This window comes from Caretta caretta, chromosome 1 (genome assembly GCF_965140235.1).
Source record: "Caretta caretta isolate rCarCar2 chromosome 1, rCarCar1.hap1, whole genome shotgun sequence".
Classification (NCBI taxonomy): Eukaryota; Metazoa; Chordata; order Testudines; family Cheloniidae; genus Caretta; species Caretta caretta.
In genome coordinates this window covers 216865699-216996105 of record NC_134206.1, presented here as the reverse complement: position 1 = coordinate 216996105, position 130407 = coordinate 216865699, and the positions used below count along the sequence as shown (strand labels likewise).

Genomic DNA, 130407 nt, shown 5'->3' with positions numbered 1-130407 from the left:
ATGTGGGGGGGAGGGTGCAGGATCTCCAGGTTGGTGCTCAGGGTGGGGGTGGGGATGTGTGGGGGGTGCAGGAGTCAGGGCAGAGTATCTGTGTGGGGGGGGTGCAGGAGACAGTGCAGAGGGCTGGGGGGGGCTGGGTAGGTGTGTGGGGTGCAGAAGCCAGGGCTGGGTGTGTGGGGTGCAGGAGTCAGAGTAGGGGGTTTGTGGGGGGGGTTCAGGAGTCAGGGCTGGTGGGGTGTGAGGGGCTGCAGGAGTCAGGGAAGGGGGCTGGGTAGGTGTGAGTAGGGTGTAGGAGTCAGGGCAGAGGTCAGGGGGCTGTGGGGGTGGGCTGGGGTCATGGGGTTGCTCCCATCCCCCTGCCCTGAGCAGCTCAAGGCAGGGGGCTTGTCATAAATATAAAGGGAAGGGTAAACACCTTTAAAATCCCTCCTGGCCAGAGGAAAAATCCTCTCACCTGTAAAGGGTTAAGAAGCTCGGATAACCTCGCTGGCACCTGACCAAAATAGGAGGAGAGAGAAAAACAAAGGGTCTGTGTCTGTCTGTGTGATGCTTTTGCCAGGGACAGAACAGAAATGGAGTCTTAGAATTTAGTAAGTAATCTAGCTAGATATGTGTTAGATTATGATTTCTTTAAATGGCTGAGAAATTAAGTTGTGCTGAATAAAATGACTATTCCTGTTTGTGTGTCTTTTTTGTAACTTAAGGTTTTACCTAGAGGGATTCTCTATGTTTTGAATCTAATTACCCTGAAAGGTATTTACCATCCTGATTTTACAGAGGTGATTCTTTTTACTGTTTCTTCTATTAAAATGGTTCTTTTCAAGAACTGAATGCTTTTTCATTGTTCTATGATCCAAGGGTTTGGGTCTGTGGTCACCTATGCAAATTGGTGAGGATTTTTACCAAACCTTCCCCAGGAAGTGGGGTGCAAGGGTTGGGAGTCTTTTGGGGGAAAAGACGTTTCCAAACAATGTTTTCCCAATAAACCCAGATAAACGTTTGGTGGTGGCAGGGGAAGTCCAAGGGCAAAGCGTAAAATAGTTTGTACGTTGGGGAAGTTTTAACCTAAGCTGGTAAAAGTAAGCTTGGGGGGGGGTTCATGCAGGTCCCCACATCTGTACCCTAGAGTTCAGAGTGGGGAAGGAACCTTGACAGGGCTGGAGGGGGTATGTCCCAATTCTACCCCCTTCTCCAAGGCCCTGCCCCTGCCTCTTCTCTGCTTCTCCCACTCCCTGGCTTTGGCAAACAGCTGATCGGCGGTAGGGAGAGGGACAGAAGTAGCAAGCTGGGGGAAGAGGCGGATGGGGGGGAGCTTGGTTGCTGGCAGAGCCTGCCATGCAGCAGCAAGACAGAACCCCAGGAGCCGGCAACACCAAGCTTCCACCCCTTCAGGAGAGAGCCGGGGCAGAGAAGCGCAGCTGGCCGGGGCCCCTTCGGAGCGTGGGCCCAGTGCCCTGGAGCCCGTGGCGCCGTGGTAAATCAGCTACTGTCTAGGAAGCAAGCCGGCTAGACAGTGAAACATCAGACGCTGCTCCCAATGCTGCACTCAGTTTTTCAGAAATTAGTCGACTTTATGGCCAGAAGAGACCATTAGAGCATCTAATCTGACCCCCTGCATATCACAGGACTGCTGGATGACACAATAGCTACTTTTTAGGCAAACACATTCCAGAAAGGCATCTAGTCTTTATTAAATGACATCAAGAGATGGAGAATCCACCACTTTCCTTGGTAGCTTGTTCCTGTGGTGAATTGGCCCCGCTGTTGAATATTTGTGCCTTATTTGTAATATGAATTTGTCTCTCTTCACCTCCCAGCCATTGGGCCTTGTGCCTTTCTCTGCTAGATTAACGAGCCCTTTAATACCCAGTAGTTTCTCTCCATGAAAGCACTTCAACACTTCAATGAAGTCACCTTTCAATCCTCTTTTGATAAGCTGAACAGGTTGAGCTCTTTCAGTAGCTGACTAGAAGGCATTTTTCTCCAGCCCTCAGAACATTTGGTGGCTCTTTGCTGCCCCAGCTCCAATTTCACAACATCTTTTTCAAATGAGGACACCAAAATCAGATGCAATTTTCCAATATCAGTCCCACTGATGCCGTGTCACCTCCTGACAGGATCTATAACTGTGTAGATCACTGTTGCGACCACTGTTATATATTTGCAGCCAATATTGTATAAAGGTTGTCGTGTAAGCGGTCTAGGGATAGGTTATGATTGGCTGATGAAAATTATGCTCTCTGTGTCTGTGTATCATTTTTGTAGTTGAAGTTATGAATATTGGCTCTATACTGTCTGTATTTCAAACTTGTGCTATGCTTCCGGGGAACACCCCAGACAAGTTGGTGTCAGCTCTGCCTAGCCTGCTGGATGGCCCATTAAGGACCATCGGCTATACAACTGACCCATTGAGAGAAGGCAGATACGCCTTCTGACTCAGCAAGGTATGCAGGGACCTGCCTACAGACAGAACTCTGAGGTTTTTCTGTGCCACGTGCTGGATAGAGTGTCCTTGGGACAAAGAAAGCAAAGACCACATGGCAAGAGACTAAAAGGCTGATGCCTCCCCTCCATCTTGTCTTCAATCCTGCTTCATACCTCTGGACGGACTTTGCTACAAACTGAAGCTCTGTACAAAAGACCGAATGACCCATCCCAGCTGTGAATGTACTCCACAGACTTGATTTGAACCTGCAGTTTATTCTATCACTGCTACAAGCCTGAACCAAGAACTTTGCCTTACTGTATGCAATTAATTCTAGCTCTCATCTATATCTTTTTCCCTTCATGAATAAATTGTTAGATTTTGGATTCTAAAGTATGGCAACAGCGTGATTTGTGGGTAAGATCTGATTTGTCTATTGACCTGTGTCTGGGGCTTGGTCCTTTGGGGTCCTTTGAGAGAACCTTTTTTCTTTTACTGGGGAATTGCTTTTCATAACCATTCATCCACATAATGAGTGGCACTGGCGGTGATACTGGGAAACTGCAGTGTCCAAGGGAATTGCTTGTGTGATTTGTGGTTGGGCAGTGGGGTAAAACTGAAGTATTCTCTGTTTGGCCGGTTTGGTTTGCCTTAGAGGTTTAAAAAACCCAGCTTTGGGCTCTAACTGGCTTGCTTGAATCAATTTGTCCTGAATTGGAACTCTTAGTTGGGTCCCGGCAGAGCCAGCATCGTTACACCTCCCTAGCCTACTCACGGCTCTGCCCCTACGTCTAACTGGGAATTGATTTAACTGGGAATTGGTCCTGCTTCGAGCAGGGGGTTGGACTAGATGACCTTCTGGGGTCCCTTCCAACCCTGATATTCTATGATTCTATGATTCTAATGACGGCTTTAGCCCTGTTCACCACAGCATCACACTGGGAGCTCATTTTGAGTAGCTTCTTCACTCTGGCCCCTAAATCCTTTTCAGAGTCACTGCTTTCCTGGATACACTTCCCCATTCTGTCGGTGTGGCCGGCATGCCTTGTTACTAACTATAGGACCTTGCATTTGGCTCTGGCACTAACATGGGCATGGAAGTTTGAGGAACAGGGCAGAGGCCTGTGTGGGGCAAGGAGGGCAGAGATTGGGGAAGAAAGAGCAGAGGATCAAACACATTCTTAAGGTGGTCACGATGATCTCCATTTCAAAGATAGAGAAAGTGAGGCACCAGGTGGGAGAGTGACCTGGCCAGGATCCTGGTACCACTCAGTGGCAGGGCTGCACTACAACCTGTTCCCTGCTCTCATCACTGGACCCTGCTGCCCCTTCTGTATGACCACTCCAGCCATCCTCTCCCATAGGCCATCCCCACCACTCTCCAATACTAGGCTGCTTCCATAATGGAAGCAGGCTTGTAACAGAGTTCACTCACCGATAGGTGCCCCTTCCTGGCAAGGCCTGGTGTCACAGCTTTCTTGCTGGGCTAGCACCCCCGCCGATAGTCGCTAGGGCACTCTGGCAGTTTTTTGCCTGGGAACTCAGCCCTTCAGCCAGGTGACCGTCTTTTCGTCCACTCCTTCCTGGGTCGCGCTCATCCCAAACTAAAAGTCCAAAAATGTCTTTAACAGAAGGGGGGAGGGATAGCTCAGTGGTTTGAGCTTTGGCCTGCTAAATCCAGGGCTGTGAGCTCAATCCTTGAGGGGGCCATTTAGGGATATGGGGCAAAAATTGGGGATTGGTCCTGCTTTGAGCAGGGGGTTGGACTAGGTGACCTCCTGAGATCCTTTCCAACCCTGATATTCTATGATTCTAAACAAGGTCCTCTGTCCCTTTGGGGACTCTTCCTCAGCCTGACTTTGACTCAGCCTGCCCTTGCTGGCCTTGGAAGCCCTTTCTCTGGCCTTGTACGTCCCCTTCCTCAGAGACCATGGGAGAAGCAGTCCTACCCTGGATTCTAGGTTCTGCCCCGAGGCCCTGTACCAAACAGCTAGGCCTGCTCCTGTACCTTTGCTGCAGTTTTCCCTGGCTTTCCCCTCAGGTGGAGCTCACTCTGTAATCCATTTGGCCAAGCTCCAGGCTTTATAGCCCACAGGCCAAGCCCCCCCGTCAGACACCCTCCTCCTTAGAAACTGGCCCACACGAGGGACGAGTTCTGTTCTTGTCCAAGCTTCATCTCGTTGCTGTCACCGGCTGCGCGCTTGTACAGCCTGCACGCACAGTATCTCCAGCTCCACTGCCAGCTCGCTCACCAGAATGAAGAGGCAATTCTTCTCTTCTGCAGTATCCCAACGCTCTTCCTGCAGCCACTCCTTCTCATTAACAGCTGCCTGCAGAGCCTGTTCTGAAGCCTTTAGCTTCTTCTGTAGCCTTTTTGCTCCTGCTGCTACATACGCCAAAACTTTTCCATCAGGGTCTGAGAGCCCACTATGTACTGCTCCACTCTTGGGTTTCTCCCTACTACAGTCTGCTTCATCTCTGGGCCAACCATTTCGTCCTTCACCTCCCTGCAGCACCCCACGGGCTGTGTTGGTGGAGGGTCTGCAAGGTCCATGGCCATCCCTGCCACCTCCACGTTGCCTGCCTCATGTGGGTTTGTGTCAGAGGACACCTTCTCCTCTCTTTCTAACTTCTTGGGGCCCTAGTCCCTTGTTTTGCCACTCAGCAATTTCCTAAGCAGGCCATGTCTTTTGCTATGGACTGCTTCTCTGCTCTCAAAACAAAGGACTCTTGTCCACATCTTGGCATTTGGCCACGCTTGTCCACTTTCTCATGCCCTGCTCTCCTGGGCTAACCTTCTCAGCACAGCCCAGGCATGCTCTCCGTGTCTGCTCTGTTAGTCCATAGGCATAGCAGTCCCTGGGTTGATTTCCCTTCCTAGGATCTCACACAGGTATTGCTGCTGCTGCTGCTGCTGCTGCTGCATCTGTAGCTCCGCCTGCATTTCCTTCTGCTTCTGTTGGTTTTCTAGGAACTGCTGGAGAAACCTCTGGACCTGTTTTGGCTGCTTAACCAGTCCCTGGAACTGAAGTGGGAAATCCAGTGACCGGCTCAGTCCCTTGGGAGGACAGACCTTCCTTCAGCAACCAAGACTTCCATCAGCCCTCAAGCATCACAGGGGGAATTCAATCCTCTTGACATTGCCAATCATAAACCAATCTACTCATCGTTACGTCTCCCCCTCCCCCACCGGCAGCCAGGTGTCGCATCACAGCCCTCTCGCTGGGCTGGCGTCCCCCATGCACGGTCGCTCCAGCACCATGGCAGTTTCTCTGCCTGGTAACTCAGCCCTCCGGCCAGGTCACCACCTTCAGTCCACCCTTCTGGGGCCCAGCTTGTCTCACACTAGGAGTCCAAAGAGGTCTTTCCACAGAAAGAAGTCCTTCTGCCATCGCTGGGGCTCTTGCTCAGCCTGCAACCCCCTTGCTGGGCTTGGTAACCCTCTCCGGGTATGTGTACGCCCCGCTCTTTGGGGCCAGAAGGGGAACCTAGTCTCACCCTGACATTGGTAGCGGCCCAGGACCTTGTACCCAACAGCTAGGTCTGCTCCTTTCTCTTTGCTGCAAGTTTCCCTGGGCACTTCCTACCTCTCTTTTCAAATTCCCCTCTAGACTTTCCTTGATGCTCTGAACTTCCTACCTCGTTCTCATTCCTGTGGATACCCAAGCTGGGCTGTGTCACCACTGAAGTCTGGCTCTTTAGCAGGAGGTCCATGGTGCCTCTCAGTTGGGCTCATTCTGTAATCAGCTTGGCTCGGCCCCAGGCTGTGCAGCCCAGGGGAAAGCACCCTGTTACAGGCCCGCTCTGCCCACCCCTACTCTTACTGGCCTGGGGTCCTTGTTCCCCATTTCAGTTCTGGTATCCAGAGGGGCCGAGTACACACAGGCCCCACTGCCTGGAACTGGAGATTGCTTGTTCTGGTGCCACTGACATTCAGGCCCTTCATCATTCAGAGGGTGAGGGGAGGGGGGTGGGCACAAGGTGGAAGTTTCGCCTAGGGCTCGAAACATCCTTGCACTGGCCCTGCCTCCAGGAAGAAGCAGGGTCTTCCATCTAAGCCTCTTTGAGAGCCAGCGTTGATTGCTTTGATGGGACGAGGTGACCTGTCCCCACTGCTCCCTGACGTGGCTCAGCTCCAGGATGCCCCCATCTGGGAGGCTGTACCAGATCCCCAGCTGTATTCCAGGCCCTGGAAGGAGGCTCTGATTCATTTCAGACCCAGAGACCCCACAGAAGGGCCCAGGGAAGAATAAAGGACAGGAGGTGAAGCTAGCCCTGAGCCTCTGTCCCACCCCCACCTCCTCAAAAGTGGAGCTTTCCGAGCTTCAGTGGGGCTGGGCCTGTGGCCTTTCTGCACCATATGGGACAGGGAGAGCTCTGCCTGGGAGCAGGGGGAATGGGATGGGGGTAGACCAAGGAAAGGGGGGAGGGGAATGGGTGTGAGGGAAAGAGCTCCTGTCCCAGATGAAGGAATTTGAGAGGGGAGAGAGTGCCGGGGGCTCCTCCATTTCCCCTTCCACTAGCTCCCCACTTCCAGTGAGCCAGAGCAGTACCTGCAGCAGGGAGCAGGAGTTGTTGGTGGCCTCAGAGGCACGGCCCCTGCAGTGCCTCAGGCACCTGGCGCAAGTGCCGGATGATGTGGAGCTGGCGCATAATATGGGCCGTGACATCCTCCTGCTGCAAGGGAACGAGAACCTGTCACAGACTCAGACGCCCCCGAGGAATCAGAGGGGATTAAGGGCATCTGGAACCAGCAGCATTTCCACCCAGCACCTGTCCACCTCTGAGGGATGGATTCACCCTCCTGACCCCCAGAATGGAGTCTTGTTGTCCTTTCCAGTGACCTCCAGTGGCAACCTCCCTCCTTGTAGGGTGAGCTCCTGCCACCTCCCCCTCAGTGCCCCTGACAGCTGTTCCACCTCCAATCCACAGCTCAAGTTCTCAGAACCGTCTCCTCCACCCCCACCCAGGCAGGGCAGGGAGGGGGCTCTAGCAGGGGGGCAGAACGGAATCTGGCAGCAGTGAAGTGGGATGTGGGGAGGTTGAGACCTTTCCCCAAGTCATCCCGGCCATTCATGCTGAAGCCACATCGTGGCAGTCCTGGTGAATGGGGCAGATCAGCAGCCCCTGCTGACTGAATCTTCCCATTCTCTCTGGAGCGGGTCCAACTCTGCCAGCAGCAGGACAAGCTTCCCCCGTACATGTGCCTCAGAACTGCCTGGGCAGTCGCCATGACCCGTCAGTCCTTGGCCTCCCAGGCTGCCAGTGATGGGAGCAACTCTGGGTGGTGGCTCGGGTGACAGGAGAGGCTGGCAGAGGGCATTTAGGGGACTTCCCAAAAGCAATAGCACTGTGTCCTAAGAACATAAGTCTGTGATGAGGCAATGCTTGTCATTAATTAGCCTTGCTAAAGAGATGGCTTGGAGCTGCTCCGGGGACAAGCTGGCTCCCTCCTGCTCATGGAGGTGAATTCATCTCCTTTCCCAGTAGCACCTGCTCTCACCCTCATTCCCCATCAGGCTCCTTGCTGCCAGGCCAGCGAATGGCTGTAGGATGGGAATGAGGCCTGGGCCCTGCCCGAATCTCCTGAGTCTAATGCAGCTGCTTACCTTGTCCCCCATCAGCTGCTGGCTTTGCCTAGAAGGGAGTAGGTGAGGAGCAGCCCAGCCTGGCTGACATGCAGCAGGGGGTCGTGGATGGCCAGCATTGCCATCCGGAGGAAGAATCTTCTCTGCTCCTCCGAGAAGAACTTCCCGAAGACCTAAAACCAACCATATGTGAGGCTTCAGCAGATTGCCCAGAGCCAGGCTCCAAATCTTGGACTAGAATGGCATCTCCACCTAGTGACTCCAGGAGGCAGCCACCCCCACTCCCATTCCCTGGCTGAGTGTCCTTACCTCCCCCACCCTGGCCGTGTTCTTGTAGCCCAGGAGCCTGCTGTCCTGGTGCCAATCCCAGACCCACAGGTCTTTGGCCTCATGGATGGTCAGGCCTGGGAAAGAGAGAGAGAGACACACACATTTGTCATTCTGGTTGCAGTGCTTGTGTCCTTCCAATCTCATTGGTGGCTGCACAGTGGGCAGAGTCCTCGCTGTGTGCCTTGCCCAACACAATTGCAGGGGGTGGTGTAGAACACTGAAAGAGGTTGAGAGAGACTCATCCTCCAGCCAGGGTCAGTCTGAGAGAAATTGGCTGGGGTCCCAGTCCTCTTCTATCGGGTGCCATTTCCCAGCTGAGTTCCTTACCCCTCTGGTGTAGCAGCAGCTGGTAGAGCCGGTAACCCCCCTCCCTGGCCTGCAGTCTGATGTCCTTGGATGGGTCACCAACGAACAGAGCCCAGCTGAGCCACATGGTGACCCATCTTGGGGAATTCAGCTGAGTTCTAATGGAAGGGAGAGGGAGAGGGGATTCCATCAGCATTTTCCTGTCAGCTCCGAGTCCCCGTGAGCCAGGACTCTCCTTCCCTTTAGCCCCTCTGTAGGAGATGCTAGACCATAGGAGCTAGAGCTAGACCCTTATTTTTCTCTCCCCGCAAGGGAGCCTGGAGCACAGGGATATGGGCAGGGCCCTCCATGAGGATTTGCTTCCCCGGCTGCTCCAGGATAACAGGAAGGCATGAATCTGGAGGAGGGTCTCCTTAAAAGCCCAGAGTCATCACTTAACCAGGACAAGAACTTGACTCAAGCCAAGCTCATTTCCTGCTCACCATACCTGCTCCAGCCAACCTACACATGGACCCAGGAACCTGGGGTCAGAGGCCACTTACGTCGAACTCAGGGAGGGTGATGGTGGATCTGAGCAGGGCCGTGCTGCTCCTAATGGCCCTGGCTCTCTCTTGCGACACCCTGGACACGATCCAGTAGTTAATGTGCTGTGGGGAAAGGAGGCAGCTCAGTATCAATGAGCAGCTGCATGTGTTGTGCTAATGAGCCCCTTCCCCATCCCCGGGGGCGAAGACATTGTGTGTGGGGTGAAATATCTAATTCACTGATCGCAGAGCTTTAGAAGGGGATTGTTGCCCCCAGGACGATGCTTCTATCCTGCAGGTCACAACTTGCCACTGTCTCTCTACATTGGGACAATGCTCGGTGTTGAGGCTGGTCCCATCCTCCCTGAACTCCTGATTCCTGAACAGCTCACCAGGAAAGAGACAGACCCCTCCCCCTCCCTGGTTCTCAAGTCCTTGGTTGGGTAAAGGGACTGAGTGTGAGCACAATCCCCGCAGGAATCTCAGGGCCCGTCGGACACAAGGGCTGATTCTCTGGGGTCCCCCGGTTTCTCTAGGAATGAGCCTGTGACTCTTCTCTGAGGACCGTCTTCTGGATCTCACAGGAAGGGTTCAGACTCTCACTCCCCAAGCCAGCCAGGGGCCCTGTGATTCGTGCTCAACAGAACCAGGCAAAGCTCTGGCTTGAAGTCCTAGCTCCTTCCTCTGTCCTTCCAGGAGAAAGGGCCTGACACTGCATTGCACTGACTGCCCTGACCAAGGATGTCCCACTGCGGGCCCAGCTAGGAGGACAGACTGGAAAATGGATCTCAGCATTTAGGTAAAATTGCCCCCACCCCTCTCATTGGGCTCACCTCCAAGATGTAGTGGAGCCTGTTGGTGCCTGGGGACTCTGCCAGCAGATTCCCCAACATGGCATTCACGATGTCTAGAAGACCCTATGCAGATCCTGCAAAGCAAGGGAGAGTCAGGGGTCAGAGTTAGGGAAACTGGGGCTACACCTGCCACAGGATAGGAAGAGGGGTCTCTGGGAAGCAGTGATGAGACCCCCAAACACATATTCTGGCCTCTCTCATTCATCTGCCACTGCAGGCAATTAACAAGGATTCGTGGCAGGATGACAACTAGCTCTTCAATCCATGACTTTAGCATGATCTACCTGGACTTGGGTGGCCTCCTCCTCCGTGCCCAGGGTGAACAGGGCATGAAAGGTAGCTCGAAGGAGGTAGGTCTCCAGCTCCGGCTCCAGAACAGGTGTCATGGTGCTGGCAAGAGAGAGAGGAGCCGGTATTAGACTGTGCAGAGCAGGGGTGGGACTGGCACGAACACGGATGTAAAACTGCAGGGAAAAAGGCAGAGGCTGGTGAGAATGGAAACTGGGGCACCAAGGCAGGGAATGATAAGGCCAAGGTTTCCCAGACAGACAGTGGCAGGGCAGGAATAGCGCCTGGACCCTGTTGCCCCTCCTGTATCTGATCCTGGGAGTCAGCCTCTTCCCAAAGCCATTGCACGGTTACTGGAGTGAAAGGAACAGCACAGCAAGGAGAGAGTGAACCTTCCTGCTACCTCTGCCAGAGGAGTCACCTTTGGGAGGTGACCTGGGAATGGGAGTGGCAGTGACTCCCAGTCCTGGGCCTGAGCAGCGCCGGGGTTAGGGGAACCGGGCAAGAGGGTCTCGGTACCTGAGGTTGCCCACAGCAATCGGGGAGTTGGCCAGGACGGCGCCAGGTGGGGAGTCATCAGGAAGCTCCTCAGTGAGCTCCTGTGAAACCCAAAGGAGACAAAGGAGTGTGTGAGATTCGGGCCTCACTGACAATTCCCAATAAGGAGATTACACAGCCAGCACCCCACACAGCCAGCAGGATCCCCGCACCTGCCTCCTGCTCCTCCGATTCCTGCCCACTATTTCTCCCGTCTCTTCTCCCCAGTCTTCAGCCCCAGCAATCCCTGCCCTCAGCTGCCCCTCCAGCACCAGGCATCCCCCAACCATTGACCCGGAGAGACCCCTGCCACTCCCATGTCTCTGTCCACCCTCCAGCTGCCGGGCACAGTGTCTCGCTCACCACAATCCTCTCCATCACAGCTGCCTTGTAGCAGTGCGGCTCCAGTGTGTCCTGCCCTCTCTGCTGTGCAGCGAGACACGCGGGGTGGATGGCGTGCAGGAACGTGAGCACTGGGCCTCATCCTGCACCCACCAGGAGTGGGGTTAGGGGAGAGAGAGCCAGTTAAATTAAAGATGGTTACTTTAGAAATGATCATTCCAACACTGGAACAGGGAGACTGGCTTTTGGCCCCTGACCTTCAGGATGCATATTTTTACATCTTAATCCTACCGACTCTCAGATAATTTCTCAAATTCTTTCTGGGACAAGACCACTAGCAGTACAGGGTGCACCCCTTTGGGTTATCATCACTGCCAAGAGAATGCTCCAAGGTTCTCTCAGTGGTGACCACCCACTTACCTTCCCAAGGGAACATGATTTACCCTTACCTGGATGATTGTCTCCTCAGCATTCGATCTCTCCAAGCAGCTCACCGCATCACCAGAGCCGTGGTGTGACTGTTTACAGAGCGGGGCGTGCAGATCAATGCCCAGAAATCAACCCTTACTCCTGGGTCATGACTGGTGGAAATACCCAGCCACCATTTGCAAAGGGATCCCCTTTGTGCAAAAACCTCCATCATTGCTCCACATTTCCGATGCATCACTCATAGGAGGGGAAGCCCATCTGAACCACCTCACAACACAAGGAAAAGGGTAACCCCTTGGGGATATCCCTCCACATCAATCTCCTTGAGCTAATGGCAGTCAGGAATGCCTGCGCCTACTTCCTTCATCCTATCAACGGGTCTGTCAAGGTTCCTCCCCCACTCTGAACTCTAGGGTACAGATGTGGGGACCTGCATGAAAACCTCCTAAGCTTACTTTTACCAGCTTAGGTTAAAACTTCCCCAAGGTACAAATTAATTTTATCCTTGGTCCTTAGAATATCCACTGCCACCACCAAACTCTAACTGGGTTTACTGGGAAACGTAGTTTGGACATGTCTTTCCCCCCAAAATCCTCCCAACCCTTGCACCCCACTTCCTGGGAAAGGTTTGGTAAAAATCCTCACCAATTTGCATAGGTGACCACAGACCCAAACCCTTGGATCTGAGAACAATGAAAAAGCATTCAGTTTTCTTACAAGAAGACTTTTAATAGAAATAGAAGTAAATAGAGGTAAAGGAATCTCCTCTGTAAAATCAGGATGGTAGATACCTTACAGGGTAATTAGATTCAAAACATAGAGAATCCCTCTAGGCAAAACCTTAAGTTACAAAAAAGACACACAGACAGAAATAGTCATTCTATTCAGCACAATTCATTTCTCAGCCATTTAAAGAAATCATAATCTAACACATACCTAGCTAGATTACTTACTAAAAGTTCTAAGACTCCATTCCTGTTCTATCCCCAGCAAAAGCAGCATACAGACAGACCCAGACCCTTTGTTTTTCTCCCTCCTCCCAGCTTTTGAAAGTATCTTGTCTCCTCATTGGTCATTTTGGTCAGGTGCCAGCGAGGTTACCTTTAGCTTCTTAACCCTTTACAGGTGAGAGGATTTTTCCTCTAGCCAGGAGGGATTTTAAAGGGGTTTACCCTTCCCTCTATGTTTATGACAGGGTCAGATAGAAAAGTCCTAACAGACAACGTTATCTGCATGTTCTATATCAATTGACAAGGGGGAGCCTGGTGTATCTCCCACGACATTACACTGTTAGCAGCCTAACTCCTGGCTACATAGAACTCGATGGCGGACAGTCTCATTTGTAAATTCCCACATGACCACGAGTGAGAACTAGACCCAGTAGTACATCATGATCTATTCAGGCGGTGGGGGACACCAACCACACACCTGTTCACCACTTACTGGAAGAAAAAATGTCCATGCTACAGTTCCAGAGTGGAGATAGGAACACTCCCTTGGCAATGTTCTCCTCCTCCTTTGTGATGGTGCCCCCCTAAGACTTTATGGAAATATGCGTATGAGTATATATGACATAACTCAAATATGTTCTATGCTACTGTCAGGGTTCCCTCCCCACTCTGAACTCTAGGGTACAGATGTGGGCTTATTTTTACCAGCTTAGGTTAAAAAATTTCCCAAGGCACAAACTTTGCCTTTTTCTTGAACAGTATGCTGCCACCAACAAGCGCTTTAACAAAGAACCAGGGAAAAGGACCACTTGGAGTTCCTCTTCCCCCAGCAATCCCCACAAGCCCTTACACCCCCTTTCCTGGGGAGGCTTGAGAATAAACAAGTTGAGCACAGACCAGCTTGGGTTTCTTAGGACCCTAAAAACCCAATCAGATTCTTAAAAATCAGAACTTTATTAGAAGAACAAAACAAAGATAAAAGAAACACTCTGTAGGATTAGAATGGAAGATAATATCACAAGCAGGCAGATTCAAAACATAGAGAGTCCCTCTAGGCCAAACCTTAAGTTACAAAATGACACAAAAAACAGGAATACACATTCCTCCAGCACAGCAAGTTTACAAGCCAAAAAAACAAAGAAAACCTAACACATTTTCTAGCTAGATTACTTACTAACCTTACAGGCATTGGAGGGCTTGCATCCTTGATCTGTTCCAGGCAAAGGTATAACACAGACAGACAAAAACCTTTTTCCCCCACTCCAGATTTGAAAGTATCCTGACCCTTCATAGTCATTTGGGTCAGGTGCCAGCGAAGTTACCTTAGCTTCTTAATCCTTTACAGGTGAAAGGATTTTTCCTCTGGCCAGGAGGGATTTTATAGCACTAGAAACAGAAAGATGGTTACCCTTCCCTTTATTTTAGTGACAGCTACATATGCCATGTAACATATCTATGTAAAGGTTACGATCTACTGAATCTATTAATCCTATTTGTATGCATGTATCATTTTTGTATTCGAAGTTATGAATATTGGCTCTTTACTGGCTTGATTTCTAAACAACCTTACTAGAGCATTTGGTCAGTTCCTGGAGAAAGGAATTCACAAAGTTAAGTGCCCAATCAAGAAGCACTTATGGAACAATGCAACTTGGAATGCTCCAATCCACATAAGAAGTCTTCCTGGAGACACTCAAGATACCATGTGGGTAAGGGCTTCTGCCTGTAAAAACTGTGAGTCATGCATGGGCATATGACTTGCCCAGGTGACTCCAGAACTCCGTCTTGGAGCTGGACTTTGCATAGGAAAGAGGATGGGGTCTCTACCCACAAGACAAAGTCTATTTAAGCCCGTGGGAGACCCCCCCATTTTGTCTTCAACTGGCTAAAGAGAGAGCCTCTCCACCCCCAAGAAAGAAACTGGAACAAAGGACAAGAACCACAGGGGGTGTGAGTGATTGCTGGACCCGGACTAGAAAGAGATTAGTCTGTAAAAGGAATTTTACTGGAACTGGTGAGATTTTATCAGTATTCAGTTTTTATTACTGTACTTGACTTAGACTGGCATGTTTTATTTTATTTTGCTTGGTAATTCACTTTGTTCTGTCTCTTACTACTTGGAACCACTGAAATCCTACTTTCTGTAGTTAATAAAATCACTTTTTACTTATTAATTAACCCAGAGTATGTATTAATACTTGGGGGGGGGGGGGAAACAGCTGTGCATATCTCTATATCAGTGTTATAGAGGGCGAACAATTTATGAGTTTACCCTGTATGAGCTTTATACAGGGTAAAATGGATTTATTTAGGGTTTGGACCCCATTGGGAGTTGGGCATCTGAGTGCCAAGGACAAGAACACTTCTGTAACCTGCTTTCAGTTAAGCCTACAGCTGTCAGGGGATGTGGTTCAGACCTGGGTCTGGGTTTGCAGCAGACTAGTGGGTCTGGCTCAAAGCAGACAGGGTGCTGGAGTCCTAAGCTGACAGGGCAGGAAAGCAGGGGCAGAAGTAGTCTTGGCACGTCAGGTGGCAGCTCCCAGGGGAGTTCTGTGATCCAACCCGTCACAAGGAAACTCCCTAGGCAATGCTCTCCTCCTCCTTTGGGATGGGGACCTCCTTTACAGCATCCCTTCCTTGCCCCTGAAAAGTCCCACTGAAAATAAAAAGAGTCAGAGCACCCATCATTTTGATCACTCCTACGTGGCTCAGACAGACCTAGTATCCTTACCTCTCACAGATGGCAATGTGCCCATCATTCCCTCTCCCACTCACTCCTCATCTCGTCCCCCTAGAAGCTCTAACAGCCTTTCACCATCTAGTAGAGGGATACTCAAATGTAAAATTGCAGAACTACTAACTGTGGTTTCTAACCTCATTTAAATGTGCTTCTGCACCAAATGACTGGAGGATAGCTAACATGACGCCCATTTTTAAAAAGGGCTACAGAGGTGATCCCAGCAATTATAGGCCAGTAAGCCTGATTTCAGTACCACACAAACTAGTTGAAACTATAGTAAGGAACAGAATTGTCAGACACATAGATGAACATAATATGTTGGGGAGAGTCAACATGGTTTTTGTAAAGGGAAATCGTGCCTCACCAATCTACTAGAATTCTTTGAGGGGGTTAACAAGCATGTGGACAAGGGGGAATCCAGTGGATATAGTGTACTTTAATTTCCATAAAACCATTGACAAGGTCCCTCACCAGAGTCTTGTAAGCTAAGTAAGCTGTCATGGGATAAGAGGGAAGGTCCTTTCATGGATTGACAGCTGGTTAAAAGATAGGAAACAAAGGGTAGGAATAGATGGCCGGTTTTCAGAATGAAGGGAGGTAAATAGTGCTGTCCTCCATGGGTCAGTACTGGGACCAGTCCTATTCAAAATATTCAGAAATGATCTGGAAAAAGGCATAAATAGTGAGGTGGCAAAATTTGCAGATGATACAAAACTACTTAAGATTGTTAAGTCCAAAGCAGACTGCGAAGAGCTACAAAGGGATCTCACAAAACTGGGTGACTTAACAACAAAATGCAGTTGAAATTTAATGTTGATAAATGCAAAGTAATGCACATTGGAAAACATAATCCTGACTATACAAATAAAATGATGGGGTCTAAATTGGCTGTTACCACTCAAGAAAGAGACCTTGGAGTCATTGTGGATAGTTCTCTGAAAAATACCCACTCAACATGCAGCAGTAGTCAAAAAAGTGAACAGAATGTTGGGATTCAATAAGAAAGGGATAGATAATAAGAAAGAAATATCATCTTGCCTCTCTAGAAATCCATGATATGCCTGCATCTTGAATAGTGCATGCAGATGTGTTCGCCCCATCTCAAAAAAGATATATTGGAATTGGAAAAGGTTCAGAAAAGGGCAACAAAAATTATTAGGGTTATGGAACAACTTCCATATGAGGAGAAATTACTAAGATTGGGACTTTTTATCTTGGAAAAGAGATGACTAAGGGAGGATATGATAGAAGTTTATAAAATCAAGACTTGTGTGGAGAAAGTAAATAAGAAAGTGTTATTTACCCCTACTTATAACACAAGAATGAGGCATCACCAAATGAAATTAACTAGCAGTACGCTTAAAGCAAACAAAAGGAAATATTTCTTCACACAACACACAGTCAACCTGTGGAACTCTTTGCCAGAGGATGTTGTGAAGGCCAAGACTACAACAGAGTTCAAAAAAGAATTAGATAAATTCATGGAGGATAGGTCCATTAATGGCTATTATCCAGGATGGGCAGGGATGGTATCCTGATCCTCTGTTTGCCAGAAGCTGTAAATAGGGATGGGGGATGGATCATTTGATGATTGTGTTCTGATCATTTGCTCTGGCATTTGGCCATGTTTTGTAAGATAGGATACTGGGCTAGATGGACCTTTGGTCTGACCCAGTATAGCCATTCTTATGTTCTCAGTGCTGTCACACCCAATCACCAGATGGTTCCTCAAGGATATTTTAAACCTCTTTCCACAAACCTGGCTTCCCACTCCCACATGGGACTTAAAACAGCTACTGAAAGGACTGACCAGTCTTCCCTTTGAACCTGTGCCCCACTGTTTGCTTACTTACCTCTCAGTGAAAACGGGATTTCTGACAGTGATTACTTTCTCTAGGAGAATAAGAGAAACAGCAGCTCTCATGGCACAACTCCCCTGTATGGTATTCTTTCAGGACAAGGTTACACTCAGACAATATCCAAAATTCATTCCGAAGGTAATGTCCCCATTTCACATGAACTATTTGATTCACCTTCCAACCTTCTACCTCAAGCCTCACAGAGATAACAGAGAGGCTATATTACACACCATAGATGCCTTCTACCCAGACAGAACAAAGGCCTTCAGGAAATCCTCTCCATTTCATGTTTTGTAAGATACAAGATCCAAGGGTTCAGAAATGTCGGCCAAAAGACTTTTCAAGTGGGTCTCAAACTGCATCTGGGAATCACAGTTTCATCGGACTAGAAAGGACCTCAAGAGATCATCTAGTCCAGTCCCCTGCACTCATGGCAGGATTAAGTATTATCTCAACCATCCCTGACAGGTGTTTGTCTAACCTGCTCTTAAAAATCTCCAAAAATGGAGACTCCACATCCTCCAAAGGCAATTTATTCCAGTGCTTACCCACCCTGACAGTTAGGATGTTTTCCCTAATGTCCAACCTAAACCTCCCTTGCTGCAATTTAAGCCCATTGCTTCTTGTCCTATCCTCAGAGGTTAAGAAGAAAAATGTTTCTCCCTCCTCCTTGTAACAACCTTTTCTCAACTTGAAAACTATCATGTCCCCTCTCAGTCTTCTCTTTTCCAGACTAACCAAACCCAGTTTTTTCAATCTTCCCTCAGATCATGTTTTCTAGACCTTTCATCATTTTTGTTGCTCTTCTCTGGACTTTCTCCAATTTTTCCACATCTTTCCTGAAATGTGGAGCCCAGAATTGGACACAGTATTCCAGTTGAGGCTTAATCAGTGTGGAGTAGAGTGGAAGAATTTCTTCTCATGTCCTGCTTACAACACTCCTGCTAGTACATCCCAGAATGATGGTTGCTTTTTTTGCAACAGTGTTACACTGTTGACTCATATTTAGCTTGTGGTCCACAATGACACCCAGATCCCTTTCCATAGTACTCCTTCCTAAGCAGTCATTTCCCGTGTTGTATGTGTGCAACTGATTGTTCCCTCCTAAGTGGAGTACTCTGCATTTGTCCTTAATGAATTTCATCCTATTTACTTCAGACCATTTCTCCGGTTCGTCGAGATCATTTTGAATTATAATCCTATCCTCCAAATCATTTGCAACCCCTTCCAGGTTGGTATCATCCAAAAAATTAATAAGTGTACTCTCTATGCCATTATCTAATCATTGATAAAGATATTGAACAGAATCCGAGCCAGAACTGATCCCTGCGGGACCCCACTCATTATGCCTTTCCAGCATGACTGTGAACCACTGATAACTACTATCTGGGAAAGCTTTTCCAACAAGTTATGCACCCACCTTATAGTAGCTGCATCTAGGTTGCATTTCACTAGTTTGTTTATGAGAAGGTCATGTTAGACAGTATGAAAAGCTTTACTAAAGTCAAGATATACCACATCTACCATTTCCCCCCTATTCACAAGACTTGCTACCCTGTCAAAGAAAGCAATCAGGCTGGTCTGACAAGATTTGTTCTTGACAAATGCATTCTGATTGTTACTTATCAACTTACTGTCTTCTAGATGTTTTCATATTGATTGCTTAATTATTTGCTCTATTATCTTTCCGGGTACAGAAGTTAAGGTGACTGATCTGTAATTCCACAAGTTGTCCTTTTTTCCTTTTTATAGATTGGCACTTTATTTGTCCTTTCCCAGTCTTCTGGAATCTCTCCCATCTTTCATGTGTTTTGGAAGATAATCGCTCATGGCTCAGATATCTCCTCAGTCAGCCCCTTGAGTAGTATAGGACACATGTCATCAGGCCCTGGTTACTGGAAGACATCTCACGTGTCTACGTAATTTTTAACCTGTCCTTTCCCTATTTTAGCCTCTGATCCTACCTCATTTTCACGGCCATACACTATGTTGGATGTCCAATCACCACCAACCTTTATGAAAACCGAAACAAAAGTCATTAAGCACTTCTGCCATTGCCACATTTTCTGTGATTGTTTTTTCCCCCTCACTGAGTAACGGGCCTACCCTGTCCTTGGTCGTCTTCTTGCTTCTAATGTATTTGTAGTATGTTTTCTTGTTACCCTTTATGTCTCTAGCAGGTTTAATCTCATTTTGTGCCTTGGCCTTTCTAATTTTGTCCCTACATACTTGTGTTATTTGGTTACATTCATCCTTTGTAATTTGACCTAATTTCTACTTTTTGTAGGACTCTTTTTTGATTTTTAGATCATTGAAAATCTGCTGGTTAAGCCAGGATGGTCTCTTGCCATACTTCCTATCCTTCCTATGCAGTGGGATAGTTTGCTCTTGGGCCCTGACTAATGTCTCTTTGAAATACTGCCAACTGTCTTCAATTGTTTTTCCCTTAGACTTGCTTCCCATGGGATCTTCCCTACCAACTCCTTGAGTTTGCTAAAGTCTGCCCTCTTGAAATCCATTGTCTTTATTTTGCTGTTCTCTCTTCTACCATTCCTTAGAATCATATGGCCCACCTTGATTATCATACACATTTTAAAGAGAGTGGTCACTTTGGATGGGCTTTCACCAGCAGGAGAGTGAGTTTGGGGGGGGGGGGGGGGCGGAGGGTGAGAAAACCTGGATTTGTGCTGGAAATGGCCCAACTTGATGATCACTTTAGATATGCTATTACCAGCAGGAGAGTGGGGTGGGAGGAGGTATTGTTTCATGGTCTCTGTGTATATAATGTCTTCTATAGTTTCCACAATATGCATCTGATGAAGTGAGCTGTAGCTCACGAAAGCTCATGCTCAAATAAATTGGTTAGTCTCTAAGGTGCCAGAAGTACTCCTTTTCTTTTTACCATTTCATGATCACTTTCACCCAAGCTGCCTTCCACATTCAAATTCTCAGCCAGGTCCTCCCTATTTGTCAAAAGCAAATCTAGAACAGCCTCTCCCCTAGTAGTTTTCTCCACCTTCTGAAATAAAGAATTGTCTCCAGTACATTGCAAGAACTTGTTGGATAATCTGTGCTCAGCTGGGTTTTTTTCCCAACATGTCTGAGTAGTTCAAGTCCCCCATCACCACCAAGTCCTGTGCTTTGGATGATTTTGTTCGTTGTTTAAAAAATGCCTCATCAACCTCTTCTTCCATTTTTAATGTATAAAGCAGCAGCTCCTGCCTTTTTCCCCTCTCTGTCCTTCCTGAGCCAGCTGTACCCTTCCACACCAATATTCCAGCCATGCGTGTCATAGTTGTGTTAATTTACTAGCAATTCGAGTTCTTCCTGCTTTTTCCCCATAATGCTCGCATTACTATGCAGACATCTGAGATACTGATTTGATCCCCTGCCCCCCAGTTCTGTCTTGTCTCTCCCTTATCCCTGCTAAGCAGCCCATGTTCCCCCTAAATTCTGACTGTTCCCCCAGGTGTCCTTGTTTTTGACTTCTCTGTGAGCTTTGGTCACCTCCCCTCTTTCAACCTAATTTAAAGCCCTCCTCACTAGGTTAGCCTGTCTGTATTCAAATATGCTCTTCCCCTCCCTCGATAGGTGGACCCCATCTCTGCTTAGCAGCCCTTCTTCCTGGAACAGCATCCTGTGGTCAAGGAAGCAGCAGCCCTCCTGGCAACACCATCTTCGCAGCCAGGCATTCACCTCCAGGATGTATCTGTCTGTGCCTGGGGCTCTACCCTTGACCGGAAATATCGAAGAGAACACCACCTGTGCTCCCAACTCCCTCACGCTTACTCCCAGAGCCCTGTAGTCACTTCTGATCTGCTGAGAGTCATACCTGGCAATCATTACTGTCCACATGGATGAGTAGTGTTAGGATATAGATATCCAGGCCTGTCTGTAAAGGCCTATACTCTAAGAATGTAGGTGTATTCTTATCACTTGGCTAGTTATAGAGGTATAAAAGAAAGAATCAAAGTCACTGTCTGCCGGTGTAAGAGCCTTCTCTTACTGTGACAGTCTGAGGCCCTGTTCTTAGGCTAGGGCCTTTGGCTAAGCAACAGAGGCAGCCATAAGCTGTGAAGCGAACGGTCACATCCTCACATTCCAAACTAGTCACATTGAAAGAAGGTGCTATTGGGCTGTTAGCAATACATTCCTGTTCTGATAATGCCTATCGCCTCCAGAGAAAGGAAAGTGCCTAGAAGATGTAAAAGGAAACTTAGTTTGATAGCATCCTGTCTGGCAAGAACTCACTTATCAATAGCTGGGATGTGAAATCCTCACTTCTGTATTGTTTTGTCATGATAGTTCCCACTTTGCTATTGTTTGTCTGTATAATCTCTGTCTGGTTCTGTGATTGTTTCTGTCTGCTGTATAATTAATTTTGCTGGGTGTAAACTAATTAAGGTGGTGGGATATAATTGTTACATAATAATGTTACAATATGTTAGGACTGATTAGCTAAATTTCAGGAAAATGACTGGTTAAGAATGATTGGTTAAGCTAAGCAGAATTCAAATTTTACTGTATAGTCTGCAGTCAATCAGGAAGTGGGGGGTGGGTGGGTGTGTGGGTGGGGGAAATGGGAACAGGGAATGGGGATGGGGAAATTGGAATCAAGTTTGGCTAAGGGCAGGAATGGGAACAGGGACACAGGTGTATGGCTCTGTGGTGTCAGAGATGGGATGGGGGACACTAAGGAAGGAAACTGGAATCATACTTGCTGGAAGTTCACCCCAATAAACATTGAATTGTTTGCACCTTTGGACTTCGGGTATTGTTGCTCTCTGTTCATGCGAGAAGGCCCAGGGAAGTAAGTGGGTGAAGGAGTAAGCCCCCTAACAAGTAGCATGGTGTAGTAGTCAGAGGGCCGGATGATCCTCAACAATCCCTTCATAACGTCTTGGATATGGGCCCCTGGCAGACAACATATCTCCCAGGAGGCCATGTTAGGGCAACAGATGGGTGCTGCTGTCCCCCTCAGAAGAGAATCACCAACCATCACTACCCTACATTTCCTCCTGGGAGTGGTGGCTGTGATCCTCCCATTCTTGGGGGTACATGGCTTCTGTTCCTCCACCTTTGGGGGTGATTCCTCATAGCTCGTTGCCAGGGCAGCATATTGGTTTTTCATCAGCATGGTGGGTGGGTTGGGAGTAGGGGTGGAGCACTGCCTGCTGCCAGAAGTAATCAGCAGCCAGTGTCTTCCCTGTGACTGAGTCATATCCTTGTCCCCCGGTGGTGTGACAGCAGTCCTCTGTATCTGGATAGCTTCCTCAGCCTTGGATGTCTCCATGTGAATACTCTCAAGGAAATCCACGTGGGCTCGGATGCTCCTCAGCCTAGCTGTCTCCTCTTGTAGCTCTCCCACCTGCTTCCTGAGAGATTCCACCACCAGGCACCTTTCGTACTGGATGGTCTCTCCAGCCTGGCTTTCTGTGAGTGGGAAATGCAGGCCACCGTCTCTGCAAATCCACCCCAGGATCTGGATAGAAGCTCCCATGGTTAGGTTGTCTGTCTGGATACAGGCGCAGGTGGAGGAGATAGGAGCAGCATTGGCACTGGTGATACGGCCCTTCCTAACCATAACCATGACATTACATCTCCCTCCCACTAACTCCCTCTCAAACTCCCCTGTTTGCAGTTCCCTATTCACTACCAAGTTTGCAGTAGGACCCCTCTGGATACTATTCATACACACTCCACAAGGTTTATCTTCTCATCTCTCTCCTTCTTCAAGAATGTCCCTGTCTTAGAGATCTGCAGAGTGGCAACAATTGGTGTCAGTCCACACCTTCGCAGAACTCCATGCGATTGCTGGAGACTCTGCCTCCGATGCCATTTTCAGCTTCACAGAATTATCATCTGTAACTGACCCGACTCCGAAGTTTCAGCCCCCCACGGGTAGTGCTTGGGAGTCACCAACAGTGAAACACCCATAGGGAGACTATTCAAAGAAGAAGAAGGAATTACTCACCTTGTTCAGTAACAATGTCTCTTTGAGATGTGTGTCCATGTAATGGGGCACACGCCGTGCCCCTCTGGTTCAGGCCTGCTCTCCCTCTTCTCAGAGACTCAGGCAGGGCCGTCCTTAGGCTTATGCACCATTCGCAGCTGAGTAGGGCACCCAAAAATTTGGGGCACCCTTGGATCTTAGTGTCCACCCTTCTGCCTCTTCCTATCGCTGTTCTGACCCTTCCTGCAGTATCCCACAGCTAGTTGCTGCAGCTTGGTGAGTCTTCCTCCTGAGGGGATCTAGTACTTAAAAGTGAAAAAGTCTTCCAGCCTGCCAGACCTCCATTAGTGCAACATTGAAACTGTTAAAGAGCTATTCAAGTGGTAACGAAGCCATTTAACAGCCATTTGCCAACCCCCAGGTATATACTGTCAGTTTCTGAATTTACTGACAAAAACAGTTGGGCATTACTGCAATGTTGACTCAGAACATGTTAGTCTACAGGACTTTAGTTTAAAAGTTGCTTTAAAAATATTTTATTAGTGTGTTGCTGAAGATGAGAAAATCACATCTATAAAAAAAACCTTGCATAGATTTTTAGATGCACAGTCTGAGTATTCATCTTTAGGCTTAAATTCTTGGATCTTCAGACACAGAGTTTTTAATAAAAATCCTTCAAAAGACCACCCTTATCTAAAATACATATTTTAATTTTAATGACTATAGTACAAAAAACTTGCTTCCCAAGTCTTCTTGTCCTTTCTGTTCATCCCTTCTCCCTTCACCGTCCCGTTGAAGAGAGCCTTTAAAGGGACAACACCCCTTTCCTACCAGATAGCTGGACAACTAAGTCTCCCTTTCTTTACTTCGGACTATTTGATGAACTAGTTTTAAGAGAACCCTCTAGCAAAATCAGTACCTTAGTAAGATATAAAATCCTTTGTTATGCCTAAAGCCTAAAATCTTTGGAAACACATTTTTTAAAGTTGGTGACATTTCATAAACATGTCTATTGTTATGGAGATCACACAAAGTAAATTAGTGTTCCCTTTTTCTAAAAGCAATGAACATTGTTATGAACACACTAAACCTCTCTGACTTAATTTAAAACAATGTCTTTGTTTCAGTGAGTTAAATATGTAGCAATCTCGAATGATTACTTTATGAAGGCTTAGGAGTACATTTAAATGATAAAATCAGCTTAGAAATACTGATTAAGAAAATGTAAAACAGAGAAGAGCTGCATCATGTATTCCATAATATTTAATGCTGTATTCAGCAGGGCAGCTGACTTGCCCTTACTACACAGTTTTTGCAGATAAATCTCTGACACACTTCAGGGTATATCAAAAAACCCAGGACTGACATTTTTTACTCCCAAATTTAGTGCATTTAATTAGGTACCTTCTGCATGTCCAGGCTTCACCTTCTGGCATGCAGTGGAAAACATGCTCCATTTTCTTTAGAAAGAAATTGCAGAAGAGTGTTTTTTTTTTCCAATGTCATTTGCTTCATTTGGGTTCAGGGATTTGGCTGGAAGGAGGTGAGCAGGGAGGGAGAGGGAAGAGAGGAGGGAGACAGTGGGGAGAGGGTGGGGCCTGGGTGGAATGCGGGGGGCAGGTCCTAGAACAGAGCAGGGGTGGAGTATTGGTGGGGACACAGGCAGAAGGTGTGGGCTGGGGAGCTAACCTCCCCAACTGGCAGCTTCACTCACTGCCCATAACAGCAGGTAAGAGCGGGTTGGCTCCTGCACACCCAGCGCGCACTGCAGTCTCCTTAGGCAGGGACCATATTCACAGAGCCGAATGCGTCAGCATTCTGCATGAGGGAGAGTGTACGGGGGTCTCTGTGGGGAACTGTGACACTCTGCTGCTATGAGACGGGCCGGGTGGCTTGGTATCCTTTGCTGCCTCATTCCTCCTCACCCTGGGCTGTGAGCCCAGGCTGCCGTTGGGCATGCACCAGTTTAATAATACTGCGTAGGGCCCCATAAATCCTAAGGATGGCCCTGAATTCAGGGACACTTGAGGCTGGTGCAACACCCATGCTCTTTATTTGTGATCATGTCCCCACCACCTGTTTCCAACCATATACAGGCTTTTTACAACAGCTTCGCCCATCACAGGCCTGGCCAGCAACAGACTAGGAGACTCCCACCTCAGTCTGAGGCTGACCTTCCCCTCCTGGTCTCCACCCTTCTGCTCTCACTTCCCCCCAGCCTTATAGCTCCTGGCAGGTGTGGTCGGTTACTAGGTAAGCATCAAGCTATCTATCCAGCCCCAATCCAATAACCCTGATTGGGCCTGGAGTGGCAGGAATCGATTAAGGCCTCTCTAGCAGCACCCTGCCCCAGTACCTATGCGTGCTCCACAACCCACCCTCCTCCCCTCTATTTCAGAGTTCTTGTCAATGACTCTGCGGTCGAGAAGGAACTGAGGACAGTTAGCCCACGCGTGCTGACTAGCCTCGTGGTACAGCACGAGGAGAGACAGCACATGTGCGGGCCCAATGGACACTGCTACTGATGTTCTCTGATCAGCAGCGCAGAGATGCAAGCACACCTACAGTGGAGCACGCAAAGGGAGACATCTCGAAGAACCATCGCTACTGCACAAGGTGAGTAACTGCTTATTGCATAAGATACAGCTATTATAAGTGCATGCATCTGTCAAGGTTCCTCCCCCACTCTGAACTCTAGGGTACAGATGTGGGGACCTGCATGAAAAACCTCCTAAGCTTATCTTTACCAGCTTAGGTCAAAACTTCCCCAAGGTACAAAATATTACACCCGTTATCCTTGGAATGGCCGCTACCACCACCAAACAATTACTGGTTACTGGGGAAGAGCTGTTTGGACGCGTCTGTCCCCCCAAAATACTTCCCAAAACCTTGCACCCCACTTCCTGGACAAGGTTTGGTAAAAAGCCTCACCAAATTGCCTAGGTGACTACAGACCCAAACCCTTGGATCTGAGAACAATGAAAAAGCATTCAGTTTTTACAAGAAGACTTTTAATAAAAAATAGAAGTAAATAGAAATAAAGAAATCCCCCCTGTAAAATCAGGATGGTAGATATCTTACAGGGTAATTAGATTCAAAACATAGAGAACCCCTCTAGGCAAAACCTTAAGTTACAAAAAAGATATACAGACAGAAATAGTTATTCTATTCAGCACAATTCTTTTCTCAGCCATTTAAAGAAATCATAATCTAACACATACCTAGCTAGATTACTTACTAAAAGTTCTAAGACTCCATTCCTGGTCTGTCCCTGGCAAGAGCAGCACACAGACAGACCCTTTGTTCCTCTCCCTCCTCCCAGCTTTTGAAAGTATCTTGTCTCCTCATTGGTCATTTTGGTCAGGTGCCAGCGAGGTTACCTTTAGCTTCTTAACCCTTTACAGGTGAGAGGAGCTTTCCCCTGGCCAGGAGGGATTTCAAAGGGGTTTACCCTTCCCTTTATTTTTATGACAGCATCACTTTACAAGCATTTCTATGTGGCTGAAGACCCTGTTGCATAGGCTCAAGGACGTCAGCTGCAAGTGGTTGAAGCCTGAGGCCAGGACCAAGCTGGTCTAACTTGAGGGCCCTGAGCTGGGACCCAGGAAAGTGGGTGGGCCTGGGTTCCCCCTACCAACCCCCTGACAGATCTGAGATCCGAGAGGGTTGTTCAGATTCCTGAGCAGCAGCAACAGACTGACAGCCCCACTGAGCTGAGGCAGCTGGTGCCACACCCTGCTTGGCCAGGTGGGGCACTGTTGGACTGACACACTGACTCACAGTGCCCAGTTTCCATTCAGGCGCTATTGTGGGCATCCCACATTTATGCTCCAGGAGCTCACAGGCATGTGATATTTCCTTTTTTACGCTATTCCAGGCCAGTGAGATCATTGCTGTAACTGGTAATGAGAGCTTGGGGTGGGCACTGGTGTTTGACAGCCTGCAATGCCCCCAGGGCTCTAGTGTCGATTGTCAGACTCTGGTGCAGGCAGTCAGGCCTGTTGGTTGGAGTGGTGGTCGAAGCTGGATGTAGGGTTGGCACCGGGCTAAAGGCCGCGCTTTTGAAACCAGGATCTGGGGACAGGCTGTGGGTCAGAACCCATGTCAGAGTCTATAGACGAGCCAAATCAGTGTTGGAGTCAGAGTGCAGATGCAGGCCAAGCGCTAAAGCCAGATAGGAGTCAGTCCCAGTGTCTGGAGGCAGAAGCTGGGCTGGAGCAGGTCAGTAACAAGGCTGGAGCAAAAGGTCAGAATAAGGCACAGACAAGGCTGCAGTGAGCTGGAAGGATGCTCGGGTAAGGCTGGAACAGGAAAAGGAATCAGATCAAGGGCAGGCTGGAAGCCTAGGGACCCATCTGTGACACGGTGAGGCATCAGGAAGTTCCTGACCAGGTAGGGCTGTTTCACAGACTAACTTGCAGCTTGGGGAGGGTCAGGCAAATACTTGAGCCGGGGGATCATCTGACCCATACCCTGCTCAGGGATAGTCTGCTGCAGCGTGCCTGAGAGCTGGATCACTGAAGCACTGGGGATGGGTGGGTGTAAGTCTACCCACATCTAAAGGCAACTCCCCTCAGCCTAAGAGGGGGATTCACTGGACCCAGGCATCAAATAATTTTAGGGGACAACAAATGAAAATCAGGGATGGGAGTGAGGGTCACAGATATAAAATCAGGGATCCAGAGGGGGACACTGAGCAGAGAACCCCAGACAGCACCCACTGCTCCTCAAAGGCCTCCAGGAACTCAGTGGACACTTCCCAGAGGAACTCTGCCCTGAGATGTGTCTTGAGGGATGTTTGGAAATAGGCCTCACAGAAGCAGAGCACCCCCTTCTGTCCAGCTTCCTGGTGAATGGCCACCTTGGCCAGCACCAGGCGGAGATTGACAAGGAGGTCTGATGACTTTGTTGGCCCAAGGATGGGGTGCATAAATCACGAGGTGCGGGGAAAAATTCAGCCAGAATCGGAAGAGGAGGTTCTGGAGGAGCCAGAAGAGGGGCTGTGAACTGGCACACTCAACATAAATGTTCATCAGGGTCTCCCTCACTGGAAAACAAGCAGGTTTTGGGGGTAGTTGTAAACCACATCAGGTAGACGCCCGTGTTCATGGCTCCATGAAGGAGCCACCAACTAATATATCCACCAGGCCGTGGGACCAGGGTGAAATACAGACTGACCCACCAGGGTTCCCCACCCTCCTTGGGTGATAGGAGGTCCCACTGTGACACTGCACCCCATATTTTTTGCAGTGATATTGCTAGGAGATGATTATAACATAATTATAATGTATTTTATACAAAACAGGTCATGTGAGATGTCATTGGAAAAGTTATGATTTGCTAATATGATTATCCTATTTGTATGCATGTATCATTTTTGTATTTAAAATTATGAATATCGACTATGTATCTGTATTTCAAATGTAGTTACACCTTAATAACGCTCACTTGACAAGATGCTTTCAGTCTAGATAGTGGGTGGGGAAGGATTAGGGATGGGCCATGAGGAAAAAACAATAGGTCTTAGGAGAAGCTTATCCCCCACCTGGTGAGCCTTCCTGTGAGACTTACAGGTACAGCCTGTAAGTAATCATGAGACCACATGTCTCTAGACTCCATCTTGGGATGTCATTATTTTTCCACAGACTGGTCTGGGAACCAAGCTTTGGGAACCAAGGGTTCCTGACATATACAAAAGCTCCATAAGGCGGGAAGTGACATCATCTGGTGTTCTTCGTTCCCCACACAAGAAGACTCCCGGTAACACCTGAAAAACAAAGGCTGAACTGGGTAAGTGCTGGACCAGGCTGAAGGGATTTTTACCCTGTGAATGAAACACCTGGGATTTCAAGCTGTAAAACAAGTGCAGCTTGCCCATTAAGAAACTGCAGCCTGAATGTGTAATCTCTTAGGGTAGGAATCTGCTATTCATATCCAATCTATTTAGTATATTAAGCTTAGTCTGCATTTTTTGTTTATTTGCTAGGTAATCTGCTTTGATCTCTTTGCTATCACTTATAATCATTTAACATCTATCTTTTGTAGTTAATAAATTTGTTTTTGCTTTATCGAAACCAGTGAGTTTGAGTGAAGTGTGTGGGAATCATAACTCAGGGGCAAAGGCTGCTGCACATTGCGCTCCACATTAAGGGAGGGGGCGAAGTTTATGAGCTTACGCTGTACAGTTCCCATTGCAGGGTAAAATGGTATAATTTTGGGTTTATACTCCAGAGAGGGTGTGCGGGTGAGGAGCTTGAAGTGGCCTCAGCTGTAGCCTTCCTATGCAGGGGCTGGTCACAGAGCCTGCATGTAACTGTAGCTGAGTGTGTTTCTACCTGTATATATGCTCATGAAAGTGAAGGCTGGAAGGCTTTGCAGCTTGTTACGGAAGTACAGTGTGAGAGGGCACCCAGGCTGGTGGGTCAGAGGGTTCAGTGATACTCCAGTTCCAGGTGGAACCCTGGGGGGAACCCGTCACTCCCACCTCTTGCTGTCAAGGCAGGACACAAGGTTGAGGAAATGAAGGGAGAGGAGCATGAGTGCATAGTTGTTTTCTGGGTGCTGTTTGGAGACAGATTAGTTGCATATCTCACAGCCATCTCACATAGGGGGTGGCCTGGGATACTCGCGGGGCAGGGGGCCAGCGGTGAGGTCCCAAGCGCCATGGGTGAGGGGCAGACATGGAGAACCTTGCCACAGGACCCACTCAAGGAAAACACAAGAGGTGGGTGGTAGGGCTGACCGCACCCCCTGGAGGACGCAATGAGAAATGTGTGGGGTGGAGAACCCCAAGCGCTGGTGGAGCACCATAGGGGTCCACCCAGTCCATCCGGTCATAGTCCAGGGGATCCTAGTTGCACCAGCTGGGACCAGCCTCTGGTGTACCGAGGGGGACTCTGCCACCTGCACACCTAGGTAGTGACTTTGTAGCAGCGGCGGCCATGGACCTGGTTGCAAAGAATAGCTTCTAGGTCCCGAGGAGGTCCTGGTAAAAGACCAGCCGCTCAGAGAGGTCTCACGGGAGAACCCTTAGGTGAAGATAGAAGAGCTGTCAATTACATGGGAGATCTCGGAGGGGTCAGAGAAAGGCATGCGCTAGCATGCTCTATGCCGGATTAACTGCACCAGAAAGGAGCCTGTGCAGGGCCTGGAGGTGGAAGAAATGGACCTGACTGCAGAGGAAGAGCAGACCCTGTCTTTCCTCCTCCGGGGAGAGGCTCAGTACACCTGGAGAGACCCAGCACAACCCTGGCCAGAAGAACTCCAATATTTTATTCTGTAGACCAGCCAGGGTGCCCGGGACGGGGTCAGGATGTTGAGCCTGTTCCAGAGCATGGACAGGATCAGTTTGGTTGATCACCAGTGACCTCTCCTGTAGGGAAATGCACCGGAGAGACTCCCCTCACCTCCGCAAACTGTCAGCCCCCCTGCTCTTGAGAGCAACCCTGTTCCTAAGCGTGCAGGGATCAGTGGGGGAAAGATAAATGCGCAGATAGAGCAGTGGACCTGCTCTGCACCAAATGGCCTGCGGTGAGTCAGTGCAGCTGAGTGAGCAGCCTTGGTCTGGCTGTGGGTTTGCCTCACACTGATACTGAATGCTCAACTGAGAGCCGGGTCAGGCGGTTCCAGGCTATAAGAGCAGAAGCAGTGCACCAACGGGAGTGTGTGACCCGGGAAGCCACTGAGGCTGCTTTCCTACATTGCCCTCTCATCATGGCCCCTGTTCCCAGAGTGGGAGGGCAGGATCATGACCATAGAATCCTAGAATATCAGGGTTGGAAGGGACCTCAGGAGGTCATCTAGTCCAACCCCCTGCTCAAAAGCAGGACCAATCCCCAATTAAATCATCCCAGCCAGGGCTTTGTCAAGCCTGACCTTAAAAACTTCTAAGGAAGGAGATTCCACCACCACCCTAGGCAACGCATTCCAGTGTTTCACCACCCTCCTAGTGAAAAAGTTTTTCCTAATATCCAACCTAAACCTCCCCCACTGCAACTTGAGACCATTACTCCTTGTCCTGTCCTCTTCCACCACTGAGAATAGTCTGGAACCATCTTCTCTGGAACCACCTCTCAGGTAGTTGAAAGCAGCTATCAAATCCCCCCTCATTCTTCTCTTCTGCAGACTAAGCAATCCCAGTTCCCTCAGCCTCTCCTCATAAGTCATGTGTTCCAGACCCCTTATCATTTTTGTTGCCCTTCGCTGGACTCTTTCCAATTTATCCACATCCTTCTTGTAGTGTGGGGCCCAAAACTGGACACAGTACTCCAGATGAGGCCTCACCAATGTCGAATAGAGGGGGATGATCACGTCCCTCGATCTGCTCGCTATGCCCCTACTTATACATCCCAAAATGCCATTGGCCTTCTTGGCAACAAGGGCACACTGCTGACTCATATCCAGCTTCTCGTCCACTGTCACCCCTAGGTCCTTTTCCGCAGAACTGCTGCCTAGCTATTCGGTCCCTAGTCTGTAGCTGTGCATTGGGTTCTTCCGTCCTAAGTGCAGGACCCTGCACTTATCCTTATTGAACCTCATCAGATTTCTTTTGGCCCAATCCTTCAATTTGTCTAGGTCCCTCTGTATCCTATCCCTGCCCTCCAGCATATCTACCACTCCTCCCAGTTTAGTATCATCCACAAATTTGCTGAGAGTGCAATCCACACCATCCTCCAGATCATTTATGAAGATATTGAACAAAACCAGCCCCAGGACCGACCCCTGGGGCACTCCACTTGACACCGGCTGCCAACTAGACATGGAGCCATTGATCACTACCCGTTGAGCCCGACAATCTAGCCAACTTTCTACCCACCTTATAGTCCATTCATCCAGCCCGTACTTCTTTAACTTGCTGACAAGAATACTGTGGGAGACCGTGTCAAAAGCTTTGCTAAAGTCAAGATACAATACATCCACTGCTTTCCCTTCATCCACAGAACCAGTAATCTCATCATAGAAGGCGATTAGATTAGTCAGGCATGACCTTCCCTTGGTGAATCCATGCTGACTGTTCCTGATCACTTTCCTCTCATGTAAGTGCTTCAGGATTGATTCTTTGAGGACCTGTTCCATGATTTTTCTGGGGACTGAAGTGAGGCTGACTGGCCCTTAGTTCCCAGGATCCTCCTTCTTCCCTTTTTTAAAGATTGGCACTACATTAGCCTTTTTCCAGTCATCCGGGACTTCCCCCGTTCGCCACGAGTTTTCAAAGATAATGGCCAATGGCTCTGCAATCACAGTCGCCAGTTCCTTTAGCACTCTCGGATGCAACTCGTCCGGCCCCATGGACTTGTGCACGTCCAGCTTTTCTAAATAGTCCCTCACCACCTCTTTCTCAACAGAGGGCTGGACATCTATTCCCCATGTTGTGATGCCCAGCACAGCAGTCTGGGAGCTGACCTTGTTAGTGAAGACAGAGGCAAAATAAGCATTGAGTACCTTAGCTTTTTCCACATCCCTCCCTCATTCATTAAGGGGCCTCCCTCATTCATTAAGGGGCCCACACTTTCCTTGGCTTTCTTCTTGTTGCCAAGATACCTGAAGAAACCCTTCTTTTTACTCTTAACATCTCTCGCTAGCTGCAGCTGCAGGTGCGATTTGGCCCTCCTAATTTCATTCCTACATGCCCGAGCAATATTTTTATACTCTTCCCTGGTCATATGTCCAACCTTCCACTTCTTGTAAGCTTCTTTTTTATGTTTAAGATCCGCTAGGATTTCACCATTAAGCCAAGCTGGTCGCCTGCCATATTTAGTATTCTTTTGACACATCGGGATGGTTTGTCCCTGTAACCTCAACAGGGATTCCTTGAAATACAGCCAGCTCTCCTGGACTCCTTTCCCTTCATGTTAGTCCCCCAGGGGATCCTACCCATCCGTTCCCTGAGGGAGTCGAAGTCTGCTTTCCTGAAGTCCAGGGTCCGTATCCTGCTGCTTACCTTTCTTCCCTGTGTCAGGATCCTGAACTCAACCAACTCATGGTCACTGCCTCCCAGATTCCCATCCACTTTTGCTTCTCCTACTAATTCTTCCCAGTCTGTGAGCAGCAGGTCAAGAAAAGCTCCCCCCCAGATGGCTCCTCTAGCACTTGCACCAGGAAATTGTCCCCTATGCTTTCCAAAAACTTCCTGGATTGTCTATGCACCGCTGTATTGCTCTCCCAGCAGATATCAGGAAAAATTAAAGTCACCCATGAGAACCAGGGCGTGCGATCTAGTAGGTTCTGCGAGCTGCCGGAAGAAAGCCTCATCCCCCTGGTCTGGTGGTCTATAGCAGACTCCCACCACTACATCACTCCTGTTGCTCACACTTCTAAACTTAATCCAGAGACACTCAGGTTTTTCTGCAGTTTTGTACCAGAGCTCTGAGCAGTCATACTGCTCCCTTACATACAGTGCTACTCCCCCACCTTTTCTGCCCTGCCTGTCCTTCCTGAACAGTTTATAACCATCCATGGACAGTATTCCAGTCATGTCAGTTATCCCACCAAGTCTCTGTTATTCCAATCATGTCATAATGCCTTGACATCACCAGGACCTCCAGTTCTCCCTGCTTGTTTCCAAGGCTTTGTGCATTCGTATATAAGCACTTGAGATAACCTGCTGATCACCCCTCATTCTCATTATGAGGCAGGAGCCCTCCCCTCACAGACATTCCTGCCTGTGGTTCCTCCTGGTATCCCGCTTTCCCACTTACCTCAGGGCTTTGGTCTCCTTCCCCCGGTGAACCTAGTTTAAAGCCCTCCTCACTAGGTTAGCCAGCCTGCTCGCAAAGATGCTCTTCCCTCTCTTCGTAAGGTGGAGCCCATCTCTGCCTAGCACTCCTCCTTCATGAAACACCATCCCTTGGTCAAAGAATCCAAAGCCTTCTCTCCAACACCACCTGCGTAGCCATTCGTTGACTTCCACGATTCGACGGTCCCTACCCAGGCCTTTTCCTTCTACGGGGAGGATGGACGAGAACACCACTTGCGCCTCAAACTCCTTTATCCTTCTTCCCAGAGCCACGTAGTCCGCAGTGATCCGCTCAAGGTCATTCTTGACAGTATCATTGGTGCCCACGTGGAGAATCAGGAAGGGGGAGCGATCCGAGGGCTTGATGAGTCTTGGCAGTCTCTCCGTCACATCGTGAATCTTAGCCCCCGGCAAGCAGCAGACTTCTCGGTTTTCCCGGTCAGGGCGGCAGATAGATGACTCAGTCCCCCGGAGTAGAGAGTCCCCGACCACCACCACCCACCTCCTTCTCTTGTGAGTGGTGGTCATGGAACCCCCCCATCTCAGGACAGTGCATCTCATGCCTTCCAACCAGTGGAGTCTCCTTCTGCTTTCTCCCCCCAGACATATCATCTGGTCCACTCTCTGCAATGGTACCTGTGGAGAGAACATGAAAGCGGTTAGTTACCTGTGTCTGCGTTGCTGGAAGTCGGACATTCTCCCTTCTTCTTCTGGAGGTCACATGTTGCCAAGCTTCTTCACTGGCCTCTTGGCCCCACTGTGCAACCTGCTCTAAATCTTTAGAGCTTTGTGCCCGTAGAAGCATATCCTGACTTTTGTCCAGAAAATCCTCCGTTTCTCGTATGCAACACAGGGTCATTATCTGTTGCTCCAGACCTTCAATCTTCTCTTCCAATATGGAGACCAGCTTGCACTTTGTACACACAAAGTCGCTTCTGTCCTGTGGAAGAAAGACAAACATGGCACATCCAGTGCAGGTCACAACAGCTGAACCCCCCCCCCCTTCCATATCACCTTCTTACTATGAGCTTCCTCAGAGAAGTTGGCAAGACTACCCACTGGGCTCACTCCAGGCGAACTCCCAGGCAAACTCCTGCTGTGTGCTGCTCTGCTGTCCCCCGCTGCTCAGCTGGTTCCCAAAGCTCTGGCTATTTTTAAACAGCCAGGCTCCCCTGAAACAACAAACAGACAGCCCCAGTGCCCGCCCCCTGCAGGCTACCAGCCAATCAGGCACTCGCTCAGGCTCTCACACTGCCCTCCCAGCACTCGGATACTCACCAATCCCAGGCAAACTCCTGCTGTGTGCTGCTCTGCTGTCCCCCGCTGCTCATGTTCCCCTGTACTGTACTGAGGCTGATAGTTCCATTCCATCAGGAAAGATCCTGCTGCTTCAGCCTCCCAGCTGGGTTTTGCAGCATGACACAGCCAGGCCTGAGCCAAACTGAGAACTACTGGCACTATGTGTCCCCTCCCCGCACTACACTATGATTGAGAGAGAATTGGGACTGACTCCCGCCAGAGTGCTGCGATGTCCTGGAGACCATGGCCCTCCAGATTCCTGGCCAGGAGTTTGGAACTACCAAATAAGAAATGGACTCAGAAGTTCCAGCTCGGCTCTTGTACTGAGCCCTGCACCTGGTGGGAGTTTCTTATGCAGTGAAATCACTGAAGGATATGGGGTGATGGTGTCAGAGGGAGAGGATCTGCCCCCTCCAGCCTCAGTTGCTCCCCCATGAGCAGCAGAGACCAAAAACGAGGAGTCAAGCATAGGAACGTCTCAGGGGTCACAATGAAGGTGGTGCTGCTGCATTCCCTCAGCCTCCTGCACCCTGGCCCTCCTGCGCTGTGAGTGTTGGGGAGATGGTCCAGTTCTCCTTTCTGTGGTCTGCACCTTCAAATGGGAGGAGTTTCCCTGCCTTCCTCTCAGATTGAGCAGGCTGGGAGCAAAGCACGGACCCCACACTGTGCCTGTCTCTCATGGGGACTCCATACTGATCCCCTTGGCGTTTTCCATACTGTGAAATAAACCGAGACTAACAGGGCCTTTGGGAAAGCTTCTTCTCCACCTGGGGGGGAGCAAATCAAGGCAAGTAGTAAAATATATCACTCTATAGGACTAAATAGGAAATTGAAACAACAGGAAATGGTTATAGCAGCTTGTCACAGGAACAGAAGCAAAATTTTTATTACTCTCCCCACCCCCAACATACACACATGCATTCTCCATGTGGGGCAAAGCCAATACACTTCCTGGTTTAAGTCATACTCTAAACTCAGTGTAAGTCATGAAAGCCGAGTAGCAGGACCCTATGGATATTCTTTGCTTTCTGGCAGTGGGATTTAGGAAGTTTCAGGACTTCTCCCCCAACTTCTAACCCCAGATCAGTAGTAGCACAGGGTGCAGTGGCCCCCATGGTGAGGAAATGTGGCCATCCTGCCTCTGTTTCCCCTCTGTCAGTTCCATAAGTACTCATACCCCAGAGGGGGCAGTTAATGTCCCCTTCCTTGGGGCAGTTACACCACTGAACTGTATCCCCTTCTTCACCTCCAAAGCAGTGCTCTCCCACCTGCTTCATCAAACCCCTCCCAGCTACACAGGGGCAGGACCTCACCAGCCCACAAGGCTCTTTCTGAGATCTCCAGAGTTACCCCTCATGTCCAGACTTCTGATCCCCGTCCTCTCATCTCCCAGCCAGAGGCTCACCTGCTCACTTCTCGGGCTTCTGCTCCAGCTTCCCTCGGGCAGGGAGCTCTGCTGGCCCCACTCCAGACACGAGACTCTGAACAGAGATCTGCCCCAGGACTTTCCCAGCCCTTTCTCTGCACTCACTGAGCAACAATCCTCGCCTGGCTGTTTCCGCCTTGCTCGTGGGATCAGCCACATGACATAGTCACCCCCATTCACAGCATGGCCCTGTGCTCTTGCAGGGGGAGCTGCAGAACCCACCCAAGACACCTGTTCTGAAGGGGATGACCTTGGAGCACCTGTCACAGCACTGCCAGGTTGGCAAACTGCTCCTGGTGATGGGATTTCGATGAGGTGGGGCCCAGTCTCCAGAAAACATGAGAACTTCCAACCACCTTACAATACACCTTGTAAGGAGAGTGATCATTTTACATATGCTATTACCAGCAGGAGAGTGGAGTGGGGGGAGAGAAAACCTTTTGTAGTGATAATCACTCATTTTTTCATGGTTTGTGTGTATAGAAACGTCTTCTGTACTTTCCACAGTATGCATCTGATGAAGCGAGCTGTAGCTCACGAAAGCTTATGCTCAAATAAATTGGTTAGTCTCTAAGGTGCCACAAGTACTCCCTTTCTTTTTGCGAATACAGACTAACACGGCTGTTACTCTGAAATCCTAGCACCTAGTGAATTTGAGCCTTTGATTGGCAGCCTGCCCCACTTGTTCACTTCCTGGGGCAGAAAAACCAACCAGAGCTGTGTCAAGGAGAGCTCACCCCCCCGCCCGGTAACGTTGCCAGCACCTTCTTCCATTATCAGTCAGTTCTTCAATTCTCTGACCTGTGTTCTGGTTATTCAGGGTCAGGGGCTGCACTGTGCTCTACTGGCCCTTGCACGGCGAGCCGCTGACAAGGACTGTAGTTAAGGCAGAGCTGGGGTAGCTGCCGCATGGTTCCTGGTCTTTGCCGCTCTCTGGACAGATGAGAGAGAACTTCCTGTGCTGAGTCAGAGTTCTCGCCGCTCACCAAGATGGCGTCTAGCTGGGGAAACACCCTGTTGTTCATGACCAAGGAGCTCACACTGTGGCAGTTTGGCCTTCATGAGGTAGGGGTGGCAAAGTGCCAGAGATGCCTGCGTTAGAGCTGTTTCCTGCAAGGCCGCCTTTCTGTTTGGTACCACAATTGCTGCGATGGGCTGATTTCAAATTCCATTCTAAATGCCTCTGTTAGGCCTGTTCTAACACACACCTACACATGGCTCCTTCAGGCTGGATTTTACCTTTGATTGTTCACTCCCCCGGCTGATTTTCCACTGGACATCGGCTATGTTGTTCTCCTGGTTAACTTGCTGCTGTCTCCTGGGAAGCTTGTGTCCTATGGCTGATGTGCTGCTCTTCGCTGTAGAGAAGAGACGGGTTTCAGCTGCAGGGACTATTGTGGAGATTCTCTATTCAGACGGACGGAAATGGCCAGGACCCTGCGATTCTCTCTAGTTCCCAGACTGACTAATTCAGCCTGTGCTGCCTGGAGTTACCACACAGGGCAGGCCTAGCACTGGCCTGGGCAGAGAGTCCTGGAGTGGGTTGCTACCTACACTATGGTATGCGAGATGGTCACTCAGAACCTAGTCAGTCAGTGTTAAGAACAAGCTCTAACTTGGTGAACAGGAAGCCCTCTGAGACTGTGATGCCACTGATGGTCACTACTGAAGAAGGAAGCTCCATGACACACTCCTACCACTAATGTACCACTGCCATTCAGGAAGCCCTGAGCAGTCTGGGTTCCACAAGGGGAGCAGGGATTGGTCCCTTCTCCTCTGGGTACATCTGACCCCAGTGGTCACATCCCAGCTCTGTGGTTATAATGAATGGCTACAGTTGGACACATACAGCTCTGTGGGGTTCAATTTTAGAGGTTTTTTTCTTTCCCTACATTTGTTTTCTTAATTAATTAATCAGATGAGCAGCATTCAAGGTTCACTTTTTTTCACCTAAAAAGAATCATTTTTCACACTGTTCTGCCCTACGCCAAGGAGGGCGGTTGCATGATGATCCGAGACTGAAGCGAACATGACATCAGAAGCGGACTCATCACTCATATATGGTCACAGCCAGAGTTTTAGAATTGTATTGGATGTTTTAGCTGCATAAAGTTTTAGATAAACCCTCTGATAATGTCTAAAAAGGTGAATATTGTTTCTATTGGTTCCTTCTGGCAGCTGATGCCAGCCTCTGAATCTATATATTTCCCTTCCACTGCTTTGTTGTCACTTGTCAGACACAGAGGAGCCCTGGCAGGTGCTTAGGTGCAGCCAGTGCAGTGTCAGGAGGGGACAGCAAGTCTGTCTGGCAATGAAGGGACATCTCTCCACTCAGCTGCTTTGGCTTCTCCTCTTTCTTCAGGACACCATGGGTAAGTGCCTGATTTATTTCATGAGTTGGGCAGACAAGAACTAGAAAGAGAGTTTTGAATCCACTAGAAATGGAGTTTTATTCCAGAAATCAATGAAACAAATGGAAAGCAGGCAATTGGTTTTAAGTAAATGTATGTGTGTGTAATTATCTCCCCGTTGGTTATTCTGAGAGAGGAGGTTTATATATTTGCAATAATCATAGATTTGACCCAATCCCAGACTGTGTGTACTTTATAAAATACCCCAGTCTTGTTGCACTGTGAGCCCAGAGTTCCTTTTGGTGAACTAATGGCTTCAGTGCTTAGAAATTCCTGATAACTAATCAGAAGAAAAGCAGAGTGGGCTTCTATATTATGACTTCCAGCCTCATCGCCCATCCAGCTCTGTCCCTGTGTATGGAACCTGTGAATAATTCCAGATATACACTCCATGCCATTTAAAATAACACCGCTGTCCTGTGTGCATCAAACGTGCCAGGCCAACTTCAGCAGGGTTTGAATGATGCACTTGTCAGGACATTGAACTGTTCTGTAGCAGCCTGTTTCTGTGAGTTGCTGCAGTCTGAGATGCTGCTGTTCTGTAGCTGCAGTATGAACAGGTGAAGCTGAAGATGAAAGTCAGATTTTGGAAACCTCAAATATTTTGCTAGAGATGAACCGTGGTATCACAGCTGGTATGTAGAGATCGCAGATAGCTCTGCAACGTCTCTGTGCCTCGGAGGGTAGGTGCTGAGGATTCCAGAGCAAGGACATTTTCCGGAGCAGCTAATGTGGGGTTTGTACCTGAACTTCCCAAGAAATTCAAACAGAATTAGCTGGAGTTTGATCTCATGATAAAACTGACCTTTATAACAGGGAAACAGCAGAGAATTACGCTGGGATTCCTGGGTAACCAGACTGACATGGAATGAGCGAATGCTTCATAAGAAATCATGGGGCCCTATTCTCCCCACAGGGTTGGTGTGCCTCCCATTAGCTACGATGGGCGTCCTTTGTACCCTGCATGAGATATATTGGACTTAATACAGATTAATATTATTGGGGATATTTACCCTTATTGCGTGGAGTATCCCCAGAAAAGCCTGTGTATAAAGAATGCTGTGCAGTTTAATGCACTGAAAACATTAAATGCTGAAGGGCTTTAAAATTCAAGCACATAAGAGCTAAAGTGACTCAGTTATGAGCCAGTTTCCTTTGCTTTGTTATATCTGGTGCGGAGGAACAGAGGCAGGGGACTTTGTGTCTTTGTGTGAAGGGGTGGGGGGACAGGCAGAGGGAGAGAGAGACAGAAGTTGTGGGCTGTGTTGGGCGTGGAAAATAAGGAAAAGTGATAAGCCAGCCTTGGATTGGTTGCTTGAGAAAATTTGTATTTTACTGGATCCTGAGAGGAGGGAAGGGGGCAAGTGGCTACTTCCTTATCTCGGGGTAGATTAATGTGATGTTCCAAAGATACACAGCATGGAGGCTTAGAACCAACAGTGCAGGTACTTTGACTGTTGAGGGAAAAGAAATAAGTGCATTGCCAAAATTGTCAGCATGTGGGTTCTGGGTAATTCCTGGATCACAAGGTTTGTGGGAGAGCAGTGAATACACCACGACATGACATGGGGATTGCTGACTACAGGTTGACTAGGTGGAGAGAGATCATCGACTCACAGAATATCAGGGTTGGAAGGGATCTCAGGAGGTCACCTAGTCCCACCCCCTGCTCAAAGCAGGAGCAGCCCCAACCAGGGCCGGCTCTATCTTTTTTGCTGCCCCAAGCGGCGAAGCAAAGGCAAAAAAAAAAAGCGGCCACTGAAGAAGAAAAAATGAAGAAACTGCCGCCGAAGTGCCACCAAGAATCCAAGTGCCGCCCCAAGAACGGCTGGAGTACTGCCCCTTCAGATTTGCTGCCCCAGGCACCTGCTTCCTTAGCTGGTGCCTAGAGCTGGCCCTGGCCCCAACTAAATCATCCCAGCCAGGGCTTTGTCAAGCTGGGCTTTCAAAACCTCTAAGGATGGAGATTCCGCCACCTCCCTAGATAACCCATTCCAGTGCTTCACCACCCTCCTAGTGAACTAGTGTTTCCTAATATCCAACCTAGACCTCCCCCACTACAACTTGAGACCACTGCTCCTTGTTCTCTCATCTGCCACCACTGAGAACAGCTGAGCTCCATCCTCTTTGGAACCCCCCTTCAGGTAGTTGAAGGCTGCTATCAAATCCCCCCTCACTCTTCTCGTCTGCAGACTAAACAAGCCCAGTTCCCTCAGCCTCTCCTCGTAAGTCATGTGCCCCAGCCCCCTGATCATTTTCGTTGCCCTATTCTGGACTCTCTCCAATTTGTCCACATGCTTTATGTAATGGGGGCCCCAAAACTGGACACACTACTCATTTTGCCCAGTCTGCAGCATCTAACCATTGACTAAAGAGATTGTGATTTACCAGACATTGTGGTGATTGACATGGGCAGATATGATCTGGGCCTTATTCCTGGGTACATCTCATATGTTGTATGGACCGCATCAGAGATTTGTGTCCAGGAGCTGTAATAGCTTTCTCTGATTTGGCTGAGCATCTGAATCATTGCTACAGCAACAATACCAAACCTATTAATGAATGTTGGAAGAATATTGATCAGGAAATTGGCATGTTCATGGCTGACCAGAAAATGTGTACTGACCTCACAGATAAAGAACAACTGAAATTCTGCAAAAGGGGAATGCCCCCAAAAATTAAAGCAATTTGTGCTTAATTTTTAGCACCCTGTGGGTGAGTGAGTGTGTTGTAAAAGTAGGTGAAGAGCTTGCACATTTCAGCAACTGTGGGGTTGGCAGGGTAAAGTTTTGTGTGTTAACAGGGTATATTGGAGCATTGCTGAAAGAGGGCAGAGCTAAGGTTGAATGGGAAACCTTAACACTGCATTTCCTGGTTGAGTTTTGCTCAGTTCAGAGTTCTGCCAGGGGATAACGTACCACCAAGCAACCTTAACTCTATTAATGTAGCTTTTGATTGGTGCCTCACTTATAATTTTCTTTACTCTTTCAAATGCCTAGCCTTGTTGCTCTGCCCATTGCCACACTACATCATTGTGTGTTAACTAGGGTGACCATATGTCCCATTTTGGCCGGGACAGGGCCCTTTTTAAGTCCTATCCCGGACACGCTAACTTTTTTGGCAAAACTGCGTATCATCAGTTGGCAAAAGCAAACAGGAAAAATGCCCAATTTTGACAAAACAGTGGGGTGCACAGAACATTTGGGGGTAGGGAAGCAGTGACGTCTGGGGGGGACGTTGCCACATATACACCCCCATGGGCAGCTAAAGGCCCATGCCCCACCCCCCCACTAGGAAGCCGCACAGGAGCCCGGCCAATGTATCTCTGCTACACCCTGCCCTTCCAATCAGAGAGCAATGGGGTATCACATGCTCACTCTGTAGCCCAATCAGAGGGCAGTGCTATTGGGGCCCTAATTCAAACTCTTGTCTGCTTTCCGTGGAGATGGCGGGGCCAGCCGGGCTACAGAGACACGACTAGTGGGCCCCACACCCTACTGGGCAACTGGTCTCATAAGTGCCATCTGGGTCCTGCAGAATACACTTATACAGGGCACCAAATGCAGCATGCCCCACCACCGCAGCCCACAATCCAGACTCATGCACCCCACCCCAGCTTCATGTGCTCTCCACTCCCTGTCCTTTGGGACCAGTCCCCAGAGCCCTTTCCACTCCCCCCTCCCCCACCAACCAGCCATTTTACCTCCCCAGTCCACCTCCAGTTCCTCACTTCTGCCACATCCCAGACTCCCCACATCTCCCCAGGGCTGCTATCTGGAGTCTCCTTGGTCCCTCCCTCTACCCTGAGCCTCCTTCCTGCCCCTCTGTTATCCCAGCCCCCAAAGGGGCAGCACACCACTAGATGGACCATAGTCAAATAGCTTCATCTCATGGCTCCGAGCTCAAAAGTACTCACACACACTCACACAATCACACCCTGCTTTGCTGCCCAGATCCCAGCCCATACCTATTCCTCTTTCCCCCATCTCTGCTATTAGGTTCAATTGAGGGCACAGAGGAATACTGGGGGGGACAAGTGGCTCAGGCCAGGCCCTGTATCCCGTTATCAGTTTAGGGAAATACGGTCACTTTAGTGTTAACTGTGTCAGGGGTTTACAGGCTTCTGATAGAGGTGCTCAGAATCTCGAAAGGTAGTTGGCCATCCTTCTAAATCACTACACTTCCTTCACAATCCTTTGATCTGGCATTTCCTTAACGGCTGTCAATTTCTCAGGGTATGGCTGTAGTCCCTCAGGAGTCAACATATGTCCATTGTAGGGAGCCTCAGTTCTTCTCAGCTTCAACTTGTCTACATTTAGCTGAATATTCCACTCCCAGGACTTGTTTAGGAATTGTCACAGCTTGGTATCATGGTCCTGGGTTGCTTCTTTCTTGACGTCTCCTCTTATAATAAGAATGTCATCAGCTGCAATCTTGATGCTTGGAAGTCCCTGTTGTACCTGGTTCAGTTTACATTGGAACACCTCTGGGGCTGGGCCGATGTCCATAGGCATGTGTACCCAGTAGTACATGACAAAAGACATGGCAAAGGTTGTCAGGTGCCTGGATGTCTTATCTAGCTCAGTATGTCAGAATCTATTCTTCACATCACAAACAAGGAGCGCTTTTGCCCTGGTTAAATCGGGTAGTATGTCCTCCATTGTTATGTGGTTTTGAATCAATGCAGATCCTCAGTTTACCGAAAGGTTTTTTCATAGCTGCTGGGCTGCTGTTCCACTATCTGCAAGTAATGATACCTCTTCTTTTTAGGCTTGTCAGTTTCTTCTTCCTTGGTTATGCCAAAGTTGACAGAGCTCTGCATTTCGGTAGTCTCACCGGCTACACATGGGGGCAGGGCTGGCTCCAGGCACTTGCTTTCCAGAATGGGGCGGCAATTGATGTCCCGCGGTGGCAATTTGGTGGCTGCTCTGCTGCTATTGCGGCGGTGGCAATTCAGAGGCAACTGCTTGGGGCGGCAAAAGTGGTAGAGCCGCCCCTGCATGGGGGTCAATTTCAAACTTGAGCTTGCCCTCTAGGTGCCCATTTCCTTGAAATATGTCCTTATATTCTGTTAGAATGCTTCACAGGGCCCCAGGTGACTGTCCTCTCTCCTCTCTCAAGTTGAGGATAATGTAGTGTTGTACAGTGATCAAATCCATGGCTCACACTGCCCTGCTGCCCAGCAGTAGGTGGTATTCTGGTGTATCAAGAACTATAAATTCCAAGCTATAATGTCTCTTGTTTCATGGATTTCTTACTGACAGCCTGCATTTGCCCACTGTCCTCAGAATGGTTTTACTGTACATCACCAGCAGTTGGTCACATTTTTCCAGTCTAATTTGGGTGCTTATCAGTGTTGCTGGCACTAGGGTGTAGCTGGCTTTGCAATCCAGTTGGAATTGAACCGGCCATTGGATTAATACCATAGTTGAAATATGGCAGTAGAATAGCTGGCAGCCTTCTTCGGTAGTGTGTGTACATTGAGAGTCTTTGGATCTGCTAAAATCATATTGCAGATACCTTCTCCATTGCAGGTCTCTGCATCTTCCGTTACTGCATGTACTGCTCCTTTTTTTCTTGCAGGGGTATCTGGGGCATTGGGAGAAAAAGTAGTTCTGTTCCTCAGTCCCCTTGAATCATTGTCCATAGGTTGAGCATTTTTCTTTCTGCCTTTTGTGTTGCTTTCCATAGTATATGCATTGGACAATGTCTGCATTCTCAATCAGTCTCTCTCCTGCTTCCTGGATTCCATTCGTTTGAGCCTATGTACTTGTTCTACATTAGTGGCTGTAATTGTTTTGATCTTTTCCCTGGACAGTTCAGCTGTCCTTGCGATTTGGAGGCATTTCTTCAGGATTAGATCTATTTCTTTCAACAATCACTCCTGTAAACTGGAATCATGTATCCCACAAATGATTCTGTCCCTGCTTAAGGAACCTTTAATGTCTCCAAAGTTACATGTGGATGCTAGAGTTCTTAGGTCTGTGAAAAGTTTCTCTGCCCTCTTCTGCTTCTTGGTTTCATGTTAAAAAAAATAACAACAGTATGTCTCTACAATCTCATTCTGTCTGGGGTTGCCAGGGGGATGCTATGAAGCACCACAGAAAAACCTTTAAATAAATTCAAATAAATATTTTTTGTCCCAAGTCTGATACAGGCATTCCCATAGAGAGGAGAAAGGTCAGAAGAAACACCAACTTTAGATAGGGTTGCTAATTTAATAATCACATAAAAACAAACAGACAGACCAGCCCCTTCTTTGAGGCCCCGCCTCCCTCTCACTACATTGCCCCTCCCTCACTGGCTCGCTCTGCCCCACCCTTACTCACTTTCACTGTGAGTGAGGGTGGGGCAGAATGAGCCAGTGAGGGAGGGACTGAGGCAGGGGGTTGGGGTGTGGGAGGGGTTGAGGGCTCTACATGGGGGTGCAGGCTCTGGGGTGTGGCCAAAATGAGAGGTTCAGGTTGTAGGAGCTGGCTCCAGGCTGGGACAGGGAGTTGGGGTGTGGGAGGAATGAGGTCTACAGGGTGAGGCTGGAGATGAAGGGTTTCGGGTGCAGTAGGGGGCTCCGGGTTTGCAAGGGCTCAGGGCTGGGGCAGGGGTTTGGGGCTTGGGAATGGGGCTCAGGCTTACTTCGGACTGTTCTTGGTCAGCGGCGCAGTGGGGCTAAGGCAGGTTTCCTGCCTGTCCTGGCTCCATGCTGTACCCCGGAAGCTTCCAGCAGGTCCGGTTCCTAGGCTAGGGGGGGCGTCAAGCGGCATGCACTGCTTTCACCAGCAGGCACCGTGGGAGTGCGGAGCCGGTGTTTGTGCAGTGCGCAGAGCCCCGTGGCTCCCTGGCCTAGAAGCCAGATCTGCTGGCTGCTTCTGGGGCACAGCGTGGTGCCCCAAGACAGGTAGGGACTAGCCTGCGTTAGCCCTGCAGCACCACCGACAGGGCTTTTAACGGCAGATGTTGGAAGAGCTCCTGAGACCATGGGGCTGGAGTTTGTTAGTAATTTATATTTCATGGCAAGGGAAAATTGAGCAGAGGAATTTAAGAAGAGGCAAATCCATGCTACTGCCAGACTAATACAGAAATTGGATACAGAAATTCTCCAACCTGAGGGTGGGATCTAACTCCAGTAGTGGAGACCAATGGATATGCAAATCACACTTCACTGGTGAGGAGAGTCTAAGGATTTGGAGCTCAAAGTGCCCTTGGAAATGCTTGACGTGGGGACAGGAGGGTAGGGGGAACTTCCCAGGGGGTACTGAAGGACAAGGGACTGATTCCTTTCCTCTAGAGGGCACCTAGTCAAACATTGCTTTGTGGAAATGCTGATGTGACCTCACAGTAATGTGATGATGAACTCTAGCATGTGGTAGGGACAGCATGCAGGGCTAGAAAAAGCAATGGGAAGAGACTGGTAGCAGAGGCTTGGAGACACAGTGATAGGGGGGCTGTGTCAGCTTGTCCCTGACAAGGGGGTAAGAACATGGACATTGCTTTCAAGAGATGTGAGCTCGCGTGCTCTTTTCTCCGTAATTATACAAGGGGAGCCCAGCTCACTGGGCTTTGCAAAAATTTCACATGGGGTTTCTTATCAAAACTGTTTCTTTTATTTTACTCTGATTTTCTGTATCTCTAAACAATCTTGTTTTAAGAAAACTTCTGTTTTTGGAGTAATTTCCTGCTCTCTGCCCCCAAGAGACAGGAGTCACTCACCCCTTTGGGAGAGGTGCTGAGGGGATAGGAGTTTCTGAAGTCTAATGCCCTGACTCAGTCTCGTGCCAGAGGTGGGGACAGGAGTGTCCTCTCCCATGGAGCAGTCTGGCAGAGGTCAAGTGCACACAAGGGGAAAAGCCAAAGGACAGTGATGTGGGGCGCAGGTGAGACCCACACTCTGTAACCCTTATGGGACACATTTAATGATCTGAGACTGGTGGGTCAGAGGTTTGGGGGAGATGGGAGCTGAGGTGGTAAGGAAAATGAGCTATGTGGGCACTGAGGAGGGAGCAGCAGTTTCGGAGAGGAGAGGACTAAGAATACATGGCTGGTTCTCCTTTGCAGGTGGTTGCACATGAAGGGAGGAGCTGGTGCCCAATAGCGGGTGGGGCATGTTTTCTGGGGTGTGGGTGGGGAGAAGGATCGATGGATGGTGGGGGTGGGCCTGGTGAGGGAGGGGAGGAGACTGTCAGGAAACTGCTGCTGTAAATATCCCAACAGTGATGGTACTCAACATCCAGTAGGCCAGAGAGCTGAGAAGGGAGCAGACCTCTCATGCTTCCTCCCCAGTGATAGGCCTGCCTGGTGGAGCAGGGAGTAAACCCCTGGGCCCCTGTGAGATACTATCCAGATCAGATGGGTTATTAACAACAGTGAGGGGGCCTTTGTGCTCTCTGTAACTCTGCTCTGTATCTGTTTGAAGGTGCTGATGAGCTGAGGCTGGTGAATGGAGGCAGCCCCTGTGCTGGGAGAGTGGAGGTTAAACACCAGGATCGGTGGGGAACAGCATGTGGTGGTAACTGGAACATGAAAGGTGCTGTGGTGGTTTGTAAGCAACTGGGATGTGGCTCTGCTCTTAAAGCCCTTAATAAAGCTCCCTTTGGAAAAGGATCTGGACCAACTTGGCTGTATCGAGTTAATTGCCATGGTAACGAATCAGCTCTCTGGGACTGCAGTCATGGAGGATGGGGTTCAGTCAACTGTAAGCATGAATATGATATTGGAGTGATCTGTGCAGGTAAGATGAGGGAGAAGGCAACGAACCCAAAGTGTGTGACATTCCTGGGCACTCAGAGCTGGACCGTGCGCTGCACTTGGTCCACGTAGAGCCAACCAGTCTCTCCCTGAGTTCCCCTGGGCAGACTGGGGATGAGCACGCTGCACCATCCTCTGGGCTGCCAACAGGGGCCAGCTGGGACAGTTGTCATGGGCTAGGGGTGGGTTGGGTGGCCCCATTAGCAGGTCTGTGCTGTGTACGTGCCCGGGTACAACATCCTAGTGTCTCCCCGGGGCTGCAGCAGCAACGGTGACCTGCCTGTGGCTGCTGGAGCTGGGACAGGAGCCAGTGGGGGCAAGTGCTGTGGAGATTTCCCCAGAGTTCCCTGAGACAACAGGAAATGAGCCCTGAGTCTCAACTTGTTAAGATTAGGTTAGATTGTACCTATTTTGGCCCCAGCTATGACCTATGGCAGCACAAAGGGGCCACAAAGTTACTAAAGCCCCCCCCCCCCCATCCTGAGCAAATACATATGGCATAAATGCTCTCCTCAAGAGGCCCTGAGCTAGAGCAACCCACAGCAGATGGAGGTGCATTGGCTCCCCTCTCAAACTCTGTGCCAGGTTTGGCACTGTTGCAAGGATATAGCAGGGCCAAGCTGTCTCTGGGCTTGAGTCTGGGTTTCCTGCGTAAAGTGAGTCCTGCAGCCGCACTGTCTCTTGTGATCCTGGTGCAACTGGCTGAGTTGCACCATCCTTATTCCCCAGTATTTTTATACCAGAAATGCACAAGTGCAGAGACCAGCTTATTTGCATAACGGGAGGAGCCAAACGTGGGAGTCTTGCAGCCACACACCCATTCCCACTGGGCCTGTTCTTGTCTCTGTGGCAGCAGCTCTGGGCTTGTAAATCCTGAATTTGAGGGCCTGTCACTGTGGTTTGGGGACTTGGAGAATATCCAGAGGGTACAGAGGAATCTGACCAGCTGGCTGGGAATTAGGCACAAGCATTTACAAGGCAGACAGCTGCAGCGGCACAGGAGCTAGCAAACAGAGCTGAGTTTGAGTGGGAGTTTACAAGGGGAGTTTGGGGGGCAGACCAGGAGAGCCCGGCAGAGGAACAGACTGGCTAGTGAAGGGAGTGTGGGGTGGTCTGGCAGTGTTGTGGTGCTCGTTGTGGGTTTGTTTTGCTGTTGGTGGTGGGGGTTTGGTTTGTGTTTCCTGGACTAACAGGACTTAGGTGGGAAGGCTATGACAGATACAGAGGCAGCAGGGGAAGTGACCCAAGAAGTGGAAGACACAATGAAGATGACTGGATACGGAAGCTGCGGCATGTACATGATCCTGGAGGGGGTACCTGAAAAGAGTTTTGTCTGCATGAAGTGCCACCTGATAGAGCTGATGGAAGAAAAGATCTGAGGATTGGAGATGCAGGTGGAAACTCTGGTTGAGTTTAGAAGGGGGTTCGAGCGGATGATGGAGCAAAGACATGAGGAGGCTGAAGGGAAAAGCTCAGACTTGCAGATGGAAGCAGGACCAAAGAACTCTGAGGGGAGACTGCTGGGTGAGGAAAGTGGACAGTGGAAGCATGTGACTACGAGAACCAGGCAGAGGAAAAGATGGGCTAGTGAAGGCGAAACAGAGCTCAGGAACAGGTTTGCAGAGTTGGAAAATGAAGAAGAGACACAGCAGGTGGTCACTGAAGGAGGGCAAGGAAGAAGAGAAGAGCAGCTCATCCTATAGGAAGGGGGGAAGAGTCAATGGAGATAACAAAACCAAAAATGATCCCCAGGAGGATACAGGATGGGCTGCAGAGGATTGCAAAAGACAATAGGAATCAAGAGGACTTGTAGCCAGAAGGAACAGGAGATAGACCGGAGAATTGCACCATCACCAGGAAAAGGCAGGTCTACGTGATTGGGCACTTCTTACTGAGAAGAATAGACAGGCCTGTAACCAGAGCTGATCCAGAGAACAGAAGGGTGTGCTGTCTGCCGGGTGCTAAGATACGGGATGTGGACCTGATGCTGAAGAGGATCCTAACAGGAGCAGGAAAGAATCCACTCATTGTCCTCCATGTGGGAAAAAATGATACGGCTAGATTCTCGCTGGAACGTATCAAGGGAGACTATGCCAGGCTGGGGAATTCACTTAAGGAAATCGAGGCACAGGTGATCTTCAGTGGGATTCTGCGTGTTCCTAGAGAAGGGCAACTAAGGTGTGACAAGATTATGATGCTCAACAGATGGCTCAGGCAGTGGTGCTATAAGGAGGGCTTTGGGATGTATGGCCACTGGGGAGCATTCATGGACAGAGGACTTCACCTGAGTAGGGAAGGAAATAGACTTCTAGGATGGAAGCTGGCACAACTGATTAAGAGAGCTTTAAACTAGGAATTTGGGGGAGATGGTTGGGAGATGTCCAGGTAATCTCCATGCCGGATTTTAACATTGAGAGGGAAGAAAACGAAGTAAGAGAGGATACAGCCATGGGCAGGAGAATGGACATAAGGAGGAAAGGTAGTGTAGATACCAGTCTAATAGGTGATACTGGTGGTAGAATGTCTGTGCCTAATTGGGTAAAGAATGTGAGAGAAGCCAAACAGCAAAAATTTAAGATGTTTGTACACCAATGCGAGGAGCCTAGATAACAAATGGAGGAACTAGAGCTATTGGTGCAGGAAGTGAAACCAGATATTATAGAGATAACAGAAACATGGTGGAATAGTAGTCATGACTGGAGTACGGGTATTGAAGGGTATGTGCTGTTTAGGAAAGACAGAAATAAAGGCAAAGGTGGTGGAGTAGCATTGTATATCAATGATGAGGTAGACTGTAAAGAAATAAGAAGTGGTGGAATGGATAAGACAGAGTCTGTCTGGGCAAAAATCACATTGGGGAAGAAAGCTACTAGAGCCTCCCCTGGGATAGTGCTTGGGGTGTGCTACAGGATCCAATTTGGATAAGGATAGAGACCTCTTTAATGTTTTCAATGAGGTAAATACTAATGGGAATTGTGTGATCATGGGAGACTTTAACTTCCCAGATATAGCCTGGAGGACAAGTGCTAGTAATAATAATAGGGCTCAGATTTTCCTAGATGCGATAGCTGATGGATTCCTTCACCAAGTAGTTGCTGAACCAACAAGAGGGGATGCCATTTTAGATTTGGTTTTGGTGAGTAGTGAGGACCTCATAGAAGAAATAGTTGTAGGGGACAACCTTGGTTCGAGCGACCATGAGCTAATTCAGTTCAAACTAAATGGAAGGATAAACAAAAATAGATCAGCGACTAGGGTTTTTGGTTTCAAAAGGGCTAACTTTAAAAAAAAATAAGGAAATTAGTTAGGGAAGGGGACTGGACTGAAGAACTTGTGGATTTAAAGGCAGAGGAGGCCTGGAATTACTTCAAGTCAAGGTTGCAGAAACTATCAGAAGCCTGCATCCCAAGAAAGGGGAAAAAATTCACAGGCAGGACTTGTAGACCAAGCTGGATGAGCAAGCTTCTCAGAGGTGATTAAGAAAAAGCAGAAAGCCTACAAGGAGTGGAAGATGGGAGGGATCAGCAAGGAAAGCTACCTTATTGAGGTCAGAACATGTAGGGATAAAGTGAAAAAGGCCAAAAGCCATGTAGAGTTGGACCTTGCAAAGGGAATTAAAACCAATAGTAAAAGGTTCTATAGCCATATCATAGAATCATAGAATCATAGAATATAAGGGTTGGAAGGGACCCCAGAAGGTCATCTAGTCCAACCCCCTGCTCGAAGCAGGACCAATTCCCAGTTAAATCATCCCAGCCAGGGCTTTGTCAAGCCTGACCTTAAAAACCTCTAAGGAAGGAGATTCTACCACCTCCCTAGGTAACGCATTCCAGTGTTATATATATAACACTATATAAATAAGAAGAAATATAACACTATATAACACTATATAAATAAGAAGAAAACAAAGAAAGAAGAAGTGGGACTGCTAAACGCTGAGGATGGAGTGGAGGTTAAAGATAATCTAGGCACGGCCCAATATCTAAACAAATACTTTGCCTCAGTCTTTAATGAGGCTAATGCGGAGTTTAGGGATAATGGTAGGATGACAAATGGGAATGAGGATATGGAGGTAGATATTACCACATCTGAGGTAGAAGACAAACTTGAACAGCTTAATGGGACTAAATCGGAGGGCCCAGATAATCTCCATCCAAGAATATTAAAGGATCTGGCACATGAAATTGCAAGCCCATTAGGAAGAATGTTTAATGAATCTGTAAACTCAGGGGTTGTACCGCATGACTGGAGAATTGCTAACATAGTTTCTATTTTTAACAAAGGGAAAAAAGGTGATCCGGGCAACTACAGGCCTGTTATTTTGACATCTGTAGTACGCAAGGTCTTGGAAAAAAATTGAAGGAGAAAGTAGTTAAGGACATTGAGGTCAATGGTAATTGGGACAAAATACAACATGGTTTTACAAAAGGTAGATCATGCCAAACCAACCTGATCTCCTTCTTTGAGAAAGTAACAGATTTTTTAGACAATGGAAATGAAGTGAATCTAATTTACCTTGATTTCAGTATGGCATTTGATACAGTTCCACATGGGGAATTATTAGTTAAATTGGAAAAGGTGGGGATCAATATGAAAATTGAAAGGTGGATAAGGAACTGGTTAAAGGGGAGACTACAACGGGTCATACTGAAAGGTGAACTGTCAGGCTGGAGGGAGATTACCAGTGGAGTTCCTCAAATATCGGTTTTGGGACCAATCTTATTTACTCTTTTTATTACTGACCTCGGCACAAAAAGTGGGAATGTGCTCATAAAGTTTGCGGATGACACAAAGCTGGGAGGTATTGCCAATACAGAGAGTGTCCAGGATATCATACAGGAAGATCTGGATGATCTTGTAAACTGGAGTAATAGTAATAGGATGAAATTTAATAGTGAAAAGTGCAAGCCCATGCATTTAGGGGTTAACAACAAGAATTTTTGTTATAAACTGGGGACACATCACTTAGAAGTAACAGAGGAGGAGAAGGACCTCAGAGTATTGGTTGATCACAGGATGACTATGAGCCGCCAATGTGATCTGGCTGTGAAAAAAGCTAATGTGGTCTTGGGATGCATCAGGCAAGGTATTTCCAGTAGAGATAAGGAGGTGTTAGTACAAGGCACTGCTGAGACCTCATCTGGAATATTGTGTGCAGTTCTGGTCTCCCATGTTTAAGAAGGATGAATTCAAACTGGAACAGGTACAGAGAAGGGCTACTAGGATGATCCGAGGAATGGAAAACCTGTCTTATGAAAGGAGACTCAAAGCGCTTGGCCTGTTTAGCCTAACCAAAAGAAGGCTGAGGGGAGATATGATTTCTGTCTATAAATATATCAGAGGGATAAATACCAGGGAGGGAGAGGAATTATTTAAGCTCAGTACCAAGGTGGACACAAGAACAAATGGATATAAACTGGCTATCAGGAAGTTTACACTTGAAATTAGACAAAGGTTTCTAACCATCAGAGGAGTGAAGTTCTGGAATAGCCTTCCAAGGGGAGCAGTGGAGGCAAAAGACATATCTGGCTTCAAGATTAAGCTTGATAAGTTTATGGAGGGGATGGTGTGATGGGATAGCCTAATTTTGGCAATTAATTGATCTTTAACTATTAGCGATAAATATGCCCAATGGCCTATGATGGGACACTAGATAGAGTGGGATCTGAGTTACTACAGAGAATTCTTTCCTGAGTGTCTGGCTGGTGAGTCCTGCCCACATGCTCAGGGATTATCTGATCGCCATATTTGGGGTCGGGAAGGAATTTTCCACCAATGCAGATTGGCAGAGGCCCTGGGGTTTTTTCACCTTCCTTTGCAGCATGGGACACGGGTCACTTGCTGGAGGATTCTCTGTACCTTGAAGACTTTAAACCATGAGTTGAGGACTTCAATAGCTCAGACATACGTCAGGGGTTTGTTACAGGAGTGGGAGGGTGAGATTCTGTGTCCTGCATTGTGCAGGAGGTCAGACTCGACGATCATAGTGGTCCCTTCTGCCCTTAAAGTCTATGATTGTATGAAATATTGAATAAATGTGGAGTGGAAACCTATCTGTCTGAAAAAAGAAAAGGAGGACTTGTGGAACCTTAGAGACTAACAAATTTATTTGAGCATAAGCTTTCATGAGCTACTGCTCACTTCACTGGATGCATTCAGTGGAAAATACAGTGGGGAGATTTATATACACAGAGAACATGAAACAATGGGTGTTACCATACAGATTGTAATGAGAGTGATCAGGTAAGGTGAGCTATTACCAGCAGGAGAGCAGAGGGGAGGGGGGAAACCTTTTGTCGTGATAATCAAGGTGGGCCATTTCCAGCAGTTGACAAGAATGTCTGAGGAACAGCGGGGGGGGGGGGGGGGAGAAGGCGGGGAGCGGAATAAACACGGGGAAATAGTTTCACTTTGTGTAATGACACATCCACTCCCAATCTTTATTCAAGCCTAAGTTAATTATATCCAGTTTGCAAATTAATTCCAATTCAGCAGTCTCTCCTTGGAGTCTGTTTCTGAAGTTTTTTTCTTGAAGAATTGCCACTTTTAGGTCTGAGATCGAGTGACCAAAGAGATTGAAGTGTTCTCCGACTGGTTTTTGAATGTTATAATTCTTGACGTCTGATTTGTGTCCATTTATTCTTTTATGTAGAGACTGTCCAGTTTGGCCAATGTACATGGCAGAGGGGCATTGCTGGCCCATGATGGCATATATCACATTGGTAGATGTGCAGGTGAATGAGCCTTTGATAGTGTGTCTGATGTGATTAGGCCCTATGATGGTGTCTCCTGAATAGATATGTGGACACAGTTGGCAACGGGCTTTGTTGCAAGGATAGGTTCCTGGGTTAGTTGTTCTGTTGTGTGGTGTGTGGTTGTGGGTGAGTATTTGCTTCAGGTTGGGGGGCTGTCTGTAAGCAAGGACTGGCCTGAGTCCCAAGATCTGTGAGAGTGATGGGTCGTCCTTCAGGATAGGTTGTAGATCCTTGATGATGCTTTGGAGAGGTTTTAGTTGGGGTCTGAAGGTGATGGCTAGTGGTGTTCTGTTATTTTCTTAGTTGGGCCTGTCCTGTAGTAGGTAACTTCTGGGTACTCTTCTGGCTCTGTCAATCTGTTTCTTCACTTCAGAAGGTGGGTATTGTCATTGTAAGAACGCTTGATAGAGATCTTGTAGGTGTTTGTCTCTGTCTGAGGGGTTGGAGCAAATGTGGTTGTATCGTAGAGCTTGGCTGTAGACAATGGATTGTGTGGTGTGGTCTGGATGAAAGCTGGAGGCATGTAGGTAGGCATAGCAGTCAGTAGGTTTCTGGTATAGGGTGGTATTTATGTGACCATTGCTTATTAGCACCGTAGTGTCCAGGAAGTGGATCTCTTGTGTGGACTGGTCCAGGCTGAGGTTGATGGTGGGATGGAAATTGTTGAAATTATGGTGGAATTCCTCAAGGGCATCTTTTCCATGGGTCCAGATGATGAAGATGTCATCAATGTAGCGCAAGTAGAGTATGGGCATTAGGGGACGAGAGCTGAGGAAGTGTTGTTTTAAATCAGCCATAAAAATGTTGGCATATTGTGGGGCCATGCGGGTATCCATGGCAGTGCCGCTGATTTGAAGGTATACATTGTTCCCAAATGTGAAATAGTTAAGGGTGAGGACAAAGTCACAAAGTTCAGCCACCAGGTTTGCCGTGACATTATCAGGGATACTGTTCCTGATGGCTTGTAGTCCATCTTTGTGTGGAATGTTGGTGTAGAGGGCTTCTACATCCATAGAGGCCAGGATGGAGTTTTCATGGAGATTTCCACTGGATTGTAATTTCCTCAGGAAGTCAGTGGTGTCTCGAAGACAGCTGGGAGTGCTGGTAGCGTGGGGCCTGAGGAGGGAGTCTACAGACAATCCTGCTGTCAGGGTGCCAATGCCTGAGATGATGGGGCATCCAGGATTTCCAGGTTTATGGATCTTGGGTAGCAGATAGAATACCCCAGGTCGGGGCTCCAGGGGTGTGTCTGTGCGGATTTGTTCTTGTGCTTTTTCAGGGAGTTTCTTGAGCAAATGCTGTAGTTTCTTTTGGTAACCCTCAGTGGGATCAGAGGGTAATGGCTTGTAGAAAGTGGTGTTGGAGAGCTGCCGAGCAGCCTATTGTTCAGATTCCGACCTATTCATGATGACGACAGTACCTCCTTTGTCAGCCTTTTTGATTATGATGTCAGAGTTGTTTCTGAGGCTGTGGATGGCATTGTGTTCTGCATGGCTGAGGTTATGGGGCAAGTGATGCTGCTTTTCCACAATTTCAGCCTGTGCACGTTGGCGGAAGCACTCTATGTAGAAGTCCCGTCTGTTGTTTCGACCTTCAGGAGGAGTCCACCCAGAATCCTTCTTTTTGTAGTCTTGGTAGGAAGGTCTCTGTGGGTTAGTATGTTGTTCAGAGGTGTGTTGGAAATATTCCTTGAGTCGGAGACATCGCAAATAGGAATCTAGGTCACCACAGAACTGTATCATGTTTGTGGGGGTGGATTGACAGAGATTGACAGAGCCAGAAGAGTACCCAGAAGTTACCTACTACAGGACAGTCCCAACAAAGAAAATAACAGAACGCCACGAGCCATCACCTTCAGCCACAAACTAAAACCTCTCCAACACAACATCAGGGATCTACAACCTATCCTGAAGGATGACCCATCACTCTCACAGATTTGGGAGACAGGCCAGTCCTTGCTTACAGACAGCCCCCCAACCTGAAGCAAATACTCACCCGCAACCACACACCACACAACAGAACCATTAACCCAGGAACCTATCCTTGCAACAAAGCCCGTTGCCAACTGTGTCCACATATCTATTCAGGGGACACCATCACAGGGCCTAATTACATCAGTCACACTATCAAAGGCTCATTCACCTGCACATCTACCAATGTGATATATACCATCATGTGCCAGCAATACCCCTCTGCCATGTACACTGGCCAAACTGGACAGTCTCTACGTAAAAGAATAAATGGACACAAATCAGACGTCAAGAATTATAACATTCAAAAACCAGTCGGAGAACACTTCAATCTCTTTAGTCACTCGATTAGAGACCTAAAAGTGGCAATTCTTCAAGAAAAAAATTTCAAAAACAGACTCCAAGGAGAGACTGCTGAATTGGAATTAATTTGCAAACTGGATACAATTAACTTAGGCTTGAATAAAGACTGGGAGTGGATGGGTCATTACACAAAATAAAACTATTCCCCATTCCCCCCCGCTGTTCCTCAGACATTCTTGTCAACTGCTGGAAATGGCCCACCTTGATTATCACTACAAAAGTTTCCCCCCACCCCCCACTCTCCTGATGGTAGGTAATAGCTCACCTTACCTGATCACTCTCATTACAGTCTGTATGGTAACACCCATTGTTTCATGTTCTGTGTGTACATAAATCTCCCGACTGTATTTTCCACTGAATGTATCCAATGAAGTGAGCTATAACTCATGAAAGCTTATGCTCAAATAAATTTGTTTGTCTCTAAGGTTCCGCAAGTCCTCCTTTTCCTTTTGCAAATACAGACTAGCACGGCTGCTACTCTGAAACCTACCTGTCTGAGAAACCCTCACTCCTATAAATCCCACTCTGGTGTACCTCATTCTGAGGGTTGTAACTCATTGTGGTCCCAAAGTGACCGATGAGCCACTTACATTGAGTGTCCACTTACATCTATTATTGAAAATAATTTTAATCAAAAATGAAGAATCATTTCCCAGAGGTTACAGATTCATTTATACTAAAGGAAAGGATCACAAAGCATTTTAAGTTTCCTGCACCAATTAGTTTGTGTCCTTCATTTTGGGTCTTTGTCAAACATTGCATCCCAAGTCTGGACCTTGGCAGTTTGTGAGCTCTGCTCCCAGTCCACATCCACTGTATAATTGCCCAGAGTCCGTGCTAAGAGAATATTCACATGTATTTGCCTGCAAGATGACCCTTTCCCCCTCCTGATAAGCAGTATGTTGAAAGGCCTCACTTTACCAATCAATAATCAGCTGAGCTTCTTTGCCACTTTCCCTATCTCCCACCTGTCTTGTCTGCATGGCCTGCACCCTGCACCTGTATGGCCAATGATCCATATCGCACCAAGCCAAATACATCACAATTCCCATAGTCTACATACCAGGCAGTAGTTGTGTACACCAAGGCAGTACAGGGGGAGAAGCATGAAAATGGATGTGTCTCACCAAGGTTGAAGAGCAGAGATGCCAGCATGGAGCATGACATTGATAGGTACAATTATCAAGTAGGATCCCTATACACCAGCTTTGCACTTCTGTTTAGAGCCACTTAATGTCTGCGCTGGTGTACACCAGCCACTTACACCAACGTTACCCAGGTCTTATCTGGAGAAGAAGCAAAGAATAGATTTGCTACCTGATCCCAAAGGATCAGACACATTACCCCTCAGGTCAATGAATATTTCAGATCTTACCCAAATACATGCTTACAGCCAATTCTTATTAACTGATCTAAGATTTGTTAAAAAAGAAAGAAAAAGTTTATGCGGTTGACAAATCATTATACATACAGATTAGGGCTGTCAAGCAATTAAAAAATTAATTGTGATTAATCGCGTGATTAATCGCACTGTTAAACAATAATAGAATACCATTTATTTAAATAGTTTTGGATATTTTCTACATGTTCAAACATATTGATTTCAATTACAACACAATACAAAGTGTACAGTGCTCACTTTATTTTGATTACAAATATTTGCACTGTAAAAAACAAAATAAATAGTATTTTTCAATTCACCTAATACAAGTACTGTAGTGCAATCTGTTTATCATGAAAGTTGAACTTACAAGTGTATAATTATGTACAAAGAATAACTGTATTCAAAAATAAAACAATGTAAAACTTTAGAGCCTACAAGTCTGTTCAGTCATACTTCTTGTTCAGCCAGTCGCTCAGTTTGTTACATTTGCAGGAGATGATGCTGCCCACTTCTTGTTTACAATATCACCTGAAAGTGAGATCAGATATTCTCATAGCACTGTTGTAGCTGGTGTTGCAAGATATTTATATGCCAGATGCACTAAATATTCATATGTCCTTTCATGCTTCAACCACTGTTCCAGAGGACAGGTGTCCATGCTGATAATGGGTTCTGCTCGATAACCATCCAAAGCAGTGTGGACCAAGTCATGTTCATTTTCATCATCAGAGTCAGATGCCACCAGCAGAAAGGTTGATTTTCTTTTTTGGTGGTTCACATTCTGCAGTTTCTGCACTGGATTGTTGCTCTTTTAAGACTTCTGAAAACACACCTCTTCCCTCTCACATTTTGGAAGGCACTTCAGATTCTAAAACCTTGGGTCAAGTGCTGTAGTTATCTGTAGAAATCTCACATTGGTACCTTCTTTGTGTTTTGTCAAATCTGCAGTGAAAGAGTTCTTAAAATGAACAACATGTGCTGGGCCATCATCCGAGACTGCTATAACATAAAATATATGGCAGAATGTGGGTAAAACAGAGTAGAAGACATACAATTCTCCCCGCAAGGAGTTCAGTTACAAATTTAATTAATGCATTTTTTTAACAAGCATTATCAGCATGGAAGCATGTCCTCTGGAATGGTGGCTGTAGCATGAAGGGTCACACGAATGTTTAGCATAACTAGCACATAAATACCTTGCAATGCGGGCTACAAAAGTGCTGTGCCTGTTCTCACTTTCAGTTGACATTGTAAATAAGAAGAGAGGCAGCATTATCTCCCACAAATGTAAACAAACTTGTTTGTCTTAGCGATTGGCTGAACAAGAAGTAGGACTGAGTGGACTTGTAGGTTCTGAAGTTTTACATTCTTTTGTTTTTGAGTGCAGTTATGTAACAAAAAAATCAACATTTGTAAGTTGCACTTACATGATAAAGAGATTGCACTACAGTACTTGTATGAGGTGAATTGAAAAATACAATTTCTTTTGTTTGCCATTTTTGCAGTGCAAATATTTGTAATAAAAATAATAATATAAAGTGAGCACTGTCAACCTTGTATACCATTTTGTAATTGAAATCAATATATTTAAAAATGTAGAAAAAACATCCAAAATATTTAATACATTTCAATTGGTATTCTATTGTTTAACAGTGTGATTAAAACTGTGATTAATCACAATTCATTTTTTTAATCACAATTAATTGTTTTTAGTTAATCGCGTGAGTTAACTGTGATTAATCAACAGCCCTAATACAGATATGAATAAATTTCTTAGGTCAGTTTCATTGGAGAACTGGCAAGGTTGCTGCTTTGTAAAAATCCTTCTGGAATCAATTTAAAAGCTATAGTCCATTAGGCAATCCATGTATAGAATTTGGTCAAATTCTTCCATGAAAATTTGCAGGGTAATCGAAGGACATCTGGAGACCTCAGTCTTACTTCTTGAATTCCCCTGGTGAAGTTTAAGTAGATCTGAAATAAACAGGATCAGGCCTGAGACCCTTTTTATAGTTCCCAAGCAGGCTGAGAACCCTCTTGTAACCACAGGTATTTCTTGGATGAAGAATAGGTAATGTACATTGTTCCTTTGAAGCTAAATTTCCTAGGCACACTTGGGTAACTAGCTGCATTCATTAGCATAAGGTTATTAACGATTCAAGCACTTCAGAGGTAGTTTACTACAAACTTCAAAGAGAAATAAAGACAATTATATTATTACACGACAAGCTTCATCTCATTGCTAATATTCCTTTTAGATCTCTGAATCAATAGAATATAATAACAGACAGGAACAGAAGTTTATCATCTACAAGCTAATTATATCACTGTTAACTTCTAATAGGTAGAGGTAAACACAGACAAATACAATTAGTATCTACTTCTACTTTTCTAACAATTACAGGTTTAGATTTCAAAGACTCTGGTCTTTGCGAAATTGGAGCTATATTTCTGGGCTGGAGTTTATTCAGCTTGCATATCATTATTATTACTGGTTTGGATTGTGTTCTGTTTGCGCATAACAAGTGTGATCAAGTCATTATCACTTTCACCTGAGCAAACCACTAATTTTTATTCCTGTGATCAGTAACCCTTTATTTTGAATAGTCATTGGGCCAGAGAAAGAGAGAATGAGAATGACTCTTTAACCTGGTGGTTGGGGCACTCAGCTGGCAGAGGGAGAACCAAATTCATACTCCTGCTTACATTGGACTATTTCATTATTTATACACAATGGAACAGCTTCACTAGGAGAGACTGAGAAAGACCCACATCAGAATGCCCCATAGCCCAGTGGCTGGGGCTCTGTTTTGCACATGGAAGACGCAAGTTCAAACTCCTTCTCCATATCAGGCACAGTGGGCAACTGAATCTGGGTCTCCCACATGCCAGGTGAGTACCCTAGCCACTGTGCTGAAGTTTATAAGAGAGGCTCCTCCTCCAGCCATTTTGTAAATCTAGCCCTTCAAAATGCCCAGAAACAAAATGTTTTGGGTCAAATAAAATGTTTCATTTGACTGAAATGGAACTTTTTCCGATTCATCAAAATGTTTTGGAATTTTCAGATTTGGTTAGAATAAAACTGATTTTTTTATCATTATTTTTCGGGCTTGCCAGCGAACTGAAAACTAAATTATTTACCAGCTCTATTCATTAATAAGCAACTCCAATTCTTCTTGTTTATTACCCAGACTCCTAGAATTGGTGTATAGGCCATTAAATAATTGTGTCTTTCCACGTGCTTTGATTAATTTCATTCTCAACATCATGTTTTGTGCTAAAGGAGTGCTTATTTGTTCCCCCTTTTCCTCCTCACCTTTTGTTGTTAGTTTAATGCCTGCCTGACTAGTCTAACCAGCTTGTTCCCTAGAGCAGAGATTCTCAAACTGTGGTCCGTGACCACCACTGGTCCGTGAGCTCCATTCAGGTGGTCCACAGATAGTTCCCTCTAAGGTGAGCACCTGTGCAGCCACACACAAGAGAATGAAGGGCCACCCATCTAATTAGTGGAGCCGTGCAGGTGTGGCTCCACTAATTAGGTGCCTGGACCCTGGAGAAGACGCACATGTAAGGTGAGGCGGTGGCCTTGAGGGGAATAGGGGCTGTGGGAAGGGGAAGTGGGATGAAAAGAGAGGGTGGGGGGAATTTGGGATGTGCAGGGCTGCTGCGGCTAGAGAAATAGGTGACTTTCTCTAGCTCCAGGGCTGTGGCTACCTGGGAGATACGGCCCTCCTTCACAGCCTTAGCTCTATGGCTGCTCTGGTGGGGGAGAGACCCCCCTCCTTCCCAGCCCAGCTTAGTGGCTGCCACGGCAGGGGAGACCCCACTCCTTCCCAGCCCCAACTCGGGGGCTGCCACAGCAGGGGGACAGAGAGCACATCCATTGCATTAGGAAGGTAAGACTACTGATATTAAAGTATGAGTTGTGTGCTTTTATTGGTAGAACAAAAAAAGTTAATTATTATTAAGGTTTTTTTAATATAGTGCTTTTATCCAAAGTGCTTTACAATGGTTAGCTAACGGTACAAACAACATTTGGAAAGATCATGACGTGGTCCACAGAGACCCTCAACAATTTTCAAGTGGTCTGCAAAAAATAAAGTTTGAGAACCACTGCCCTAGAGGATTGGTTCCCCTTCCACAGAGCTGGAGGCCATCCAAACTGTACCACCCCCTCTCCCCATAGAATGTTCCACAAAACCAAAAATCTATACCTTACACCACTTACCTAGCCAGTGGTTCAGTTCCAGAATCTTCTGTCTTCTGTTTTACTTTGCTTGCAGAACAGGACGGAGCTCTGAGAAGATCAGTCAGACATTCTTCTCTTTTAGCACTTAAGTTCCCTGAAGCCACCTATAATCTGTGAGGTATCTCGGGAAGCACCGTCATTAGTGCCAATATGCACCATCACCAGTGGATCCTTGCCCACTGACTTCAGAAGCCTATCCAGTCTTGGACTGATGTCTCATGTCCTGGCTCTGGGAAGACAGCACACCTCCTGTTGTCCAGCTGTCCCTTTCAGAATGTTCTTTCCATTCTTAGGTGTGGTCTAAACCAGTAGTTCCCAACCAGGGGTCTGGGGCCCCATGGGGGGGGGCGTGAGCAGGTTTCAGGGAGTCTGCCAATCAGGGCCAGCACTGAACTCGCTGGGGCTCAGGGCAGAAAGCTGAAGCCCCACTGCATGGGGCTGAAGCACGAGGCCCTGAGCCCCACCACCCGGGCCTGAAACCAAAGCCTGAGCAACTTAGCATTGTGGGGCTCCCTGTGGCATGGTGCCCCAGACAATTGTCCTGCTTGCTACCCCTAACACTGGCCCTGGCTTTTATATGCAGAAAACCAGTTGTTGTGGCACAGGTGGGCCGTGGAGTTTTTATAACATGTTGCGGGGGGGCTCAGAAAGAAAAAGGTTGAGAACCCCTGGTCTACACTACGAACTTCTCCCATCAACATAGCTACCACCTCTCAGGGAGATGGAGTACCTATGTCATGGGAGAAGCTCTCCAGTCAGCATAGACAGCATCTGAATGCTGCAGCTCTGTGTGTGTAGACAAGCTCTTAATATAGAATCTCCCAACAAGGATCGTCTGTCTTCTTCTGATGGTTGAAGATCTCTGTGAGCACCTTTGATTGTCTTATGGGTTTGCCTGAGCAGCCATCCAGAGGTGTGTCCCATACACCTCTCTGTTTCATTCAACCAGGTGGATCTTGAGAAACATTTTCTCCAATTTTCTATGCTGAGAACATAGTAACAATTGGCTACTTCTAACTTTGAGTTATTTCTCCCTCTTCTCTGCGGTGGTCACAGCCTGCACATCCTTCTCTAATTCCAGCCATATGGAAAGCCACAGTTCCTTTTGCTTCTGGTGGTTATGAATTGCCAAGCCTTCTCTCTAATTTCCTCTCTCTTTGGTTCCTTTGGGACCAGTTCCTTCCTTCCTTCCTGGAATATGGAGTGGTGCTACTTCCTGAATCTGTCTGTCCAAGAGCTCCTAGGCCTCTCAGGTGCGCTGTAGTGTTTGCACCTGTCCTTCCAAACAAACAATATTTTGTTCCAGGACAGCCACTGTATTCTTCATATATAGGAAGACCCTTCTGGTTTCAGGCTGGAAAGAATGGCACATCCAATCACAGTCACTGGTTTATCACTGGCCATCATGGTATTGAGCAAAGAACTGTACCTAAAAGGAAACCTCGCACAGTCCCTCCTATAGACCCGCTCCAAAACTCTCCTGTTTGCTGCTTCTGTTCACTTGCTCCGGAGTTCATCTGACAACTGATCAATATACAAAGCCTCTCTGCTCAGCTCCATCCCCTTGCTAACCAAGAGGGATTACCCATTCAGAGACTTCAGACATCAGGGCTGATCAAAGATCCACGGATCCCAGCCACATGGCCCTCATTGAGACAATGCACATTAAACACAATAAACAGACCTGTCTCACCTGACCAGGCAGCCACACAATCCTCACTGAAAAGAAACGGATGGGCCAAACACCCCTCACAAAGTCCGTCTAAATGCATGATCTGCAGCTATGCTCTCTGAGACTCCCTGGGTGAGGTCAGGGATGGGGGTGCCACCTGGCTGGGGAAAGGCAAAGGGATTTTTAGAGTCAGCAGCACCAGCAACAAGAAGGGAGCTGTATCTGTCCTCTCTTCCAGTGATAAACACATGTTCTGCTCTTACTGAGCTTGTGCTAAAGTCACCATTCCAGGGAATCTCCCTGTTTCTGCAAGCAAACAAAGAGATTGCAAGGTCACACAATGAATCAGTAGATTAAAAACCAAGAAGCTGTTTTCTTTTCTATGTATTTTCAAAAGTGCTTAAGTAAATTAGGCACATAAGTCCCATTGGCTTTTGGTGGGACTTGTGCTCATAAAAGATGCTTCTGAAAGTCTCATCTTTTGTCACTACTTCGACATTGAAAGGCTTTTGTTTTTATGGTTCTGATTTAGACACTAACAATCACTGTTGTGTGTCACTGAAGCAGAACACAATATCCTTCCTGAGAAGTGCCAGCACACGCACACTAACGTTGCTTTGTGGTCTACCTATGCACTCCCAAGAATTGTCACTGTCTTTCCCCAGCCCCCAGCAGTGTCACACTTTGCCCTCTTATTTAAACTCTCTCTTATCACTGGAACACAGGAACTGTCATACAGGGTAAAGGGCTCTGTTGGGAGAAGGTGCCCTTCATTTTGTCCCCATGAAGGCATGGGAGAGGCTATGGGATGGCAGCATAACCAACACTCACTGATGAATGTATTGACTCTCTAGGTCGCATTGAGGTCCGTCTGATTGGAGGGGACACTGCCTGCTCAGGACGTGTTGAAGTCAAACATGGAAAATCATGGGAGACAGTCTGCGATTCGCACTTAGATTTCAAAGCTGCTACAGTTATCTGCAATGAATTAGGGTGTGGACAGGCTGTAGCCACGTTGGGAGCAGCTCACTTTGGAGAAGGACTTGATCTGATCTGGAAGGAAGAGTTTCATTGTGTGGGGAATGAGGCTGTCCTTTCAAACTGTCCCAGGATGTCCCGTCCTAAAGACACATGCTCCCACACTGATGCTGTCAGCATATTGTGTTCAGGTAAGAATTCAAACTGATCACTTTAACATGTCACTAACATGGGCCCTACACATGGGCTACTCAGTCTCTTTTCTCCCACATCCACATATCCCTCCTGTGAACCGAAATCTGAGAAGACTTTGCATGTTTCCATGTTGCTCCAAAGGATTCCTGTCTGCTAGAGCGGGTGGCTCCACTTTCCCACCACCTAGGAGCCAAGTTGTGATGGCGGGAAACTCCATTATCTTTCTCACATTCCTCACTCTATTTCAAGTCGTTCCAATAAATGGGGACAGTTCTATTCACTTTTCTCCTACTACACAGATAGGGTCCCAGGAGAGCTCTGATTCTCCTTATCCTCCACTAGTGATGCATGTTCTCCACTGCTGAGCACTCTCCTCCCTACTCAGATAGATCTGTAAAGGGAGGGGGCAGGCTGTAGTGGTCAGAGCACAGAACCAGAAATCACAAGACCTGGATTTTATTTCACATTGTGCTGCTGTATTCAATAATGTCCGATGTCTCAATTTCTCCATCTGTAAAATGGAGACAACAATATACTATCTACCTCAGCGAGTGGCTGTGAGGCTTAACCTCATGAGTGTAAAGTGCTTTCAGGCACTTCAATGCATAGTGCTATGAAGAGGCCCGGCGTTATTTTAAACTTACTTGACAGAATTGGAGCAGTTGTGGCTAGTTTTCTGTTATTGCCCTGCAATGGGGGTTGGCTTTGTGCCACCCATTCATACAGATCTCATTATTAGAGACTAGCAGAAAGCCCGTGCTATTGCATGGGTGTAATTTGTAAAGTCATGTGAAGCAGCAGTGACTTCTGGAAGCAAATATTAGGCAACAAACACGGAAAGAATATAAATTAAAAACATGTGCATTGCCAAATTGCAATGTACGCACATGTGATACCTTTAGCTCCTATCACCTAACTCAGCATTTCTCAAACTGGGGTCTCCAAGGGTACTCCAGGGGGTCAGCGGGCCCCGCTGATCAACTCCTCTCCCTCCCTTAACTCCTCCCCCTCTTCACCTCCTTCACACTGGAGAACAGCTGTTCCCTGGCATGAAGAAGGCGCTGGGAGGGAGGTGGCGGTGCGGGGACCCTGGGTCCGTGCTGCTCCCGGAAGAGGCCAGCACGTCCCTGTGGCATGGGGGCAGGGGGCTAGGGGGGCAGGGGGGTCTCTGCATGGTGCTCCCAGCCCAAGTGCTGACTCTGCAGCTCCCATTGGCCAGGAACTGCAGCCCATGGGAGCTGCGGGGGTGGTGCCTGTGGGCAGGGACAGTGCATGGAGACGCCTTGCCCCTCCTGTCTAGGAGCCACTGACAGACGGATATGCCGGTCTCTTTTGGGAGCTGCCCAAGGTAAGCGCCGCCAGCCCAGAGCCCTCACCCCCTCCCACACTGCTGCTCCTAGAGCCTGCATCCAAACTTCCTCCCAGAGCCCGACCCCTCACCCACTCCCGTACCCAAACTCCCTCCCAGATCCCACACCCCTCACCCCCTCCTGTGCCCAAACTCCCTCCCAGAGCCCACACCCCCTTCTGAACCCCAACCCCCTGCACCAGCCTGGTGAAAGCGAGTGAGGGTGGGGGAGAGTAAGTGATGGAGGGAGGGGGGATGGAGTGAGTGGGGGTGGGCCTTGGAGAGGGGGAGGGGCAGGAGCATGGCCTTGGGGAAGGGAAAAGGAAGGGGGCGGAGCAAGGGCTGAGCAGGTGAGGCTTGGGGGTCTCCAACATTTTTTAAAACAAAATGGGGGTCCTCGCGTCACTAAAGTTTGAGAACTGCTGAAAACTCATATACCCACCTCCCGCTCAGTTGTTTGTTAAATTACTGAGGACATTTGTCAATGTTTTCACAGAATTTTGAACCACACGCTTCATTAATGTTTAAAGTGTGTAGCTATTTTCATTCTGAGGCAGACAATGCTTGACAACTTGAATGCCTGACACCTCTGTTTTATTTGAATGTGAAACTTACTTGGTACCAGGTGCTTTTCACCAATCTGAGTATATCACTGTATCGATACCATATTTATTGCCAAAGTATTTTTTCCGCCTAGACTGTCTTTGGACTTTTTAACTGTCCTCTATTCCCCTGCCAATGTGGGTGTGATAATTTCAGGTTGAAATGTCAACTTCTAATGGACATAAAAAGCACCCCTCTCCCTGGCTGCTCAGCTGGAAAATGCACTTGCCCTCTCCTCATCTGAGATGGGGAACTACCATCCATTCCCTGGTGCTGTCTTCACCCAGCAACACTCCCCTGCCTCCCGGTGCCCGGGGACTTGTCTTCTGCCTGGGTCCCGGCAGGAACACTTTCCCAACTTCACCCTCCCCTGCCTCTTGCTGCCCCAGGACCCTCTCTCTGCTCTAGGGACATACATAAAGGCAGGTCTCAGTGGCAGGGCAGGTCTGTGTCTTCAGCCCCGAAGCTCTCGCACACAGTTCGGCCCAGCCCTGAAAATTGGAGGATCAAAGGAGCTTCTCGCATAATCATACCAGCTCCTCCTGTAGGTATCAAAATCCCATGACTCACGATTAGCTTGCAGGAACCGGAAATATTTCAACACTGCCTTCCTCTCGCTGCTTGGAAGGGAGTCCTCTTCCCTACCACCAAACCCTGGCTGGAGAGCTGCCACCTGATCCCCTACATCTATCACCCCATCACTGTCCTCTGCACTCCCCTCAGTATCCCTTCTCTCCACCACATCCCTTGCACCCCCATGAACCTCCCTCTTGTCCCCACACTGCTGTGCCCTCCACATCCTCTTGCAGCCACATCCTCCTACACCCCATTTCCGGAAACCCCTAAATCTGCCTTTTGCCCTTCAGTGCTCTGTTCCCTTCACTCGCCCCACCGTCCTTTCACAGAGTCTCCGCTGCCTCTTACAGTCCATGGTCCTGTTCAGCCTCCAGATCTATAGGGTGCAGCCATGTTCCCTGTGGACTTCGTTGTCATTGAAAACGGAGGTGACAGCCAAGTTTACTTAGGGTGGCCTCACTCCCACATGCTGACAGATTGTAGGGAGATGGTGGCATCTCACTGCCTTCAGCCCCGCTGACAGTAACAGGGGGTGGAGCCATTTGGAGTAAGGAAAGTGTGAGTTGAAAATGGCTTATAACTTACAAGTTGGATGGTAAGTGACTGTGACTCCCCCTGATGATTGAACCTGGTGAAATTCTTAACTGAACCAAAGGAGCTCTCAGTCAGGCTTGTAGCTGTTTCCAGGACTTCATTCTGCCTCAGCAGCTTCAGAGTGACTCACAGACAGAGTGACATTCCTGGAATCTTATTATATATGTAACAAATAATTGTCAGGGCCAAGGTCTTGTCAGGATAGCAATCTAAATGGATGAACTAGAATCAGGGCGGGGCCACCTAGCACGGTGCCTTTCCCAACCAACATCACTGCTAATGGCAGGGCCTGGAAAGGATCTGCACTGCCCACCACCCACTTAGTGCAACACAGCATGGCTGAAAGCCCAGTCCATTGCAAGTAGCCAGCCAGTTAGCCTGTCACTTTGTGAATGAGGAGCCGCGGCTGGCTGGCCATGCTTATGCTGTCAGGTTTGATATTGGAGTGGGCAGAGGTAAATGGAAAACAGAAGGCTCTTTTTATTAAAAAATAAAGTCCTGGAGAGAGGAGGCCAAGATTGGAGGGGCGGTGCACTTCTGTGCAAGGTGGGGTCGCCACCTCCAAGGAACAGAAAAACTCCCCACTATATGGGGAGGGCCAGATCTCAGGGGAAGTGTGACGGGTCTGTGTGCAGGTCCCAGAGCTAGGGGGAGAGAAGGAAGGTTGCAGTGCTGGGAGCAACCATGGGTAGGGCCCAGCTCTTGGAAATTTATGCAGGACTTGGAGGGGTTCAGGTTGGGTGTGGGATACCACTCTCCCATTGACTAGTGTCTACCCTGGCACACTGCACACATGCAAAGGAGGATGTGGGTGCCAGCTGGGCTGCTGTTGTGTGCTCCCAACCATGACACGTGTAGCCAGAGTGATGAGATTGCTCTGCATCGAAATGCATGTGTGCACAGCTAAAAATCCTGGCAACAACAACTCCTCCTCCCCGACCCTGAGCCAATAACACCTTTGGACCAGCAACTGGCATGGCCACTCAAAAACCAGCCAGATAGTATAAGGCTGTTGGCTTGGAGAGAGGGAGATGTCATCCCCATGGTGCTGATTACTGCAAATTTCTCTGTGTGAGCTTCTATTGATAATAAAGCTTTCACCTCCCCAGCATTGGCTGAAAGCTCCCTCCTTTTGCCCTTCAATGCAGGGCTGGATTAACTTTTTGTGGGCTCAGTGCCAAACATATTTGTAGACCCCTCCCCGGGGAATGATTGTAAAAGGGGCCGGGGGCAAAAGCACAATGGGGCGGAAGCTAGGGTTAGTCCCTGGAGCAAGGGAGGGGCCAGGGGTAAACTGCAAGTGCAGCAGGGCTGTGGAGAGGGTAAACAGGATCCCCCCCACCCCTGCCCACATAGAGTGGGTACCTACCTGGTTCTAACCCATTCTCTTCATCTGTCTCTGCACTGAGCTGCCCCTCCTCCCACATCAGCAGGACAAGTTCTCTTCCAGCCCTCTGGGGTGGGTGTTGGGAGTGGGAGGAGCAGAGGCTAATGTGGTTACTCCTATAACCGGACTTTTAGTTTCCAGTCAGCACTGCTAACCGGACACTCAGGTCCTGTTTTCTACTGGAGTTTCCAGTCTAAAACTGGATACCTGGCAACAGGGCTGCTAGAAAAGCCTGAGGGGGGAGGGGCAAGCAATCATTTTTAAAAGTGAGAGGGCTAAGCCTTAAGCAGAGCTGAGCGGGGCAGGTGGGAAGCAAGTGGCGGGTGGGCAAGGGAGTGGAGAGGAACTAGTGAACAGGGCCATGTCTGCTGTACTGCCCAGGTACGTTGGAGACTGTGGGGATCAGTCAACACAGTATCCCCAGCCCAGGTGACGTGACAGCCAGTGGTGGATTTAGAGTTAGTGGGGCCCCCGGCCCTGTGCTCAGCTTCCTTTTTGGGGCCCCTTCTTGGGACCCAGCCAAGAAAAAGAACATTCTATCTTATCTCCCCCCCCTCCATTTTTCATTCTTTTTTTTTCTTCATCCTCCTCCTATAAGTTAATAGGAAGTAAATGAAAATAAAGTGAGGTACCTTGATTGTTTTTGTAGTCTAACTTATTTTTCCACAGACCACTTGAAAATTGCGGAGGGTCTCGATGAACCACTTAAAGATCTTTCCAAATATTGTTTGTACCGTTAGCTAACTATTGGAAAGTGCTTTGGATAAGATAGCTTTATTAAAAAAATGTAAAACAACAATGGGGTGCAGGGTCTGGCCAGGAGCTAGGGTGAGGGAGCAGGCTCAGGAGGTTGGGGATGTGAACAGCTCCTGTTTGGTGCGAGGGGTGCAGGTGGGAATGGATGTACGTGCAGGAACTCCCATTTGGTGCTCAGGGTGGGGGTAGGGATGTAGGGAGGTGCAGGAATCAGGGCATGGGGTGTGGGGGTCTGGGTATGTGTGAGCATGCAGGGGGCTGGGGAGTTTTGAGGGAGTGAAGGGGTCAGGACAGAGGGCTGGGGGGGTGGGCTGGTGTTGTGGGGGTGCTCACGGCAGGGGGCTGGAGGGGGTATGCCCCGATTCCACCCCCTTCATCAAGGCCCCGCCCCCACCTCTTTTCCTTCTCTCCCCGAAGTGGCGAGTGGGCTGCGCCTCTACTCCTCCCCCTCCTTCGCGTTGGCAAACAGCTGTTCTGCGGCAGTGAGAGGGAGGGGCGGGAATGTAGCATGTTGAGGGAAGAGGCCGGGGAGAAGTTTGGCTGTCGGCGGAGCCTGCTCTGCTGCAGCAGGAGCCTCAGGAGCCGGCAGCATCAAGCTTCTGCTCCCGCAGGAGAGAGCTGGGGGTGAAGAAGAGTGGGCCGAGCCGGGGCCCCTTTGGACCATGGGGCTGGCGCCATGGTAAATCTGGTACTACTTCAATGGTGTGTTTGACTCACTTTGGGTCCGATTCAGCAGTGGCAGCTGAGGGCACTCAGCCGTTCACAGGATCCTCTCAATGCCTTGTGGGATTGTGCCTTGTACTTGGGGAACCCTCCCTAGCTGAACTCAATGCTCTGGAAGGGCCCAGGCTATCCTCGGGCAACTTTAACTCTGCAATAATGAAGTTTTTTGGTGATTTAATTCTACTCAAAATTGCTCTGAATCCTCAATTCTACCCACCATCTTGAACAGCTCTGCAACTTGGGGCAGGGAGATAGTCACCAGGGCTTGATTTTTAATTGTCATCAGAAAGCCCCAGATTGAGCAACGTTCTGAGCAGAGACTGAGGCAGTTCACAACTCTTAGAGCTACTGTTTCAGTACCTTCAAAGGAAGCCCCAAGCAGCTCTTCACCAAGGGAAATCATCCCCTTGGAGCTGGCAATAAACATTCAGGCTTATCTGCTCTCCAGCTGCAGTCACTGCATTAGGTTTATCTGTATTGAATGGTGGAGGAATATGCTGGAGCAGTTTGGGAGAGCTGTGATGGTAATATGAGGAGATCTGGGGATTAGTTGGAGGAGCATCAGGGAGCTGTGATATGAAGACATCTGGGCCTGAGCATGCCCATGTTATCAGAGGAAAGATGTGTATATAGACCTTGAGGTTCCAGTTTGCATCATTTCAGTACAGAATTGTTTCAGTTGTGTCAGTAGCAGGGTACTGGGTTCATCTTGCCATGGGTATTGTCACTAGGGAGGTGGGACATGAGAGCTGTCTGTGGATTTAATGATGGATAGGGGAAAGTGTAGGTTTAGGTGATATCCTTAGAACTGTGAGCAACCTAAATGTGATGTGATTTTTGGTATAAGTGACCAATTATCACTAAGTCCAGTTTGTCTAGGTGAAAAGATAGAGAGTCCAAGGGGATGGTCTGTGACTCCCATGGTAAAACTGGTACAGTGATCCAGGAGGTTTTCATGTCAAGGTTCCTTCCCCACTCTGAACTCTAGGGTACAGATGTGGGGACCTGCATGAAAACCTCCTAAGTTTAATTTTACCAGCTTAGGTTAAAACTGCCCCAAGGTACAAACTATTTTGCACTTTGCCCTTGGACTTCCACTGCCACCACCAAACGTTTATCTGGGTTTATTGGGAAAACGTTGTTTGTCTTTCCCCCCCAAATCCTCCCAACCCTTGCACCCCACTTCCTGGGGAAGGTTTGGTAAAAATCCTCACCAATTTGCATAGGTGACCACAGACCCAAACCCTTGGATCTTAGAACAATGAAAAAAGCATTCATTTTTTAAAAAGAACCATTTTAATCGAAGAAATAGTAAAAAGAATCACCTCTGTAAAATCAGGATGGTAAATACCTTACAGGGTAATTAGATTCAAAACATAGAGAATCCCTCTAGGCAAAACCTTAAGTTACAAAAAGACACACATACAGGAATATTCATTCTATTCAGCACAACTTAATTTCTCAGCCATTTAAAGAAATCATAATCTAACACATATCTAGCTAGATTACTTACTAAGTTCTAAGACTCCATTTCTGTTCTGTCCCCAGCAAAAGCATCACACAAACAGACACAGACCCTTTGTTTTTCTCCCTCCTCCCAGCTTTTGAAAGTATCTTGTCTCTTCATTGGTCATTTTGGTCAGGTGCCAGCGAGGTTACCTTTAGCTTCTTAACCCTTTACAGATGAAAGGATTTTTCCTCTGGCCAGGTGGGATTTTAAAGATGATTATCCTTCCCTTGACATTTATGACAGTTCTTCGTTTGCATTCCACAAGTCTTCTTTTTTAATGAGATGTTCTCAGCTGAAAGAGAATACCCTAAGGAGGTGAATTCAGCCTGAAACAATATCCCTGAGATGTGTGAACTGCTCCGTTCCTGTCTGTGGGTGTTCCCTTCCCCCATCCCCAGTTCTGGAGAGTTTTGATATGTGTCAAAGATAACCATTCTCAGCTCCTCACCCCATCTCAGCGGTGTGATCTTGGCAGGGGTGAAAGAAACATAGAAGACTTACTGGTATGGGGCCCGGCTCCAGGCACCCGGAAGGGGCGGGGCCTTGGGTGAAGTGGGGGGCTGAGGGTCAGCCTCCCACAACCAACCTATCTGCGCTGCCTGGCCCATGCCTCCTGGGGCTCTGGTGGCAATTTTAAAAGGGTCTGGGGCTCTGGCAGTAGCAGCAGCCGGGAGCCCCCGGCCCTTTTAAATCACTGGGCCCCAGGGCAGCTGCCCCTTTTACCTCCTCCCTCCCCTATCGTGGCCGCCGATGGAGTGGGGAGGGGGCAGGCAAAAGGGGCAGTGACATTAAAGCCGTGGAAGCGCTTTAACGTTGGCTGCGTACGGGCTGGTACTGGCGGCCACTTCTTACCAGTACGCCGTACCAGCCTACTTTCACCCCTGGATCTTGGTGCATGCTCCAAGCATGCTGTTCTAAGCTCCCCACCCAGAGGGGCAGGGCTTCCATAGATCCTGGCTTCCATTGGCAGGGGAGGGAGATGAGCCCAGACACCCCGAAAGGAAAGATTCCTCCAGAACCTGGCTTACATGAGGGGGCCAGGAAGGGGGTCAAACCCCCATGGATAAGCAGGGCTCCCCAGATCCTGGCGCACCCATGGGGGCAGGTAGTGTAGCTCAAGCACCACTAAGGGTCAAGGACCCCTAGATCCCAGCTCATGGGGGGGGAGAGAAGTGGGGCTCAGACTCCCACAGTGATGCAAGTCCTCTCCAGGCTCATATGGGGGGTGGGGCAGGGCCAGAGATGGGTTGGGGGTCCCCAAATCATGGTACACACACAGAGGAGGGAACTGTGGGGCTGACAGGTGCCCCTGCCCCTATTCACCACCAGTCCTGCATCACTCACCACCACATCCACCTTCCCAGCATCCCACCCCTCCCCTCCACTCCCATTCCCTCAGTCCCCATCCCCTCTGTGATGGGTCCCACCCCTCTCGGGGTGCCATCTGGAACTGGGGTATCACTGAGCCCACCTCACCCCCCAGTCTGGGCTCCCTTTACTCTGTACTGCTGTGACCAGCCTGTCAAGCCCTCTCACAGGCTCCAGCACATATACAGGTAGGGACACACCCAGCTGCAGCTTCACACAGATGCTGAGATCAGCTCTGCATGGGAAGGCTCAGCTAAAGAACTGCCCAGTTGCTCAAGTGCACACCCCTTTCCGGAGGGTAAACCCCAAATTATACTGTCATGCGCTGCACAGAGAACTTTACAGCATAAGCTCATGAAATTTGCCCCCTCCCTGAATGTGGAGGAAGACATGCAACAGCTTTTTGCCCCCAGTTATGAATTCCACACTCCGTTTTTAAACAAAATAACCCAAATCTATTAACTACAAAATATAGATGTTTAGTTATTATAAGGGATAGCAAACAGATCAAAGCAGATTACCAAGCAAATAAAACAAAAACACAATCTGAGCTAAATATACTAATGAAACTGGTTATAAGTAGCAAATTCTCACCCTAAGTGTTGTTTTAGGGTGACAGATTGCAGATTCGTGTAGGCAAACTGCACTTGCTAGCAGCTTGAAACTCCAGATATTCCTTTCACAGGCTAGAAAACCCTCTAGTCTGGGCCCAATGTTCCCCCCTCCCCCTGTCCCGCAGTCCAGTCTTTTATTTCTCAGGTGTTTTCAGCAGTCTTCTTTCTTGGAAGGGGAGTCAGAGAAGGATGAAGCCTGATGATGTCACTCCCCTGCCTTAAATGTTTTTTTGTATATGGCGGGAACCCTTTGTCTCCCAGTTTAATTCCCATGCACAGTCAATGGAAAAAAACTCTAGTATTATCACAGAGTCCAGTATCAGGTGACATGGTCCCATCTTTCTCTAGGGTCACAGGAGCCATGAGACAGGGAAGGCTCCCCAGTGGGAGTTTAGTATCTTCCAAGGCCTATTGTACTTTCTAATGGCCCTTTCCAGCCAGTCATCTAGACTGATTGCATTCTGTCTAGTGTGAGTTCCCAGGTGTAAACACATTTGTAATAGATCCATAGACCATATGCCTATCATCAGATATGAAAATGATACATGCATACAAATATGATAATCATATTCAGTAAATCATAACCTTTCCAATGATACCTTGCATAAAATACATCTTAGTTATGTCACAATCATAGCATAACCTGTTTCTTCACATGACGTGTGTGTGATATCCTGGGGACAGTCCCTTCAGACTCATGACCAGCCAAAGAAGAGACTGACCCCACCCACAGAGAATCCATCCCAGGTGAGACCCTGACCTTAAAGTGGTACATGACCCCTCACCGAGGGAAGATATTGGCAATAATGCCTGCACTGTAAGAGCCTGATGATCAAGATTGAGCATCCTGATTTAACAAAGTGCCCAGTAAACTGGGAAATAATTATCCCAAGTCACTGGGGCTCCTACATCACATCTTTGTTGACAATTGTGCAAGAGAAATGTTCCTCTGATCTCCCTTCTCCTTCTTCTCAGGGTACGGCGGGTACAGGCTGGCAAATGGCAGCACAGGGTGTTCGGGGAGAGTGGAGCTTCGCCATGGAGGCACCTGGGGAGCCCTCTGTGACTCCCAGTGGGATTTACAGGCTGCTCACACCCTCTGCCAGCAGTTTGACTGTGGATTCGCCCTGTCGATGCCAGCCAGGGAGCTGTTTGGCACAGGAGATGGGCCTGTCTGGAACGGCACGTTTGGCTGTGAGAGGAACGAATCCCGCCTGAGAGACTGTCCTGTTACTGCGCTGGGCACAACTGAGTGTCCCCCTGGGAGTGAAGCCAGCATGATGTGTTCAGGTGAGCAGCTGCAGGGGGAAAGAAAAGGATTGGGGATTGGGGAACATCCTCAGCCAGATCTTCACAGTGTGTCAATCAGCCAAGCTCCATTGGGCTCAATGAGGCTATGCCAATTTACACCAGGTGGGGACCTGGCCCAGGATATTGGCCCCTTGTCCGTGCACCAGCCAAGTCTGCTGGAACTGATCCCTCTGTGAAATACTTATGGTGCCTTGAGAATGGAATATACCAAGGAAGCCAAATTCTGGTCCCTGGTCCTCCCTTTGCACTAACTGACGTGGATCAAGTATCAGTTTGTGAATGTGCAGGTGTGGAATAGTCCCACAGCCCCCACAGGGTAACTGCCAGCATTGATCACGAGCAACAATCCCTTCCTGTTCCCCACTCCCCTCCCTGCCGTGGCCGTTAACACTGATCACTGCGCCACCTCGACACTCACTTTCCCTTGTGCTCAGGGTGCCTGGGCGGCAGGTTAGTGAACGGCACCGAGTGCTCCGGGAGAGTGGAGATCCGACATGGAGACACATGGGGAAGCCTCTGTGCCTCCCACTGGGATTTGCAAGATGCCAACGTCCTCTGCCATCAGCTGAACTGTGGATATGCCATGTCGATCCGGGGAGGAGCCCATTTTGGAGAAGGGAGCGGACCCGTATGGAGTGATGCTTTTCATTGTGAAGGGACTGAATCCTGTCTGTGGGATTGTTTTCGCATGGCCTTGGGAAACCCAGCCTGCTCCCCCAGAGACACGGCCAGGGTTACTTGCTCAGGTAAGTTTAATACAGACGTGTGTATGTTAGTTACAGTGCAATGTACTGCCCAGATTAGGATCATCATGAGTAGTCCCATTGACTACAGTACTCAAGGTAAGTAGGGGTATCGGAGTGTTGCTCTCTTTGTTTAGGTTCCCCAGATCAGAGACACCTCCAGGTGCAGTGAGGGGTGCCGAGGTGGATCCTAGCACGAGGCTAGAGTGAACCGGAGAGAATGGCTCTGTGCTATAAACCTGGGGTTTGTGATTCACAGATTCCCTCAGTCCCAGCAGGGCTGACTCAGCCCTTCATCAGGTTGAGGTTGGTGTTGCAGAAGCAACCTATACACAGAGATCTCATCCAAGCTGTGGGCCCATTACAATCCCATTTCACTCTCTGGAAAAGTAGGTGTTTGCCGTGGTGTTCCTGGCCAAAATGCTTCCCCTGTTGCCCATCCCGGGTTGTGTGCTGGTGGGCTGCAGCCCTCAGCTGCAGAGCTTGCTTAGTGGGTGTGTATGTTTATAGATCATTAATTCCCCACAACACTTCATAGAAATAGTCATTTCTTTGTGAAAGATCCTGGTTTTCAGGAAAGCGTTCAAATGGCTCCAGAGCTTGGCTCCTGAGCCAGCTGGGAACTTTCACAAAGATCCTGCTCTTAGTGAGAGCAGCTGGCGCTTTGATGAAGATCCTCTTCTACACTGCAACACAAACACTGCAGGGGTCCTTTTCCCTGCAGGCTTCTCCAAAGATCTTCAAAGGCTTCCCCATGCCACACCAGAGAACTGCAGTAGCTGATAGATGGGAAGTCGTCTGATGGCTATCCATAGTGGCTTTGGCCCAGATTTTTACAGCTGTTTCGCTGTTGCTCCATTCAGCATGGCAATGCCTAACTGGTTTAAGAGCCTACATTTCATTTTCAGTAAGGATTTAGGCACTTAGCAGCCTTCATCAGTGAGATCAATAGGAGTCACATCCCTGAGTAACATAACCATGCCAACCTCACCCCCAGTGTAGACAACAACAGAAGAATTCTTTCATTGATCTAGCTACCACCACTTGGAAAGATGGATTATCTACAGCAAAAGTAAAACCCCTTCTGTCGCTGAAGGAAGCATCTACACTACAGCGACATAGCTGCAGTGATGTTCTGTGTCACTGTAGCGCCCACAGTGCAGACATGGCCTTAGTAAAACAAACATTTAATGCACACAGAAAACATTGTAAATAGCATTTGGAATACTATGAATAACTTTTAAACAAAAGCTATTAGACAGTAAATCCACAGGTCCTCCTTATACAGACTTTCCCCCTATTGTTTCTGTTACTACTTCACATGTTCTATACTTCAGCATACACATCCAAACACATTCCCCACTGATCTTCTCTTAGAGATGATTTCTCAGGCTTTGCAGTGTGGTTGTAACATGTAGTGGGTCTTCAGAGCTTGAGAAATGGCAGTACCTCAGCCATTTCAAACACTTCAGAACTCGGTGAGCAATGAAACAGTCTGGGGACCTTAGCAGCTAGCAGCGCTCCAGCCCTAGGCTTGGGTTAAGAGTTGATTGGGTCTCTCAGTTGCTGGTGAAACAGAAATCTGTAGCCTGTATTCAAAGTGGTACCAGGATTGGAAGCAGCCTCTACAATATCTGTTCCCTGGATCTCTGTAAGGCTCTCACTCCATAGAGCAGTCTTCTCCCCATAAGCCCAGCTAAGTCAGGCAAGAATTCACAAATCCTCACCTCACTAAGTGCTGCCCCGTTCTCTCTCTTTAACTGAGACAGAATCCCAGTTTAGAGCAGTCAGCTGATAGCTAAATGTAAATTCCATAGTCTCTGTGGTCTTCACAGCAACAAATACTGCCCCAGCTCTCCCTCTACGTCCATAGACCACACCATGGTGCACCAAACATTATCTCAATGGAGGGCTTCCCTAGCAAATAAAGGACATAGCACTGCTCTGTATCCACGGTGGTACAGGGGTTGGGACCAGCCCTCACAGCAGACATCTCTCAGTGCTGCATCTATCAGACACTGAGTCCACAGGGCTGTCTTCGACATGATATATGATATATATATGAGGTCAACATGTGTTGACCCAGCTACATCATTCAGGGGTGTGAAAAATCCACACCCCTGAGTAACATAGTTAATCCAACCTACCCTGCCCCCCACCCCCAGTGTAGACAGCACTAGGTAGACAGAAAAATTCTTCTGTCAAGCTCGCTACCACCTCCCAGGGTGGTGGATGAACTATAGCAATGGGAGAACCCCTCCGGTCGGCATAGGTAGGGTCTACACTAAAGGGCTACAGAGGTGCAGCTTCAGTGCTGCAGCTGTGCCCTTGTAGCCTTTCAAGCGTATAAAAGCCCTTCAACTCCTGTATTTATAACCTTCCCCCCGCCTTGCACTCTAGCTCTGCCCTCAGAGGGTGACCTGCCAGGTGGGTTGCCCATAATGTAACAGAGGCCCAGAGTATCCAGATAAAATCTGTGTCCCCTCCCCACTGCATCTTTTGCTTCCTGTCAAAGAAAAATAAAGTCAAACGCTGCAGTACAAGGAATGTGGGTCACACTGACAAAGATTCTGTGTGGGAAGTAAGGTGAGATTATACTGGGCTGAATTCTTACTAACCCTAAGAGCTCATTTACACCTGCTCAGAGTGTAGGAGCCTTAATGTGAGAATCAGACCATACATAACTTTTATAAAAAACAGAGTAGTTGGATCCCTGTCTTAAGTGCAATATTAATTTCATCTTTAAATATGGAGTCACTACTGTCCTCCGTATGTATATTCTTATAACTGTTTATATATTTAGGAAGATTTGACAGGTTTGCAGATCATATTTTGGGAGCACTTTGGCTCCTTTGAAATGTAAGGTGCCACATACTGTATAAATCTCCATTGCCCAGAGGTCACTCACCTCTCCAAACATCATCTCCAGCCAAGCCAGTAGCTAGAGTTCATGAGAAAGGTAACTCAAGTGTCCACAGTTGCAGACCTGGCCTGGAAAATCCTTGCTGAGTGCAGAAAAGCCTTTATTCTGTTAGCTCCTTATGCGTTTGGAGCTGACGTGGTGATTGCAGGTCACCAATGAACACTGAACGGGGACAAACAGGGCAGGGTTTTCTTTAAAGGAGCCATGTATCCTGACAGTCTGGGTCTGGGAATTGCAACAGGGAAGTGGGGCGCTTGGTGCGCTCATTGCAGGCCAATCCCTAGACTCCTGTTGTGAATCACAGCTACCTCACAGCGCTGCCACTATCAGTGTGTTGAGTGATCACTGAGCACTTTTGCACAGACCATTTTGGAAACCAGGGGCCTGATCTGCCAGGTGTTCCTGAGCACTCTCCACTCACATTGACTCCTTAGGGAGGTGAGAGCGCTCCACATCGTGCAAGATCCGATCTCAGAGCTGGGGAATTCTTTCCTTCCATCACCTCCTGCATTTCTGAGTAGACAGACAAATGAAACCCTTGAGAGAGGTTGTTCCCTGTATCACTGCACAGAGGTGAGGGTTACCTCCCACACGGCACAGAAACCTGTGTTTCACATCACACCTGTGTATTATTTCTAATGCAGTATCAGCAGGGAGTGTTATTCAGCATATTTTGTGTCTCTGTGAGCCCAGGTCATTCTGAGGCGCTCAGACTGTTGAATGGAGAGAGCCGGTGTGATGGGAGAGTTGAGATTTCCCTCCATGGAGTGTGGAGCAGAGTCCTGGATGACCAGTGGGACATGGACGATGCCAGCGTGGTGTGCAGGCAGCTCCAGTGCGGGGACGCTGAGAAAGCTTATAACCCCCCTAAGTCTGAGCGAGGAACGGGCCCCGTGGAGCTGAAAAGTGTCCGATGTGGAGGAAATGAGACTCGTCTGACTCTCTGTGACATCTCCCCGCCTGAGACAACCCAGGCAGGAATTGCTGAGGACGTTGGTGTTGTTTGCTCAGGTGACTTAGTGTGAAAATCTTATAAATATCCTGTCCTTGTTCAATGGGAACATGACCCACCGCAGGGCCTGCCTCCACCCCACCTTGTGCTGTGATCTCAGCAGTCCTTGAAATGATGTGGATCTGATGTTCAAACTGGGACCCATTTATAGTAAAAATATATTATATGCAGAACAAAGCATAGCCATGGTATAGGGTTAATGCACTATAACAACCTCTCTCTCTCTCTCTCTTATATTTTTAAGTAATAGAGATGTTCAAAGATTTCATCAAAACTTTTTTCCTGTGAAAAATCTTCACAATAAGATTAAAAATTTTCACACAATGTCTGTTTTCCTTGAAAATGTTCAGATTTTTGTTGAAAAACTTGGGCTGTCGATTAGCCACAGTTAACTCACATATTTAACTCAAAAAATTAATAGAGATTAAAACAATTAATCATGATTAATCGCAGTTTTAATCGCATGGTTAAACAATAGAAACCAATTGAAATTTATTACATATTTTTGGATGTTTTTCTACATTTAAAAATATATTTATTTCAATTACAATACAGAATAGAAAGTATACAGTACTCACTTTATATAAATATTTATATTAAAATATTTGCACTGTAAAAATGATAAACAAAAGAAATAGTATTTTTCAATTCATCTCATCCAAGTACTATAGTGCAGTCTCTTTATCGTCAAACTGCAACTTACAAATGTAGATTTTTTTTTTACATAACTGCACTCAAAAACAAAACAATGTAAACTTTAGAGCCTACAAGTCCACTCAGTCCTACTTTTTGTTCAGCCAGTCACTAAGAGAAACAAGTTTGTTTTCATTTACTGGAGATAATGCTGCCTGCTTCTTATTTATAATGTCACCTGAAAGTGAGAACAGGCGTTTGCATGGCACTTTTGTAGACAGCATTGCAAGGTATTTACATGCCAGATACGCTAAATATTTATATGCCCCATCATGCTTCAGTCACCATTCCAGAGGACACGCTTCCATACTGATGACGCTCGTTAAAAAATACGGTGTTAATTAAATTTGTGACTGAATTCCTTGGGGGAGAATTGTTTGTCTCCTGCTCTGTTTCACCCGCATTCTGCCATATATTTCATGTTATAGCAGTCTCGGATGATGACCCAACACATGTTGTTTATTTTAAGAACATTTTCACTGCAGATTTGACAAAATGCAAAGAAGGTACCAATATGAGATTTCTAATAAAAGCTACAGCACTCAACCCAAGGTTTAAGAATCTGAGGTGCCTTCCAAAATCTGAGAGGGACAAGGTGTGGAGCATGCTTTCAGAAGTCTTAAAAGAGTAACACTCTGATGCGGAAACTGCAGAACCCGAAGCACCAAAAAAGAAAATCAACCTTCTGCTGGTGGCATTTGACTCAGATGATGAAAATGAACAAGCGTTGTCCACACTGCTTTGGATTGTTATTGAGCAGAACCTGTCATCAGCTTGGACACATGTCCTCTGGAATAGTGGTTGAAGCATGAAGGAACTTATGACTCTTCAGTGCCTCTGGCACGTAAATATATTGCGATGCTGGCTACAAGAGTGCCAGGCAAATGCCTGTTCTCATTTTCAGATGACTTTGTAAATAAGAAGCTGGCAGCATTATCTCCTGCAAATGTAAAGAAACTTGTTTGTCCGAGCGATTGGCTGAACAAGAAGTAGGACTGAGTGGACTTGTAGGCTCTAATGTTTCATATTGTTTTATTTTTGAATGCAGTTTTTTTTTGTACATAAATCTACATTTGTAAGTTCAACTATCATAATAAAGAGATTGCACTTCAGTACTTGTATTAAGTGAATTGAAAAATTCATTTATTTTGGTTTTTACAGTTCAGATATTTGGAATAAAAAAATAAATATAAAGTGAGCACTGTAGACTTTCTATTCTGTGCTGTAATTGAAATCAATATATTTGAAAATGTAGAAAACATCCAAAATATTTAAATAAATGGTATTCTATTGTTGTTTAACAGAATGATAAATCCCAATTAATTTTTTTAATCACTTGACAGCACTATGGAAAACGCAAATTTATTTACAGAACATGAAAAATATTCACGGCCATTCATATTTGTGGGGAAAAGGATGACTTTCCAAGCAGCTCTAGTGTATGTAGTGGCTTCTTTATTTTAAAGTCTTAAAAAACCTGCTGTCTTGACTCAGAAAACAATAGTAAGAAAAGGAAGTCATATGCAACCTGTTTTGACCAAGGCTGCCATGGATAGTGGCTCTGGGCTAGATCCCCGAAGGGACTTGGGTGTTGCAAGGGCTGACTCCTAGGTGCCTTGCCATCAAATGGGATCCTCAGCCATGAGTCACGCACCCAGCTCCACGTACAATGCATGGGGAGAGTTAGGCACCAGAAGCCAGAAAGCTGAATAGGGAACCACCTAAATTTGTCAGTGAAATGCCAAGGAAGGGAGTAGGGCCTAGATATACAAAGTTATTTGGATGCCAAACTGCCATTGATCTATGCCTCAGGCCCCTGACATACAGTCAGAGGTAGGCACCTATCTCTGCTCAGGAATCTTAGTCATGAACCCACTCCTGGAGCTAGGCACATAAGCCAGGTCAGCTCTCTCATCTCCCCATTTTACACATGACCCAGTGGTTAAAGCACTCAACTGGGAGGTGGGAAATGCACATTCAATTCCTGCTCTGCCTGATTTGGAGCAGGGACATGAACACAGGGGAGTGCCCTAGTCATTATAGACTATGCTGGGGTGGGTCTCTTCTGCTGGAAATGTTCCACTTTGTACAAATAATCAGTCACTGAATAAAAAAAAAAGCTAGAGATTGATTCCAGCTGGTGGCCCGGGCACTCGCCTGGGATGTGGGAGGGTCAAGTCCCTGCTTCAATAAATATGTAATGATTTATTTATTAAGAGGCAGTTCGGAATCTATGTACCTTTGTGGATCTAACTCTCTGTCACTTAGGAAACACATCAAAGTTGCTGTTATAATGTGACCTTGTTAAGTCCTAATCTATAACTGTGCAATTTTTCTTCATTTAAAGGAAAAGAAGGAAAAAGGAAACCTTGATGAGATTTTTTTTTCATTGTTCTTGGTTGTACATGACTATTGTACAAGATAAGTCTGTTGTTCTTTTTGCTGGTATATGATTAACATTAAGGTTCCACAGTAAAGGTAAACAAGTAACATATTTTAACTATGTCCCTATATCATGCACTGTATGTTACTGCACTGATATTTTTCATGCCCATTCCAACTGCAGGGTAACTACAGCACATTAAGGGCCTATTTCCATTCCCACTGTGTCAGTGGGAGATTCACCGTTGATTTCAGCAGGGTAGAATTAGGCCCTAAGCGTCTGGGACTTGATTGGAGACACATGGAGCCCATTTGCCCATCTTCCCCTTTATCTGTAAAATAAATTGGTACCACTTTTCTCTAATGTTCTGGTACCGCCTGCCATGCTGTCTGGAGTGGCTCACCACTGTAAGAGACTATTTCAGGGCAGACTCAAAAAATAAGGGCAGATACCCCAAACTGGTGGTGTGTTCTTTCATTAGATTTCACCAAGTCAGTGACAAACAAACTCCAGGATCACTATTCAAGTCTCACTATGGAGTCACAGACCGCCTCTCCAGCCTAACCTGCCACCCAGACAAACTGAAAGTTGTGATAAAATGTCACTTAATCCTAATATCACACCACACCAAGTTTCTCCCAGTCCCAAGGGACCAGTCAGTCACCCCAGAACTTCCTCCAAAGATAACGCTGGCAGCCAGTTCTATAGTACATAACTAAAGGTTTATTAGCTAAGAAGAAAGAATGAGGGTTATTGAGAGGCTATAGCAGGTAAAATATAATAACAGGTAAATCAGTTTGTAACTCCAAATGGTGGCAGTGATGTAATAAACTGTCAGTTTCCCCAAAGTCTTTTACAGGGTGTCATGAGGTACTCCACTCACTGCCAGTCTGGCATCTCTTCCTGGTCACTCTGGGGATTAGCTCTTGAGGCCAACGACCCATCCACAGTTTGCACACCATCGCTCTCACTCTGGTCTGCAGTGCCTCTTCCTCCAGGACCCACAGCATCCTCTTTGTGACTTAGTCCTCCAGCTAGGTCACTCAGTGTTCCCCCTGACGGGATTCAGTCCATCAACAGTCCTAGGCTGTCTTCCCATTCACTGCCCTGGTGCCACTCCCTCAGTGGCTGGTAGGGGAACCCAGGCCTGCCCTCTTTTCTGGGATCCAGTCCAGAGACAGCTCAGCAGTTCTGGGCTTCCTCCCTCTGCCCACACTGCTCCTTCCCTGGACTGATTTAGTTGGGGTTGGTCCTGCTTTGAGCAGGGTGTTGGACTAGATGGCCTCCAACCCTAATCTTCTATGATTGTATGACTGCTTCCTATACTCTGGTTCCCCCCCTCACTCTGGGTGTGCCAGCCCCAAGAATCCTCCTCCCAGGGAATAACTACAGACTGTCTCCCTGCAGCCCCCAAACACTCCTCCCAGGGCATGACCGCTGTCTACCTTACTGCAGTCGTTCCCAACAGCCCCAACCCGGAGCCACCTTCCTGGCTTTATAGGTCCCACCTGTTCCTGAATAGGTGAGACTCTCTCTAACCAGCTGATTCCGGCCTAAACCTCCACCCTTTGCAGCGTAATTAGCTGATTGGGCCCACCTGGCCCAACCCAGCTCTTACAGGGCTAGTGTGGGGAGCTCACCCCATCACACAGGGCTACCCAGAATAACCCTGGGGATCTCTGTCTTCTCATTCAGTTCATAGAATCATGGAATATCAGGGTTGGAAGGGACCTCAGGAGGTAATCTAGTCCAACCACCTGCTCAAAGCAGGACCGATCCCCAATTAAATCATCCCAGCCAGGGCTTTGTCAAGCCTGACCTTAAAAACTTCTAAGGAAGGAGATTCTACCACCTCCCTAGGTAACGCATTCCAGGGTTTCACCACCCTCTTAGTGAAAAAGTTTTTCCTAATATCCAACCTAAACCTCCCCCACTGTAACTTGAGACCATTACTCTTTGTCCTGTCATCTTCTACCACTGAGAATAGTCTAGAACCATCCTCTTTGGAACCACCTCTCAGGTAGTTGAAAGCAGCTATCAAATCCCCCCTCATTCTTCTCTTCCGCAGACTAAACAAGCCCAGTTCCCTCAGCCTCTCCTCATAAGACATGTGTTCCAGACCCTTAATCATTTTTGTTGCCCTTCGCTGGACTCTCTCTAATTTTTCCACATCCTTCTTGTAGTGTGGGGCCCAAAACTGGACACAGTACTCCAGATGAGGCCTCACCAATGTCGAATAGAGGGGAACGATCACGTCCATCGATCTGCTGGCTATGCCCCTACTTATACAGTCCAAAATGCCATTGGCCTTCTTGGCAACAAGGGCACACTGTTGACTCATATCCAGCTTCTCGTCCATTGTCACCCCTAGGTCCTTTTCCGCAGAACTGCTGCCTAGCCATTCGGTCCCTAGTCTGTAGCGGTGCATTGGATTCTTCCGTCCTAAGTGCAGGAACCTGCACTTATCCTTGTTGAGCCTCATCAGATTTCTTTTGGCCCAATCCTCCAATTTGTCTAGGTCCCTCTGTATCCTAAGTTCTTTTTCTCTGTTAGAATCCAAACAGTCCAGAGATACAGGATCTTTCTTTGAATCCATATTTATATCTTCTTCTCAAATAAGAACATAAGAAAACAAGCTCACAGAAAGCAAGCTCACAATCTACCCCTGTGGGCTTTTCCTTTGATCCTACTGGGATCTGGGAAGTGGGTGGGCTTAAAGGATCCCCTCCCAGCCTAAGAGGGGGATCCACAGGACCTGGACACCAAATAAATCTGGGGGACAACTAATGAAATTAAAAGGACAGGAGTGTGGTCAAAGGGTCAAACGAAGGAAACCGGACAGGGACACCAAGCAGAGAACCCCGGAGAGCGCCCACTGCTTGTCAAAGGCATCAAGGGAGTCAGTGGATGCCGCCCAGAGGAACTCTGTCCGGAGGCGTGAACGGACCGAGGATCGGAAATAGGCCCCACAGTCACAGGAGACTCTATCGGCCAACCTCCTCACTCTGGCTTTATAGATGGCCATTTTAGCTAGGGCTAGAAGAAGGTTGACCAGGAGATCCTGTGACTTTGTGGGGCCGCAGATAGGGAGTGCATAAATAAGAAAGTGAGGGGAAAAGTGCAGCCAAAAACGTAATGAAATATTGGTGAGGAGCCGGAATAGGGGCTGCAGCCTGGCACACTCCAAATATATGTGTGCCAGGGTTTCCCTCATGTCGCAAAAGGGGCAGGTATAGGGGTGAACCGCACCAAGTACATGCCCGTGCTCACGGCTCTGTGAAGGAGCCGCCAACTGATATCCTGGGCGGGCCTCAGGACCAAGGTGGAATATAGGCTGGCCCACCGGGGCTTTTTCTTTGATGACAGGGAGTGAGAAATGCACTTAGATTTTTGACCTCAAACCTTCTTCATAATGGCTATTTCCTTTGAAATTAGCATTTTCTGTTAAAGTCCTTAAATCCTCCCCATTTCACAAAATTTATTTGATGTGTTATTTAGCTACACGTATATTTATCATGTAAATGTTTGGCATTACATTATGACAGGAATAGACACGCGGAAACAATACCCAGAACATTCCACTGGTTTTCATAAAGTTTAAATGTCTGAATACACACATATACATCTAACCATTACTTTAATCTACACAAGTGAACGGATCTAACTACACTCTAGCATGACCTGGTCAGTCAGTGTCACCCCCTCCCCATTCTGTAACAACTGAAAAGAATATTTGGTTTTGGGTAAATTAATTGCCTAATAATTCCTTGAACACCTTGATGCTTATCATTTAAGAGTTGTTTGAGAATATTCAAGAATTTGAGTAAGGGCTGTTTCCGCTAATGCTTAGTCTCACAAAAAGTTCTGACCCATGTGACGAGTCCCTTAAGGACTACTCCGATGAGTATGGAATTCAGAATTAGGCCCTTACACTCACATGCTGTTTATCAATAGTGCTCTGTAAAAAGTATTCCTTATTTCCTTACTCAGCTTTTCTCCTTTTCTGTGTTTCTTGTTAAAGACAGATTTTAAAAAGCATTTCAATATCTGAGCCATTGTAGCATCATCATTGATTTGCATGGAAGCTATTTAATAATCATCATATTGCATATTAACAGCTGGGATCTATCCCTGCAGGAAGCAGGCGGATCAGACTGGTGAATGGGGCAGGTCGCTGTGCTGGGAGAGTGGAGATTTATTATAATGGCAGCTGGGGGACAGTCTGTGATGATTTCTGGGATCTGTCAGACTCCGATGTCGTTTGCAAACAACTGGGATGTGGACGCGCCATCAATGCAACTCTGTCTGCTCATTACGGGCAAGGATCCGGGCAGATCTGGCTGGACGACGTGAACTGCTCTGGAAATGAATCCAATCTTTGGGACTGTCCTTCCAGGGGCTGGGGCCAGCACAACTGCAGACACAAAGAGGACGCGGGAGTTCTCTGCTCAGGTCTGGTCCGGGAATGCTCACGTGAGCCTGGTTACCAGGGGATTTAATGGAGGGGACAGACATTTGAGGAGAGCAGTGAGAAGGATAGAGCCTCTCCCTTACTGTCTTTTCTATAGGGTGTCCATACAGCATGTTTTGGCCAGGACACTCTCTTTTTTAAGCCTGCTCTGGCCGTCCCGACTGTTTTGGCAAAAATGGGCATTTCTCTCGTTTCCTCTTGCCAATGGATCACGAGTTGGGAAGAGCAAATTGGACACATACACAGTTTTGCCAAAAAAGTGGGATGCGCCCCCTAGCGGAGTGCGGAGGAACATGTGGGGGGAGGGGGGACAGTGGTAAAGCTAGCCCAACCCGGGAGGACAGCAGGGGTCTTCGGTCGCTGTGTGTGCAGGATGGAAGAATGGGGCCTCGCACTGTCTCCGCACGGGTGGGTGGCAGGGGGGCTCAGGCTGGCCCACGTGCTGAGGGGAAAGAGGAACCTCAGGCTGTCCCTGTGTAGGTGGGAGGTAGGGTAGGCTCAGGCTGGCCCCACCTGTGTGGGGGAGAGGAAGGGAGGTTTTGGGGTTGGGCCCCCTGTGGGGTGTTCCATTTTCCCTTTGAGAAAATATGGTCACTCTACTCTTCTACCTACCAACTGGGGTCATGATTAGATAGTCACCATTTCCCATCGGTTCCCACCCAGAAGTATTGGAGATATCGCAGCATTTCTCTAGTGTTGGCAGGGCAGTCACTGCTGTATTGCAGGTGTCTGTGTGTGTAACTGCTGGGAACTGGTGACTTTTCAGAGGTGACCATTGTATTTCTAATAGTCCCATGGTGTCCAGGAGAGTCTCTCATTCTTAGAGTGATTCTCTCTGCACTTGCTCCTGCAGAATGATGTGGCTATACTTTGGGATGAGCAATCGCTGGGATTTCACTCTTCACCCCAGTTCATTTCAGAATCAGACGATTTAAATTCCCTTTTTGTGCACTTCCTTCTAGAATTCACGGATTTGAGGCTGGTGAGCGACAGTGATTGTGCTGGGCGGCTGGAAGTTTTCTACAATGGGACGTGGGGCAGTGTTTGCTCCAATCAGATGTCTGGAGTCACCCCAGCAATTGTCTGCAAACAGCTGAACTGTGGGGATGGAGGGCAGGTTGCAAGAGACTTTGCATATGGAGTAGGTTCTGGTCCCACATGGCTGGACCATGTTGCATGCAGTGAGCAGCACAGGTCCCTTTGGCAGTGCCCGTCAGGCATATGGAAACAGCAGTCCTGTGATAACCGAGCAGAAGAGACCCATATTTCTTGCCGTGGTAATTCTGAAACTCTGTGCACACACATGCACACACCCACTCCATCTTTTACTCATTGAAAGGGTGTGATAGAAATTTTGAATGTATTTACTTTTCAGTAGAGACAGTTTTACATTCACAGTAGTGACAGACATATTTTCATTGTCAATTCTCAATACAGCACCTGGAAAACAAAATGGGAGTTATTCATACAAGCTGTGTGTTACACGGTGCAATCACCTAGTGAGAGCCTACTAATGCCCATAGGCACGGGAACTTGGGGTGCAAGGGGTTAATCAGTTTGCGTGGGGTCCTGGCTGCCGGCCCCGCACTCCACTGCTGGTCCCAGACACGGGGTCCTGCTGTTAGCCCCGCAAGGTGTGGTCCCAGCCTGAGTCACCTTACCCCGATCCACAGCTCAGTCCTGGCCCCAACTCGGGGGAGAGGGTGCACAGACAGGGTAAGAAGGGGCAAGGTAAAAAGTTTGGGGACCGGACTTTCAGCACCCCAACTGTAAAAATTGTTCCAGCACCACTGCAAATGCCTCCCATTAGCGAGCATCATTTGGGAATCTCTGTGGCTGTACTTTTGGGATGAACAATCAGAGATGGGCCCAAAGTCAGTGAACAGGACGTGAGTGGTCATGCTGAGTGGTTGGAGCAGGAGTCATATCCAGTGGTTAGAGCAGGAGCTGGTAGCCAGAAATTGGAGCCAAGGGTCAGAGCCAGAGGCCAGAGCCAAAGGCAGAAATCGGAGCTCAGGGTCAGGACCAGGTTACCTGGAGCAAGGCAAGGGGTAAGTCTGGGGTCAAGGCAACAGTATGACAGTGAACAAGACAGGAAAATGAGATATCTTAGCTGTGGGAAATGCTCTGAGCAGTTGCTGAATGCTGGTGTGGCTGCTGGACTCAAGAGCTGGACTGCTGACCAATCAGGCAGTATGACCAGTCAGGCAGCCTGATACAGTCCAGCTGCGCTCGTTAAGTAGCCTGGAGACTAGCTCTGCTGCAGCCCCTGCTTCCTGACACCCAGGCTGTGAAATCTGGGTCAGGATCAGAATTCCCAAAAGGTGGGTCTGTGAGTATAGGGGAGAGTTTGTTTCAGATCTAAAGTCTCATTTAGTCCTTGTAACCGAGGCGCAGACTCACCAGTGGCACCTGCTGCTGGTTGTCCTTGGGATTTAGCGTTCCAGCCGCCGGAGCATCCTCTTCAGGCTGGTGTCTCGCCTTGCTGCTGGCTCCGGTGTCCCTTCCAGGACCCTGGTGCCCCTTTCACTGGGTGCTGCCCCCTGGCGGTACCCCACATTTCTGGGTATCTCCCTCCCAGGGATGCCCCCTCACCCACTATCCCTACCTCACCTCAGTCGTAGGCTCCTGCTACTCACCAGCTAGCCCCTGCATCCTGAGGCAGACTGCAGTATGAGCCACTCATCACCGGCAAGGTTGGGTTTGGACCTGCTGCCTACCCGTGGCTGCCCCTGAAACCCCCGTACCTAATAGACCTTACCAGGCCCGCTGCCTGGGGCTTTCCTCGGCTGGAGCTCCCCAGCTCCCTTGGCCTTTCCCCAATCCTGCTCCAAACTAGGTCCTCTATTCAGGTCTTTGCAGCCAGGTCCCTCCATCTCAGAGCTAGAGGAACCTAGAGAGTGCTCTCTCTTGGCTTCTGGCTCACTGCCTTTAGAGAGCCAGCTGGGCCCTGATTGGGGCGTGGTCCCCAGCTGCCACCACTTCCCCCAGTCAGCTGGGGTTTTACTTCCTTCCCCAGCCCCAGCCCTCTGCAGGGCTTTTCCAATTCCTTCAGGGCTGGAGCGGGTGCCCACTTCCCATTACCCAATAGGTACAGTCCTCAATTCTAATACCACCATTTCTTGTCTCTGGATCCTCACAATAATGTGGGTGTGTTTCAGCTGACAGATCTGTTTACCTTCAAACAGGGTCAAGAGCAGCTATACACAGGGTGGATGGAACAGACTCAGATACCCACAAACGCGCACACACCAGCAGCGAGCTGAATAAAGATTTCAACATCCAGAGAATCCACTGAGGAACGAATCCATTAGCTATGAAACAAAATAGATTTTAGATTTAAGTTTATAAAATTGCTGAAATTTAGGGGTTTAATATACAGATAAGCCCTACTCTCTCCTACATCATACACTCTTCTCGGTCCGTTCACTTAATCATTTTCTCTGCATAGGAGAAAAAGAGAAACCACCTCAGACCCTGTTTGCCAACTGCCCGAACTCGACAAGCTGCACAGGTATCTCTGCTTCTCACTGTCTCCCTCTTGGTCCCGAAGGACTTTCCCAGCTGTCCCAGTAACATGTGAGGTTTCTGCATTTCCAGACCAGGAGAAGTTACGCGTCGTGGGAGGAGAGGACAGATGCTCGGGGAGAGTGGAGGTTTGGTACCGTGGCTCCTGGGGAACAGTTTGTGATGACTCCTGGGACATGGCGGATGCTAACGTTGTGTGTAAACAACTGGGCTGTGGATCTGCTGTACCAGTCCCAGGCGAGGCTGCATTCGGTGAGGGGACTGGTCCCATCTGGGTAGAAACGTTGAATTGCAGAGGGACGGAGTCATCTCTCTGGGACTGTCCTGCTAAGCCCTGGGGTGAGAGCAACTGTGGTCACAAGGAAGATGTTGCAGTGAATTGCTCAGGTGAGTGACAGGAGATGTTTCTGCTACATGCTGTAATTTTCTGGAAGGAGGATGGGTCCAATTACCTGCCCGCCCTTGGTCACAGGCCAGGCCCTCCCATCTCCTGTGTGCAGAAGCATCATGGATGCTGTGGGGTGGAAGCTTTGTGGGGCCATATTGGCTTAGACACCATAGAATCATAGAATATAAGGGTTGGAAGGGACCCCAGAAGGTCATCTAGTCCAACCCCCTGCTCGAAGCAGGACCAAATCCCAGTTAAATCATCCCAGCCAGGGCTTTGTCAAGCCTGACCTTAAAAACCTCTAAGGAAGGAGATTCTACCACCTCCCTAGGTAACGCATTCCAGTGTTTCACCACCCTCTTAGTGAAAAAGTTTTTCCTAATATCCAATCTAAACCTCCCCCACTGCAACTTGAGACCATTACTCCTCGTTCTGTCATCTGCTACCATTGAGAACAGTCTAGAGCCATCCTCTTTGGAACCCCCTTTCAGGTAGTTGAAAGCAGCTATCAAATCCCCCCTCATTCTTCTCTTCTGCAGGCTAAACAATCCCAGCTCCCTCAGCCTCTCCTCATAACTCATGTGTTCCAGACCCCTAATCATTTTTGTTGCCCTTCGCTGGACTCTCTCCAATTTATCCACATCCTTCTTGAAGTGTGGGGCCCAAAACTGGACACAGTACTCCAGATGAGGCCTCACCAATGTCGAATAGAGGGGAACGATCACGTCCCTCGATCTGCTCGCTATGCCCCTACTTATACATCCCAAAATGCCATTGGCCTTCTTGGCAACAAGGGCACACTGCTGACTCATATCCAGCTTCTCGTCCACTGTCACCCCTAGGTCCTTTTCCGCAGAACTGCTGCCTAGCCATTCGGTCCCTAGTCTGTAGCGGTGCATGGGATTCTTCCATCCTAAGTGCAGGACCCTGCACTTATCCTTATTGAACCTCATCAGATTTCTTTTGGCCCAATCCTCCAATTTGTCTAGGTCCTTCTGTATCCTATCCCTCCCCTCCAGCGTATCTACCACTCCTCCCAGTTTAGTATCATCCGCAAATTTGCTGAGAGTGCAATCCACACCATCCTCCAGATCATTTATGAAGATATTGAACAAAACCGGCCCCAGGACCGACCCTTGGGGCACTCCACTTGATACCGGCTGCCAACTAGACATGGAGCCATTGATAACTACCCGTTGAGCCCGACAATCTAGCCAGCTTTCTACCCACCTTATAGTGCATTCTTCCAGCCCATACTTCCTTAACTTGCTGACAAGAATACTGTGGGAGACCGTGTCAAAAGCTTTGCTAAAGTCAAGAAACAATACATCCACTGCTTTCCCTTCATCCACAGAACCAGTAATCTCATCATAAAAGGCGATTAGATTAGTCAGGCATGACCTTCCCTTGGTGAATCCATGCTGGCTGTTCCTGATCACTTTCCTCTCATGCAAGTGCTTCAGGATTGATTCTTTGAGGACCTGCTCCATGATTTTTCCAGGGACTGAGGTGAGGCTGACTGGCCTGTAGTTCCCAGGATCCTCCTTCTTCCCTTTTTTAAAGATTGGCACTACATCAGCCCACATAACCCCTGCGTCCATCACAGACCCCAGTGTGCTGGTTTGTTACTAGTCAGCATAGGGGGACGTGGGCCCTAAATCACTAACATACAGACCCTGTGCTGCTCTGAGGGAGTTTGTAGAAGTGATGTCTGGAGATCTGAGGGGGACGCTACCCAGTGACAAACACATCAGCTCCCCCTCGCTCCAGACTCCAACTCTCCTCCCTTTCCTTTGCAGGTGTGACAGAGACGACAGCATCACTGAGTAGAACAGGTAAAACATCCCCCGCTCCCATCAAGAGTTAAAATTTACCTGGTGCTGGGTCACAGAGGATGAGCTGCAAGCTGTAGCCTATGGACAGGAGCTCCTTGCCATGAGTAAGCAGGGGAATGGTCCCACTATTGTGGGGAACTTTCCTGCTTATACAGTAACCCAGTGAAATGGGCTAGTGAAGGGATCTGAGTCCTCGCTCCCCCTTCCTTTACCCAGAGGCCTGCCTGACGTCAAGGGCTCCCCTTCCACGCTCCTGTCTGGCAGAGTCCTTGTAACCCCGACAGGGCTGGGCCCAGGATTCCTGGGGGGTCGACCCCCAACCCTGTCGTGGTCACTTAGGGCAGGGGCTAAGGTGTCCCCACTCCCAGATGCTCTCTCTGCACTGGATGCTTCCCTGACCCACTGATTATTACATGCAGTTCAAAGGAAATACAGTGTATTAAACTGCAATCGATTTTAAAAAATAAGAAAAAAGTGGGAAAGGTTAAAGGAAAACACGTCACCCTGCACTGTGGCACGGGGATGTCACAACCAGCGTCTCTGGACTGTAAGGAAAGTTCAGTCTGTTCCTCACACGTCCCAGGCCTCCTGCCCAGGCCCTGGCTGTGCTGCAGGGATACTGCGGGTCAGACACTTGCTCTGGGGGTGGTCACACACCTTCAGGCTGAAGGTGGCAGGACCCTTCTTCCCAGTATCGCCCCCGCCCAGTCGGGGTTACGATCCCCCTCCAAGTCTGGCCTGCCAGGCCTCTTGGCTGGGGGCGTCTCCCTGCTCTGGGCCCGCTGTCCAGGGTCCCCCTCGCTCTCCTCAGCTCCTCACCGCGCCTGGCTTCAGACTGCTCCAGCCCCAGCCCCAGCTCCTGCTCCTGCTCCTGCTCCCCTCTGCCTCAGCGCTGCTGCTGCTCTGCCTCCAGCTCCCTGGGCTGCTTTTTCCGGCCCCTCCGGATCTGGTTGCTGCAGCTCTGCTCCCAGCACAGGTCTCCTGTGACTCTGCTCCCAGCACTGACCTGCTCCCCCGGGCTACTGCTCTGGTTCTCTCTGGATCTGGCGCGGCTCTGCTCCGCAGCTCAGCTCAGGCCCCTGCTCTCTCCATAGCTCGGCCCCACTCTGTCTGACCCAGGCAATCCAGCTCACAGGGAGGACAGGACCCACCTTGTCCTCCTGACTCCCTGATTAGCCTGCCCGCCCTGTCAGTCAGGCTGACTTGGGGCATTGGCCTCTCCCCATTGTTCCTGGGGACTGTCAGTCTCAGGGTCCTGCTTTCCTATCAATCCTTCCCCTTCCTTCTGGTCCTGGGAGCTAGCCAACTGAAACACTCCCACCGAGTTTTAGTAAGGGGCCAACAGTCCCCTTACACATGGCCTGTGAAATCTAGGGGCGAATGACACCTGGGTGGGAGCTGCAGGCTGTGCTGAGCCAGAGGATTCCTGTCTGCTGGCTCCAGCTGACAGGGCAGGGCCCATGATTTAAACAGCAGCCTGTGAGCTGCCCCCATGGCACACAGACTGTGTCCCAGCCCGTTACCCTGCTGTCCTGGGCCGTGCAATGAGTGACTGGGGAGATCCCTGGGCCTCCCGGACTCCCACAGGATAATCTCTCCCTCTTCCATGTTCATTTCCATCCAGCTCCCCCGCGCCGCCCTCCGACCGACAGTGGGAGAGTCACGGTGCCCGTGGTCATCTGCATTATCCTGGGAGCCCTGCTCTGCCTGGTCTTAATCATCTTGGGGGCGCAGGTGCGAAGTGCCAGGGCAGAGCGCAGAGGTGGGTCCTGCTTGGTGTCACTGTGTGAAATGCCTCTGAAATAGCAGGTGGAGCTGTGCCTAAGGGGGGTGGGGCGTTGGCAGTGTAGTGGAAGGTTAAATTGTATTATACTGTTCAGCCACGAAGTGGTGTTGCATGTAACAACTTACATTCGCTAACCTCAGCCATGCCTGGCAGAGCATTAAGGGATCTTATTGTGAACACATCTGTTGAGTATCTCTCCGGAAAGGAAGCTCTGTAGCCAGTCCATGTCTGGTACAGAAGCCTGACCTGCTTATAGCAGCCTTGCCACCTACCATGTTCAAGGTGTATGTGACATGGTGTCCAAAGTTAAGCAGTGCCAGAGGAGAAGAAAAACAGAAGGAAGAGAGCAACAGAAGTTGCAGACAGAAGGAGGAGCAATGAAGGATGCAGACAGGAAAAAAAAGCAACACAGGTTGCAGGATTTCATCAACATCTCCCTCTTCATTGCCTCAGAGAACTTCAGCTTTGACAAACCTTCACAATTGACAGACTAGAAGCAGCATTTTGCAAGATTTCAAATTGCTACAAAACTCCATAAGGAAACTGAAGCTATACAGGTATGGTGTTTACTTTGTGCTATTTGGAAGCGAGCAGAGCATTTCTTTCAACCTTTGATTTTCCTGAAGACAGGCACAAAGATGACTACGAAAGGGTTCTGGCTTTGTTTGATGCGTACTTTATACACTGGAACCTCAAAGTTACAGAACTGACCAGTGAAGCACAGACCTCATTTGGAACTGGAAGTACGCAACCAGGCAGCACCAGACACCAAAAAGAGAAAGAAAAAAAAAAAAGGAAATACAGTACAGTAGTGTCTTAAATGTAAATGACTAAAAACATTAAAGGGAAAGGTTTAAAAAAGATTTGACAAGGTAAAGAAACTGTTTCTGTGTTTGTTTCATTTAAATTAAGATGGTTAAAAGCAGCATTTTTCTTCTGCATAGTAAAGTGTCAAAGCTGTATTAAGTCAATGTTCAGTTGTAAACTTTTGAAAGTACAACCATAACATTTTGTTCTGAGTTATGAATGTTTCAGAGTTATGAACAACCTCTATTCAAACGTGTTTGTAATTTTGAGGTTCTACTGTACCCTCAGAGAAAAGTGGTTTATGAAAGGGCATGTTTTCACCAGAGAATTTAAGGACTAGGGGAAAATGTTGAATAGTTTATAAGAGCTCTGCATGCCTTGGCTGAAAACTGTGATTCAGAAACAGCAAATATGAAAACATCAGAGAGAGGCTGGTTATTGGGTTAACAGATAAAAATCCTTCACAGGACCTACAATTCAAAACAGACTTCACCCTACACACTGCTGTTCAAATGGATTAGAAGCTGTTAACAAACGCAGCCTGAATGAAACAAGTTAATACCATAAAACTGGTGAGGTAAAAAGGGAGAACTCCCTGGCTAAGAGGAACAAATTCCACTCAAACATTCAGGATATATTAAATGCACGAAACATGGACGTTTTGCAGTTGTTTGCCACATGAACGCAGTCAGGGAATTGATTCATATTCCAGACAGACAATCAAGAGCTATTGTGTCTTGGATCTATCCTGTGTGAAGATACAGAGCCTGCCTGGAGAGTGAAACTGATCATTCAGAGAAACACTATGGACTTTAAAATGGACTTAGGAGGAGATGTAACAGTCATCTCAGAAGGGCCTTACAATCACCTTCAACCCCTCCCAGAGATGAAGTTACCTGCCACAGCTCTGACTAACACTGGAGGCATTCTGAATTGCATGGGACAGTTCACCACAGAAATCTCTTTCAAAGAGAAAAACTTCTCATTCAGAGTGCATGTGATCAAAGACAAACAGCGTTCTCTACCTCAGTGTGGCAGCCATGATGGGCCTCATGAGAAAAGCAGAAGAACTTGAAAGGGGGATATTTGAAAGGAGACCCAGTACAAATAAACTCAAGATAAAATGCTGGAGCATACAGTGTACCTCAGAAAGAACAATCAACAGAGCAAATTCTACAGATGGCAGATGGAGAACAAGAGGAAGAAAACTCAGAGATTCCAAACAGGCCTCAGGCAGTCATTGCTACTGATGGAAAGCCAGATGACCAAATTGTTACATGTTTGGGTTGGGTAATTAGAAAACTAGTACCACTGAGAAATGTTAGGGCTTTTTCCCTCACCCCTCTCTTTGTTCTTATCACGCAAACAGAAAGCAGAAGACCATAGTCCAGGTGCAGGCAGTGCAATGTTTAGTGGGGTTAATCAGGCAAGCATATCCATAGCTCTGTATGCCACAGAGTTTTCCCTGTCCTTTTTCCTACCTTCTTTTTCTTAGCAGGTTTAATTATATCCCTTGGTCCCACCCCTTACAATTTATGGTCATGTTCCGTTTTGGAGGATCGTAGTATGGGGACTTCGATACCACCTCTTTTGTACCCTACAGGTGGGGTAAGGAGTAAGGTTATGTTTCAGCCAGGGTCACCTTTTCTCTGGCTTTTTAGTGTTTCTTATGTTTGCCCATCCCCCCTTGCCCCTCCCATCTGGTTGCTTGACCTTGCCTTGAGATAAGGGTCGAGGCAGTCTTCAAGTGTACACTTCTATATTAAACTCCCACCATACCCAGCAAGACTTTAACTCTTTTCCTTATTTCTTTTCATTGTGCTATAAACCCCATCTGGAAGCAATACACAGTGTTTTCATTCTTTATTCATACATATTCGTAAGGAGGATATAAAAGTATCAAAAGTCAAACCCAAAATTTTATCCAAGGCTAAGAGACAGACCTATATACTAACAAGAGACACTTAATAGACTGATCTGTGCTAAACTATAAAGATACCATGATAACATAAATGTTGTAAATGGTAGGAATGTAGAACGCAAAGGGGGAGACGTAATGGAAGGCTAAATTCAGCCACTAGGTGACACTGTGTGTAATATACCTTGTTTAAACTAACTTCAGCCATACCTGTCGGAGTATTAAGGTATCTTACGGTGAACACATCTGGTGTGTACCTCTCTTGCACAGAAGCTCTGTAGCCAGTGCATGTCTGGTACAGAAGTCTGGCCTGCTAGTAGCAGCCCTGTAACCTGCACAAGGTGTACATGTCAGGGAAAGCTTTGTGGGGATCCAGGGACCATCTTAAGTCCTGTCATATCTAATATCTTCAGCTATGATCTGGCCATGGAAATGAACAGCACAGCAGTGACACTTGCAGATGACAATACATTGAGAGGAGTTGAAACTAGTGGGAATGACAGAGAAATAATACAAAGGGGAAATGCAGTGGTCGCTTGCTCTCAAGTGGAGAGGGAGCCCGCTCCCTCTCACTATGTCAGGCAGCAGCACTCAGGCTCGGGTCCCACTTGCTGGGCCGATCTGTAAGAAGTCTAGAGTTGGCAGCGTCCTGTCAGAGCTGCCGCCAATCAAGAGTCTAGAGCCCTGGAGTTCTAGGCGGGGTGGAGTATAAACAGTCTTTAGTCCACAGCATCCTGGCTGGGACAGCCAGCAGTTCATGGTTGATAAGGGAAGCTGTGGCCCTCTGGGCAGGGCAGAGTGGGAAGCAGGTTTTGCCTAAGCCTCTTGGCTAAGGTAGGCAGCAAAGACACAGTCTGGGGCTCTGGCTCTTTGGGTGGGGAAGAGCAGGGAGCACGAAACAGTCTAGGGATTCAGGCCCTCAGGCAGGGCAGAGCACCAAACAGACAGTTTTGATGACCTGGCTCTGGCAGACAGCAGACCTCTTGGCCTAACGTGGTAGGCTGCCACCCCAGGGATGGGATTGGCAGCAGGGGATGAGGGGACCTTGGCGCACCCTACTCCACTGCGTCCCAGCCCGGGGCCCTAACAGCGGAGGATTGTTCCGCCACTGGGTCAGCAGGGATCCAGCTAAAACATGTTGACTTGGGTTTTGACAGTGTAACGGGACCAAAGTCCAGTTTCCTTGGTCTACTTCCTACCAGCGTCTGGGTGAGGGGTTCCATAGTGCCCGGGTCCTTGGTCTCGTCGGGGTACTTGGCCGATGGCAGTGCCGGCAATTTCTCTCCAGGGTCAGTCTCCTTTGGGGACAGGATGCTGCCTAGTGCAGGTCCAGCTCCAGAATTCTGCAGCAGGCTGGAGACTTCTGTCTCCTTTCCTGGCTCCCACTCCAATGAGATGCAAGGCCCTCCCTTTATACTTCCTGTCCTGCCCTGGTAATTCCGGCGACGGGGGCAGGGCAGATTTGGCTCATCCCACCACAGGGAGTGTAGTGGTCCCTCGCTCTAAAGTGGGGAGGGAGGTCACTCCGCCTCACTGGAGAAAATAATACAAAGAGACTTCAAGTATTCTTAGAAAAATAACATGTTGAGATTCCATTTAGAAAAGTACAAGAAAATCCATGTGAGGGAAAGATCCGGAATAGAGAGATACAGCAGGAGGGAGGGTACGAGGAAGGAGAAATGCTGGAAAAGAGCTTGGGTGGTAATGGCCAAAGAGATCAGACAGTTCTACTAGGCATTTAGGGCATATCTACACTGCAGTGAGAGGTGTGATCGCAGCACATGTAGAAATAACCAAGCTAGCTTTTACCTAGCTTGGTGAAAGCTAGCTGGCATAACAACAGCAATGTAGTTGCGTCAGCATGGCTGTGACGTGGGCTAGTCACTGGAGTGTGCACCCAGGCTCCTAGGCAAGGCTGTACACGACAGGTTAGCCTGTGCTGCTGCGTGTGCTGACACAGCTACGTGGCTAGCTCGATCAAAGCCAGCTCAGATGTGTTTATGCTGCAATCACTCCTCCAGATTGCAGTGTAGATTTACCCTTATATAAGAACCTAAAAATAGCCATCGTGGGTCAGACCAAAAGTCCATCTAGCCCAGTATCCTGCCTTCCAACAGTGGCCAATGCCAGGCGCTTCAGAGGGAATGAACAGAAGAGGTAATCATCAAGTGATCCATCCACTGTCGCCCATTCCCAGCTTCTGGCAAACAGAGGCTAAGGACACCATCCCTGCCCGTCCTGGCTGATAGCCATTGATGGACCTATCCTCCATGAATTTATCTAGTTCTTTTTTGAACCCTGTTATACTCTTGTCCTTCACAACATCCTCTGGGAAAGAGTTCCACAGGCATTGACTGTGTGTTGTGTGAAGAAATACTTCCTTTTGTTTGTTTTAACCCTGCTGCCTATTAATTTCATTTGGTGTCCCCGAGTTCTTGTGTTATGAGAAGGAGTAAATAACACTTCCTTATTTACTCTCTCCACACCAGTCACGTTTTTATAGTTTAATATCACCCCTTAATCATCTCTTTTCCAAGCTGAAAGTCCCAGTTTTATTAATCTCTCCTCATATGGCAGCTGTTCCATACCCCTAACCATTTTTGTTGCCCTTTTCTGAACCTTTTCCAATTTCAATATATCTTTTTTGAGATGGGGTGACCACATCTACATGCAGTATTCAAGATGTTGCATTTATCAACACTGAATTTCATCTGCCGTTGTGTTGCCCAGTCACTCAGTTTTATGAGACCCCAGTGTATTTTTCGCAGTCTGCTTTGGATTTAACTACCTTGAGTAGTTTTCTATCGTCAACAAATTTTGCCACCTCCCTGTTTACCCCTTTTTCCAGAGCATTTATGAATATGTTGATCAGCACTGGTCCCAGTACAGACCCCTGGGAGTCACCACTACTTACCTCTCTCCATTCTGAAAACTGACCCTTTATTTCTTCTTTTTTTTCCCTAGCTTTTACCCAGTTACTGATCCATGAGAGGACCTTCCCCCTTATCCCATGACAAATTACTTTTCTTAAGAGCGTTTGGTGAGGGACCTTGTCAAAGGCTTTCTGAAAATCTAAGTACACTATATCCACTGGATCCCCCTCGTCCACATGCTTGTTGACCCCCTCAGAGAATCCTAGAGGATTGGTGAGGCACGATTTCCCTTGACAACAACCATGCTGACTCTTCCCCAACAAATCATGTTCATCTATGTGTCTGATCATTCTATTTTTTACGGTAGTTTAAACTAGTTTGCCTGGTTCTGTAGTTTGGGTTACTGGCCTGTAATTGCTGGGATCACTTCTGGAGCCTTTTTAAAAAATTGGCGTCACATTAGCTATCCTCCAGTCTTCTGGTACAGAAACTGATTTAAATGATAGGTTACAGACTACAGTTAGTAGTTCTGCAATTTCACATTTGAGTTCCTTCAGAGCTCTTGGGTGAATACCATCTGGTCCTGGTGACCTATTACTGTTTAGTTCATCAATTTGTTCCAAAACTTCCTCTCATGACACCTCAATCTGGGACAGTTCATCAGATTTGTCACCTAAAAAGATAGGTAGATAGTACTTTCCATTTTTAAAGCACTGCACAGATATTAGCTAATTATTCCCCACACAGTCTCTAGGCAGTACATATACAAGTACTATTTTGCCCATAGGTGTGAGCACCAGAATAGGAGAGGAATGATTTGGGTGGTAGTAGGAGTAATAGGATACATTTATGAAGGGACCATTAAGGTTGAATATCCAGATAAACTTAATGACCGTGAAATAGCCAATAGAACAAACATGAAAGGGACAGGTCCCCATCACCTGGGATGCTGAAATCTAAACTGGAGAGAGCAGTGGGAATGTGCTGTAGGAACCAGTCCTGCACTGGACTCGGGGGCAGGGGCTGGATGATCTCATAGTGTTTCCCATCCCTAGCTTCTCTGAGCCTGTGCAAACCCTGCCCTTTGTTTTCAGGCTCCAGAAGATCCTTGGACCCTTTCTCTGAGGCCGTGTACGAGGAGATCGATTATAACCTGATGAGAAAGAAGCAGGAAATGTTTGATCGCTCAGGTCTGTGTGTGTCATTCCTAACAGGGAGAAAGTCTCTAATGCACTCTGCCTTCTAAAGCTCTGACTTAGAGCTAAATCTCTGCAGCCTTCAAGCCTGTGAGTCCTGGATGGCTGCAGATGCTGGGTCTGTGAAGAGACCAGCCAGTTACTGGACTGAGATGAATGAGTTTCCTCCCTAGCAGACTCTGCTAGCCCCATTCTGAGGACAGTCAGGCCCATCTGTACATCCTGCAGCCTTAGGGGGTAATTAGTTATGGGTCAGGAAAGTAACTGTTCTCGTCATTTTGACTGAATGTCAATCAGGGGGGAAGATGCTGCTTTCAGTTTAGCACATTGTGGGGCACTCTGAGCACGATCAGTTCTTCTCCCTGAGGCTACTTCTGAGATCCACATTCTCCTCTCTACCAATGGTGGGAGTTGGTCATGGGACTCTGATCATGGGAGGGGTGTGGCCTTATCTGTCAAAAAGGCGGGAGAGGGGGAGTATCTTCCAGAACAAAATGGGAGTCATGTCCGTGGCTGAGGAGATCTGGACCAGCAGCCTCAGCCATAATTTTCTGCTGGATCAGGCCATGAAGCAGCAACATTCAGGAGAAGAAGATATACATTCCTCTCTAAAGAGATTCTTACACCCTGAGTGTGACTCAAAACAGGCTCCCCAGTTCATGAGAAGGATTTGAATGAAACCCACAGGAGATGATGCCATGGTAAAAGGCTCACTCAGTTCCTGCCTCATCTCATGAGGTCAATATGGCTCTTCCCAGCATCTTCCCAGTCTGAATTATCCACCCAAAGCCTCATTTACTACAAAAAAACTGATATTTAGCTTAGAAAGTCTGTGTCAGCCTCTCACCACTCAGTCGCTGTGAATTCAGCATCTTCTCTTGAAGAAGCAATATAGTGAGACCATAAATCTTGCTCCAGGACCCGGATGCATTGCCCATCAGCCAGTTTCACTGCTCTCACTGTGATAACATCCCGTTTATCCTTTCTCCAGTTTCCTATTCAGATGACTCAGTGACAAAGCTGCAGTATTACACCGGGGACAGCGAGGGGGAAAATGATCCTGGATCAGAGCAAGGTAACAAGGATGGGGGTGGACACAGAGACACACAACAGATTTCTGTCCAGCTCTTGATGGAAATGTGAACAAATCCTGACCCTTTCTGTGTGTGGTTGACTGTGCTCTCTCCCAGGGGAGGAGCTGCAGGGAACCTGGCAGAGAAATATTCACACTGTCTGAAAGAATCTGACTTCCACAGCTGACACATGTCACTGTACAACCCCTGATCTATGCCCCATGACCTTAGCCCCTTGCCTCCTCGACAGGAACATATAGCCGAATTCACGATCCAGCCCATATAATGTAAGGACTTTAAACCATGTCTTTATAGAGTTCAGTTGAATTCACAATGGTCAGCTCTGGTGTGGCAGCTACTATCTCCCAACAGCCTGTGATGGGATGTTAGATGGGGTGGGATCTGAGTTACTACAGAGAATTCTTTCCTGGGTATCTGACTGGTGAATCTTGCCCATATGCTCAGGGTTCAGCTGATCTCCATATCTGGGGTCGGGAAGGAATTTTCCTCCAGGGCAGATTGGAAGAGGCCCTGGAGGTTTTTCGCCTTCCTCTGCAGCATGGGGCACGGGTCACTTGCTGGAGGATTCTGTACTCCTTGAAGTCTTTAAACCACGATTTGAGGACTTCAGTAGCTCAGACATAGGTGAGAGGTTTATCGCAGGAGTGGGTAGGTGAGATTCTGTGGCCTGCGTTGTGCAGGAGGTCAGACTAGATGATCATAATGGTCCCTTCTGACCTTAATATCCATGAATCTATGAATCTATGAAACAGGTCCAGGGTTAGCTCAATACCAGCATAGATCCTGATCTCATTGAAGGGCATGACAAAGTTGGTATTGGATGCTGTGGGGCAGGGCTGGGCCTTAGTTATTTTTGAGGAAATAAAGGTGGCGCAATTATTGTTTAAGAGAATGTCCATGACTCTCCCTTTTCCCCTGGGTCACCCTGTGACTTCCCCTGCAGACTCTATGATGAAAAGCCCAAACTCGAAAACAACAGGCCTTTAATGGGGAACTAAAACCTGCTGGGGAAATGGGTGTGTTCAGGGGAAGCTGACCGTGGTGTTTGCTGTTCCAGGGGGAGCTTCCCCAGGGGGGTCTCAGTTGGATTACGATAATGTGGAGGAGCCTGCCTTGAGGAACGTCCTCCAGACTCCAGACAGCCGAGGTGAGCAATGATGAATCTGCCTCCTGGAAGCCACATTACCCCTTGGCTACTGCTACTCCACCCCCTTCATTCCCTAGTCTGCCCTTTGATCCTGAGCTCAGGGCTGGGAAGAATTAACCCAAAGTAGCCTGGCTGGAGCCAGGGAAGGGCTGTCAGGGTTCCCTCCCCACTCTGAACTCTAGGGTACAGATGTGGCGACCCGCATAAAAGACCCCCAAAGCTTATTTTTACCAGCTTAGGTTCAAAACTTTCCCAAGGGACCTATTTCATCTTGTCCTTGAACAGTATGCTGCCACCACCAAGTGATTTAGACAAAGACCAGGGAAAGGACCACTTGGAGTTCCTATTTCCCAAAATATCCCTCCAAGCCCTTACACCCCCTTTCCTGGGGAGGCTTGAGAATAAACAAGATGAGCACAAACCAGCCTTGGATTTTTAAGACCCCCAAACCCGAATCAGATTCTTAAAAAACCCCCAGAACTTTATTAGAAGAACAAAAAAGGATAAGAGAACAACTCTGTAAGATCAGAGTGGAAGATAATCTTACAGGCAGTCAGATTGAAAACATAGAGAATCCCTTTTGGCAAAACCTTAAGTTACAAAAAGACACAAAAACAGGAATACACATTTCCTCCAGCGCAGCGAATTTTACAAGCCAAAAACAAAGAAAACCCAACACATTTTTTAGCTAGATTACTTACTAACTTTACAGGAGTTGGAGAGCTTGCATCCTTGATCCGTTCCCGGCAAAGGTATCACACGGACAGACAAAAGCCTTTCCCCCCCGTCCAGCTTTGAAAGTATCTTGTCCCCTCATTGGTCATTTTGGGTCAGGTGCCAGGCAGGTTACCTGAGCTTCTTAACCCTTTACAGGTAAAAGGACTTTGCCTCTGTCCAGGAGGGATTTTACAGCACTGAATACAGAAAGGTGATTAGCCTTCCCTTTATATTTATGGCAAGGGCATTCCACAATTAACAGCTCCCCTCATTGTTGCCTTAAGGAGCCACGTCTTTGTTATTTTTATGTTTCCTGTTTGCTTCCCCTCCAATGGCCTCCTTTGTTTTTCCCTGTGCAGTCTGGCAGGATAATATCAAACAGCTAAACTGAGGTGTATGTGGCATTCATAAGAAATAATACACATAAGTCCCTCCTTTGCCACACCTGGCATTATTTCTCTATTCAGTGGAAAGCCTCTTCTCATTACCATTAATTTCCATCATTATTTCAGAGGTCCCTGCCCTGCCGGGAGATGACCCAGGGGACGGTTATGATGATGCCAGAGAAATTTCTGACCCTGAAGACGACCCTGGTTCTGGACCGAGTGCCCAGGAAGTCACGGGGGCCCATGGGGAAAGTGTCAGGAACAGGGATTCACGGACAGGTGAGTGGAGTGTACACAACTCAACTGGAAGAGCCTTTACTGGCCACTAGAGGTCACTGTCACTGCACTGAAATACAATTATTGGTGAACTCTCAGCTGTGTCCCCTCCCTGACCTCTGCTAAACAGAGTTAAATTGATTGAAATCAAGACAGAGAGAAGATTTCCTAGATAAGGTCCCTGATCCTACAAATACTAGATCCCATCTGTCAGTCTACTCACATGAATACTCTCTCTGACTTCAGTGGGACTGTCCAAATCATCAGTTACATAGGTCCATTGGCAGGATCAGGGAGAAAGTGCCTTTTCCCAAACCAGGTGTCAGTGCCCTGGATGGTAATGGGAAGAGCAGGTCCCTGGGGTGGGGTTAGTTACCGGCCTGGCTTTGAAATTCCTCTCTTCAATCTGTAAATGTCCCCATTAGCACAGGATCAGAGCTGGGACCCAGGACTTCGCTCCCACTTTGCACCTCAAAGGAAACTGGGTTGGGATGAAATGTGCATTTCTTTGGTCTTGATGGGAATAACATGTGAATGAGCATTGTGTGGGTGGGTGAGATCTGTGATGTCCAGGCAAGTCCCATGGGCTCGGGTCCCCATCCTGCTCCAGCTACCAGGTGTCTGCTGGCATGTGGTCCCTTAGGGACTATATCAGCTGTCAGGAGTTGGTGGCCTATCAAGGAGTCGTCACCAGCTCACTGCCATCCCCACACTTCTCCTGCACCAGGGAGGTCTCAGAAGAGAGAGAATCCGCTCCCACATGTTTTCTTTGAAGAACAGAGAGAGAGAGAATGGTTTAAACATGTCAGAGGCCCACTAAGAGGAACTGTGGGTGGGGGCTGATTCACAGCCCATGCTGTATGTTGCCCATCCATTATGTGAGTGCACGTGGGTGGAGAAGGAATACGTTGACTGTAATGTGACTTGCTTGCTATTTTCAGGCTGGAGTCTGCACTCGCTAAGAAGTGAAGGGGCCTCTGGTGCTGACAGGGAAGCCCTGTCCCCATCTTCTCATGACCCAGGTTATGACAACGTAGATGATGGCGTCTCTGGGACATCAATATAAGAATGGCTGGGTTGAGATCAAATATCCTGTGAGGATGTAAATGCTGTATGGTTAGACTCTTCCTGTCCCAAATGCTCATTGACCCATCGGGGTATTGGAGACAATCCCTACCTGGGAACTGCTTCAATTAGCTTTTTGATTTCAGTTTTGTTTAGATGCAAGAAATAAGTCTGACTGAGACAGGGGCTGTGATTTCCCCTCTAATTTCCCATTGATCAGACAGTCTGGAACTTCCCTGCTTTTTTGTCCCTAACACTTCTTCATTGTGAATTTTTGCTTTTTCTTATTAAACCCTTTTTGAAGATCTGTCCCTGGGCTGATGTTTCTCTCATGAGGTGTGTTGGGTGGCTCCATGTGGACCAGCAGGGAGAGAGATGGAGACTGATGTGACGGGTTCGGTCACAGAGACCCGCTTGGTACTGTCACCTGATATGCTGAGACTACCTCTGAGCCTGTTTTCCCTGCCAGTTTGGGACTCCAGAACCCAGCAACAAAATATTCCTAACTCCAGAGAGCGCCCTAAACCCCAATCCAGACTCCAGACTTTCCTCTGAAATCCAGGAGGATAAATGGGAGGTTATTTACAGGTATCTTAATGAGCACACACACACACGATTAGACAGTGACAAGAGGCCCCTAATCTCTTCTCTGCCCTACAAATTCTGATACTATGCCCTTCACTGTGGCATCAGAACATCGTATAGAGATGCATGAAGTGACATGATTTTCTTTCATCCCATGTGGGTCGTTCTCCATCCTTCCCTCTAGGGAAAAAGCGCATATGGATTCTTGTGGAGGTTTATTTTATGACATGCTATGAGCTTATGCTACTGAAGGCGGATTTCAGAAGCTCAATTCCAAGTGGAACAGAAAAAGGGTTCAGGTGATTTTGTGATCCTGTTAGGTCCAGAGTCTCGGATCAACCACCAAAAAAAGTGTCTCCTGAACAAATGAGCTTCCTCTGGCAGGAGTCAGCTCCACTGTGCCTGAGGGACAATGCTGATCAATGCAGTCCTGGAATGGGAAGGAATCTTTCATTTGTCAAAGGCCCAAATGCTGAAGACTCAGATCCTCAGAGGCATTTAAACCCCCTAATGTCCATTGATTTCAATGGAGCTTAAATACCTCTACAGATCTCAGCCTTAGTGGCTTGAAGATAAAGACTGAGACCTTCCATGAAACATGATATTTTAAGCGAAGGTTGAAATGCTTTGTTTAGATAAGGTTAGATTTGCTCACCTTTGTTTAAAGAAGGTATCTTTGTACCATTTTGACTCTTATGTTGCATGGTGCATTGTGGGTGTGGCACATCGTGGCAGTGTGTGATGGTATCCACGTGGTGGTGGTGTGTTATGTGATTTGTACAGAGTGTGTGGTGGTTGGGTGTTGCATGTGATGGTGTGTATATTATGTCGGGGAGTGATGCGTTGGAGTTGTATGTTGTTTATGTGTTGGGTGGGGTGTGAATAATGTGTGGTAAAGGATTGTGTTGGGCGTGTGGATGTGACTGTGGATGTGATGTGTGGATGCTATGGTACAATTTAAAAGTCAAAAAGATAAAGTCAAAATGAAACATTTTAATAATTTCCTCTCAGAAATGTTCAGGAAATCTATACTTCCTACAGAATGTTCTGATTTTGAGGAATCACCATTTTCTGATGGAAAAATATTCCAATAAGAAAAAATGCAACTATCTGTCCTGGTTCTCTTCCTAAAAGATACGCTTTAGGTCAACCAAAACTGTGGGCTTGATGTAGGAATTCCTGTGTGAATTGTGTGTTATTCAGGAGGTCTGATGAGCTGATCATAATGGTCCCTTCTAAGCTGTGAAAGTCAAATATGAATCCCTGATGTGAGATAACATAGCCAGATCCACCCACTTGCAACAATCCAGGGAACCCTACAACACCCCTCCACCAAAATAGTCAGACTACTGTAGCAGTGTCACTCATGAAAGAGCAACCAAATGGCAGAAGTCTGCAGGAGTTTAAAACAGCCCTACTGGGTTTTGGTTACAGTATGATCATGTCCACTCCCTGAGGGTAATAGAAAGGGGATGTCCTGGACGCAAAAGCATACAGAGGTAAATAAGCATCCTGGCTGAGTTCTACAATATCTAGCAACTGACCCAGGACCGGATTAACTTTTTGTGGGCCCGATACCAAACATATTTGTGGGCCCCCCGGGGAATGAAGAGGCCAGGGGCAAGAGCACAGCGGGGAGGGTGGATTTGATTTAAATCACGAGTCAGGAAGACTCAATTTAATCATGGTTTTCCACATAAAAGTGCATTCTTCTTGTTTGTTATAACCTTAATACATATTCTTCACAACTCAGAGATAGGTGTAGGTTTCATTTTTAGAAGGTACACACGATACATTTTTAAACCGTGATTTATTTTGAAAACTTTTCAGATTAGTTTTACAGCTATATCAGAAAGTAAATGAGTGTTTGGTTATTTCATTTCCCAAAGGTAACTGAAGCAGATATTTATGAAGTTATTGGGAGGTGAACTATCATTAATATTTGGAGGATTTCCTTGCCAGGCTGTATTAGGAGGAGAACATCACCAGACAGATATTTAAATAGTTTTATTTAACTAAAACAACAACGTTAAGTAAGTATTCTGGATATTTTTCTTCAACAGCAAACATAATAGTTTAACAAAAAAGCATATGTCTCTCACCTTTATCTCCAGACTTCTTTTCCTTGTCCAGATCTACTCCGCCCCCAACAATCTTCTATTCATTGAACTTTTGGAAACTTTGCACTTTTAGAGAGAGGTTAGGGATTGACTCTGTATACACAAATTTGCAGAGGGACAATAGGGTTGAGGTCTGTTATTTCTCATTTCTATATATTATTTATTTATTTATTTATTTAAAACATTTTTGCTGCCCACAGAGAGTGATCTTTGGCCCTGGTTCTAGCCCATTCTCTTCGTCTCGCTCTGCACCGAGCTGAGGGTGGGGGTGCACTGAGCAGAGGGCTGGGTGTGAAGGAGAAGGCTGGAGGTTGGGGTGCAGGGTCTGAACAGGAGCTAGAATGAGGGAGGGGGCTCAGGGTTGGTGCATGAGGTTGGGGTGTGGAGCACTTACCTGGGGCAATTCCCATTTGGTGGGAGGGGTGCAGGTGGGTATGTGGGGGGAGGGTGCAGGAGCTCCCGTTTGGTGCTCAGGATGTGGGTGGGGATGTGTGTGGGGTGCAGGAGTCAGGATTGGGGACTGGGTGGTGTGTGAGGGGGGTGCAGGAGTCAGGGCAGGGGTCTGGGGGTGTGGGGGGGGGGAGGAGTCAGGGCAGGGGGCTGGGGTGTATGAAGGGATGCATGAGTCAGGGCAGGGTATATGTGGGGGGGTGCAGGAGTCAGGGCAGGGGGCTGGGGTGTGGGCTGGGGTCATGGGGGAGCTCCCAGCCCCCTGTGCTGAGCAGCTCATGGCAGGGGGCTGGAGGGGGTATGCCCCAATTCCACCCCCTTCCCCAAGGCCCCGCCCCTGCCTCTTCTCCGCTTCCTCCCCCTCCCTGGCTCTGGCAAAGAGCTGATCAGCGGCAGGGAGAGGGACGGAAGTAGCAAGCTGGGGGAAGAGGCCGGGGAGTGGGGAGCTTGGTTGCTGGCAGAGCCTGCCATGCAGGAGAGAGCAGGGGGCGGACTGGCCGGGGCCCCTTCGGAGCATGGGCCCAGCGCCCTGGCGCCACTGGAGCCAGGGTAAATTCGCTTCTGAACTGAACGATCTAGGTACTCGTACGGCCCCGTCATTGTAATATTTCAGCCTCTCCCAGACATTCATCAATTTACCTCACATCATCCCTGTGAGTTCCATAAGTATCATTGTCCCCAGTGTACAGGTGGGGAGCTGAGGCACAGAGTGATTAATAATGTAGCCACAGATGATGCTTTGGGATAACCCAGGCCAGTCAGGGGTTCAGACAACATCTGCCTTGCAACACTGGCTGCCTTAAATGCGATGTTGCTGTGACTCACTACTGGCTGAGACCATTAATGCCTTGCTATGGAAGAGCACAGAGCCATCCTCACTCAAATGATCCGTTGTTAGGCCCATGCCCAAGAAGCCATGACGTGAAGCTCTCATTCCCCTGCCTTTACTCTCCATGTTCTGGGTAATTTCATTGAGCAAATTGTGGAGAAGCTACGCTGATGTCACCTGAGGTCTCCTGCTGTACCTGAGTTATTTTAGTCAGGAGAAATCCTGGGCATGGGATGGAAACTGCTCTGATTTCATGAGTTGATGATTTCCTAGCTGTGCTGGCTTTCGTAGATCTGCCATCAACTTCTGACATTCTTGACTGGTTTTGTGGCTTTGCCTGCATGTCATGGCTGGGGTGCAGGGTACTGCCCTAAAATGACTCCATTCCTTCCTTCCACAGAGATCCCTGAAGGTCAAGGCAGACAGGGCGAGGAGAAACGTTAAAGTTTTCAATTTTGTTGTTTTTATCAAAAATTTGAATTTCAACATAACAAAAAGGGGGAAAAAAACTAGGGGAAAAGACTTAGTATCCTTACCTCTCACAGAGGACAATGTGCCCACCATTCCCCCTCCCACTCATTCAACGTCTTGTCCACCGAGAAACTGTAACAGACTTTCACCATCTAGTAGAGGGGTACTCAAATGTAAAATTGCAGAACCACTAACTGTGGTTTCTAACCTCATTTAAATATGCTTCTGCACCAAATGACTGGAGGATAGCTAATATGATGCCCATTTTTAAAAAGGGCAACAGAGGTGATCCCGGCAATTACAGTCCGGTAAGCCTGATTTCAGTACCACACAAACTGGTTGAAACTATAGTAAAGAACAGAATTGTAACACATATAGATGAACATAATTCATTGGGGAAGAGTCAGCATGTTTTTTGTAAAGGGAAATTGTGCCTCACCAATCTACTAGAATTCTTTGAGGGGGTTAACAAGCATGTGGACAAGGGGGAATTTTCCACTGAATGCATCCGATGAAGTGAGCTGTAGCTCACAAAAGCTTATGCTCATATAAATTTGTTAGTCTCTAAGGTGCCACAAGTACTCCTTTTCTTTTTGCGAATACAGACTAACACGGCTGCTATTCTGAAACCAGTGGATATAGTGTACTTATATTTTCAGAAAAAGGTTGACAAGGTCCCTCACCAAAGGCTTGTAAGCTAAGTAAGCTGTCATGGGATAAGAGGGAAGGTCCTTTCATGGATTGTCAACTGGTTAAAAGATAGGAAACAAAGGGTAGGAATAGATGGCCAGTTTTCAGAATGAAGGGAGGTAAATAGTGCTGTCCTCCATGGGTCAGTACTGGGACCAGTCCTATGCAAAATATTCAGAAATGATCTGGAAAAGGGGTAAACAGTGAGGTGGCAAAATTTGCAGATGATACAAAACTACTTAAGATTGTTAAGTCCAAAGCAGACTGCAAAGAGCTACAGAGGGATCTCACAAAACTGGGTGACTTAAAAACAAAATGCAGATGAAATTCAGTGTTGATAAATGCAAAGTAATGCACATTGGAAAACATAATCCCAACTATACAAATAAAATGATGGGGTCTAAATTGGCTGTACCACTCAAGAAAGAGATCTTGGAGTCATTGTGGATAGTTCTCTGAAAAATACCCACTCAACATGCAACAGTAGTCAAAAAAGTGAACAGAATGTTGGGATTCAATAAGAAAGGGATAGATAATATGACAGAAATATCATCTTGCCTCTCTAGAAATCCATGATATGCCTGCATCTTGAATAGTGCATGCAGATGTGTTCGCCCCATCTCAAAAAAGATATATTGGAATTGGAAAAGGTTCAGAAAAGGGCAACAAAAATGATTAGGGTTATGGAACAACTTCCATATGATGAGAGATGACTAAGATTGGGACTTTTCATCTTGGAAAAGAGATGACTAAGGGAGGATGTGATAGAAGTTTATAAAATCAAGACTTGTGTGGAGAAAGTAAATCAGAAAGTGTTATTTAATCCTACTTATAACACAAGAACGAGGCATCACCAAATGAAATTAACTAGCAGTACGTTTAAAGCAAACAAAAGGAAATATTTCTTCACACAACACACAGTCAACCTGTGGAACTCTTTGCCAGAGGATGTTGTGAAGGCCAAGACTACAACAGAGTTCAAAAAAGAATTAGATAAATTCATGGAGGATAGGTCCATTAATGGCTATTATCCAGGATGGGCAGGAATGGTATCCCAATCCTCTGTTTGCCAGAAGCTGTGAATAGGGACGGGGGATGGATCACTTGATGATTACGTGTTCTGTTCATTTGCTCTGGAGCCCCTGGCATTGGCCATGTTTTGTAAGATAGGATACTGGCCTAGATGGACCTTTGGTCTGACCCAGTATGGCCGTTCTTATGTTCTCAGTGCTGTCACACCCAATCACCATACGGTTCCTCAAGGATATTTTAAACCTCTTAGTCAAGACTAAAGTCAAGATATACCACATCTACCATTTCCCCCCTATTCACAAGGCTTGCTACCCTGTCAAAGAAAGCAATCAGGTTGGTTTAATAAGATTTATTCTTGACAAATGCATGCTGACTGTTACTTATCAACTTACTGTCTTCTAGACATTTTCAAACTGATTACTTAATTATTTGCTCTATTATCTTTCCGGGTACAGAAGTTAAGGTGACTGATCTGTAATTCCACAAGTTATCCTTTTTTCCTTTTTATAGATTGGCACTTTATTTGCCCTTTCCCAGTCTTCTGGAATCTCTCCCATCTTCCATGTGTTTTGGAAGATAATCGCGAATGGCTCAGATATCTCTTCAGTCAGCCCCTTGAGAAGTATAGGACGCATGTCATCAGGCCCTGGTTACTTGAAAGACATCTCACGTGTCTACGTAATTTTTAACTTGTTCTTTCCCTATTTTAGCCTCTGATCCTACCTCATTTTCACTGCCATTCACTATGTTAGATGTCCAATCACCACCAACCTTGATGAAAACCGAAACAACGAAGTCATTAAGCACTTCTGCCATTGCCACTTTTTCTGTGATTGTTTTTTCCCCCTCATTGAGTAACGGGCCTACCCTGTCCTTGGTCATCTTCTTGCTTCTAATGTATTTGTAGTATGTTTTCTTGTTACCCTTTATGTCTCTAGCAGGTTTGATCTCATTTTTGAGCCTTGGCCTTTCTAATTTTGTCCCTACATACTTGTGTTATTTGGTTACATTCATCCTTTGTAATTTGACCTAATTTCTACTTTTTGTAGGACTCTTTTTTGATTTTTAGATCATTCAAGATCAGCTGGTTAAGCTGCGGTGGTCTTTTGCCATACTTCCTATTCTTCCTATGCAGTGGGATAGTTTGCTCTTGGGCCCTTACTAATGTCTCTTTGAAATACTGCCAACTGTCTTCAATTGTTTTCCCCTTAGACTTGCTTCCCATGGGATCTTCCCTACCAACTCCCTGAGTTTGCTAAAGTCTGGACTCCTGAAATCCATTGTCTTATTTTGCTGTTCTCTCTTCTACCATTCCTAAGAATCATGAACTCTACCATTTCATGTTCACTTTCACCCAAGCTGCCTTCCACATTCAAATTCTCAGCCAGGTCCTCCCTATTTGTCAAAAGCAAATCTAGAACAGCCCCTCCCCTAGTAGTTTTCTCCACCTTCTGAAATAAAGAATTGTCTCCAATACATTGCAAGAACTTGTTGGATAATCTGTGCTCTGCTGGGTTTTTTTCCCAACATGTCTGAGGTGTTGAAGTCTCCCCAGCACTACCAAGTCCTGCGCTTTGGATGATTTTGTTCATTGTTTAAAAAAAGCTTCATCAACCTCTTCTTCCATTTTTAATGTATAAAGCAGCAGCTCCTGCCTTTTTCCCCTGTCTGTCCTTCCTGAGCCAGCTGTACCCTTCCACACCAATATTCCAGCCATGCGTGTCATAGTTGTGTTAATTTACTAGCAATTCGAGTTCTTCCTGCTTTTTCCCCATAATGCTCGCATTACTATGCAGACATCTGAGATAATGATTTGATCCCCCGCCCCCCAGTTCTGTCTTGTCTCTCCCTTATCCCTGCTATAACAGCCCATGTTCCCCCTAAATTCTGACTGTTCCCCCAGGTGTCCTTGTTTTTGACTTATCTGTGAGCTTTGGTCATTTCCCCTCTTTGAACCTAATTTAAAGCCCTCCTCACTAGGTTAGCCTGTCTGTATTCAAATATGCTCTTCCCCTCCCTCGATAGGTGGACCCCATTTCTGCTTAGCAGTCCTTCTTCCTGGAACAGCGTCCTGTTGTCAAGGAAGCCGAAGCCCTCCTGGTGACACCATCCTCGCAGCCAGGCATTCACTTCCAGGATGCATCTGTCTATGCCTGGGGCTCTCCCCTTGACCAGAAATGTCGAAGAGAACACCACCTGCACTCCCAACTCCTTCACCCTTACTCCCAGAGGCCTGTAGTCACTTCTGATATGCTGAGAGTCATATCATTAGTGCCCACATGGATGAGTAGCATGGGGTCGTAGTCAGAGGGCCGGATGATCCTCAACAATCCCTCCATAGCAACTTGGATATGGGCCCCTGGCAGGCGGCATACCTCCTGGGATGCCATGTCAGGGCGACAGATGGGTGCTGCTGTCCCCCTCAGAAGAGAATCACCAACCACCACTACCCTACATTTCCTCCTGGGAGTGGTGGCTGTGATCCTCCCAGCCTTGGGGGTGCATGGCTTCTGCTCCTCCACCTTTGGGGGTGATTCCTCATCGCTCATTGCCAGGGCAGCTTATTGGTTTTCCATCAGCATGGTAGGTGGATTGGGAGTAGGGGTGGAGCACTGCCTGCTGGCAGAAGTAATCAGCAGCCAGTGTCCTCCCTGTGACTGAGTCATATCCTTGTCCCCCGGTGGTGTGACAGCAGTCCTCTGTAGCTGGATAGCTTCTTTGGGGCCGGACGAGTTGCATCCGAGAGTGCTGAAGGAATTGGCGGCTGTGATTGCAGAGCCATTGGCCATTATCTTTGAAAACTCGTGGCGAACCGGGGAAGTCCCGGATGACTGGAAAAAGGCTAATGTAGTGCCCATCTTTAAAAAAGGGAAGAAGGAGGATCCTGGGAACTACAGGCCAGTCAGCCTCACCTCAGTCCCTGGAAAAATCATGGAGCAGGTCCTCAAAGAATCAATCCTGAAGCACTTGCATGAGAGGAAAGTGATCAGGAACAGCCAGCATGGATTCACCAAGGGAAGGTCATGCCTGACTAATCTAATCGCCTTTTATGATGAGATTACTGGTTCTGTGGATGAAGGGGAAGCAGTGGATGTATTGTTTCTTGACTTTAGCAAAGCTTTTGACACGGTCTCCCACAGTATTCTTGTCAGCAAGTTAAGGAAGTATGGGCTGGATGAATGCACTATAAGGTGGGTAGAAAGCTGGCTAGATTGTCGGGCTCAACGGGTAGTTATCAATGGCTCCATGTCTAGTTGGCAGCCGGTATCAAGTGGAGTGCCCCAAGGGTCGGTCCTGGGGCCGGTTTTGTTCAATATCTTCATAAATGATCTGGAGGATGGTGTGGATTGCACTCTCAGCAAATTTGCGGATGATACTAAACTGGGAGGAGTGGTAGATACGCTGGAGGGGAGGGATAGGATACAGAAGGACCTAGACAAATTGGAGGATTGGGCCAAAAGAAATCTGATGAGGTTCAATAAGGATAAGTGCAGGGTCCTGCACTTAGGATGGAAGAATCCCATGCACCGCTACAGACTAGGGACCGAATGGCTAGGCAGCAGTTCTGCGGAAAAGGACCTAGGGGTGACAGTGGACGAGAAGCTGGATATGAGTCAGCAGTGTGCCCTTGTTGCCAAGAAGGCCAATGGCATTTTGGGATGTATAAGTAGGGGCATAGCGAGCAGATCGAGGGACGTGATCGTTCCCCTCTATTCGACATTGGTGAGGCCTCATCTGGAGTACTGTGTCCAGTTTTGGGCCCCACACTACAAGAAGGATGTGGATAAATTGGAGAGAGTCCAGCGAAGGGCAACAAAAATGATTAGGGGTCTGGAACACATGTCTTATGAGGAGAGGCTGAGGGAGCTGGGATTGTTTAGCCTGCAGAAGAGAAGAATGAGGGGGGATTTGATAGCTGCTTTCAACTACCTGAAAGGGGGTTCCAAAGAGGATGGCTCTAAACTGTTCTCAATGGTAGCAGATGACAGAACGAGGAGTAATGGTCTCAAGTTTCAGTGGGGGAGGTTTAGATTGGATATTAGGAAAAACTTTTTCACTAGGAGGGTGGTGAAACACTGGAATGCGTTACCTAGGGAGGTGGTAGAATCTCCTTCCTTAGAGGTTTTTAAGGTCAGGCTTGACAAAGCCCTGGCTGGGATGATTTAACTGGGAATTGGTCCTGCTTCAAGCAGGGGGTTGGACTAGATGACCTTCTGGGGTCCCTTCCAACCCTGATATTCTATGATTCTATGATTCTATGATTCTTAGCCTTGGATGTCTCCATGTGAATACTCTCAAGGAAAGCCTCGTGGGCTCGGATGCTCCTCAGCCTAGTTGTCTCCTCTTGTAGCTCTCCCACCTGCTTCCTGAGAGATTCCACCAGCAGGCACCTTTCACACTGGATGGTCTCTCCAGCCTGGCTTTCTGTGAGTGGGAAATGCAAGCCCCCGTCTCTGCAAATCCACCCCAGGATCTGGGTAGAAACTCCCATGGTTTGGTTGTCTGTCTGGATACAGGCGCAGGTGGAGGAGATAGGAGCAGCATTGGAACTGGTTATACGGCCCTTCCTAACCATAACGATGACATTACATCTCCCTCCCACTAACTCCCTCTCAAACTCCCCTGTTTGCAGTCCCCTATTCACTACCAAGTTTGCAATAGGATCCCTCTGGATACTATTCATACACACTCCACAAGGTTTATCTTCTCATCTCTCACCTTCTTCAAGAATGTCCCTATCTTAGAGATCTGTAGAGTGGCAACAATTGGTCAGTCCACACCTTCGCAGAACTCCATGCGATCACTGGAGACTCTGCCTCGGATGCCATTTTCGGCTTGACAGTACTATCATCTGTAACTGACCTGACTCCGAAGTTTCAGCCCCCCACATGGGTACTGCTTGGGAGTCACCTACAGTGAAACTCATAGGGAGACTATTCGAAGAAGAAGACGAAGTTACTCTCCTTGTGCAGTAACAATGTCTCTTTGAGACGTGTGTCCACCTAACGGGGTGCATGCCGTGCCCCTCCGGTTCAGCCCTTCTCCCCGTCTTCTTAGAGACTCAGGGACACTTCAGGCTGGTGCAACACCCGTGTTCTTTATTTGTGATCACGTCCCCATCACCAGTTTCCAACTATATACAGGGTTTTACAATAGCTTGCCCTATTACAGGCCTGGCCAGCAACAGACTAGGAGACTCCCACCTCCCTCTGTGCCTGAGCCGGAGCCTGAACCTCCTGGTCTCCACCTCCCTTCTGCTCTCACTTACTCCCATCCTTATAGCTCCAGCTAATCATAGAATATCAGGGTTGGAAGGGACCTCGGGAGGTCATCTAGTCCAACCCCCTGCTCAAAGCAGGACCGATCCCCAATTAAATCATCCCAGCCAGGGCTTTGTCAAGCCTGACCTTGAAAACTTCTAAGGAAGGAGATTCCACCACCTCCCTAGGTAACGCATTCCAGTGTTTCACCACCCTCCTAGTGAAAAAGTTTTTCCTAATATCCAACCAAAACCTCCCTCACTGCAACTTGAGACCATTACTCCTTGTTCTGTCATCTGCTATCTGTCCTTGTTCAGAACTCCTTGTTCTGTCATGAGGCTGGCAGGTGTGGTCAGTTCCCAGGCAAGCATCAGGCTATCTACCCAGCCCCAATCCAATTTCCCTCATTGGGGCTGGAGTGGCAGGAGTTGATTAAGGCCTCTCTAGCAGCACCCTGCCACACACCACCCTCCTTAAGGAACTAACGGGGGGGTTAGCCCTCCTGGGAGGCTGCTCCAGGGAGTCCCGCTGCCGCCCACTGGGTGGTCCCTAGGGTCCTCCAAGCAGGGTTAGCCCATCCCCAGGGCACAAAAGGTGCACTGGGTCAGGGGGCAGTCCTCCCCACAGGTCTACTGCTACCCACAGGTCCTCACACCAGTCGCAGCCTCGCGGTCACCCTCCCTGCTGCTCCCCCTTTTTGGCCGACAGGGGAGTCGTGTGGTTCTGTACCTCACTCCGGCTGCCTGAGGCCACAGGTGCAGTTACCCAGCACAGGGCAGTCTGGTTCTCCCTGCCTGGAGGCTCCACCTTCAGGTATTCCTTGGGGCCCTCCCTCCTCTTGGCCTTGGGTCCCTTCCCCTGGGGTTCAATAACGGGACACTCCTTCAGTCCCTCGCCCTCTACTTCTCTCCTGTCTTCACTCTAGCTCTGTTGTCAAGGGTCTTTCTCTCTTGTCCTCTGGGGACCTGGGTCCTCCGCATCCCTGGGGCCACCGGGCAAAGGGGTCTCCCCTCCCCTTATCAGGGTCTCCCCTTCCTTGTTGCCGGGGGCCCCCTCCCATGGCCTCCTTTCCCCTTTGGGATGGGCCCAATCTGTCCCCAGTAACATGGGGTATGGCAACCCCTCTACCACCCCCACCAGTTACCAGGCAAGCCAGCCACCAACCTCCAGGGGCACCTGGGCCACAGGGCAGGGCCTCCAATCCCCATGGATGCACTTGAGCGTCATTCTCACCCCAGGGATAAACCACTGGGGCTTCACAAGCTCTCGCTGAATGAGGGAGCAGGCAAAGGCCAAGTCCCTCTGGGGCTTCCTCCCCACCCGCATGGGGATGGTGGCTAGTCTTTGTCCCTGCTTCCTCCCTCCACCATTCACCTAACTGCAAATCTTGGCTAGCCCACACTCCATTTCTGGGCAATCTCTGCATTTGTATCCTGGCCGCCCACATCACCAGCAGAGCAAGTGTCCCGAGCGACTGGGGCTCCCTTGTTCTCCTCCTTTCTTTTCTCCATGCTTCTCCCAGTGGGGAGGGGGGTTCTCAGGGTTTCTTCCTCTATCCAGGTCACGGCCTGTCTGGCCCTCCTTTCGGGGAATGTCTGCCTCTGAGTATTCCTCAGTGAATTTGACAGCGGCCTCTACCGTATTCGGCTGGTGCCACCAGACCCAGACTCGCATGTTTTCCAGGAGGCCCTGCACAATTTGTTCCAGGATCACCCTGTCCATAATTTCTCCCACCGCCTGGGTGTCCAGACTCAACCACCGAGTGGCCCAGTCCATGACTGTCTGGGCAAAATCTCATTGCCACAATGCCCCTGTTCACTGGGCCGCCCAAAACGTCTGTCTGTATTTTTCCGTGGACATTCCCATCCGGTCTAGGATAGCCACCTTCACCATGTCTTAATCTTTAGCCTGTTCATCACTTAAGGCCATGTAGGCAGCCTGCGCCTCACCAGCCAGATACGGGTCCAGTCTTAGGGCCTAGGTCGCCTTGTCCCATCTGGCGCCCATTGCCACCTGCTCAAATGTACACAGGAAGGCGTCTGATAGAGTCCCAACCCTGGTGCACAGCTGACATCAGCTCCTGGGGGACTCATCCATCAGTGCAGGAGCTGCTGCTGCACACTGGCCTGCTCCCTGATGAAGTCCTGGAGGGTTTTCTGTTGTTCAGCCTGCCAGACAAGTAAGGCCAGCTGCTCTGCCTGGTGGGACTGCTGGAAGACCTGCAGGGTTTTCTGAAGCTCCTCTTGCTGTTTAGCTAGCCACTGCATGGTTCACTCCATCCTTGGGTAGCCATGCCCTGGTGGTGGCTTTGGATCCCGGACAAACCTCCCAGTGTAACGGGTGCATGCTGTGCCCCTCCAGTTCAGCCCTTCTCTCCCTCTTCTCAGAGACTCAGGCAGGGCCGTCCTTAGGCTTATGCACCATACGCAGCTGAGTAGGGCACCCGAAAATTTGGGGCACCCTTCGAGCTTAGTGTCCACCCTTCCACCTCTTCCTATCACTGTTCTGACCCTTCCTGCAGAATCCCCACAGCTAGCTGCTGCAGCCTGGTGAGTCTTCCTCAGGAGGGGATCTTGTACTTAAAAGTGAAAAAGCCTTCCAGCCTGCCAGACCTATTAATGCAATATTGAAACTGTTAAAGAGCCATTCAAGTGGTAATGAAGCCATTTAACAGGCATTTACCAACCCCCAGGTATATACTGTCAGTTTCTGAATTTACTGACAAAAACAGCTGTGCATTACTGTAATATTTACTCAGAACATGTTAGTCTACAGGACCTTAGTTTAAAAGTTGCTTTAAAAATATTTTATTAGTGTGTTGCTGAAGATGAGAAAATCACATCTATATAAAAAAAAACCCTTGCATAGATTTTTAGATGCACAGTCTGAGTATTCATCTTTAGGCTTAAATGCTTGGATCTTCAGACACAGAATTTTTAATACAAATCCTTCAAAAGACCACCCTTATCTAAAATACACACTTTAATTTTAATGACTATAGTACAAAAATCCTGCTTCCCAAGTCTTCCTGTCCTTTCTGTCCATCCCTTCTCCCTTCATGCCCCTGTTGAAGAGAGCCCTTAAAGGGACAAGACCCCTTTCCTGCCAGATAGCTGGACAACCAAGTTTCCCTTTCTTTACTTCGGACTATTTGATGAACTAGTTTTAAGAGAACCCTCTAGCAAAATCAGTACCTTAGTAAGATATAAAATCCTTTGTTATGCCTAAAATCTTTGGAAACATATTTTTTAAAGTTGGTGACATTTCATTTCTATTGTTATGGAGATCACACAAATAAATTAGTGTTCCCTTTTTCTAAAAGCAATGAACATTGTTATGAACACACTAAACCTCTCTGACTGAATAATTTAAAACAATGTCTTTGTTTCAGTGAGTTAAATATGTAGCAATCTGGAAGAAGGCTTAGGAGTATGAAGGTTTAGGAGTACATTTAAATGATAAAATCAGCTTAGAAGTACTGATTAAGAAAATGTAAAACAGAGAAGAGCTGCATCACGTATTCCATAATATTTAATGTTGTATTCATCAGGGCAGCTGACTTGCCCTTACTACACAGTTTTTGCAGATAAATCTTAGACAAACTTCAGGGTATATCAAAAAACCCAGGGCTGACATTTTTTACTCCCAAATTTAGTGCTTTTAATTAGGTACTTTCTGCATGTCCAGGCTTCACCTTCTGGCATGCAGTGGCAAACATGCTCCATTTTCTTTAGAAAGAAATTGCAGAAGTTTTTTTCAAACATCATTTGCATCATTTGGGTTCAGGGATTTGGCTGGAAGGAGGTGAGCAGGGAGGGAGAGGGAAGAGAGGAGGGAGACAGTGGGGAGAGGGTGAGGCCTGGCTGGAATGGGGGGGCAGGGCCTCGAGCAGAGCAGGGGTGGAGTATTGGTGGGGCCACAGGCAGAAGAGGTGGGCTGGGGAGCTAGCCTCCCCAAGTGGCAGCTTCACTCACTGCCCATGACAGCAGGAAAGAGCGGGTTGGCTCCCGCACACCCAGCGCGCACTGCAGTCTCCTTAGGCAGGGACCATATTCACAGAGCCGAATGCGTCAGCATTCTGCATGAGGGAGAGGGTACAGGCATCTCTGTGCGGAACTGTGACTCTCTGCTGCTTTGAGGCTGGCCGGGTGGCTTGGTATCCTTTGCTGCCTCGTTCCTCCCCACCATGGGCTGTGAGCCCAGGCTGCCGTTGGGCATAGAGGCATCAATTTAATAATACTGCGTAGGGCCCCATAAATCCTAAGGACGGCCCTGAATTCAGGGACACTTCAGGCTGGTGCAACACCCGTGCTCTTTATTTGTGATCATGTCCCCACCACCCCTTTCCAACTATATACAGACTTTTTAAAACAGCTTGGCCCATCACAGACCTGGCCAGCAACAGACTAGGAGACTCCCACCTCAGTCTGAGGCTGATCTTCCCCTCCTGGTCTCGACCGTGAGGCTCTAACTTCCCCCCAGCCTTGTAGCTCCTGATAACGAGGCTGGCAGGTGTGGTCGAGGCTGGCAGGTTACCAGGCAAGCTCCTGATAACGAGGCTGGCAGGTTACCAGGCAAGCATCAGGCTATCTACCCAGCCCCAGTCAGGGCGATTTGATTGGGGCTGGAGAGGCAGGAACTGACTAAGGCCTTTCTAGCAGCACCCTGCCACAGTCCCTATGGGTGTTCCACAACCCACCCTCCTCCCCTCTATTTCAGAGTTCTTGTCAATGACTCTGCGGTCGAGAAGGAACTGAGGACAGTTAGCCCACGCACGCTGACTAGCCTCGTGGTGCAGCATGAGGAGAGACAGCACGTGTGCGGGCCCAATGGACACTGCTACTGATGTTCTCCGATCAGCAGCGCAGAGATGCAAGCACACCTACAGTGGAGCATGCAAAGGGACACATCTCGAAGAACCATTGCTACTGCACAAGGTGAGTAACTTCTTATTGCATAGGATACAGCGATTATAAGTGCATGCATCACTTTACAAGCATTTCATAAAGTCAAAACACAAAACACATTTCTATGTGGCTGAAGACCCTGTTGCATAGGCTCAAGGACATCAGCTGCAAGTGGTTGAGGCCTGAGGCCAGGACAAGCTGGTCTAACTTGAGAGCCCTGAGCTGGGACCCAGGAAAGTGGGTGGGCCTTGGTTCCCCTACCAACCCCCTGACAGACCTGAGATCCGAGAGGGTTTTTCAGATTCCTGAGCAGCAGCAACAGACTGACAGCCCCACTGAGCTGAGGCAGCCGGTGCCACACCCTGCTTGGCCAGGTGGGACACTGTTGGACTGACACACTGACTCCCAGTGCCCAGTTTCCATTCAGACCCTATTGTGGGCATCCCACATTTATGCCCCAAGAGCTCACAGGCATGTGATATTTCCTCTTTTACACCATTCCAGGCTAGTGAGATCATTGCTGTAACTGGTAATGAGAGCTTGTGGTGGGTACAGGCATTTAACAGCCTGCAATGCCCCCAGGGCTCTAGTGTCCATTGTCAGACTCTGGTTGCAGGCAGTGAGGCCTGTTGGTTGGAGTGGTGGTCGAAGCTGGATGTAGGGTTGGCACCGGGCTAAAGGCAGTGCTTTTGAAACCAGGATCTGGGGACAGGCTGTGGGTTAGAACCGATGTCGGAGTCCATAGACAAGCCAGATCAGTGTCGGAGTCAGAGTGCAGATGCAGTTCAAGGGCAGAAGCCAGACTGGAGTCACTCCCAGTGTCTGAAGGCAGAAGCAGGGCTGGAGCAGGTCAGTAACAAGGCTGGAGCAAAAGGTCAGAATAAGGCGCAGACAAGGCTGGAGTGAGCTGGAAGGATGCTCGGGCAAAGCTGGGACAGGAACAGGAATCAGATCAAGGGCAGGCTGGAAGCCTAGGGACCCGTCTGTGACATGGTGAGGCATCAGGAGGTTCCTGGCTAGGTAGGGCTACTGCACAGACTAACTTGCAGCTCTGGCAGGGTCAGGGAAATACTTGAGCCTGGGAATCATCTGACTCATGCCCTGCTCAGGGATAGGCTGCTGCAGCATGCCTGAGGGCTGGATCACTGAAGCACTGGGGATGGGTGGGTGTAAGTCTACCCATATCTAAAGGCAACTCCCCTCAGCCTAAGTGGGGGATTCATTGGACCCAGGCATCGAATAATTTCAGGGGACAACAAATGAATATCACGGATGGGAGTGAGGGTCACAGATATAAAATCAGGGATCCAGAGGGGAACACTGAGCAGAGAACCCCAGACAGCGCCCACTTCCCAGAGGAACTCTGCCCTGAGACGTGTCTTGAGGGATGTTTGGAAATAGGCCTCACAGAAGCAGAGCACCCCCTTCTGTCCAGCTTCCTGGTGAATGGCCACCTTGGCCAGCACCAGGCGGAGATTGACAAGGAGGTCTGACAATTTTGTTGGGCCAAGGATGGGGTGCGTAAATCACGAGGTGTGGGGGAAAATTCAGCCAGAATCGGAAGAGGAGGTTCTGGAGGAGCCAGAAGAGGGGCTGTGAACTGGTGTACTCAATATAAATGTTCATCAGGGTCTCCCTCACTGGAAAACAAGCAGGTTTGGGGGTAGTTGTAAACCGCGCCAGGTACACGCCCGTGTTCATGGCTCCATGAAGGAGCCACCAACTAATATACCTACCTCGCTGTGGGACCAGGGTGAAATACAGACTGACCCACCAGGGTTCCCCACCCTCCTTGGGTGATAGGAGGACCCATTGTGACACTGCACCCCATATTTTTGCAGTGATATTGCTAGGAGATGATTATGACATAATTATAATGTATTTTATGCAAAACAGGTCATGTGAGATGGAAAATTTATGATTTGCTAATATGATTATCCTATTTGTATGCATGTATCATTCTTGTATCTAAAGTTATGAATATTGACTATGTATCTGTACTTCAAGTGTAGTTACACCTTAATAATGCCCACTTGACAAGATGATTTCAATCTAGATGGTGGGTGGGGAAGGATTAGGGATGGGCCATTAGGAAAAAACAATAGGCCTTAGGAGAAACTTATCCCCCACCTGGTGAGCCTTCCTGTGAGTGCTACAGACAGCCTGTAAGTAATGGCTGCTATGACTCTATAAGGACCACAAGTATCTAGACTCCATCTTGAGATGTCATTATTTTTCCAAGACTGGTTTGGGAACCAAGGGTTCCTGCCATATACAAAAGCTAGATAAGGCAGGGAGTGACATCATCTGGTGTTCTTCGTTCCCCACACAAGAAGACTCCTGGTAACACCTGAAGAACAAATGCTGAACTGAGTAAGTGCTGGACCCAGGCTAAAGGGATTTTTACCCTGTGAATGAAACACTTGGGATTTCAAGCTTTAAAGCCAGTGCAGCTTGCCCATTAAGAAACTGCAGCCTGATTGTATAATCTCTTTGGGTGGGAATCTGCTATTTATATCCAATCTATTTAGCATATTAAGCTTAGTCTGCGTTTTTTGTTTATTTGCTAGGTAATCTGCTTTGATCTGTTTGCTATCGCTTATTATCACTTAAAATCTATCTTTTGTTGTTAATAAATTTGTTTTTGCATTATTGAAACCAGAGAGTTGGAGTGAAGTGTGTGGGAATCATAACTCAGGGGCAAAGGCTGTTGCATATTCCTCTCCACATTGAGGGAGGGGGCGAATTTTATGAGCTTACCCTGTACAGTTCCCAGTGCAGGGTAAGAAGGTATAATTTTGGGTTTACACTCCAGAGAGGGTGCGTACATGAGGAGCTTGAAGTTGCCTTAGCTGTAGCCTTCCTATGCAGGGGCTGGTCAGAGAGCCTGCATGTAACTGTAGCCGTGTGTGTCTCTACCTGTATGTATGCTCGTTAAAGTTAAGGCAAGAAGGCTTTGCACCTTGTCAGGGAAGTACATTGTGAGAGGGTGCCCAGGCTGGTGGGTCAGAGGGCTCAGTGATACTCCAGTTCCAGGTGGAACTCTGGGGGGAACCCGTCACACCCACCACTTGGTGTCAAGGCAGGACACAAGGGTGAGGAAATGAGGGTGAGGAGCATGAGTGCATAGTTGTCTTCTGGGTGCTGCTCGGAGACAGATTAGTTGCATATCTCACAGCCATCTCACAAGGTACATAGGGGGTGGCCTGGGATGCCAGGGGGCCAGTGGTAAGGTCCTAAGGGCTATGGGTGAGGGGCAGAAATGGAGAAACCTTCCACAGGACCCACTCAAGGAAAACACAAGAGGTGGGTGGTAGGGCTGCCCGCACCTCTTGGAGCACGCAACGAGAAATGTGTGGGGTGGAGAACCCCATGCGCGGTGGAGCACCATAGGGGTCCACCCAGTCCATCCGGGCATAGTCCAGGGGATCCTGGTTGCACCAGCTGGGACCCTCCTCTAGTGTCCCGAGGGGCACTCTGCCACCTGCACACCTAGGTAGTGACTTTGTAGCAGCGGCGGCCATGGACCTGATCACAAAGTATAGCTTCTAGGTCCTGAGGAGGTCCTGGTAAAAGACAAGCAGCTCAGAAAGGTCTTGCGGGAGAACACTTAGGTGACGATAGAAGAGCTGTCAATTGTATGGGAGATCTCGGAGGGGTCAGAGAAAGGCATGCACTAACATGCTCTATGCCGGACTAACTGCACCAGAAAGGGGCCTGTGCAGGGCCTGGAGGTGGAAGAAATGGACCTGACTGCGGAGGAAGAGCAGACCCGGTCTTCAATTCTCCAGGGAGAGGCTCAGGACACCTGGAGAGACCCAGCGCAACCCTGGCCAGAAGAACTCCAAGATTTTATTCTGCAGACCAGCCAGGGTGCCCAGGACGGGGTCAGGATGTTGAGCCGGTTCCAGAGCATGGACAGGATCAGTTTGGTTGATCACCAGTGACCTCTCCTGTAGAAAAATGCACCAGAGAGTCTCCCCAAACCTCCGCAAACTCTCAGCCCCCCTGGTTTTGAGAGCAACCCTGTTCTCAAGTGTGGAGGGATCAGTGTGGGAAAGATAAATTCCAGATAGAGCAGTGGACCTGCTCTGCACCAAATGGCCTGCGGTGAGTCAGTGCAGCTGAGTGAGCAGCCTTGGTCTGGCTGTGGGTTTGCCTCTCACTGATACTGAGTGCTCAACTCAGAGCCGGCTCAGGCTGTTCTGGGCTTTAGGAGCAGAGGCAGTGCACAAACGGGAGTGTGTGCCCCAGGAAGCCACTGAGGCTGCTTTCCTACATTGCCCTCTCATCATGGCCCCTGTTCCCGGAGGGGGAGGGCAGGATCATGATCATGTTCCCCTGTACTGTACTGAGGCTGATAGTTCCATTCCATCAGGAAAGATCCTGCTGCTTCAGCCTCCCAGCTGGGCTGGGGAGCACGACATAGCCAGGCCTGAGCCAAACTGAGAGCTACTGGCACCATGTGTCCCCTCCCCGCACTACACCATGATTGAGAGAGAACTGGGACTGACTCCCGCCAGACTGCTGCAATGGGGAGATGGTCCAATTCTCCTTTCTGTGGTCTGCACCTTCAAATGGGAGGAGTTTCCCTGCCTTCCTCACAGACTGAGCAGGCTGGGAGCACAGCACAGACCCCACAGTGTGCCTGTCTCTCATGGGGACTTCATACTGATCCTTTTGGTGTTTTCCACACTGTGAAATAAACCAAGACTAACAGGGCCTTTGGGAAAGCTTCTTCTCTATCAGGGTCGGGGGGCAGGGGGGAGCAAATCAAGGCAAGTAGTAAAATATATCACTGTACAGGAGTAAATAGGAAATTCAAACAACAGGAAATGGTTACAGCACCTAGTCACAGGGACAGAAGCAAAATTTTTATTACTCCCCCCACCCCCAACATACAAACATGCATTCTCCATGTGGGGCAAAGCCAATACACTTCCTGGTTTAAGGACTGGTTTAAACTCAGTGTAAGTCATGAAAGCCCAGTCGCAGGACCCTATGGATATTCTGTGCTTTCTGGCAGTGGGATTTAGGAGGTTTCAGGACTTCTCCCCCAACTTCTAACCCCAGATCAGTAGTATCACAGGGTGCAGTTTGGCACAGTCCCCATGGTGTGGAAATGTGGCCATCCTGCCTCTGTTTCCCCTTTGTCAGTTCCATAAGTACTCATACCCCAGAGGGGGCAGTTAAGGTTCCCTGCCTTGGGGCAGTTACACCACTGAAATGTATCCCTTTCTTCACCTTCAAAGCAGAGATCTCCCACCTGCTTCATCAAGCCCCTCCCGGCTACACAGGGGCAGGACCTCAGCAGCCCACATGGCTCTTTCTGAGGTCTCCACGGCTACTCCTCATGTCCAGACTTCTGATCCCGTCCTCTCATCTCCCAGCCACAGGCTCGCCTGCCCCACTCCTCGGGCTTCTGCTCCAGCTTCCCTCGGGCAGGGAGCTCTGCTGGCCCCACTCCAGACACGAGACTCTGAGCAAAGATCTGCCCCAGGACTTTCCCAGCCCCTTCCCCGCCACTCACTGGGCAACAATCCCTGCCTGGCTGTTTCTGTCTTGCTTGTGGGATCAGCCACGTAACATGGTCACCCCCAGGGAGCTGCAGGACCCACCCAGGACACCTGTTCTGAAGGGGACGGCCTTGGAGCAGCTGTCACAGCGCTGCCAGCTCTGGCAAACTGCTCCTGGTGATGGGATTTTGGTGCGGTGGGGCCCAGCCTCCAGATAACAAGATTCAGAGGAACAGCCGTGTTAGTCTGTATCCAGGACAACTGGATCTATGCAGGAAATAGCCCGACTTGATTATGTAAAGAGTTGTCACTTTGGATGGGCTAGCACCAGCAGGAGAGTGAATTTGTGTGGGGGGGTGGAGGGTGAGAAAACCTGGATTTGTGCTGGAAATGGCCCACCTGTTGATCACTTTAGTTAAGCTATTACCAGCAGGACAGTGGGGTGGGAGGAGGTATTGTTTCATATTCTCTGTGTGTATATAAAGTCTGCTGCAGTTTCCACGGTATGCATCTGATGAAGTGAGCTGTAGCTCACGAAAGCTCATGCTCAAATAAATTGGTTAGTCTCTAAGGTGCCACAAGTACTCCTTTTCTTTTTGCAGATAACAAGAGAAGCTCCAACCAGCTAATGACTTTGAGCCTTTGATTGGCTACCTGCCTCACTTGTCCACCTCCTGGGGCAGAAAAACCAATCAGAGCTGTGTCAAGGAGAGCTCACCCCCCCCTCCCGGTAACGTTGCCAGCACCTTCTTCCATTATCAGTCAGTTCTTCAATTCTCTGACCTGTGTTCTGGTTATTCAGGGTCAGGGGCTGCACTGTGCTCTACTGGCCCTTGCACGGCGAGCCGCTGACAAGGACTGTAGTTAAGGCAGAGCTGGGGTAGGTGCCGCATGGTTCCTGGTCTTTGCCGCTCTCTGGACAGATGAGAGAGAGTCTGGGCTGAGTCAGAGTTCTCGCCGCTCACCAAGATGGCTTCTGGCTGGGGAAACGCCTTGTTGTTTGTTGCCAAGGAGCTCACACTGTGACACTTTGGCCTTCCTGAGGTAGGGGCCGCAAAGTGCCAGAGATGCCTGCGTTAGAGCTGTTTTCTAGAAGGCCGCCTTTCTGTCTGGTACCACAATTGCTGTGATGGGCTGATTTCAAATTCCATTCTAAACGCCTCTGTTAGGCCTGTTCTAACACACACCTACACACGGCTCTTTCAGGCTGG

General features: G+C 48.1%; 1 protein-coding gene across 1 annotated transcript; it reads left to right on the top strand.

The window, feature by feature from the left end:
- The first annotated feature begins 38838 nt into the window (after nt 1-38838).
- On the top strand, nt 38839-107644 carry LOC142069400 (antigen WC1.1-like). Its single transcript, XM_075120310.1, has 17 exons — nt 38839-38957; nt 47407-47721; nt 64986-65300; nt 75759-76073; nt 76529-76840; nt 80454-80771; nt 87986-88300; nt 89282-89596; nt 91771-91833; nt 91920-92234; nt 94035-94070; nt 95695-95832; nt 102549-102644; nt 103642-103725; nt 104802-104891; nt 106121-106273; nt 107212-107644. The coding sequence occupies exons 1-17, from the start codon at nt 38897-38899 to the stop codon at nt 107334-107336; spliced, it is 3366 nt and encodes a 1121-aa protein (XP_074976411.1). The 5' UTR covers nt 38839-38896; the 3' UTR covers nt 107337-107644.
- Nucleotides 107645-130407: the final 22763 nt, after the last annotated feature.

Bases quoted from the DNA above. Each gene is read 5' to 3' on its own strand.
- LOC142069400 (XM_075120310.1), top strand. From the start codon at position 38,897: ATGAAGGGACATCTCTCCACTCAGCTGCTTTGGCTTCTCCTCTTTCTT. The intron at 88,301-89,281 runs GTCTGGTCCGGG...ACTTCCTTCTAG, and splicing joins CGCGGGAGTTCTCTGCTCAG to AATTCACGGATTTGAGGCTG. The intron at 94,071-95,694 runs GTAAAACATCCC...ATTTCCATCCAG, and splicing joins AGCATCACTGAGTAGAACAG to CTCCCCCGCGCCGCCCTCCG.